The 144,179-nt window shown below is 38.9% G+C and overlaps 4 protein-coding genes across 6 annotated transcripts; 2 read left to right on the top strand and 2 right to left on the bottom strand.

Moving 5' to 3' along the window:
* Positions 1 to 22,807: 22,807 nt before the first annotated feature.
* LOC133765132 (UDP-glucuronosyltransferase 2B14-like) lies at positions 22,808 to 36,803 on the bottom strand. Its single transcript, XM_062198752.1, has 6 exons — positions 36,052 to 36,803; positions 33,586 to 33,734; positions 31,320 to 31,451; positions 29,020 to 29,107; positions 26,415 to 26,634; positions 22,808 to 24,090 (listed from the first exon to the last, which is right to left on the bottom strand). Exons 1-6 carry the CDS (start codon positions 36,773 to 36,775, stop codon positions 23,811 to 23,813), a joined length of 1,593 nt encoding a protein of 530 aa, XP_062054736.1. The 5' UTR covers positions 36,776 to 36,803; the 3' UTR covers positions 22,808 to 23,810.
* A 12,937-nt stretch (positions 36,804 to 49,740) lies between these two features.
* Positions 49,741 to 98,267, top strand: LOC133765692 (UDP-glucuronosyltransferase 2B14-like). 3 transcript variants are annotated; one of them, XM_062199233.1, is made up of 6 exons: positions 49,741 to 50,520; positions 52,129 to 52,277; positions 55,692 to 55,823; positions 91,375 to 91,462; positions 95,758 to 95,977; positions 97,915 to 98,267. In XM_062199233.1, exons 1-6 carry the CDS (start codon positions 49,797 to 49,799, stop codon positions 98,192 to 98,194), a joined length of 1,593 nt encoding a protein of 530 aa, XP_062055217.1. In that variant the 5' UTR covers positions 49,741 to 49,796; the 3' UTR covers positions 98,195 to 98,267. The 3 variants fall into 3 exon arrangements, with proteins under 3 accessions (XP_062055217.1, XP_062055215.1, XP_062055216.1); XM_062199231.1 differs by lacking the exons at positions 91,375 to 91,462; positions 95,758 to 95,977; positions 97,915 to 98,267 and adding exons at positions 58,181 to 58,268; positions 59,043 to 59,262; positions 61,059 to 61,507; XM_062199232.1 differs by lacking the exons at positions 91,375 to 91,462; positions 95,758 to 95,977; positions 97,915 to 98,267 and adding exons at positions 58,181 to 58,268; positions 59,043 to 59,262; positions 61,059 to 61,507 and having other exon boundaries at positions 49,780 to 49,955.
* LOC133765131 (UDP-glucuronosyltransferase 2B14) lies at positions 75,202 to 89,050 on the bottom strand. Its single transcript, XM_062198751.1, has 6 exons — positions 88,301 to 89,050; positions 86,188 to 86,336; positions 83,925 to 84,056; positions 81,623 to 81,710; positions 79,026 to 79,245; positions 75,202 to 76,723 (listed from the first exon to the last, which is right to left on the bottom strand). The coding sequence occupies exons 1-6, from the start codon at positions 89,022 to 89,024 to the stop codon at positions 76,444 to 76,446; spliced, it is 1,593 nt and encodes a 530-aa protein (XP_062054735.1). The 5' UTR covers positions 89,025 to 89,050; the 3' UTR covers positions 75,202 to 76,443.
* A 32,135-nt stretch (positions 98,268 to 130,402) lies between the features above and the next one.
* Positions 130,403 to 141,800, top strand: LOC133765349 (uncharacterized). Its single transcript, XM_062198933.1, is given in 4 exon segments — positions 130,403 to 130,423; positions 136,111 to 138,991; positions 139,837 to 140,110; positions 141,758 to 141,800. Coding segments are annotated over 4 exon segments (3,219 nt in total).
* Positions 141,801 to 144,179: the final 2,379 nt, after the last annotated feature.

Raw genomic sequence — 144,179 nt, 5'->3', positions numbered from 1 at the left:
TGGTAGAATTCAGCCATGAATCCATCTGGTCCTGGGCTTTTCTTTGTTGGGAGGGCCTTTATTACTGTTTCAATGTCTGTCTCAGTTATGGGTCTATTTAGGTTTTCTATGTCTTCCTGGTTCAATTTAGGTAGGTTGTATGTGTCCAGGAATCTATCCATTTCTGATAGATTCCCCTGTTTGCTGGCAGACAACTCTTTGTAGTAATTTCTGATGATTCTTTTTATTTCTGTGGTGTCTGTTGTTACATTCCCCTTTTCATCTCTCATTTTATTGATTTGGGTCTTTTCTTTTTTTAGTTAGTTGGGCCAGTGGGGTGTCAATTTTGTTTATTTTTTCTAAAAAACTGCTCCTCATTTGGCTGATTTTTTGTAATTTTTGTTTGTTTGTTTGTTTTTGGATTCAATCCTATTGATTTCTTCTCTGATTTTAATTATTTCTCTTATCCTACTAGATTTGGGTCTGGTATGCTGCAGTTTTTCTACATCCTCGAGATGCATTGACAACTCATTTATTTGGTGCCTTTCCAATTTCTTGATGTAGGCACATATTGCTATAAACTTTCCTCTTAACACTGCTTTTGCTGAATCCCGTAAGTTTTGGTATGTTGTGTTGTTATCCTCATTTACTTCCAGAAAGTTTTTGATTTCTCTTTTGATTTCTTCAATGACCCATTGTTCATTCAGGAGCATGTTGTTCAATCTCCATGTGTTTGCATATGCTCTAGGGATTCCTGAGTTGCTAATTTCCAACTTCATTCCGCTATGGTCTGTGAATCTGCATCGTATGATTCTAATTCTTTTGAATTTGCTGAGATTTGCTTTAGGGCCTAGTATGTGGTCAATCCTGGAGAAGGTTCCATGTACTGCTGAGAAGAATGTAAATTCTTTATGTGTAGGGTGAAAAGTTCTGTAGATTTCTGTTAGATCCATTTGGGCTATAGTGTCATTTAAATCTACTGTCTCCTTGTTGATCTTCTGTCCGGTTGATCTGTTTATTTCTGAGAGTGGGGTATTGATGTCCCCCATTACTATTCTATTGGAGTCTAAGTCTCCCTTTAAGTCCCTTAACATATCTTTAAAATTAACCCATGCCCTGTAATTAGGTGCATATACATTGATAATTGTTATATCTTCCTGTTGAATTGATCCCTTTATCATTATATACTGCCCCTCTTTGTCTCTCTTAACAATTTTTGTGTTAAAGTTTATTTTGTTTGATATTAAGATGACTACTCCTGCTCTTTTTTTTCATTTCTGTTGCATGGTGTATCTTTTTCCAGCCTTTAACTTTCAGACTGTATGCATCTTTGTTGGAAAGATGTGTTTCTTGTAAGCCGCAAATAGATGGGTTTTGTTCCTTAAACCAATCAGCCAATCTGTGTCTCTTAACTGGGCAGTTGAGGCCATTAACGTTCAATGTGACTATTGATAAGTAGCAACTTTGCCCTGCAATTTGCCAAAGTTATTTTCTAGTATATGCTTTGAACTTCCTGTGATCTTTTGCTGTGAGGTTTCCTCCCTTTAACTTCTTTCATATTGATGACCATGTTTCTGTGTTTCTGTGTGTAACACATCTTTAAGCATCTTTTGCAGGGCTGGGCGAGTGGCAACAAATTCTTTCAGTTTCTGTTTGCTGTGAAAGGTCTTTATTTCACCTTCATTTGCAAATGACTTTGCAGGATTTAATATTCTGGGCTGGCAGTTTTTCTCTCTTAGTACCTGCGCTATGTCTCACCATTCTCTTCTAGCCTGTAGAGTTTCTGATGAGAAGTCTGCTGTGAGTCTAATTGGAGATCCTCTGAGAGTAATCTGACGTTTCTCTCTTGTACATTTAAAATCTTTTCTTTGTGTTTCATTGTAGTGAGTTTGATTACAACGTGTCGTGGTGAGGATCTCTTTTGGTCATGGTTACTAGGGGTTCTATGAGCTTCCTGTACTAGGATGTCTCTGTCTTTCTCCAAACTCAGGAAGTTCTCTGCTATTATCTCACTAAAAAGGCCTTCTAATCCTTTCTTCTTCTCCATGCCTTCAGGAACTCCTAGAACCCAAATGTTGGGTTTTTAATAGTACCCTGTAGATTCCCAACAACATTTTTTAGATTTCTAATTTCCTCTTCTTTGGTTTGACTGTATACTTCCCTGTGCTCTGTCTTCTAAGTCTGATATTCTCTCTTCTGCTTCACTGACCCTGTTTTTAAGGCTCTCTAATGTGTTATTTTATTTGATCTATTGAGTTCTTCTTTTCATTTTGATTTCTCTTCACTATCACACTTTCCTGTTCTACTAGTTTCTGCATTTCATTTTGATTCCTCCTTAAGATTTCATTTTCACGAGAGAGATTTTATATCCTGTCCAATAAGGATTTATGTAGCTCAAGCATTGTTTTTGAAAAATTCTAAATGCTATTATGAATTTTTTGAAATCTGTATCTTGCATTTCTTCCATCTCATCATCTTCATAATCTTTACTTGGGGTGTCTTGTTCATTCGGGGATGTCATAATGTCTTCCTTGTTTTTGTTTCCTCAGTTTCTGTGTTTGTTGCTTGCCATTGTGGAGAGATTCTTTGGATTCTTCTTACCTCACTGTGGTGTTTCTTTTTTTTTCTCTTTATACTATGACTGTATTAAGTGGACTGTCTGCTTTTGATGGAACCTTAGAGACTTGAGATGGGTGTGGCCAGAGAGCTCTGTTTGGTTCCTCAGGGTTAAGGGTGTGCCAAAGGTGACATCCCCAGGTTAGGTGTTTTAAATGGTAAATCTCTCTCTCTCTCTCTTTCTTTTCTTTCTTTTGTTTGTTTGTTTGTTTGTTTTTCAGGAGGGAAGTAATTCTGCACAGCTGAGCAGAATTGAAGGTAGTCATGCTTCCAATCTCTGGCTCCTGTGGGTATAACATTCACCTGCTCTTTCCCAAGGACCACACAGGGAATCTGTGCTGCCCTCAGTGTGGGCTCAAATTCTCCTGCAGTCTCTCACTGGGTTGCCAAGGTTACAGAATTGTAGCATCTCTGGAGAGTACTCATGTGAATTCCGTGAGTTCTCTCCTCCACCATCTCTTTTTTTCACATTCTCAGTTCATTAGCTTCACACATTCACTAGGTCCTAATCTCTTGTTATTTCACCCCCCCAGAGTCAGGTTTTTCTGCTTGGCTGTGGACGGGCACAGCCCTGAGGTCGCGTAGCTTTTATGTATGATCAAAATGGTGCCTGCTCTTTGTCTTGCTTGCCTTTGAGAGGTGAGCGGAGAGAGAGAGAAACTCGTGTTCGTACTGGTCCCATTTTTTTTTCCTCTCTCCTCTACTTAGCCTGGTGAACTTTCCTCCAAGGGGCTTCAAGCCTCATTCCCTCTAGGCTCCTCCTTCTGCTTTCCTGCCAGTGTCTCGGGCTATTGAGGTTCTGCTCACATCACGTTCCAGCGCTGGTGCATATATTCCGCTGCTGTTGTCCTGAGCCATGGGCTTACACTCCCTCCATGCAGGTCCACCATGAATCACTAGTTCCGGAAGAGTTTATTCTGCTGTTTCTTCCCCAACTCTTCCTTGAACCTGCAGTATCTCCACTTTTATTAAACTGTCTCTTCCCAGACTATCAGTGTGCTCCCTTCCTATTCTGCCATCTTGCCAGAAATCGATAATAGTCATTCTAACAGGAGTGATATATCTCATTGTGGTTTTGATTTGCATTGCCTTGTTATATATTGATGTTGAGCATTTTTTCATATTTTTGTTGGCCACTTGTATATTTTCTGAGAACTGTGTATTCAGATCTTCCCAATTCTTAATTGGATTTTTTCCTGAGTCATAGCTAAAATTTCAGAGGAAAGTATAAAATGTTGATTTGTACCTGTTCATGATGTTTACACATATTTATTAATACATGCATACTTGTATATATACATTTATATTACTTGGCTGTGATATTATCTTATCTCTGGGTGGCCTTACAAAATTACTTCATAAAATTATTAAAGAAGTTCTATTAAAAATGTCTTATACATAAGAATTCATAGGTTAAAGATGATTAAGACTCCCAGAAATGTTGAAACTAAATCAAATGCTTTTAAAGTTTACATAAGTTAGAGAACTTTTTTGCAAAAGACTAGTTTGATATCATTATCGTTCAAACTAATCTCATTAAAATAGCTATTATCTACAGAGTTGCAAATATTAAATAGAAGCAAGCCTATTTTTTATTATATTTGGATTAATAAGTCACATATATTTAAGATTAGTTAATAGGGGATGTTCTGCACTAATAAACTTTGTTTGAGATGATAGCATGTATTCCTAACAAAGTTTGTGAAATCTTTGTGGGAACTTGGAGGCTTAAATTCATGGTATTTTAAATTGTCATAGGTATTCATTAAATATGTAGGTAATTTCTAAGTAAAATATTACTACTGAAACATTAATTACCAAAGCTGTTTGTATTTTGTACTTTGACATCACATTTATATGTTTAATTTACTTGACTATGTTAATAACCTGATAAATTGAACTATGACAAAAAGAATATAATTTAATAAATTGTTGCATGTCATCTAAATAGCCATGTTTCCCTATAAAGTGATCTCTGAACACATCTTCACAAAATGAATTCAGGAAATCCCTAAGCAAAGAGTAAGCAGGAAAAATAAATAGATGAAGACAAATGAACTGATGAAGAAGGATTATGATATTTTACAGCCTTCTGCTTTGAAACTTGGCTGATCTTTGAATTTTTTTTCATATTTAAGAAACTACTTTTATCTGAAGGTATAGACAATGAATAACAACATAGTAGATTACACTTTCAAAAATATTTATTCATGGGGATTGGCATTGTGCTTGGCAGGTCCAGCCACTGCCTGAGATGCTGGCATCTGATAAAGGCTTTTGTTTGTGACTCCAAGGGTTCCACTTCCAATCTAGTTCCAAGATTATGGCCTGGGAAAAGCGGTGGAAGATGGCCCAAGTGTTTGGATCCCTACCACCCACATGAGAGACCTGAAGTTACTGGTTCCTGGCTTCAGCCTGGCCAGCCTTGGTCATTTCAGCCATCTGGGGAGTGATCCAGTGGATAGATGATCACACTCTATCTCCCCCTTTCTCTGTGCAGCCCTGACTTTCTAGAAAATAAATAACAAACTTTAGAAACCTTTAAATAATTGTTTTATTTATACAACAAAGAGAGAAAAAGGGAGAGAGGGGAGAGGGGAGAGGGGAGAGGGGAGGGGGAGGGGGAGAGAGACCTTTAATGTATTGGTTCATTCTCAAATGGCCACAACAACCAGGGCTGGACCAATCTGAAGCGAACTTCATCTAGCTTTCCCATGTGGGTTGCACAATCCTAGGTGGGAGGCGATCAAAATAGTAACCTTAATAGAAATTTGGAAGAAGTCAATGCAAATCCAAGGGTGACTTTGAAGAGCTCAAGACTGACGTGGAAGCAGTAACTCCAGATATGATGAATATAGCAAGGCAATGAGAATGAAAAGTGAAGCCTACACATTTGGCTGAATTGCTACAATATCAGGATAAAACCTGAATGAAACCTGAATGGATGAGAAGCTGATTCTTCTCCATTAACAAATAAAAAGTGGTTTTTTTTTTTTTTTTTTGACAGGCAGAGTTAGACAGTAAGAGAGAGAGACTAAGACAAAGGTCTTCCTTTTCCATTGATTCACCCCCCAATGGCCGCTGCGCCCATCCGAAGCCAGGAGCCAGGTGTCTCCTCCTGGTCTCCCATGCTGGTGCAAGGCCCAAGCACCTGGGCCATCTTGCACTGCACTCCTGGGCCACAGCAAAGAGCTGTACTGGAAGAGGAGCAAACAGGACAAAATCCGGTGCCCCGACTGGGTCTAGAACCCAGGGTGCCAGCGCCACAGGCAGAGGACAGCCAAGTGAGCCGCGGCACCAGCCAAAAGTGATTTCTTAAGATACAATCCACATCCAGTGTAGATGTTGTGAACATTGTTGAAATGACAGGAAAGGATTTAGAATATTACATAAACTTAGTTAATATGCAAAATTAGGATTTGAGAGAATTAGCTCCACCACTGAAATAAATTCTATAGTATATAAACTGCTATGAAATAACCCTGAATGATACAAAGAAACCTTTTGGGAAGAGTCAATTGAGATAAGCTTAATGGTTTTATTTTGAGAAATTTCCACCCAAGTGGGCATTCTGGCTCAACAGGTTAAGCCACCACCAGAGAGACACCTGCATCCCTTCTTGGAATGCATGGTTTGAGTCCTGGCTTACTCTGGTTACAATCCAGCTTCCTGATAATGCATCCTAGAGATAGCTGATGATAGCTCAATTACTTGGGCTCCTACCAACCACATAGGAAACTCAGATGTAACCCCAGGCTCCTGTCTTCAGTCTGGCTCAGGCCTGCTGTTTAAAGAATTTAGGAATTGAATCCATCGATAGATCACAGTGTCTCTCTCTACCTCTCTCTCTCTCTCTCTCTCTCTCTCTCTCTCTCTGCCTTTCAAGTATATTACAATAAATAAACTTTAAAAAAGTCCCCAAACTAACAATCAGCAATTACTCTGATTTGTTAGTAGCCTTGAGCATAAAGGCAAGGGGTTCCACTATCAAAAGCATTATTCTTCATTGAAGTTTCACACGATTAACCAGTTTTTAGCAAAGAAGTATATCTAACTTAATATATGTATGTTATTCTATAGACATAAAATAATATTGAGTTCTGAGTAAACTGTAGTATGGTGTAAACATGACATTTATATGTACATGAAAATCAAAACTTTTGTGAGACTCATAATATTGTGATACTTGCTTTACTGCAGTAACCTGGACTTAATACTGATTTATCTCCAAGATACACTGGCATTAAGTATGCCATTACTTCTGTCCACATACTTTTCATAAGCAAATATTTTACTTGCCTTGTCGACCTCAACCAAGTCTTCTCACACCTTTGTGAATCTTACAAATTGTTATCTGTTGTGATCTTCTTGAATGCTAGGAGTTATCAGCTCTCCCTCTGATCAGTAATATGATTGTTATTCAAGTTATCAGTGAGTTATCCAGTGTCAGATTCCATTTTGTGCATATGCTTTCATAGAGCCGCTTCTGCAACAAACTCTCCTAGATTACGTTGCCCTCAGAAAGAAGAGTCTGATAGAGATCAGAGCACAGAGTTATGCTGAGAAATGAGCCTTGGGTGGAGGAGCACAGGATGAGGGAGAGTGAAACTGGAAGACTGTAGAGTGAGGGCTTCCATGGACAGAAGTCTAGGAAGTGTTCATGCAGAAGGTGGGATATTGCATTATTGGACGAGCACTGTTTGCTTTGTGTGTGTGCACATACCTGCTTGTATTTATTTACCTCGCCTTTCTGCCATTGTGTTTGCTTCTCTCAGGTGTTTGCTGGTCTTCAGTTGTTCATTTATACTTAAAATGAGGAAGCAGAATGACTCAGCATCATGACTTTGTGGAAAGGCATAGTAACTGGTTGCCTTTGATTTTTATCCAGAGTTAACATATTATTTTACCTAAAGCTACCCATGGATGTTAGAATGAAGAAAATTTTAGTTTAATGTGCTCTGTTGGTTCCAATTACTTTGATTTGTCTTGGACAATTTATTTCAATGCCTTTAGAGAAAAACTTTCTGATTTTGTGGATGGAAAATAAAAATGAGGGTATAGGGGTTGTAGTAAAGTTTACATCAGATTTTACAATTTTCTCAATAATTGTTTCTTTGCTTGCAGAAAAAAGTGTTTACTGATATTATATGCTTGAGAAGGGGCAAAAGTGATGTATTCATTGCTGTAATACCTCCATATCCACTCATTCCTTAAGTCACTGACACCTTAAATGAGCACATGCATGCATTGTTTGACAACTCCAATTATCTTCCATACCTAGAAGGGAGTCCTTTCAATGATATAAATGATATAAATCTGTTCTATTTTAATAAACCACTGTAATTTCCACAGGGCTATGCTCCTTTGAGCATCGATTTAATAGAACATAGACCATTTCCTTTCCACCTGAGTCTATGGCTAGATCATTGGTTATTTTCTATGAATCAGTAAAAATGAAAATGCAGGGGATAAGGGCCCCTGCTTCCACGTAGCAGATAAAGCCACCACTGCATTGCCAGAATCCCATATATGTGCATTTTCGCATCCAAGCTGCTCCACTTCCAATCCAACTCTCTGCTATGGCCTGGTAAAGCCCTGCAACCATGTGGGAGACCCAAAAGAAGATCTTGGCTCCTGGCTTTGGATAGGCTCAGCACCTGCCATTGTGGCTATTTAGGGAGTGAATCCCTAAATAGTGTTTGGAAAAAGATTCTCTCTCTCTCTCTCTCTCTCTCTCTCTCTCTCTCTCTCTCCTCTCTCTCTCGTTCTTTGCCTCTGCTCCTCTGTAACACAGCTTTTCAAATAAATATATAACTTTATTGAAAAAATGCAGGAGATTTTTTAGTTGTTCAGCTTTTCAATCACTACAAGAAAAACAGGATTATATTCAGCCCAATGTGCTGAATCGTTAGAAACAATATAGTTGTTTCTAACATCTTTGATCATAATGGGATCTTTCTAAATGGGATGCTGTCTGTTCCTTGCCATCCATAAAATCTACAGCTCTTTCTGAACCATTGTGACAAAAAGCACCAAAAGAATATAATATGCAAAAACATTCCTTCCATACCCAGTTTGCTTAGAAGTTTCATCATGAAAGGGTGTTGTATTTTATCACCTGCTTTCTCTGCATCTATTGAGATAATCCTATGGTTTTTCTTCTGCAGTCTGTTAATGTGGTGTATCACATTGATTTGTGAACATTGAACCATCTCTGCATACCAGGGATAAATCCCACTTGGTCTGGGTAAAACTCTGTAATTAACACACAATTATTCTTAGGTGTTTAAATTTAACTGAAAAGCCATCCCTGTTAAATATAAGAGTGGAAATAAGAGAGGGAGGAGATGTACAATTTGGGACATGCTCAATCGGACTTGCCCTAAATGGTGCTTAGAAATGTGCCAGGGATTTCCAATACAATCCCATCATGATTGCATGCACCAATGCCATCTTACTAGTTCAAGTGATCAATTTCAGTTCACAGTTGATCACACTGATAGGTCTAAGAGTCAAAGGGATCACACAAACAAGACTAGTGTCTGCTAATGCTAACTGATAGAATCAAAAAAAGAGAATGATCCAACATGGGAAGCAGGATACACACCAGAGTCATAGAATCGCAGATGCCCTAAATAGAACTCTGACCTCAGAATCAGCCCTTAAGGCATTCAGATCTGGCTGAAAAGCCAGGAGAGTATTTCAGGCATGGAAAGCCAAGACACTCTGGAAAAAAAAAAAAAAAAAGCCCTACATGAAAGATCTCTGCGAGTGAGATCCCAGTAATAGAAAGAACGGGAGGTACCTATCTCTGAAGGGAGGAGAGAGCTTCCGCTTGACTATGACCTTGTCTAAATAAGATCAAAGTCAGCAAACTCAAGAGGCTTTCATAGCCTTGGAAACTCATGACTAGAGCCTAGGGAGATTTATGACGCCTTAAACAAGAGTGTCAAATTGTTAAGTCAACAACAGGAGTCACTGTGTACGTACTCCTCATGTGGGATCTCTGTCCTTAATGTGTTGTTCAATGTGAATTAATGCTATAACCAGTATTGAAACAGTACTTTACACTTTATGTTCTGTGTGGGTACAAACTGATGAAATCTTTACTTAATATATACTAAATCGGTCTTCTGTATATAAAGATAATTGAAAATGAATCTTGATATGAATGAATGGGAGAGGGAACATAGGTGGGAGGGGTGCTGGTGGGAGGGAAGTTATAGGGGGAAAAAGCCATTGTAATCCATAAACTGTACTTTGGAAATGTATATTTACTAAATGAAAGTCAAAAAAAAGTGTCTAATTTTTAAATTGTGATGGATGCACATAAACTGATAACTAAGATAGTACCTTTGTTATCTTTAATAAAATACTATTACATTAATTTAAATATGAATTAACAAATTCATTTTTTTCATACACAGATTTTCAGATATTTTAATCCAGCTATTATTTTTATTTTTAAAAAGATCTACTTTGAAGTCAATCAGGCTCTTTGAGTATATGTATATATTTATGACAATCTATAACTAATGTTAACAGGACAAAATAAATATAAGAATAACAATTTAAAAGTTAAAGATTTATAGTGTCAAATGTGATCATGAAAAATATTACATGTAGAGAGAAGTAGTTCACAAAGATTTGATAGATAACAAATAATGTGAGATGCTAGTGTTTTTCAAAATTTGTAGTAATAATTACATGAAAGTAAATTATTTTGGAAACAAAAGTACAAAATTCAAGTTTTCAATGTTACATTTTCAAATTCTGTACATGTTTTCCTTTCAATTTTAAATGGAATATATAATAAAAGTGATTCCAGGCAAGATGACAGATGAAATCTCAAAAATTTCTAATGTATTTGTATTGGACCAATTTGAATATGGAGCAATAAGATATTACAAATCTCTAATTAAAAGGCAAACCCTCTGTTCTGTGCATTCATTTAGATTCCATTTAATGTAATGCACTGAGCTGGTAAGTGATCACTCAACTATTTTCCACTTCTTCTGCTCTGAAATCTATACATATCCTGAAGAAAAAAAGAACAGCATAGAACAACATACACAGCCACGTGTGAAACCAAGAAACAGTAGTCACCAATTACCAGCATCAGAGGGAATTTCATTAAAAGACATTTGGTACCTAAAGAGAAAAGCATGAATAAAAAGGATTCAAAATGAGACAAAGTCCTTAAAAGTAGGCACCAAAATTAATTCAATCTATAGAATGTTGAACCTTTCTGCTTTTTTAATAATTTTATTTAAGGCACACAAATTTTATATATTTCCAACATATAGATTCAGGGGCATAGTGGTACACCCCCCTCTACCTCTCACCCATGCTCCCACTCTTCTTCCTCCTCACTCTCCTATTCTCAGTCTTAATTTTTACAAGTATCTATTTTCAGTTAACTTTATACTCATAAGATTAACTCTACACTAAGTAAGGAGTTTAACAAATAGTATGAAGAAATGCTGTTCCTTAACAGTAGGGATGAGGACTGTTAAAAATCAAAACTAAAAAGTTTCAAAACGTCAATTTCACTTCTATATATTGCCTTTTAGGTACTCTATTCTTTACGACAGATCAAAGAGAAAATACAGCATTTGGCTAAATTGGGACCGGTTTATTTCACTAAGTATAATAATTTCCAGTTGCATCCGTTTTGTTTCAAAAGACAGGATTTCATGTTGTTGTGTTGTTGTTGTTGTTTATCACTGTGTGCTACTTCATAGTGAATTGAGCTACGATAAACATGGGAGTACTGGTCTAGCCAACATGGAAGTCACTATGGAGATATCTCAGACATCTGAATATAGACCTACCATGTGATAACCCAACCATTCCACTCCTGGAAATTTACCCACACAAAACGAAATCAGTATACCATTCTGAACCTTTCTGCTTTAAAGATTAAAAAAATTATACTGGGGTGCTAGAAAAATATCAGGAATTATAATGTACCTGTAGTTGTCCCTAGGATACAGCACAGTTAGCCAAGACACCATTCTCAAGGGATCACTGCATGACGCAAGTTATTTAGAATATTTGCAGAAGTCAATACCTATGATGATTTGAGAAAATAATCAGCCATACATGAGGGTACTTCAAAAAGTTCATGGGAGTGGAATTAAAAGATAAATTTATTTTTGCATACAAAAGTGTTGAAATCCACGTGTAAATTTTCATAATGTGCATTTTTTCATAAACATTTTGAAGTCTTCCTGAATGCTTGGGCTTCAAAGTTTTCACAACAAAATGAACATTTTTAATTCCAATTTTTCACAGATTTTTGAGGTACCTTCTAGAATAGTAAGTTTTCCCTACATGAATTAGAGATTTAGAAAAAAAAATCAGAATGTGTTTTATTTTAACTAAGATCTATTTTCATTTAACTTAATATACATACAGTTAACCCTGTTAAATAAAGGGTTCAGGGTCTGGCACTGTGGCACAACAGGTTAATGCCCTGGCCTGACGTGCCACGCATCCCATAAGGGCATCAATTCGAGACCCGGCTGCTCCATTTCTTATCCAGCTCTGTGTTTGGCCTGGGAAAGCAGTACAAGATGGCCCAAGTCCTTGGGCCCCTGCACCCATGAGGGAGACCCAGAAGAAGCTCCTGGCTCCTGGCTTTGGATTGGTGCAGCTCTGGCTGTTGCAGCCTCCTGGGGAGTGAATCATCAGATGGAAGACCTCTCTCTCTCTCTGCTTCTCCTCTATCTGTGTAACTCTGACATTCAAATCAATAAATGAATGTTTACAAAAATAAAGAGTTCAACAATTATATGAAAGAAAAAAAGGGTAAGTAAAATAAGATAAAATAAATGAAAAGGAAGAAAGAAATACAAAAGTACGAAAAACGAACCTGTTCCTCAATAGTCAAAGCATGCGTTGTTCAATGTCATTTTTACTCAAAATGTCGATTCCATTTCTACATGTTGCCTTTTAGGTGCTCTATTAGTTATCACAGGTCAGTGAGAACATATGATATTTGTCCCTTTGGGACTGGCTTATTTCACTAGTTATGATGTTTTCCACTTCCTCTGTTTTGTTGCGAATGACAGAATTTCATTTTCTTTTTACTGCTGGGTAGTATTCCATGGTGCACATATCCCATAACATCTTTATCCCGTCTTCAGTTGATGGGCATTTAGGTTGATTCCATGTCTTTGATTTGTGTACTGAGCTGCAATAAACATGGAGGTACAGGTAGCTCTTTCATATGCTGATTTCATTTCCCTTGGGTATATTTCCAGCAGTGGGATGGCTGGATCATACGGTAAGTCTATGTTCATGTTTCTGAGATCTCTCCCTACTGTCTTCCATAGTGGCTTTACTAGCATACATTTCCACCAATATTGGGTAAGGGTACTTTTTCCCCACATCCTCACCAGCATTTGTTGTTTGTTGATTTCTGTAGGAAACCAGAATGTGGTTTTAAAGTGAGTATAGTCCAAATGTTAAGGTTGTATAGTAGGTAACATAAGTCTAATAATCAGAAAAATATTCACTGATTACCTAAATTTAATTTTATAAAATAAATACCTAAATGGATCAATAAAAATAGGATAGAATGTTGAGAAAATTCATAAATTTTGTGTTTTCCTAACTGAATCTTGACAGAACCTACAGTAGAAGTCCCCTAAATTCCCTAAGAATTCTCAGTAAACAGATTAAAATGCAAAAGAGTTATTTATTAACATGTTACACCAAGGCCTTCCTGATTTTGTGCATTTAAATTCTCTTGATTCTAGTTGTTTTCCTCTCTACAACCATCCATCTTATGCTATAATGAAGTATTTGTAAAGTGATTCAGTGTTTTTGGCTCAATGTCAATTTCATTATACCCTGACTCTTGAAGCCTGTAATCATGACTCATCAATCCAGCTCTAAAACTCACCTTCTGTGACCTAGAATTTCAGATTAATTTTTAACCAAGTCATCTGACCTTCTCTGATCTCAGTTCTTTGCTGGTTATCTCAAACCAGGGTCATGATGATAGCGGTTTCATTTATGAATAGTAAATTTGTAACAAATAACAAATTTTCCCTTTATGTCTTTTCCACACCAAAGATGAGTCACTTTTAAAAAAATAGCACAATGAAACTAAGAGCAGTATATGAATAAAAAAGATATGAATGGATCATAAGAACAAAGAAGATGGTCAGTCAGGTTAACAATTATGGGTTTCTCAACAAAATCAATGATATATGTTCCTATAATTTGATTTGACAAAAAATAGTAAATACTATGGATGAGGAACCAAATAACAGGACACTCCCATGATGATCTCATGGATAAGTAAATAAAACAAAAATAGACAAAGAGTACATATGGGAGCATGAGAATAGACTTCCACTAACCAAAACTGAACTAGCCAATATTGAAACCAAAAATCCAATGTAGTTATATCAATTCTTATGCATTTGAATATCAGAGAAATGGCCACCACTAGAGACGCAGATCCAAAGGGCAAACCTAAGGTCATCTTTGTCAGAAATTTTATATGCTCTTATTTTGAAAAGCTGCATTTTCAAAAGAAAATTGTACTTCTGACTCAACTGAATTTTATCATTACTTAAGTGCCCAAAAGTAAGACTTTCTGATGCTAACAAGGGGAATTATTGAAGTATTGCTGTCTGTTGTATCAGCTTTCAATTAAATGAAGCAGACATTAAGAAGTTAAGAAGTAAGGTATATGAATAAAATGCTGATAGTGAAATGACTATAAGAAAAATGAAAAGGGAAATTACTGGGAATTGTTTTTTCAGGGTAGAACCATTAGATGGTTATTAGGAGATGAATAAAATGGAACTTGATGGAAATAAAATAAACATCTCAATATAACACTATCAAATTATTGGATAGACAAATGGGACCTTCTGAATGTAACCCCTACCTTACAGGCCCCAAACAATCAGCTCAATTTACAGTCATTTAATGGAACTTAAAAACTAGAAAGCAGTAATGTTAATGAGAGCATAGATAAAAATGTCATGCAGTGATCTTTAGGCAGATTATTCATGATAAATGGGCAAAGGTCTGTTGGTTCAAGTCCTTGTTGGACATCCAAATCCTATATACACAAGTAGATTAAACGATCAAAGGATGGTGAGAGAAAATACCTGGAACTTTTTTGACAGAAGAACCACATATACTGTGGTACCAGTATCCATCAGGGATGATCTAACAGGCTAGCATTAGATTAACAGAATACAAAAATGTAAGTTGATAAATCTGGAATGTTTAAATGGATTTAATGTGAAGGTGTTGTGCTCCTTTTACATAAAAGTTTCATGGCAATGATTATTATATCTGACAGGAGAACACTCTATCTGGTATTACAAAACCAAAACATGCCAATAAATTCCAAATGGAGTATACAGTTAGCAATGTAAAAGTTGATCATTAAGCTACATTTATAGGAGAGCTGATATACTTGAACATGCTTCAGGTAAAGTGGTTTTGGCAATAACCTAATTATTTTATGTAGATAGAGCTTACATCTTTCTGAGCAATGTTTCTTGTACTTAGTATTTTAAATCAGAAGGCATACGAATCTACCCTCCAGTCTATACTGGACTTGTTAAATTAGAACCTGTATGATCGTCCAAATCAAAAAAGTTCAGAATAGGAAGTGATGTGCTGGTAAGAACAAATTCTCTATGTGATAGTCCCATAAGGAACATAGACTGGAGCTTATGGCAAGTCTATGAGCACTTCCAGTGACATCTACTGAGATTTTGGCCTCAGAAATTTTCATTTGGGAGACCTTTACTACCTATCTATGGAATAACAGTTGAAGCTACACTTAATGTCTGTAGGATGTAAAAAGATTTTGAAACCTGAAATATAAATGCTGTCTCTGGTATTCCAGAGAAACACTCTCACATGGACGGCAGTATACAGAAGAGCTCCATATCTATGTATGGAAAAAATGAACTTTTTACAAGACCAGGTTACCTGGGGATACAAGGAGGAGATAGCCATAAGCAGGGAATCCCTTACTTAACTTTGGAACTATTTGAGCAGCTTCTACACTGTGTGGTTCCCCAAAACAGCTCCCAGTTAACGAAGAAAGAGCTGTAGATTTTGTGGATGGCAACGAACAGACAGCATCCCATTTAGAAAGATCCCAATATGATCAGAGATGTTGGAAACAATTCAGAACATTGGACTGAATAAAATCCCGTTTTTCTAGCAGTGATTGAAAAACTGAACAACCATAAAATCTACTGCATTTTTTCAAAAAAATATGTATTTATTTGAAAGGCAGTATTAGAGAGGAGCAGAGGCATGGAACAAGAGAGAGAGAGAGAGAGAGAGAGAGAGAGAGAGAGAGATCTTCTTCTTCCAAACACTGATTCACTCCTTAAATAGCCACAAAGTCAGGAGCTGAGCCTATCCAACGCCTGGAGCCAAGATCTTCTTTTGGGGTGCATGGCTTTCCCAGGCCATAGCAGAGAGCTGGATTGGATGTGGAGCAGCTTGGATGCGAAAATGCACATATATGGGATTCTGGCAATGCAGTGGTGGCTTTATCTGCTACGTGGAAGCAGGGGCCCTTATCCCCTGCATTTTCATTTTTACTGATTCATAGAAAATAACCAATGATCTAGCCATAGACTCAGGTGGAAAGGAAATGGTCTATGTTCTATTAAATCGATGCTCAAAGGAGCATAGCCCTGTGGAAATTACAGTGGTTTATTAAAATAGAACAGATTTATATCATTTATATCATTGAAAGGACTCCCTTCTAGGTATGGAAGATAATTGGAGTTGTCAAACAATGCATGCATGTGCTCATTTTAGGTGTCATTGAATTAAGGATTGAGTGGATATGGGGGTATAACAGCAATGAATACATCACTTTTGCCCCTTCTCAAGCATATAATATCAGTAAAAACACTTTTTGTCTGCAAGCAAAAGAAGTAGAGACCAAGATGGTTAGGCAGCACTCTCTCTGGTTTAAAGGCACTGCACTTAGCTTGCAAATCAGACTGAAAGTAATATCCTGGTAGGGTAGGGAGTTGGGGGGGGGGAGGGAGAAGAGATGCTACAAATTATTCCTTATAGGAATAGATCCTGGCACTGGACTAGTCTTTGCTTTTTTGCTAATAAAAAACGGAAGTGAAAACATTACCTAGATTTGCTCATTTTGTTAGATAATGGAATATACTTTATAGACCATAAGGTACAATATGAACAGAGAGCCCATTAGATATACACTTTTATTATATACAGATTTATCTCTTACTCATATTTCTGTTGTAACTTCTCTTGAGGCTGTGCCGTAGCACTCTGTGGTGGAAGCCAACAGTACCCAAGGCAGAAGCCTTGTTATTATTTCAGATGTATTTCTCAGTACTCTTGGCCTTTAGCAACTGTTAAAGAATGCAGGGCTGAATTGGGCACTTGTCGCAGCACTTAAGTCTTAGCATGGGGTGCTCATGTCCACATCCATAGTATACAGATCAGCTCCCACTTAGCACATTTCCAATGCATGTGTTAATGTGCAACCTTGGAGAGAGTAGATGAGGGTTCAAGAACTTGGGACCCTGTCTCCCATATAGAAGTGCCAAATTCATTATGAAAATAGGTATTAAAAAACAAACAGGAATTAAGGAATAAATAGGTATTCATGAGCAGTCAAATATATCCATGAGCAATCAAATAGGTATGAATGAACAAATAGATATCTCTGTGAGTGATATCCTTGCTGGAGGAGTAGGTTTCTAGTCATTTCCAACATGGAACTATCAGCCTGTGAATGAGCTTAGCAATAGGTACTTGGATTTTTAGGGTACTGTGAAGGAACCGAAGGGCTGTGATAAGACTGCGGCTGGCTGGAAGAAGGGAGACTCTTCTTAGCATTAGCTGTCAGTATTTTAGCCTGTGAAACACAAGGTAGGGCTATGTGAGAAAGAATGGAGGACTTACATCCTCAAACTGGCTGACACAGGTTATATCCAATATCATAACTTTCAAGTAGGAGCTGTAGGCAGAAGGAGCATGGTTGTCTAGGCTGTGCACTATCTGCAGAGGAGCTGCTCTGCCAGTGGTCTAAGTAGGGAGATTGGGAATAGGTCAGAAATTAAATACCACAGGTTCTCACTGTTTTCAAGAAATCTTTGAACACATATTGGTTCCTTTTGTGGTGTATGACTTTTATGAAATTCAAGGCCTATCAAATGCTGTGCTTTTAAATAATTTTCATTAGTTCTTTTGCATGGGAGCTGGTCCATGGAGATGCTGATGCTGTCATGTGAGAAGTGAATATTTTGAGGTTTTCTTGTCAGTTTGCCCTCATGAAAAGTTGTATTGAACATAGACTTTTACAAGTACTGAAACTTTTCGTTATTTTTGCAAATAAGTAATTCACAGATATTTAAAATGCAAAATAGATGTCTTAAAAGAGGTCTCAGGTTGATTGAATTAGTAGGATGTCAAATTCTTGAGCAGTTCAAGTATTCGGAATGATACTGAATGATTGATTATATAGTATCAAGCCTTGGAACTTGCTGTTTTAAGTCAGTGTGTCTACTTCACCAAGTGATTTTTACTTTGATTCACTAAACATAGATTTTAAGTTGTCCTTGTTTCCTAACTGTATACATTATAGAGAAATGATAGATAAGGAAGACAAAGTATATGAACTGCCTTTGGATACATGCCCATTTTCCCCACATTACAACTTTGAAAGTGGGATGTAAAGTTCACTTGCAAACAGGAATAGATTGAAATTCCTATGCTTTCTGTTTCTGCTTTAAAGTAGTGCTGGTTATCCAGACTAAATGTATAGCTAATTTAAATAACTGAGACTATTCTATGAAAAATGACTACAGAAAAATAGCATTATGTATACAATATATATGTCTATATTTCTCTGTTTATTCATCAAAGGAATCACTGTCACCTATGAAGACATAATTCACTGTGCCATACCTATTATATTGTTTAGTATGGTGATCACATTAATCATCCTAAAATTCTGAGGTAAAATCTTTCAATTTATCACTGAACCTATTTGTTCATGGTTTTACATGCATAAACATGTAAATATTAAAACTATTGTAATACAACATTTTTTAAGACTTTCTTTTTTGAAGATTTTTTGTTTTTTATTTGACAGGTAGAGTTATAGACAGTGAGAGGGAGAGACAGAGAGAAAGGTCTTCCTTTCTCCTTCTTCTTTCTGCCTTCACCCCCCAAATGGACGCCACGGCCGGAGCTACGCCAATCCGAAGCCAAGAGCCAGGTGCTTCCTCCTGATCTCCCAAGTGGGTGCAGGACCCAAACACTAGGGCCATCTTCCACTGCCTTCCCAGGTCATAGCAGAGAGCTGGACTGGAAGAAGAGCAACCGGGACATGAATCTGGCGCCTATATGGGATTCCGGCGCCGCAGGTGGAGGATTAGCCAAGTGAGCCGCAGAGCCAGCCCAATTATACAACTTTTTAATCACTGTTTTCACATATATTCCTCATGTTGTATTCTATTAATTACTAAATACTTTTCAAGGAATACTACTATAGTTCACTCAGCTTTGATTCTACTTGCTGCAACTCTTTAAATCACCTGTGAGATTCCAAGATGGTGGAGTAAGGAGGGTAATGACTGCTCTAAGTCTAGGAGAAGGTAGTTGAAAAAAGTGGAGATACTGCAATCTCAGGGAAGAGTTAGGGATGCCATGGGGGGTCGATGTGAAGTATGTAGATGGGCAGCACAGGCATGGACACGACACAGGACCACAGCAGCCAAGAGCCTAAGCACAAGCTTTTGGGATGAGATGAGATGAGACTACAGCAGCCTGTGTCACTTGTTGTATAACTTCAGAGAGAACCGGAATGCATCTGGCTTGGAGTCCTGGGGGCACAGGGTACCTTTAAGTCTAGAGGAAAAATGGGGCATCTTTCTCTCTTCCCCTCCCCCTGACAATGGCTGGCAGAGGGCGGGTGCCACTTTGGACATATGTTAACAGCTGTACTATCTTGTGTGGATGTGATCAGAAATTAGCTAAGAGGAGACATCTGAATCTGGCTGGAGGATTAACACAGGGTTGGGCATGCATGCAGGACTGTGAAGTGCCCCTGGCCTCCTAATATATCATAGCTCTGAGGTTCAAACTTCTTGGGCAGTGTGCCCACAGAGAGCTGACTCTGGGAGTGTTTCTGCCTCTCTGTGGATGAGACAGACTAGTGGGGTGAAGTAGATCCTTGGCACCCTGTGACTGTGGGAGCCTTGTGTGTTGAGACTATGGGAACACTGTGACTACATGAGGGTACTGGGTAAAGCTCAGTCTCTGGGAAATCACTCTGAGTAACTCCACATACTCAGAGTTCCCTGAATGCCTGGAGTGGGTCAATGCATAGGATACATGCTCACACTGAGGACGTCACAGATCCTTTGTGTGGTTCTTCTGGAAACACAGATGAGGATTGCACCTACTGTGGGCTAACACAAAGGTGTTCATCATCTTGGAAGAGAGGAGGTGAGAGTATGACTACAACAACAGAGCTGATAGAACCTTCCCTTCTGTCAATAAAAAGGAGATCTATCACATCTAATTTGGGTATCACCCTGGATACTCCACCCACACTGGAACATAGATGAGAGCTACCTGGCTACACCCAGCACACGCCTCTGGGTATTGATTGAAGCAGCAGACACTTCACTAAGCCACAGAGGCATATTTCAAACATAAAAGCCATCCAAAAAAATCAATATCTCCACAAATGCCTAAAAATAAATGCAGAAATTCAAAAAATAAGAGTAAAGAAGACAATAGGATGCCCCCAAAAGAACACAACAATACTTTAGTACTGGAATTGAAAGATAAAAGATTGGTGAGAAGTCAGAACAAGAATTCAAAAGATTAAGCCTAGATTACTCAGAAGCAATCAGAAGCAAATCCAGAAATTAAAGAAATCCATACATTTCATGAATGAAAAATATTCCTATGAAACTGAGATTTTAAAAAGAAGTCAATATTAATTGAAATTAAGAATTCAATAGATAAAAAAGTAGTTGAAAGATTTAAGGATGGAGTTGGTGAAGCAGAAGAAAGATTGTCCAAGATACAAGACATCAGGAAGTTTTACAGAAGAAGAAGAAGAAGAGGAAGAGGAAGAGGAAGAGGAATAAGAAGAAGAAGAAGAAGAAAAAGAAGAAGAAGAAGAAGAGGAGGAGGAGGAAGAAATTAGAAAAATTTAAAACAGTGTTGTAGATTTATGGAACGGTGTTGGATATTTATGGGATACTATCCAATAATCCAACATATGGGTCTCAGGAATTCTTGAAGGTAAGGAAAGAGACAATGACCAGAAGGCATATTTAGTGAAATAATTACAAAAAACTTTCCTAATTTTGAGGAAGAAAAAAGCATTCAAGTAGAGCAAATAGATATGACCAGAAAAGATCTTATCATGATAAATTGCTTTTAAACTTAGAACAGTAAAATATAAAAAAAGATTCTAAAATGTACATGAGAAAAACATCAGATTTCTTTCAGAGGATCTCCAATTAGACTCACATGTGATTTCTCTTCAGAAACCTTACAGTATAGGAGATAATTGAGAGACATTGTCCAAGTGATAAGAGAAAAATAAATCAATCCAGAATATTGTACTCTGTGAAGATCTCACCTGGTGTGCAGGGATGGCTCAACATTTGCAAATCAACAAATCAGATATGTCACATTAACAAACTACAGAACAAAACCCACATAATTATCTCAATAGATGAAAGATTTTGGTAAAATACAAATCATTTCATGATGAAAAACCTTAAGCAAATTGGGTATAGAAGGAATATTCCTCAAAACAATCAAGGCAAACTATAATAAACCCACAGCAAGCAACTTATTAAATGGGAAAAATGTTGGTAGCTTTCGAACTAAATTCAGGAGCCAAACAAGGATGCCCACTGTCATCATTAGTAGTCATTACAGTATTGAAATTTTCAGCCAGAGCAATTAAGCAAGAAAAAAAAATCAAAGGAATACAAATTGGGGAGGAAGAAGTTAAACTATCCGTATTTGCAGATAACATGATTCTATATATATGGAAACCAAAAGAATCCATTAAGAAGCTATTGAAACTCATAAGAGAGTTTGATAAAGAAGCAGCATAGAAAACTAACACAAAAATCAATAATTTTGTATACACAGGAAAGACCATGGATAAGAAAGAACTTCTAAGGTCAATCTCATTCACAATAGCTATAAAGATTAAATACCTTGGAATAAATTTAACCAAGGATGTCAAAGATCTCTATGATGAAATGTATAAAACATTAAATAAAGAAACAGAATAAGAAACAAAAAATGGAAAAATCTTCCATGTTCATGGATTGGAAGAATCCATATCATCAAAATATCCATCATAACAAAAGCAATTTACATATTCAATGTGATTCCTATCAAAATCTCAAGGGCATTCTTATCAGACCTAGAAAAAATGCTACTAAAATTCATATGGAAACACAAGAGTCCCTGAATAGCTACAGAAATTTTATACAACAAAATCAAAGCTTGAGATTTCACATTCAGAGTGAATGACAAAGAAATGAAATGGATTCAGGCCAGAATAATATTAAATAGAGATTATTGGTTATCATACTTCCTGTGTTATATGTTTTGATATTTTTCCACATTTTTTAACAATGAGTTTTATATCTGTTCATGAGGATATGAAGAATGAGAATGACCAATCATATCAGTAATTAATCTGTTAGGAGAAGTTGTACATGTATCTTGGCATGATAAGGAAACATTTTCTAGAGCATGGATGAAGGAGGCTTAGAACAAACAGGGAGCCAGTGAGGAAAACACTGAACACAAGTTACTTGCTTTGTTGCTGCAATCACCAGAATTGTGCATATTGCCTGCTTCATGGTCACTAGATTCCTATGAAACGTTTTGCCATTTAAACACTTCATCTAAAATAGACTTCAAACCTTTTTCATATGTAATATTTATATATTTATTCCACCAATTATATCCTTGTTAGGAAATAATACATAAAATGATATTTCAAAGTTCTGATTTTCACATTATATGTATCCCAGGAATTGAATCAGTTCCAAATATCTGACAAGGCAAGGAGAAATGGAAGATACTAAGCAAGGAGAATGGGACTCTTCTAACAACATAGTCCTCAGGACTGGACAACACTTACGGACTTTTAGTCATCAGTCTTAACTAATATGAAGTGCCCTGTCCTTTTATTTTGTGCCATATTATCTGGTAACACAGGTTCATTCAATAAAGTGAAAACTGTACCTCAAGCATACTCAAGGAATCATGTGGAAAATATCTCATATTTCTTACCAAACATTTTTCTGTTACATGGATTTCAATAAGAAGCTAGCTGGGCCATTCATATTTTTAAAACAAAGAAACAAAATCCATGATTATATATTTTGCATTTCATGATATATGTGCAATTTTAACTCCATATGAGACAAAGGACATAATATTCACTGTGTAGCTTGCTTTCCATCTACTAGGATTATAACAGTAAGGGGAGTTCAGGCTCTGTGTTTCTTCTTTGCTAAAAAAAAAATACAATACTGCCAATAGGAAAAAAAAAAGACATGTGTACCCTACCTTACCAACCCACTTTGAGCAGTTTTCCATTACCATTAATTTCCCTGGACTCTTTTGAGAAGCAGTATTCTTCACTATCCAATGTATGTGTTTTATTTATTTTAAAATGTCAGCCACTTCTGCCCTAGGTGATGTTGAGGTCAGTGTATACAAGAGCTTCTTTTCACATGCTCCAGTGATCTGAATAAATTATCATGCACATGTTAACAAGGATCTCACTCTGGTTTTCTTTGACACAGACACATATGGTCCACATGATGGTATTTTAGTCAAATAGAAGCTACTTCTGAATGAATGGAAAATTCATGCTTCTTGTTCTTCTCGAATAACCTACTTTAAAGGATCTCATTTTTTGCTTTTTTGTTTTTTTCTGATTTATGATATTCTGCCTCATTCAGCATTAAACTAGAACTTATTATGGATTTCTGGAAATAGACTAGTATATTAATGCCAATTCAAAAATTATATATGTAATAATCTAAAGGGCACAATTCTCAAAAAATGTGCCAATCTTGTCACTTGTCACATCTTGATCCAAAGTCCTTGAATTAAATGGAACAGTCTGATTTATCTGACACCCACAGGTGTAAAGAGCTCTAATCCCTCTTTTGCTTCTTTCCTATCTTAAGGAGCTTTTGATAAACAAACAAATAGCTTTTTATGACAAGAAAAAGCAGAAATGCTGCACAGGACACCAGGAACCCAATCACATCCAAAGAGTGGTACTGGAACCAGGTGAGGTCATGGGCTGCAACCCTAAGGTGTTTTGCTCCTTTGTGCCGCATGACATACTCGATCCAGAAGACTGCTCGATCCAGCGGCTTCATGGGCTGATCATGGTGAATACTGGATAATGTCATGACATTCTCTTTATAGCTGCAGGGAAAACCAGTAGACAACAAATTACAGAATGAAATACAAAAAATTGATATCTGATATTTTCACATAGATGGTAAAATGCATGTCACATAAACATGGAAGAAAAATGATATTTTCTTTGAGGGTTAACATACTGATCTTAACTAATAGGCTAGAATTTATTAGATGCATAAAATTCAATTTGTACATATTCAATATACATACAGAACTTGGGTAAGATAAGTTTTGCCAACATTACATCCTAGGAATTGGGATCACTTAGTCCTAAATGTAAGAAGAAGAAAACACAAGCCGGCACCGCAGCTCACTAGGCTAATCCTCCGCCTTGCAGCACTGGCACACTGGGTTCTAGTCCTGGTCGGGGCACCGATCCTGTCCTGGTTGCCCCTCTTCCAGACCAGCTCTCTGCTGTGGCCAGGGAATGCAGTAGAGGATGGCCCAAGTGCTTGGGCCCCGCACCCCATGGGAGACTAGGATAAGCACCTAGATCCTGCCATCGGATCAGCGCGGTGCGCCGGCCGCAGCACGCCTACCGTGGCGGCCATGGAGGGTGAACCAACGGCAAAAGGAAGACCTTTCTCTCTGTCTCTCTCTCTCACTGTCCACTCTGCCTGTCAAAAAAAAAATTAAAAAAAAGAAGAAAACACAAAAACAAAAACAAAAATTGATGAATGTGTAGAACTGGAACTATAGACTAGGAATTAGGGAGGATTTTATGTACAAGGTTCAAAACAATATTAAAATGAGGATGTAGTAGGCAGATCCATGAAAAAACACAGTTATATTTCTGGGCAAAGTCGATAAGGTTTGCATCGACCACAGTAGGGATATTGGCCTTGTATCAATGGATAAATGCTTACAACTACTAAGGTATCTTAATGAATTAACTACATTGGTTTGAACCCTGATTCTGACACTTCCTTGTCCTTTCTATAAACTTCTCTCTTCCTAGTTGTTCATTTCTAAATAGAATGGATAGGAATAGTACCTTTCTTATTCTAATGTTCTGAGTAATAAAACAGTGATTCTTAGAATACTTTCAATTATTCTTCGCATATATTAGACCATCAATAAATGTTTTTATTATTGTTGTTGTTTTTGTTTTAGTATTATGATCTTAGCATTTAGAGAGTACTCAGCATTTTACTTTGAGACATTGCTAGTGTTGGAATGTAGCAATGTGGCTTACCAAATCTAAACCATAAAGTGCTATAGCATGACATGGGAACAATCGCAGTGGAGGGAAATCCTCTTCCTACCATTAAGAATGAACAGGAGGAAGACAATTTTCAGAGGAGTAAATCTGAAAATCCAAGTTGTTTACCAATACCAGTAGCAGGATCAGAATGTTAGCATAGAAACTTGGCAAAGCAATAAATGTAATGGAAATTAGAAATTGACTATGACATGCTGGCTTCTGGAAAATAAACCATTTTAGAATTTTAAAAAGAAAAATAAGAAACTACCATGTGAGATCATGAATAGGTTAAGCTGCTTCTCTATAGGAACCTTTTGACTATACACATAACCCATAACATCATGTTATATATCTGAAATATACATGGTAGAATTTATTTTAAAAATATCATTTTATAAATGCCCTTGCTGAAGGGTCCTTGCTTTGGCATAGCGGGTAAATCTACCTCCTGCAGTGCCAGCATCCCATATATGCACTGCTTCGAGTACAGGCTGCTCCATTTCCAATCCAGCTCTCTGCTGTGGCCTGGGAAAGCAGTAGAAAATGCCTTAAGCCTTTGGGCCTCTGTACGCATGTGGAGACCCGGAAGAAGCTCCTGGTCCCTGGCTGATGCCTTTGGATCAGCACAGCTCTGGCCATTGTGGCCAAATTGGAGAGTGAACGAGGAGATGGAAGACCTCTCTCTCTGCCTCTCCTCTTTCTATGTAACTCTTACTTTAAAATAAATGAATAAATCTTAAAAAAATACCAGAAAAAAAAAAAACTCGTAAATGTGCTTAAAGTAGGTGAGTTCTTCTATAACATTTGTGTTTACCTGCTGCATTTGTGTTCTTAATGCTTTCGTTTAATCCTGTTTTAGTCATCTTCAGTTACACCTCTCATTCCATTTCTAGGCTATTTCAGATATGCACACTATCGGGTAATCTATGACAAACCCGTCTCTTTAATCTGCTCAAAAACATTATGAAAATCACAAGAACTATTTGACAATTTCCTTCCAACTTGCAGAAAATTTGTACACAACTTGTTTTTGCTCATTTTCACACTCAACTGCTGCAGTCTTGGCCTTCAGGTGAACATTTATATATAAATATTACATAGATTTAATGAAAGTAATACTCACGAGGGGTCATGAATGACTGTCTTCAAGGCATTGAGCAGATCTGCACTTGACATTGTTTTCCAGTTCAGCCTAATGGCTGCCCCCTTGGCCGTCATGTGGGCAATATTATCAGGTTGCTCCCCAAACAGAGGAAGACCCACCATAGGGATGCCATGGTGGATTGCCTCATAGATGCCATTGGCTCCACCATGAGTTACAAAAGCTTTGGTTTTTGGATGACCTAGGATTGAGGGATTTTCAATACGATTATTATGCATGTCTCAGAAATGAAATGAGATATGCACAGAATTACACACTGGAGAGAACCATTATCCTTAGATAACAGATCATGAGAGCATGAAAACTACATTTAGATTGCTTTCAGATCAATAAGAAGAGTACACCTCTTCCTAAGTACATTGGAGAGATAAGTGAAGACTATGTGGAAGAGGAAGTATGAAATTTAAGACTTGAGCAGTGAATAAAAGATTAACACAAAGAAAGAGGATATTCCAGAAAAAAAATAAAATTCATTTTCAAAAATAGAAGCTGAGTGCATTTTGAACATTTTTTTGAAAGATATAGTGTATTCCTCTGACCTCAGCATCAGCCCTTAAAGCATTCTGGTCTGGATGAAAAGTCCATTTCAGGCATGGAAAACCAAGACACTGTGGCAACAAATTGTCTTATATGAAAGACCTCATTGGGCGAGACCCCCCAGAGGAAAGAAGTGGTCATCAAAGAAGGAGGTGAAGTAGGCAGGCACATAGGTCAAAACTGATTAGGTTTGTGAGTTGGAAGACCATCTCTTCGCCACGCCCCTGTGTGACCTCACACACTACCTGATACTTTCACCACGCCCCTGTGTGACCCCATCCCTCTACCTGACCACACTTGGGTGCCCACCAGCCTATCAGGTTAATTAACTACTCCCCTTTGGTGGTGGGTATAAAATAATCCTGGGACACAGTTTGTCTGCCCCTTCTCTTTGCCTGAGCTCTTGCCACTAGGGAGCTTGCTGTAGCCCTGCGCCTCCAGGGTGAATGGCCTTTGGACCACGCACCCTAAGCTTCCATGCCTAGATGCTCCTCACCTGGCTGGTTCCTGGTGCTCCGTATGAACCCATATTTACCTATCTCTTAAAATAAAGCTCTCACTCTCCTATGCATCATTCTCACTAAATAAAAGCTTAAAATGTATCATGTGCTGCATTTATTTGTGCCCATATTTAGAATTCTTCTATAAATATTAGGCAAGAACCCTCTCAGGCTTATTAATATTGAAGATTTATTAATAAGCACATGGGGAAATCATATGGCACCCAAATTCTGGTAGCATATGTAGCACCCCAATGCCGATTCTGGGGAACTCTAAAAGGGGCCACATTTCAGAGAAGATTTTAGGGGGTCATGTCCGATTTCAGAGCTGCTTTTCTCTGAAGGGAGAAGAGAATTTCCACGTTGCTCATGGCCTTGTCTAAATACTGATGGAGTCTGGATTCAACAGGCTTTCAGAACCTATGCAGTTCATGTCAAGAGCCTCGGGTGATCTCTGACATCTTACATTACAGTGTTAATTGTTAAATTTAGAACAGGAGTCACTGTGCTCTAACTTCCCATGCAGGACCTCTGTATTCAAAGAGTTGTATTATAATCATGTCTAAGTGCTTGTCAAAGATGTATTGGCTGTTCTTTGGATGTTTCTGTAAAGTTAATTACAGTTAATTCTTAGATGTTTCTGTAAAGTTAATTAAGTTTCTAAAAAATAAGCGAAATTATCTTCAAGATGCAGTAACTTTGAACAGCAGTTGTCTCTATTGTTGAGGAACAGTGTTTTATGCAAATTGTAGAGCTCTTTATTTAGCATAGAGCTGGTCTTCTGCACATAAAGTTAATCAAAAATGGATCTTAATGAAGAATGGGAATGAGAATGGGAGAAGGAGGAGGTGGAAGGTTGGGAATGTGGGTGGGAGGATGGGTATGAAATCACAGTATTCCTATAGTTGTACTTATGAAACATATGGAGTTTGTATTCCTTAACTAAAGGATTCTTTGGGGAAAATTAAATTAAATTAAATTAATAAAATTAAGGGAAATTCAAAAAAGCAAAAAAAAAAAAAAAACAAAGAAACAAAACAAAAAGATATAGTGCATTCACTAAGTCTGTTTTTGAGGTGCCCAAAACAACCAGGAGTGGCACGGTGGCAGTACTGAAAAGCAAGAAAGCACAGGCAGCACTTCATTTTGAAACATGCCAACACTTCACAAGAAAGGCTTTCCCATGGAAAATGCAGGATCATTCACAATAACAAAGTGTATTATTTTTCAGAGGCATTCGAAAACAACACAGTGAGAGGACAAAAATAATATTGGAATTAGGAGACAGAGAATGCAGGAAATTGTTGGAAGTGAAAGATATTTTGATTCCAGCCATAAATCATGTGAATGTGCATTTAAGAAAATGCTCAGTGTTGTAGGTTATTATATATCTCCCAGAACTAGAAAATAAATTTAAATATGTTTGATGCTGAGTTTCTCAATAAGATATGGCCATGCAGTTTTCAGTTTAACTATTATCCGAATTGGCTTTTATTCGTATTTGCAGCAATTGTTCTCCAGAGTCTTACCAAGAAGATCATTCTGGGGGATCCAGTCATAGATCCGAGTGTTGGGTCCTAATGTCTCTGGTTTCTGACCGTCAAATCTCCATATGACCTGGTAGATAAAGGGAATAGCTAACCCGTGAGCTTAATTTCAAATGATAGTGTATTGCAATTCGAGTGCGTTTCAGAGGTCACCTGGCTAATTGCTGTCCACAGGAAAGAAGAATGAGGGGTTAAGTGCTGAGAATTACAGAATGTCTGAAGTCAACAGAGCGCTTCCTTTCCCATACTTGTTTTATATGCAGTCAGGTGTGGAAAGTAACCATGATGTTTCACATGTAGCTGCTTAGTTATGCGAGATGATGAATGAAAAATTCAAGTATTGAAATACAGTGCATACTTTTCATGTTAAAAATGTGTATTTTCTGTTATAATAATCTTCCATTTATAATAGTAAGGTTTTTAGTTAAAAATAGAGTGGAAGTTTAGTTATATCCATGTTTTCATAATTTCTTTATGCTGTGACATCTTTTAATTGATCAAAAGCAATTCTGTATGATCATAAATATGTGAGAAATAAATTAATTCTGCTTAGGAACTACACATCATTTGTTTTAGATTACAAATTATTAAACACTATTTCTAGGAAGAATTTCAAGTTGCAATTTTGAAATGAATCCAAAATATGATAATTCTTGCTAGAGTTGGAAATATTTTAAAAGTACAGGGAAAGGCTAATTCATATATAGTACAGCAGTTGAAATAAATCTAAAACTGTGATGCCATTAAATTTTCTTCAGTTGATTTTGACCCTTCTACAATGAACTATAAACCATCGAGAGGCATGATTAATATGTGCTGCTATACCCAATCACCATGCCCTGTACTAAAGTCTGCTACAGCCTTTGGTATTTCTGAGAAATTCTCATAAATTGAAGTATAACCCACAAGTGCTTCACTTCTGGATGCTCTGTGAGTCTTCAATTCAGCTCCTCAGCAGAATAATGATGATGATGATGATGATTTAGGTGATTAATAGAAACTTATATGAGATTAAAAAATGGTTCATAAATACCGACAGATGAAAGATACATTGCATACATTAGAAAATTTGTCTGCTATATTTTCTGGAATTTGGAACATCTGAACCTCTTCCCATGCCACGGTTGTCTCTACTTGATTCCTTATACTCCCCGCTCCCTTCCCAACTCAGAAAAAGCTATTAATGTGCTGGATTAGAAACAATTTCTTGAGGGGCCAAATGTTATATTGCATGGAGTGCACCTCCAGGATACGACCCTCCTCCACTCTTTTCCTTACACGTTTGTGATTTAGACATTGACGGGGTCCAGTCCCAAGGGACAGGTTAGATTTTTTTTTTCCCCCTTTCTCTAAACCTTTTGGAAAAGTAAGGACAATCTGGACTGGGGATTGGCAAAACATGATCCCCCTTTGTTTAACTAGATTTGTGAGTAGAACTATGAACAGACTCATTCACAAATTAGGGGGAATAAAGAAGCTAGAATTATATGGGGAAATCTAAACTGTATGATGTACTTCAGATATTTTTTCATATCCACCTATATTGATTGTGCAGACAGCAATTCAATTTTAAATATTTTCTAATAATATTTTTAGTACGTACAATAGTGTTGGCATTGCTTGAAGGGAAAAGATCAAAGGATAGGGTAAAATCAGATGATTTCTATGTACCTGTCTGCTTTTTTAGGATAATGTTAAGCCTTTGGGGCCAGCCTGTGGTATAGTGGGTAAAGTTACCACCTGCAGTGCTGGCATTCCATATGGGCGCTGTGGATTCTAGTCCTGGCTGCTCCACTTCCTATCCAACTCTCTGCTATGGCACAGGAAAGCAGAAGATGGCCCAAGTCCTTGGGCTTTGAATCCACCTGGGAGACCTGGAAGAAGCTCCTGGTTCCTGTCTTTGGATAGGCACAGCTCCAGCCATTATGGCTGTTTGGGGAGTGAACAGTGCATGAAAGACTTCTCTCTCTGCCTCTGTCTCTGTGTATTCTCTATCTTTCAAATAAATAAATAAATAAGTCTTTTCAAGAAACTTAAAGTTTATGCTGTATCTCAAATATATTTATTTCTAATCACAAAAGATATACCAGACTTATTTGAAATCAAAAACCTCAGCACTATTTTAATATCTTAGAAGTCTGTATTTTTAAGCTGTTATCTAAGTAGAATTAAAACTATCATAACAGTTTACATTTCAAAAAAGAAGTTTCTGTAATCAGTCCCTTTACAGAGTTAAACAGAATCATCCAGTAGCCACCCACCATTAGGACACTTTTTCTCACCTTTTGTGGCAGCTGGGCAAAGGCCGATGCGACCGCATTGGCCCTTTCTTCCGTCATGTTGCTGACCATGGACCCCAGGGAAAACACCACCACTCCCGCTTCTCCAGAGCTCTGCACAAACTCTTCCATTTCCTGAGAAGAAAAAATTTGCTCCATCACAAAAGAGCAGCCACACAGCAAACACTAGTGAAAAGATTGCTAACAACAACAAAGGAAATAACAGTATTATCAGGAATTATTGGAGTAGTAGCTGATGTAAATCCATAGTATGCAAGATTTGCCACTTATCCATTTCTTAGTGTAAATGTATTGGTGTGCAAACCATGTCACACATGTTTTTTCTTCTGATAACTGAACTTTAAACACAATGTACATTCTAGGATATATATTAAAGAAATGTAATCCTAATCCACATTTCTTTTGTATGAGAAAAATATGATCTTTTTCTATTTATCTTCTTTGCTCTGCTGTTTTCAACAAACCTCCTTTTTGGAATGATTTGGTGTTGTTAAGGATTCTTTGCTAAACGAATTGTGATGGTGTGGCATACTCATATATATGTTATTTGTTCATTCCTTGTAATACTGGCTATTTAGTTTATTTCCAATATTTATTTTAGAAATAACTGCTGTACCTATTGATTACACATGTTATTTCCTCCTTATATTTTCATATCAGTATATTATATGACCAAACATAGACGCTATTTTAAGATTCTCACTTGTCTAATTTCTCAAAGAGTAGAGATTATCTGAAAATTTGATAATTTATGAAAAATCAAGTTATTATGGGGAATAAAGGTAGTAAAAACAAAAGAATAAAAGAGATTTCACAATCAATGACTTTGATTCAAATCTCATACCTATATTATTTCAAATTATTATCCACCCATCTCATTGTTTCCCTTGTCCTTCAACTCTTTGTATTACTTTTCCTAACCATTTATTATTCAACTTAAGAATGAACAAATGGAATTCCACTGTGTATAATTAACATATTTCCTTTATGTCTTCATCAGTGGATGGATACATGGGTTGTATCCGTTTATTGGCTAATGTGAGCAGTGCTGCAATATACAGAATTGCAGATGTTTCACACTAAAATCAGTTCCTTTGGGTGTCACACATTTCTATTTTTAACTTGTTCTAATAACCATATTTCTCACACTCTCACACAGCACGACATGTGGATGGTATTCTTAGATGACCAGGAATAATCTTGTTTATGAATTTTGACATTTAGTTATCTATCATCTGTCGTGAAACTGTGTGTATGTGTGAGTGTGTGTGCTTTAAGGGTTACTTATTTTTTTGAAAGTCAAAGTTACTAAGAGAGAGAGAGAGAAACAATGAGAGAAGAACAGACAGAGAGAGAGAAAGAGAGCGAGCGAGAGAGAGAGAGAATGAATCTTCCATTTCATGGTTCTATCTCCAAAGGGCAACAATGGCTAAGGCTAGGCCAGGCTGAAGCCAAGAGCCAGGAGCTTCATCCGGGTCTTTCATGTGGGTGGCAGGAGTGCACTCATTTAGGCTATCTGCCACTGATTTCAAAGGCCATGAGCAGGGAGATGGATAGGAAGGGAATCAGCTGGAGCTGGCAGCTTTATTGATACCCGTGTTGCAGGCAGTGGCTTTACCCACTGTGCCACAACACCGGCCCCGGTGTCTGAACTCTTACAGCAACCTCCTGAGTGATTCCTCTTTCCTCAGTCTTGGCTCTGGCTCTGTGCAGATGAGTCATCACTGTATATCGCAGGATTTAAAAAAAAAACTTTATTAAAATATTAGAACATGTTTCATGTATTTCATATATACAGTTCTAAGAAGAAAACCATATTTCCCTCATTTGGTCATATCTCTCCACAGTTTGTCTCCTCTCAGGTCCTCTCTCCAATGCCCTCACTAGGTAATTTAACTTATTCCTTTTTTCTGCATACAAATTCTCTCTCTAGAGAAATCAACCTTATAGTCAACTTAATTTTCTTATACCAAACTCTGCTTTTTTTTTTTTTTTTTTTTTTTTTTTGCAAAATCTCTTGGGTAATCCACATGGTTCTCCAATGATTATGAAATCTGAATATTGTGATTGTCTAGAAGATATGTGTTTGTAATTAACAGGCCACTATATCTCATTGTAATTAACAGGCCACTTTACCTGGTTTTCATAACTTTCTCCCTATGAGCCAAATGTTCTAAATGAACAATGAAAGATCATGTCCACTGAAAATGCAAAACAAACAGAACAGAGCAAATAGGAATCTGTTTACCTTGGGCAGAGGTTTGGCAGGTTTGCAGTGGAGCCCTCCAACAAAATGAATATTTGGTAAGGTTGGGCGAGGAAACTCCAAGTCCCAGTAGCTTCGAATGAGCCACATGTCAGCTTTCCCCACTAGCTCTGAGAATGTAACAGGTCTTCCTGAATGGGGAGAGAAAAGGCAGGGTAAAGACAGAATTGTGATGTGAAGTATTGCACGTAAAGTTCTGAGAGATGTTGAAGTGATACAGTCAGTGACGCATGAAATATCTGTGCATTGAAACACAAATATGTTTATTCGTGCATAATATAAATTATAAGTACCCTGTACACATTGTTTACATATTAGATGTATACAAACCCAGTGAAAAGAGAGCTTGTGTCTCTAGTATCACCTCAGTGTATACAAAACCATGCTCAATATAATAATCCACCATAGGATTAGATGTGTATTTCTTCTGTAAAGTTGAAAAAGTAGCAAATGCAAATTTAAACAACTATGTTAGATACAGAATGGATCATAACCTTGAATAGAACTTTCCTGGCAGTATTCAGTCTGGTTTCTGCCATTTAGCAAGCTGGAGCCAGTATGGGCTTTCCGGGTGAACTGTGAGGTCTTCTTTGTCCTCTCCTCCTGCTTATTTTCTTCTTCTTTTTTCTCCTTCTCCTCCTCCACCTCTTCTCCTTCTTCTACTTCATTTATGTTTATTTGAATACATACAGAGAGAGGGTGGGAGAAACCTTCACCTGCTTATTCATTCCCCAAGTAGTTACAACAGACAAGGCTAGGCACCCTGAAGCCAGGAACCATGAAGTCCTTGTGGTTCTCCCAAATGGGCGGCAGAGGCCATCACCATCTGCCCTCCGAGCATATATGAAGGAAGTTAATGTAATTATTAACTCTAGCATGGGATGCAAGAGTTCCAAGTGGCAGTTTCACTTACTTCAACACCAGCCCCAAACTGTGAGATTTTTAAGAGTGTGGCTGAGTTCCTTGTACTGATTGTTGTTTTGGGTTCACACAAAGAAAATACCAATATTTATTTACACAGAAATTGATATATAAATAATTATGATCATCGCTTATTTTTAAATTATAAAACAGTGCATTTGTGTTCACCCTAGTTTCAACTCATTTTTAGTGAAGAAAGATAATTTTAAAAAATAGACTAATTAGGCCGGCGCCGTGGCTCAACAGGCTAATCCTCCGCCTTGCGGCGCCGGCACACAGGGTTCTAGTCCTGGTCTGGGCACCGATCCTGTCCCGATTGCCCCTCTTCCAGGCCAGCTCTCTGCTGTGGCCAGGGAGTGCAGTGGAGGATGGTCCAAGTGCTTGGGCCCTGCACCCCATGGGAGACCAGGAGAAGCACCTGGCTCCTGCCATCAGAACAGCGCGGTGCGCTGGCCGCAGCGCGCTACCGCGGCGGCCATTAGAGGGTGAACCAACGGCAAAGGAAGACCTTTCTCTCTGTCTCTCTCTCTCACTGTCCACTCTGCCTGTCAAAAAAAAAAAAAAAAATAGACTAATTATCCGCCTTGCAGCACCGCCACACTGGGTTCTAGTCCCAGTCTGGGCACCGATCCTGTCCCGTTTGCCCCTCTTCCAGGCCAGCTCTCCGCTGTGGCCAGGGAGTGCAGTGGAGGATGGCCCAAGGCCTTGGGCCCTGCACACCATGGGAGACCAGGATAAGCACCTGGCTCCTACCATTGCATCAGCATGGTGCACTGGCCGCAGCGCGCCTACCGCGGCGGCCATTGGAGGGTGAACCAACGGCAAAAGGAAGACCTTTCTCTCTGTCTCTCTCTCACTGTCCACTCTGCCTGTCAAAATTAAAAAAAAAAAATAGACTAATTACATATATGTCTATTCTTCAATGAGATATTTATAAAGATATAATAATGTAATATGGAATCTATAGAATCCTCAAATAATAGGTTTTTCAGTCTGTGATAAAACATTGTATATCTCAATTGTGAAAGAACCATTTAGGTTATATTGAAAAATTCTTTAATTTTTAAATAAGGATACCCTTGCACACCACGTAAACAATTTACTCAATGATTCTTAGATACTTGGGCTAAAATATGTAGCACTTTGATCTTCACGTCTCCACCTATCATGATATTAGGAAAGAAAAAAATAAAAAAAATTAATAAAGATGTTAGTGAACTACCTCTTGGCTTATCTATACAACGAGTAAATTATGAGAAAATGGACATGGAATTCCTTAGAGAAATCTTCAGTATTCCATTTGGAGGTGTGTGACCAAGGATGACATATCCTGGGGATGAGCATCTGGTTTCTAACTGACCTGGAATATAAATCTACCCATAACATCTGAGAGATTAATAAATCATTTTATCTTTCTATTTTTAATCATAAAAGACAAATTCCTCTGACTTTATATTCATACAACCTCAGATTCACAATCATAACAAAGTTAGGACTGTAAATTACCAACAAAAAAACATGACTTACCTAGTACTTCACTATAAAATCGGTCCCACCTCTTCTTATTAAGCATTTGAAACCAGAAGTCAAAATAAAGCATACATAGCATATTGTTTACCCTCTCCATGAATGTCATTTTCCCACTTAAATCAGAAAGAATAATAGGAACATAGGAAGGGGGCACTAAAAGTCCTCCACTGTATTTTTCCATAGTGTAGCCAGGAGTGAAGCGAAGACTGTACACAAAGGGTATTTTAAGCAGCTCGGCCAGTAGCTCACCACAAGGACCAACAGCATCTGAAAGAAGGATGTCAAATCTTGACTCTTGTAGCTTTGTCATGAGTGTTTTGTTGAAAACTACTTCTTTACAGACATTTTCACAATTGTCAGAATATTCTGAAAAGAGCTTTTGCAGTAGTGAAAAATATTCCCATTGTGAGTTCTGGCGTGCATTTGTCCATGTACTAACAAAGTGTACGAAAAAATCTTCCAGGTCATCTTTATTGGCATTAATAGGAAAAGTTTCAAATTTAATATTAGTTTGTTTGCTTGGATCAATGAAAATGGAAGCTGAATTTCTCAGAACAATCACCTCATGACCTCTCCGGACAAGTTCATCCAGGATTACATTTAAATTCATCCAGTGACTGTACTCCACGGGCCACACCAGCACCTTTCCACAGCTCCCAGTTCTGAAGCAACAACTCAGCTGTAGCAGCAACAGCAGAATTGAAACATGTTTCTCAGACATCTTGGTGAAATCAGTGCTTCCTCTCCAATTGCTGTCCCTTTATGTCACTACTCATGTTTATATCCATGAAGAAATCTAACAAGAAGTTAAAATATAACTTGAAATTGATCTAAGTAATTACATCATATGAACACTCAGAGCTATGGACTGGGATGGCAGGTGGATAAGCCAAAGTAAATGATTTTGTGTTTAAATGAATGATATTAGTGTCATTTTATGATTAAGTATTTTCACTTAGCTCTGAGACAATGAACTGTGTGTACAAGTCAACCATGTTATGTAAAAGTGTAGAATAGTGCCAAGAGCTGTGGCAAATGAGAGGCGATGACATGACCCAAAAGTAGAGATAGAGTAATTTTACTGCTTATCCATATTTTCTGCACAGTATGGTCCAAGAGATTATTTGTAAATACTTTGATAGAGTATAATTTACATACATAAAATTCTAAATTCACAACTCAAAGTGTATAAATCCATGTTGTAGTGTACTATTCATATGAATACATAACCACCATCACAAAAAATTTTTGAACATTTCATTAGTCCAAATAGAAGCCCTTGGAGCAATCATTTGAATTAGCCAATAACACTGGCATGTCCACATCCCATGTCTGATTGCCTGGTTCAAGTTCCAGATCTGCTTTGATTCTAGCTTCCTGAGAGTGCACAGCTTTTGAAGAACCAGGTGATGTTTAAAATGGTTGAGTTCCTAACAGTCACATGGGAGAATAAGATTGATTTCCCATGTCCTAGCCTAATCCTGGCACAAAACTTACCCTACCCTTTGTTCTTTTCCCTTCAAGCAATGCCAACACTACTGTACGTACTAAAAATATTATTAGAAAATATTTAAAATTGAATTGCTGTCTGCACAATCAATATAGGTGGATATGAAAAAATATCTGAAGTACATCATACAGTTTAGATTTCCCCATATAATTCTAGCTTCTTTATTCCCCCTAATTTGTGAATGAGTCTGTTCATAGTTCTACTCACAAATCTAGTTAAACAAAGGGGGATCATGTTTTACCAATCCCCAGTCCAGATTGTCCTTACTTATCCAAAAGGTTTAGAGAAAGGGGGAAAAAAAAAAAAATCTAGCCTGTCCCTTGGGACTGGACCCCGTCAATGTCTAAATCACAAACGTGTAAGGAAAAGAGTGGAGGAGGGTCGTATCCTGGAGGTGCACTCCATGCAATATAACATTTGGCCCCTCAAGAAATTGTTTCTAATCTAGCACATTAATAGCTTTTTCTGAGTTGGGAAGGGAGCGGGGAGTATAAGGAATCAAGTAGAGACAACCGTGGCATGGGAAGAGGTTCAGATGTTCCAAATTCCAGAAAATATAGCAGACTTATTTTCTAATGTATGCAATGTATCTTTCATCTGTCGGTATTTATGAACCATTTTTTAATCTCATATAACTTTCTATTAATCACCTAAATTATCATCATCATCATCATCATCATCATCATCATTATTCTGCTGAGGAGCTGAATTGAAGACTCACAGAGCATCCAGAAGTGAAGCACTTGTGGGTTATACTTCAATTTATGAGAATTTCTCAGAAATACCAAAGGCTGTAGCAGACTTTAGTACAGGGCATGGTGATTGGGTATAGCAGCACATATTAATCATGCCTCTCGATGGTTTATAGTTCATTGTAGAAGGGTCAAAATCAACTGAAGAAAATTTAATGGCATCACAGTTTTAGATTTATTTCAACTGCTGTACTATATATGAATTAGCCTTTCCCTGTACTTTTAAAATATTTCCAACTCTAGCAAGAATTATCATATTTTGGATTCATTTCAAAATTGCAACTTGAAATTCTTCCTAGAAATAGTGTTTAATAATTTGTAATCTAAAACAAATGATGTGTAGTTCCTAAGCAGAATTAATTTATTTCTCACATATTTATGATCATACAGAATTGCTTTTGATCAATTAAAAGATGTCACAGCATAAAGAAATTATGAAAACATGGATATAACTAAACTTCCACTCTATTTTTAAATAAAAAACTTACTATTATAAATGGAAGATTATTATAACAGAAAATACACATTTTTAACATGAAAAGTATGCACTGTATTTCAATACTTGAATTTTTCATTCATCATCTCGCATAACTAAGCAGCTACATGCGAAACATCATGGTACTTTCCACACCTGACTGCATATAAAACAAGTATGGGAAAGGAAGCGCTCTGTTGACTTCAGACATTCTGTAATTCTCAGCACTTAACCCCTCATTCTTCTTTCCTGTGGACAGCAATTAGCCAGGTGACCTCTGAAACGCACTCGAATTGCAATACACTATCATTTGAAATTAAGCTCACAGGTTAGCTATTCCCTTTATCTACCAGGTCATATGGAGATTTGACGGTCAGAAACCAGAGACATTAGGACCCAACACTCGGATCTATGACTGGATCCCCCAGAATGATCTTCTTGGTAAGACTCTGGAGAACAATTGCTGCAAATACGAATAAAAGCCAATTCGGATGATAATAGTTAAACTGAAAACTGCATGGCCATATCTTATTGAGAAACTCAGCATCAAACATATTTAAATTTATTTTCTAGTTCTGGGAGAAATATAATAACCTACAACACTGAGCATTTTCTTAAATGCACATTCACATGATTTATGGCTGGAATCAAAATATCTTTCACTTCCAACAATCTCCTGCATTCTCTGTCTCCTAATTCCAATATAATTTTTGTCCTCTCACTGTGTTGTTTTCGAATGCCTCTGAAAAATAAGACACTTTGTTATTGTGAATGATCCTGCATTTTCCATGGGAAAGCCTTTCTTGTGAAGTGTTGGCATGTTTCAAAATGAAGTGCTGCCTGTGCTTTCTTGCTTTTCAGTACTGCCACCGTGCCACTCCTGGTTGTTTTGGGCACCTCAAAAACAGACTTAGTGAATGCACTATATCTTTTTGTTTTGTTTTATTTTGCTTTTTTGAATTTCCCTTAATTTTATGAATTTAATTTAATTTAATTTTTCCCAAAGAATCCTTTAGTTAAGGAATACAAACTGCATATGTTTCATAAGTACACCTTTAGGAATATTGTGATTTCATACCCATCCTCCCACCCACATTCCCAACCTTCCACCTCCTCCTTCTCCCATTCTCATTCCCATTCTCCACTAAGATCCATTTTTGATTAACTTTAGGTGCAGAAGACCAGCTCTATGCTAAATAAAGAGCTCTACAATTTGCATAAAACACTGTTCCTCAACAATAGAGACAACTGCTGTTCAAAATTACTGCATCTTGAAGATAATTTCACTGACTTTTTAGAAACTTAATTAACTTTACAGAAACATCCATGAATTAACTGTAATTAACTTTACAGAAACATCCAAAGAACAGCCAATACATCTTTGACAAGCACTTAGACATGATTATAATACAACTCTTTGAATACAGAGGTCCTGCATGGGAAGTTAGAGCACAGTGACTCCTGTTCTAAATTTAACAATTAACACTGTAATGTATGATGTCAGTGATCACCCGAGGCTCTTGACATGAACTGCATAGGTTCTGAAAGCCTGTTGAATCCAGACTCCATCAGTATTTAGACAAGGCCATGAGCAACGTGGAAATTCTCTTCTCCCTTCAGAGAAAAGCAGCTCTGAAATCGGACATGACCCCCTAAAATCTTCACTGAAATGTGGCCCCTTTAGAGTTCCCCAGAATCGGCATTGGGGTGCTACATATGCTACCAGAATTTGGGTGCCATATGATTTCCCCATGTGCTTATTAATAAATCTTCAATATTAATAAGCCTGAGAGGGTTCTTGCCTAATATTTATAGAAGAATTCTAAATATGGGCACAAATAAATGCAGCACATGATACATTTTAAGCTTTTATTTAGTGAGAATGATGCATAGGAGAGTGAGAGCTTTATTTTAAGATATAGGTAAATATGGGTTCATACAGAGCACCAGGAACCAGCCAGGTGGAGGAGCATCTAGGCCTGGAAGCTTAGGGTGCGTGTTCCAAAGGCCATTTACCCTGGAGGCGCAGGGCTACAGCAAGCTCCCTAGTTGTAAGAGGTCAGGGCTGAAGAGAAGGGGTTGACACACTTTGCCCCAGGATTTTAACCCACTTCCAAAAATTGGAGTACTTAATTAACCTGATTGGCTGGTGGACACCCAGGTGTGGTCAGGTAGGGGGATGGGGTCACACAGGGGCGTGGTGAAGGTATCAGGTAGTGTGTGAGGTCACACAGGGGCGTGGTGAAGAGATGGTCTTCCAACTCACAAACCTAATCAATTTTAACCTATGTGCCTGCCTACTTCACCTCCTTCTTTGAGGACCACTTCTTTCCTCTGTGGGGTCTCACCCAATGAGGTCTTTCTTGTAGAACAATTTGTTGCCACAGTGTCTTGGTTTTCCATGCCTGAAATGGACATTTCATCCAGACCAGAATGCTTTTATGGGCTGATGCTGAGGTCAGAGGAACACACTATATATTTTTTAAAAAATGTTCAAAATGCACTCAGCTTCCATTTTTGAATATGAATTTTTTTTCTGGAATATCCTCTTTCTTTGTGTTTATCATGTATTCACTGCTCAAGTCTTAAATTTCATACTTCCTCTTCCACATAGTCTTCACTTATCTCTCCAATGTACTTAGGTGCCTCTTCCTCTTGATCTGAAAGCAATCTAAATGCAGTTTTAATGCAGTTAAATGCAGTTTTAATGATCTGTTATCTAGAGATAATGGTTCCCTTCACTGTGTAAATCTGTGCATATCTCATTTCATTTCTGAGACACACATAATAATCTTATTGAAAATCCCTCAATCCTAGGTCATCCAAAAACCAAAGCTTTTGTAACTCATGGTGGAGCCAATGGCATCTATGAGGCAATCTACCACGGTATCCCTATGGTGGGCCTTCCTTTTTTTGGGGAGCAACCTGATAACCTTGCCCATATGACGGCCAAGGGGGCAGCCATTAGGCTGAACTGGAAAACAATGTCAAGTGCAGATTTGCTGAATGCCTTGAAGACAGTCATTAATGACCCCTCGTGAGTATTACTTTTGTTAAATCTATGTAATATTTATACATAAGTTTTCACCTGAAGGCCAAGACTGCAACAGTTGAGTCTGAAAATGAGCAAAATGTAGAGTACAAATTTTCTGCAAGTTGGAAGGAAACTGTCAAATAGTTCTTGTGAGTTTCATAATGTTTTTAAGTAGTTTTAAGAGACCGGTTTGTCATAGATTTTCAGATAGTGTGCATATCTGAAATAGCCTAGAAATGGAATGAGAGGTGTAACTGAAAATGACTAAAACAGGATTAAACGAAAGCATTAAGAACACAAATGCAGCAGGTAAGCACATATGATGTAGAAGTACTTACCAAGGGCCAGTGCCATGGTGCACTAGGTGAATCCTCCACCTGTGGCGCCAGCATCCCCTATGAGTGCCAGTTCTAGTCCCGGTTGCTCCTCTTCCAGTCCTGCTCTCTGCTGTGGCCTGGGATAGCAGTGGAAGAAGCCCTAAGTTCTTGGGCCCCTGCACCTACATGGGAGACCGGGTGGAATCTCCTGGCTTCTGGTTTCAGATTGGCGCAGTTCTGGCCATTGCAGCCATTTGGGAGGTGAACCAATGGAAGGAAGACCTCTCTCTCTGTATGTAAATCTACCTATCAAATAAATAAATAGAATTTTTAAGAATAAATAAAGTACTCTCCTACTTTAAGCACATTTATGAGTTTTTTCTTTTTCGGTATGGGTACTTTTTAAAAAAGATTTATTTATTTGAAAGTCAGAGTTACACAGAAATAGAAGGTTAGGCAGAGAGAGAAAGACGTCTTCCATCCGCTGGTTCATTCCCCTATTGGCTGCAACCTCAGGAGCTGTGCTGATTCAAAGCCAGGAGCCAGGAGCCAGGAGTTTCTTCTAGGTCTCCTGCAGGGGTAAAAGGGCCCAGGGTTGAGCCATTTTCTTTCTTTTTTTTTTTTTTTTTTTTTCTTTTCTTTTCTTTTTTTTTTTTTTTTTTTTACAGGCAGAGTTAGTGAGAGAGAGACACAGAGAGAAAGGTCTTCCTTCTGTTGATTCACCCCACAAATGGCCACTACAGCCAGCGCGCTGCACCAATACGAAGCCAGGCCCAGGTGCTTCTTCCCAGTCTCTCATGAGGGTGCAGGGCCCCCAGCACTTGGGCCATCTTCCACTGCCTTCCTGGGCCACAGCAGGGAGCTGGACTGGAATAGGAGCAACTGGGACAGAATCCGGTGGCCCGACTGGGACTAGAACCTGGGGTGCCGGCACTGCAGGAGGAGGATTAGCCTAGTGAGCCATGGGCCCTACATGAGCCATTTTCTACTGCTTTCCCAGGCCACAGCAGAGAGCCACATTGGAAATGCAGCAGCCAGGACTCGAACCAGTGCACATATGGGATACTGGCACTGCAGAAGGCAGCTTTACCGCTTACACCACAGTGCTGGCCCTTCTGCATGGGCGTTTATAAAATGTTATTTTTAAAATACATTCTACCATGTATATTTCATGTATACAACATGATTTTATGGGTTATGTGTACACAGTAAAATGGTTCCTACAGAGAAGCAGCTAACATATCCATAATCTCACATGGTAGTTACTTATTTTTTTTTAATTCTTCTAAATGTCATAATCAATTTCTAATTTCATTACATTTATTGCTTTGCCAAATTTCTATGCTAACATTCTGATCCTGCTACTGGTATTGGTAAACAACTTGGATTTTCAGATTTACTCCTCTGAAAATTGTCTTCCTCCTGATGACTAAAACCCGATAAGTTTTGTCTAGTCCTGAGGACTATGTTGTTAGAAGAGTCCCATTCTCCTTGCTTAGTATCTTCCATTTCTCCTTGCCTTGTCAGATATTTGGAACTGATTCAATTCCTGGGATACATATAATGTGAAAATCAGAACTTTGAAATATCATTTTATGTATTATTTCCTAACAAGGATATAATTGGTGGAATAAATATAAATATTACATATGCAAATGTTTAAAGTCTATATTAAATGAAGTTTTTAATGGCAAAAAGTTTCTTAGGAATCCAGTGACCATGAAGCAGGCAATATGCACAATTCTGGTGATTGCAGCAACAAAGCAAGTAACTTGTGTTCAATGTTTTCCTCACTGGCTCCCTGTTCTAAGCCTCCTTCATCCATGCTCTAGAAAATGTTTCCTTATCATGCCAAGATACATGTACAACTTCTCCTAACAGATTAATTACTGATATGATTGGTCATTCTCATTCTTCATATCCTTATGAACAGATAGAACACTCATTGTTAAAATTGTGGAAAACTATCAAAACATGTAACACAGGATTTATGGAACCAATAATCTCCATTTAATGTTATTCTGGCCTGAATCCATTTCATTTCTTTGTCATTCACTCTGAATGTCAAATCTCAAGCTTTGTTTTGTTGTATAAAATAGCTATAGTTATTCAGGGACTCTTGTGTTTCCATATGAATTTTAGTAGCATTTTTTTCTAGGTCTGAGAAGAATGCCCTTGAGATTTTGATAAGAATCACATTGAATATGTAAATTGCTTTTGTTATGATGGATATTTTGATGATATGGATTCTTCCAATCCATGAACATGGAAGATTTTTCCCATTTTTTGTTTCTTATTCTGTTTCTTTATTTAATGTTTTATACATTTCATCATAGAGATCTTTGACATCCTTGGTTAAATTTATTCCAAGGTATTTAATCTTTATAGCTATTGTGAATGAGATTGACCTTAGAAGTTCTTTCTTAGCCATGGTCTTTCCTGTGTATACAAACCATTGATTTTTGTGTTAGTTTTCTATGCTGCTTCTTTGCCAAACTCTCTCATGAGTTTCAATAGCTTCTAAATGGATTATTTTGGTTTCCATATATATAGAATCATGTTATCTGCAAATACGGATAGTTTAACTTCTTCCTCCCCAATTTGTATTCCTTTGATTTTTTTTTTCTTGCTTAATGGCTCTGGCTGAAAATTTCAATACTGTATTGACTACCAATGATGACAGTGGGCATCCTTGTCTGGCTCCTGAATTTAGTGGGAAAGTTACCAACATTTTCCCATTTAAAAAGTTGCTGGCTGGACCTGCACCTTTGCTCAACAGGCTAATCCTCCACCTTGCGGCGACAGCACACTGGGTTCTAGTCCTGGTCGGGGCGCCGGATTCTGTCCCGGTTGTCCCTCTTCCAGGCCAGCTCTCTGCTATGGCCCAGGAGTGCAGTGGAGGATGGCCCAAGTGCTTGGGCCCTGCACCTGCATGGGAGACCAGGAAAAGCACCTGGCTCCTGCCTTTGGATCAGCGCAGTGCGCAGGCAGCAGCACGCCGGCTTTTGTGGGCATTTGAGGGTGAACCAACGGCAAAGGAAGACCTTTCTCTCTCTCTCTCTCTCTCTCTCTCTCTCTCTCACTGTCCACTCTGACTGTCAAAAAAAAAAAAAGAACACTTGCTGGCTGTGGGTTTATTACAGTTTGCCTTGATTGTGTTGAGGAATATTCCTTCTATACCCAATTTGCTTAAGGTTTTTCATCATGAAATGATTTGTATTTTACCAAATTAGTTCATCTATTGAGATAATTATGTGGGTTTTGTTCTGTAGTTTGTTAATGTGAAGTATTTCATTTGTTGATTTGCAAATGTTGAGCCATCCTTGCACACCAGGTGAGATCTTTACAGAGTACAATATTCTGGGTTGACATTTTTTTCTCTTATCACTTGGACAATGTCTCTCAATTCTCTCCTAGCCTGTAGGGTTTCTGATGAGAAATCACATGTGAGTCTAATTGGAGAATCTCTGAAAGTAATCGGGTGTTTTTCTCATGTACATTTTAGAATCTTTTCTTTATGTTTTACTGTTGTAAGTTTAAAAGCAATTTATCATGGTAAGATCTTTTCTGGTCATGTCTATTTGCTCTACTTGGATGCTTCTTTCTTTCTCAAAATTAGGGAAGTTTTTTGTAATTATTTCACTAAATATGCCTTCTGGTCATTGTCACTTTCCTTACCTTCAAGAATTCCTGAGACCCATATGTTGGATCATTTGATAGTATCCCATAAGTCTCCAACACTGTTCCATAAATCTACAACACCATTTTAATTTTTCTAATTTCTTCTTCTTCTATGATATATTAGGAGGCAAGGGGCACTTCACAGTCCTGCATGCAAGCCCAGCCCCATGTTAATCCTCCAGCCAGATTCAGATGTCTCCTCTCAGCTGATTTCTGATCACATGCACACAAGCTAGTGCAGCTGTTACCATATGTCCAAAGTGGCACCTGCCCTCTGCCAGCCATTGTCAGGGGGAGGGGAAGAGAGAAAGGTGCCTCTTTTTTTCTCTAGGCCTAAAGGTACCCTGTCCCCCCAAGACTCCAGGCCAGATTCATTCCAGGTTCTATCTGAAGCTATATCACCATTGAAACAGGTTGTTGTAGTCTCATCTCATTCCAAAAGCTTGTGCTGAGGCTCTTGGCTGCTGGGTTCCTGTGCTGTGTCCATGCCTGTGATGCCCATCTACACACTTCACATAGAGCCCCCATGGCATCCCTAACTCTTCCCTGAGATTGCGCTCTCTCCACTTTTTTCAACTACCTTCCCCTAGACTTAGAGCAGTCATTACCCTCCTTACTCCACCATCTTGGAATCCCACAGGTGATTTATTTAAAGAGTTGTAGCAAGTAGAATCAAAGCTGAGTGAACTATAGTAGTATTCCTTGAAAAGTATTTAGTAATTAATAGAATACAACATGAGGAATATATGTGAAAGCAGTGATGAAAACGTTGTATAATGGGGCTGGCGCTGCGGCTCACTCGGCTAATCCTCTGCCTGTGGCGCCGGAATCCCATATGGGCGCCGGGTTGCTCCCCTTCCAGTCCCCGTTGCTCCTCTTCCAGTCCAGCTCTCTGCTATGACCTGGAAGGCAGTGGAAGATAGCCCAAGTGTTTGGGTCCTGCACCCACTTGGGAGATCAGGAGGAAGCACCTGGCTCTTGGCTTCGGATTGGCGTAGCTCCGGCCGTGGCGGCCATTTGGGGGGTGAAGGCAGAAAGAAGAAGGAGAAAGGAAGACCTTTCTCTCTGTCTCTCCCTCTCACTGTCTGTAACTCTACCTGTCAAATAAATAAAAATAAAAAATATTAAAAAAAGAAAGTCCTAAAAAAGTTGTATTACAATAGTTTTAATATTTACATGTTTATGCATGTAAAAGTATGAACAAATATGTTCAATTATAAAGTGAAAGATTTTACTTCAGCTTTTTTTTTTACTTTTATTTAATGAATATGAATTTCCAAAGTACAGCTTATGAATTACAATGGCTTCCCCCCCCATAACTTACCTCCCACCCGCAACCCTCCCCTTTCCCACTCCCTCTCCCCTTCCATTCACATCAAGATTCATTTTCAATTCTCTTTATATACAGAAGAAGATCAGTTCAGTATATATTAAGCAAAGATTTCAACAGTTTGTACCCACATAGCAACACAAAGTGAAAAATACTGTTGGAGTACTAGTTATAGCATTAAATAACAGTGTACAGCACATTAAAGACAGAGATCCTACATGATATTTTTAAAAAATTAATTAATTTTCTATGCAATTTCCAATTTAACACCAGGGTGTTTTTCATTTTCAATTATCTTTATATACGGAAGATCAATTCAGTATATCACTTCAGTTTTTAAGGATGATTAATGTGATCACCATACTAAACAATATAATAGGTATGGCACAGTGAATTATGTCTTCATAGGTGACAGTGATTCCTTTGATGAATAAACAGAGAAATATAGACATATATATTGTATACATACATAATGCTATTTTTCTGTAGTCATTTTTCATAGAATAGTCTCAGTTATTTAAATTAGCTATACATTTAGTCTGGATAACCAGCACTACTTTAAAGCAGAAACAAAAAGCATAGAAATTTCAATCTATTCCTGTTTGCAAGTGAACTTTACATTCCACTTTCAAAGTTGTAATGTGGGGAAAATGGGCATGTATCCAAAGGCAGTTCATATACTTTGTCTTCCTTATCTATCATTTCTCTATAATGTATACAGTTAGGAAACAAGGACAACTTAAAATCTATGTTTAGTGAATCAAAGTAAAAATCACTTGGTGAAGTAGACACACTGACTTAAAACAGCAAGTTCCAAGGCTTGATACTATATAATCAATCATTCAGTATCATTCCGAATACTTGAACTGCTCAAGAATTTGACATCCTACTAATTCAATCAACCTGAGACCTCTTTTTAAGACATCTATTTTGCATTTTAAATATCTGTGAATTACTTATTTGCAAAAATAACGAAAAGTTTCAGTACTTGTAAAAGTCTATGTTCAATACAATTTTTCTTGAACAGAGGGCAAACTGACAAGAAAACCTCAAAATAGTCACTTCTCACATGACAGCTACAGCATCTCCATGGACCAGCTCCCATGCAAAAGAACTAATGAAAATTATTTAAAAGCACAGCATTTGATAGGCCTTGAATTTCATAAAGTCATACACCACAAAAGGATCCAATATGTGTTCAAAGATTTCTTGAAAACAGTGAGAACCTGTGATATTTAATTTCTGACCTACTCCCTATCCCCCTACTTAGACCACTGGCAGAGCAGCTGCTCGGTAGATAGTGCACAGCCTAGACAACCATGCTCCTTCTGCCTACAGCTCCTACTTGAAAGTTATGATATTGGATATAACCTGTGTCAGCCAGTTTGAGGATGTAAGTCCTCCATTCTTTCTCACATAGCCCTACCTTGTGTTCACAGGCTAAAATACTGACAGCTAATGCTAAGAAGAGTCTCCCTTCTTCCAGCCAGCCGCAGTCCTATCACAGCCCTTTGGTTCCTTCACAGTACCCTAAATTTCCAAGCACCTATTGCTAAGCTCATTCACAGGCTGATGGTTCCATGTTGGAAGTGACTAGAAACCTACTCCTCCAGCAGGGATATCACTCACAGAGATTAATCCCACTGTCTCTGCCTCCACTGCTATAACATTTTATTTACATGAAATGTCCACAATAGATGAATATATAGAGACATAAAGTGAATTAGTTCTTGCCAAGGACTGGAGGAATAAGAAATAGGAGTAGGGTGGTACAAAGAATAAGGGTACAGCATTTAGTTTAATTTTTTAAAAATTTATTTTCATTTCAATTAAAAAGGAGAGAAAGACTCCCCTCCACTGGTTTGCTCCCCAAATTACTGCCAGATTTGTGCCAGGCCATGGCCAGGACATGGGAAATCAACCTGGGTTTCCAACATAGCTGGCAGGAACTCAGTTGTTTGAAACATCACCTGGATCCTTAAAGGATATGCATTAGCAGGAAGATGAAATAAAAACAGATCTAGAATTTGAATCAGGCAATATGACACAGGATGCAGGCATGCCATGCAGCATCTTAATGGCTCACAATATGCGTGCCTGCAGAGCTTCTATTTGGAGTAATAATAGGTTGAAAAAATGATAGCATTGGTGGTTATACACTGATATGAATAAACTCTAGAACTCTGAATACTTTGTGGAATTTTGAATTTAATGTATATGAATCATATTTTATAAAAACTTTTAGAAACATTCCCTTCAACTACACTGTGCAGGAAATGTGAGTAAAGTGATTATTTTATCTCTAATTCTTTGTCATGTCATCACCTTATTTGCTATGGCTCTTGGCACTGTTAAAACTCTCTTACATAACATAGCTGACTTACACACATGGGCTATTGACTCTGAGCCGGGTGAAAGTTCTTAATGATAAGATAGAAACTTACTCACGCATATAAACACAAAATCATTTACCTTGGCTTTTTTCACCTGCCATCCCAGTCCATAGATCTGTTTATTCATATGATATATTTACTTTGACAAATGCAAGCTATATTTTAACTTGTTAAATCTCTTCTTGGATAAAAGCGTGAATAGCAACAGAAAGGGACAGCTCCTGGATAGGAAACATTGCATTTCACTGGGATGTCTATGAAGCATGTTTCAGTTCTGCTGCTGCTGCTACAGATGAGTTGTTGCTTCAGATTTGGAATATGTGGGAAAGTGCTGGTGTGGCCTATGGAGTACAGCCATTGGATGAATTTAAACATAATCCTGGAAGAACTTGTCCGGAGAGGTCACGAGGTGATTGTTCTGAGAAACTCAGCTTCCATTTTCCTTGATCCTAGCAAACAAACTGGCATCAAATTTGAAAATTTTCCTGTGTCTTTCACTAAGGATGATCTGGAGGATTTTTTTACACAGTGGGTCAATAAGTGGACAGATTTAGACAAGGACTCATACTGGGGATATTTTCCACTAATGCAAGAAATGTTTTTAGAATATTCTGATAGTTTTGAAAATCTCTGTAAAGAGGCAGTTTCAAATAAGAAACTCATGGCAAAACTACAAGAATCAAAATTTGATGTCCTTCTCTCAGATGCCATTGGTCCATGTGGTGAGCTGCTGGCTGAACTACTAAAAATACCCTTTGTGTACAGTCTCCGCTTCTCTCCTGGCCACATTTTGGAAAAATACAGTGGAGGACTTACATTGCCTCCTTCCTATGTACCTATGATTCTGTCTGATTTAAGTGGGAAAATGAAGTTCATGGAGAGGGTGAAAAATATGCTATGTATGCTTTATTTTGACTTTTGGTTTCAAACATTTAATGAGAATAGGTGGGATCGGCTGTATAGTGAAGTACTAGGTAAGTCCTGTTGTTCGTTGGTAATGTAGAATCCTAATTTCCTATGTCTGAAGTTGCTCTTCTATGGATATAAAATCAGAAGAATTATATATAGATAAAGACATGACAGACAAATGATTTATTAATCTCATAGATGTTAACTTACAGGGTAAGTTAGAAGCCAGTGGCCCATCACTTGGATAGGGCATTCCAGGAGGTCACACATCTACAAATAACTAAGTATTGAGGATTTATCTAAGCAAATAATGTCCATATTATTCTACTTTCCTGATGATATAGAGAAGTCAGGAGACAGTTCCCTAATATTTCGGTGAATAGAGACATTAAGATCAAGGTGTTACATACATCTTCTAATCCAGGCAACAGTGAGAAAATTATTTTTCCTGGTGTAAAAGAATATCCCTATTTGAAAATTAAGGTGTTTTTCCATATAACCTAAAAAGTTCCTTCATAGTTGAGATACACACTGTTTTATTGCAGACTGAAAAAAAATATTATTTGAGGTTTCTATTGATTCCAGATTATATCATTAAATCTTTGTAAATTATCTCATTGAAGTGAGTACATACATGGAATTAATCTCAATGTTTTCAAATTCTGTTTCTCCATTAAAAAATGTGTCAACTCTTATTTCATTCTTTTTTTCTTTTCTTCTCCCTCAGGAATATCCATAACATGAATATTCAGTCATTCAATGGTATCCCATATTTTGTGTAAACTTTCTTCATTCTTTCAAATCCTTTTTTGATTTATTTTTGTCTGATTAGGTTATTTAAAAAATCTTGTCCTTGACGTGGAAATTCTCTCTGGCACTTGGTCTATTCTTCCATTAAAGTTGTCAATTACATTTTTATTTCACATTTTGAGGCACATGTTGTGTCACATTCAGCCGAATCAATGATTTTAACAGTTACATCTCAAGTTAAAATGCCTGGTTTGTGTTCCAACTACCTCACACGTATGATCTAACTTCCTGCTAATGTACTTGAAAGGCAGTGAATGATGGCCCAAGTACTTAGGTCCCAATCACACATGTGGGAAACCCACAAGGAATTCCTGGCTCTTGGATTCTGCCTGTCTAGCCCTAGCTGTTGTAAACAGAGAATGAACCAGTGGGTGGAAATTTTTCTCTATCATTATTTCAAATAAACAAATAAATTTTGGAAAAAAAAAAACCTCACAGTTCACTCTGAAAATTCATATGAGGACTAGCTTTTAAATTGTAGAAACTGGACTGAATACTCCCAGGAAAGTTCTTTCTATGATTATAGTAAATCCTGGAGGTAAAATAGTTGTTTACATTTCTTTCTTCACTTTAGGGAGAAAACAAATACACATTTAATTATATTGAAGGCTATTTTATTGACTATGTGAATAGACTCAGGTGATATTAGAAACAGAAACTCTGTTAGTGATGCCTTTACATATTTCTAGTATGTGAATGGGGCATAAAGTATACTCATAATTATGCATAAATAAACATACATGCTTTATCAATGCACAGACATTGCATATGTCATTGAGTTATTTCAACATCTCGCATAAAATTACATTTTATACTTCACATGACAATTCTCTTTTTACCCTGCCTTTTCTTTCTCCATTCAGGAAGACCTGTTAAATTTTATGAGCTAGTGGGGAAAGCTGACCTGTGGCTCATTCGAAGCTACTGGGACTTGGAGTTTCCTCGCCCAACCTTACCAAATATTCATTTTGTTGGAGGGCTCCACTGCAAACCTGCCCAACCTCTGCCCAAGGTAAATATGCCCTGTTTGCTCTGTTTTGTTTGCTTCATATTTTCAGTTGAAATGATCTGTCATTCTTCACTTAGAACATTTTCTTTACAAGGAGAGCGTTAGGATAAGTGAGATAAAGTGGTCTGTCAATTAGAAACAAATATTTTTATAAATCACAAGTATTCATATTTCACAATTGTTGGTGAACAACTTGGGTTACCTAGGAGATCTTGACAAAAGGAAAAGCAAGTAGAGTGGTAACTACGGTTCCCAAGAAGTACATGCTCAGTGTAGGAGAATGAAGTTGAATAAAGAGGTTGATTTCTGTAGGGAGGAAATTGGGGTCCACATGAAAGAAAGAAATTGTAAGATCTAGTGAGGGCATAGGAGAGAAGACCAGAGAGTTAATTTGGGGAGAGGTAAGACAAGACATCCTTTGAAAATGAAGACTCCAAGATTCAGTGACTTGGTTCCTTTGTAAAGAGACAGGGCTTTGCAGAAGGGAAGCATTGTTGTATGAATTCAGGCAAAGATGATAGATAATTAAATTGCAACAATGTTAAGCATGGCTATTCCTGATCATACAATAATACCACACTCGTGTTGTATGAGAAATAGTAAGAGATAACACTCCACCTGTCTCTGATATTAAATGATCAAAGAGACATCTGTATTTTCATGTTTATTGCAGCACTATTCACAATAGCCAAGAAATGGAAACAACCTATGTGTCCACCCACTGAAGAATTAATAAAGAAAATATGGTATATATACACCTTGGAGTACTACTCACCATAAAAAAGATGGGATCTTGTCATTTGCAATAACATGGATTGAAATGGAGGTTATTCTGTTACGTGAAAAAAGTCTGGCACAGAAAGACGAATACCATGTAATCTCACTTATATGAGGAATCTGAAAATTAACCTCAAAGTGAAGAATAGAGTGATGGTTACCAGAGGCTGACAGTAGGGGCCTGTGAAGTGTGGGTAAAGATTAATGAATCAGTATGAACTTATAGTTAAGTATAAAACACAAGTTCCAGGAAGAAAGCTGGGGGCTACAGACAAGAATAATGTGCTGTACATGCCTTTTAAAAAAAAAAAAAATGAAGTTAAAATACAGGGTAAGTGTCTGAGGAGATGGAAGTGCTTACCCTGATTTGAATATTACATAGTGTATATGTAAATCAAAACATTATGTAGTATCCTATAAATATGTATAATTTTTGTGTCAAGTGAAAATAAAAATAAATAACAGTAATAAAAGGTCTCTGGATCTAAACAAGCCAGAACACTATTGTTATTTATGTTGTTATTTTATAAGTACCGAAAATATAAAAAGTACTCACAATTTAGACATTGCCTCATTCATTAGGAACTAGTTTTCTAACATCAAAATGATATGCTCAAAGTCATCCAGAAGAAATGCTGTAGACTCATTTAACAGCAGGGACAAGGAAAACAAAGAGGATGGATAATAATATAATGGTAATAAGACCTATAGTTATTCATTTATATAAGGTTAGAATCCAAGCCAATGATTGTGAAGCCTTTGTGTTCTGTATTTATAATATCTCACAATTACTTGATTTTTCATTAATTATCAAATTATCAGATAATCTTTAATCTTTTTAAATAGGACATAATTGGACAAATGACAACAAGACTTAAAATTGCTTATATGCATTTCTATATAATATGCTAATATGAAAATTTACAGGGAAAATTAATTGCAAATAAATATTTAAAACTATATTTATATTGTTTTATTTTTTTTTTGACAGGCAGAGTGGACAGTGAGAGAGAGAGACAGAGAGAAAGGTCTTCCTTTTTGCCGTTGGTTCACCCTCCAATGGCCGCTGTGGCTGGCGCATCTCGCTGATCCGAAGCCAGGAGCCAGGTTCTTCTCCTGGTCTCCCATGCGGGTGCAGGGCCCAAGGATTTGGGCCATCCTCCACTGCCTTCCCCGGGCCATAGCAGAGAGCTGGCCTGGAAGAGGGGCAACCGGGATAGAATCCGGCGCCCCAACAGGGATTAGAACCCGGTGTGCCGGAACCGCAAGGTGGAGGATTAGCCTGTTAAGCCACAGCGCCGGCCTAAACTATTATTTATAAAAGTAAACAATGGAAGCCAGTTACACAGCCAATAGTGAAAGGAATGATGAAACAACATATTTATGTCTATACCACACCATTACAACTGTTTATCAAAGAATCCTTAATGATCCTTAATCAGCCCCAACAGGACGTTTGTCAAAAAAGGGGCAGGAGGCGGCTTTGTGGCATGGTGGGTAATATGCTATCTGCAATGCCAGCATCTCATATCTTGCATGGCCTAGATGCTCTACTTCCAATCCAGGTCCTTACAAATGTGCCTGAGAAAGCAGCTGAAGATGGCCCAACTGCTTCACTATCTGTACCCACTTGGGAGACTCAAATGGGGCTCTTGCCTCCTAGCTTTTCTGTTCCATCCCCAGCCACTGTGGACATTTGGGGAGTGAACCAGCAGATGGAAGATCTCTCTCTCTCTCTCTCTCTCTCTCTCTCTCTCTGTGTGTGTGTGTGTGTCTTTCAAGTAAATAAAATAAATCTTTTAAAAAAAGAAAACAGAGGGGCAAAGAAGATAAGGGGAATAAAATAACATTATTCTCATGCAATAAAAAAGAAATATAAAGTAGGATTAAATGGCTTTAATATATGTCAGAATGTATATTGAGCATAAGGTTATTTTGTAAGGGAAAAAAGAAAAAAAAAACATTTGGGACATGGCTGGCACACCAATGCACTTATATTTAACAACACCACCGGACCGGCGCTGTGCCTCAATAGGCTAATCCTCTGCCTGCAGCGCTGGCACACCGGGTTCTAGTCCTGGTCGGGGCGCCAAATTCTGTCCCGGTTGCCCCTCTTCCAGGTCAGCTCTCTGCTATGGCCTGGGAAGGCAGTGGAGGATGGCCCAAGTCCTTGGGCCCTGCACCCGCATGGGAGACCAGGAGAAGAACCTGGCTCCTGGCTTTGGATCAGCGCCAGCCGTGGCGGCCATTGGAGGGTGAACCAATGGCAAAGGAAGACCTTTCTCTCTGTCTCTCTCTTTCACTGTGCACTCTGCCTGTCAAAAAATAATAAATAAAAAAAAGAAAAAACAACACCACCTCTATACCAAGAAATGGATAAGTGGTAAATTTTGTCTTTCATACACACACACACACATATAAATAAACATGCATATATATATAAATCATAGCACTATATTATATATAATAAAACATAATATATAATAATCATATTATTTTATGTAAGGTATTATATATATATATATATATATATATATACTATTCCAATAATTCCTAATAATACTGAATACTTTCTTTGTTGCTTGCACCAATCCTTTCACTAGTGTTTGTTGTGTTGTAGCTTTGTTTCTTTCTTCACAGGAAATGGAAGACTTTGTGCAGAGTTCTGGAGAAGAGGGAGTTGTACTGTTTTCCCTGGGGTCCATGATCAGTAACCTGACAGAAGAAAGGACCAATGTGATTGCATCAGCACTTGCCCAGCTTCCGCAGAAGGTTAGAAAAGTGCCCTAGTGGACAGTTACTAAACAAGCCTCTTAAACTTTGCACAGGGTCTGATTACAGACTTCTTTGGTGAAAGGCAAACAGTGATAACAGCTCTACTTCTTCAGATATCAGTTTAAAACCAAAAATGCTACAGTAGTACAGATGACTTTGCTATTTTTGTTTTCCTCAGAAATATATTTAAAATATTTGGTACAAAGCTTTAGTATTATATAAAGAATGTAGGTAGGTACACAGAAATCCTATTTTATTCTGTCCTTTGCTCTTTCTCTTCCAGGAATGTTGAATCTATTCTACACACTAAAAGTGCTATTAGAAAGAATTTAAATGTTAATTGCAAACTGCCTCTGCACACTGAACATAAGTAGGTGTTGAGAAAATTCTGAATTGCATCATGCAGTTTGGACTTCTTAAGTAATTCTGGCTTATTTATTTCCCCTAATTTGGGGATAGGTTTATTCAGGGTGCTATTCACAAGTCTGTTGAGAGAAAGGAAGACAGTATTGCCAGTCTTGTCACTCAGCCAAGTACATTTAGAGAAATCCCAGCCTGTCCCCTAGTACTGGACCCTGTCAGTGTCTGAATAAGAAAGATGTAGAAGAAAGGGTGCAGGGAGGCCCTGCTCTGGAGGTGAACCCTATGCAGCATAAATTGTGGACCCTTTAAGACTCTGCCCCTAATCCACCTCTCCCTCCTGCATAGAGGGAGAAGAGAATGTGAGGAGTCCAACAGAAGAAAGTATGGACTAGAAAGAGGTTCAAATGTCCCCAACTCATAAAATACACTAAGGCCTACTTGTCTAATGCACATAATATAGCAGTTAGCTCTGAGTATTTATGAATTAGTTTTATCTGATATAAACTGTGGACACCATCTGTGTTAGTTGTATGTTTATTTTATGCTGAGAACCTGAAATTACTTTTAATAATCACAGAACAAATATAACTGAAACACTCATATTGTATGCTCCAGTTGTGAGAATTGCTTGGAGATGCAAAAACCAGTACTTTACTGGAATGGTGGTAGTTTGGGTATAGAAGAGCATATTAAAAAGTATTCATTAAATAAAAATTTAAAACATGACTCTCAGTGTTTGTAGTGCATTGTGGAAGAATTAACTTGAAGAGAATTTAGCATCATCACTGCTTTGGATTTCTTTCAACTGCCATATTACTTATGAATCAGCTATTTTTTCCTACTCAAAATATTTCCATTTCAAGTAATAATTATAATACTTTGAATTCATTTAAAAATGAATAATACTTTGAATTCATTTAAAAATTCATTGAAAATTCTTCTGGAAAAAAGTGCTTAATAATTTGTAATTTAGAATGAGTATATATAGTTCATAGTTCACAGTTATCACACATTTCTGATTATACAGAATTTTTTTATTCACCAAAAGATGTCCAATCCTAATGATACTTTACTTAGTAGTGATATAAAAGTCAACATAGGCCGGCGCCGTGGCTCAACAGGCTAATCCTCCGCCTTGCGGCGCCGGCACACCGGGTTCTAGTCCCGGTCTGGGCACCGATCCTGTCCCAGTTGCCCCTCTTCCAGGCCAGCTCTCTGCTGTGGCCAGGGAGTGCAGTGGAGGATGGCCCAAGTCCTTGGGTCCTGTACCCCATGGGAGACCAGGATAAGCACCTGGCTCCTGCCATCATATCAGCGCGGTGCGCCGACTGCAGCGCGCCTACCGCGGCGGCCATTGGAGGGTGAACCAACGGCAAAAGGAAGACCTTTCTCTCTGTCTCTCTCTCACTGTCCACTCTGCCTGTCAAAAAAATAAAATAAAATAAAAATAAAAGTCAACATAAAGCATAAAGAAACTCTCATTTCATTTTCTTAATTAAAAATCTTTGTGTTTGGTTGGAGGAAGTTTATGATGGGAAAAGCAGCTATAATCCAAAAGTTGTACTTTTGAAATTTATATTTATTAAATAAAAGTTGAAAAAAAAAGCTTTGTGTTAAACTTGAAAAATGAAGCTAATAGAGAAAAGTACATATACTTTACAAAGTAGAGTTCACTGGACCTGAGTTATTCTTCTTTGCACTAGAATTAAAATACTTGAATTGGCCATTCATGATCTTACTTAACCAAGGTACTATAGGTGAAAGATTATGAATGTGTCACATGCCTGTTTTCAAGTAAAAATATACAAAAAATGTTGTTACTTTACTTACCTCAAATTTTTAATAGTTCTCATAACTTCGCCTTATTCTCATTTCCTTGTCTTTCTTATGGAAGGCAATGATAACTCGGTGATCGCTCATTCTCAATAGAATGCTAACATGGCCTAATTTGAAATTCAATTCATAAAATAGGTATTTTATTTATCTAACAGGTTATTTGGAGATTTCATGGCAAGAAACCAGAAAACTTAGGACCCAATACTCAAATCTATAAGTGGGTCCCCCAGAATGACGTTCTTGGTAAGTATCTTGAGAACAAACAGTGAAATGATGAGTAACAGTCATTCAGGCTGATAATTGATCACCAGGAATCTTGATGCTAATTTATTATGTACAAGCTCAAGATCAAACACCAGTCTTATTCGAAATGTAGTAAACTTTAACACGACATTTTATTGTACACTCACAATGTTTTTTTATGTAGTTACCTCTCACAGAGAAGTTTGAAAAATGTCCTACATTGCTTTTGTCCTAATTTATTTATTACTTCTGTCTGTTCCCCAATGTAAGTATTAACAAACTACACTCAAAAGTAATATACATTATTGGTATGAATGACTACATTTTTCATGATATAAAATCCATGTATTTAATGTTAAATGATAACACATGTCAAGATGAAGTGTGGTCTCCTTTTCCACTGTTTCCACTGTTGTTACCGTGCCTCTCCTGGCTGTGCTGGATATTTCACATATTATATCTTTTAGAAAAAGTGTTTTCACATGCACTCAGCTTCTTTTTTAGAATATGAAGTTTGTCTTATCCAAAACATGCTCTTTCTCTATGTCCACTTGTTAATCTTTTGTTCAATGCTCAAGTCTTGTATATGGCCTTCAATCAGCTCTCCAGTGTACCTACGTGTCTCTTCCTCTTGATTTGAAAGCAATTTTTATGTAGTTTTATGGCACTCATGATCTAGAGATCACTGTTAGCTATAGTGTCTCATACTGTGCATTTTTCATATAATTGCTAACACTTATACTTAATAATCTTATTGAAATCCCTCAATCCTAGGTCATCCAAAAACCAAAGCTTTTGTAACTCATGGTGGAGCCAATGGCATCTATGAGGCAATCCACCATGGCATCCCTATGGTGGGCCTTCCTTTGTTTGGGGAACAACCTGATAATGTTGCATACATGACAGCCAAGGGGGCAGCCATTAGGCTGAACTGGAAAACAATGTCAAGTGCAGATTTGCTCAATGCCTTGAAGACAGTCATTCATGACCCTTCGTGAGTATTACTTTATTTAAAACAACAGATTATTTATACATAAATTTTCACCTGAAGGCCAAGGGGGCGTCAGTTGACTTTGGACATGAATATAATGTTGCATACATATTTTCTTTAAGCTGGAAGGCAATCATCAATAAATGATTAGGAGTTTCACTATAAGTTTTAGTTTGTTTTAGTAAAAGAATTTGTCAGATATTTTTGGATAGTGCAGAAATTTTGAAATAGTCCATAAATGGAATGACAATTATCACTGAAGATAACAGCAAAAGTATTAAAAGAAAGTTTTTAAAAGTCAGGTGAAGCATAATGTAAAAACATGCCTCTCCAGTATATAGTATTTTTTTTATAAAATTAATATATACAATGCTGAGAAATAAAAAAAATTCTTAATTAGTTGACACATTGAATGTGTATGATATGACACACCTTTTTTAAAGATTTATTTATTTATTTGAAAAGCAGATTTATGCAGAGGCAGAGGCAGAGAGAGAGATCTTCCACCTGTTGGTTCATTCCCCAAGTGGCCGCAATGGCTACAGCAGGGCCTATCCGAAGCCAGGAGCCAGGAGCTTCTTCCAGGTCTCCCACATGAGTGCAGGGGCCCAAGCACTTGGGCCATCTTCCACTGCTTTCCCAGGCCATAGCAAAGAACTGGTTCGGAAGTGGGACAGCTGGGATTCCAAATGGCACCCATAAGGGATGCCAGCACTGCAGGCAGTGGCTTTACCCACTATTGCTGCAGGACCAGCCCCTGACACACACTTTATTAGTTCTTTGCATCATTATATAACTTCTTCATTATAGTCTTTCTCTATTGTATTACATACACATATATGAATTGCACTTCTCTGAAATATCCTTCCCATTGTGCTTTTTAAACAACAAGAAGGGTAATCCCCTCCACTGCTATTCCTTCCATGTCATACTATCCCTCTTCGTAGTTTAGATTTAATCAGCAATAGCCCTACGTGCACTCTTCATCTTTGTCTGTATGACCAATATCCTTCATCATTTCAACACTAGATACAAATGTAATTGCAATGTCTCAAAGTAAAATGTCGAACACTCTCCAGAATCTGATATCACAACACCAAAAAGAAAACATTTGCTGTCTACTAAATGATAAGAATAATTGAAAGTATTCTAAGAATCAATACATTATTCCTCACAACATTAGAATGAGAAAGGCATTATCCCTATCCATTCTACTTACGGATATGAAACTAGGAACAGAGAAATTAATAAAAAGGATAAGGCAGTATCAGAGTCAAGGTTCAAAACAAGGCAAGTTACTGTGATACTTTCACAGTTTTATCATTAATCCACTGATATAATATCAGTATTTCGATTACAGTTGGTAATAATCTTGTCAGCGTTTCCCAGACATGCACCTGAGCTTCGCTATGGACCTGCCTTCTATCTGAAATTGTTTAAGTATTTTGAACCTTGTATATCAGGGCTATTCAAAATTCCTACTGTATAATTCAAGTTCCACATTTCCAGTGATTTTTGATTGTTTTTGTATTTTCCTTTTCCTGCATTTAGGACTCAATGACCCCATTTTCTAGGATGAACTGTTAGAAATATTTGTTCTTTCTCTTATTCTCTACACCTCTTGAGATTATATGCCTCCAATAAATTCTAGACTATCATCTAAGATCTTTGTGATAATCACCAAAGGAAATAATTATTTCTTCCATATTTACATGACACTCATTTTATAATCTGTATGAAACTTTCACAATTATATAATTTTATTTATATAATGTGCTTTCTATTTGATTTTCCTTCAGCTATAAAGATAATGTCATGGAGTTATCACGAATTCACCATGATCAGCCCACAAAGCCCCTGGATCGAGCAGTCTTCTGGATCGAGTATGTCATGCGCCACAAAGGGGCCAAGCACCTTAGGGTTGCAGCCCACGACCTCACCTGGTACCAGTACCACTCCTTGGATGTGATTGCTTTCCTGCTGGCCTGTGTGACAACCATTATTTTCCTTGTCATAAAAACTTATTTATTTGCTTATCAAAATCTCACTAAAACAGCAAAGAATAAAAAGGGAGATAAAAAGGGAGATTAGAGTCTTTTCATACCCAAGGCTAGCAGCCAAGATATGTAAGACTGTTTCATTTAGTGCAAACACTGTGGATCAAGATTTGGCAAAACTGTCCTGCGCATTTTATGGTATCTGTGCCTTTCTGATGCATCCAAATAAAGTACTATTGATTGAACATTAAGGAATGTTCATAAATTCTCATGCAATTCCACTTTAATGCTGACTTATTATTCTATCATAAACCTGTCCTCCCAAAAGGAAAATAAGACACATTGGAACGTCAAGTTATTGGTTTGAATATAGCAAGAAAGTTTTTTGTGCATATTCAGAAACAACCCTGTATTTATCTAAAATACAACCAAGTAGAATATCTGTGTCCCTGTCAAAGAAAACTGATCAGACTGTTGTTAAAATTGACAAGATAATTTATTCAGACTACTGCAGTATGTAAAAAGGATTCCTATGTATAAAGACCTCAACACTAACCATGAGAAAATATTTATTTTAAAGAAATAAAAAATGAGCACTGAGTAGTTAAGAAGTATGTCCTCCAGAAGGGACTATTTAACATTATGATAATTGAAAATTACTAAAGTGATTTGTTAAGGTGAGGTTTATAATGTATGTTTTAAACTTTAGATGTACAATGTAATACTTTATCCTTTTTAGTATTTGTTGTTGTTGTTGTGGTTCTAGTACTATTGGTTGAACTCAGTAATTAACACACAATTATTCTTAGGTGTTTAAATTTTAACTGAAAAGTGATCCCTGTTAAATCTAAGAGTGGAAAAAGAGAGGGAGGAGATGAAGAGCTATGGGTTATTTAACTATGTGCTTATTTTCAAAGACTTGAATAATCACCTTGTAACAATGATCAGATTTGGTCTATGTTATGTCATGATTTTAAGGAATCTTATTTCAACCAGATATTTTGGATTTTGATATTGGTCTATTATGCTATGTTATATGTGCGTACATATTGTATGTCCACAGGGGGAAATTTTATTAAGAGTTTTATTTTAAATGGCTTTTAGATAAGATTGTCCATAAATTTAAGCTGCTAAAATCAATCAAAGATACATTTTAATTTGTATGACCTGAATCTGTGTATCATATGTTTTAAACTTGTTGGTAGAAAGAAACTAAAAACATTATATATGGTTGTGCTTAAGTTTACTGGTTAAACAAACTACACCATGTTAGATATTTAAGACGTGTTTTCAAATACATGATTCTTAAAATTTATAGAAGGCATTGGACCTTCCGGTAAATGTTTTATTAAGTTCTTATCTAAGGGTTGAAACGGTTTGCTAAGTATTCATGTAATATTGCTATTGTCAGCAAGTGATCTAGGACTTGCTCCCTCATTTCTCTATTCTAAGCCCAACTTGTTCTTTCACTTCTCTATTCTCTTCAAGGTAGGGAACTAATTCTATTATGAAGGAATCTGTGGGATGCACAATTTAATCTTTAGACATTATAAGAGATGGCTGACATTTTTCTGTAATAGCATAGCCAAAATAAGAACTTAAATAATAATCTCATAGCGAGATTCACATCGCCATCAGCTAAGTATACAGTAAGTAGAAAAAAAAAAAAAACCTCCCTTTCAGACCAAAGGGAAAGAAAGTTTTAAAGTGAGAATATAATTTTCCTCATGGGCATTGTCTACCTTAGAAAAACTACTACAGAACATGCCTGTGACTATAGACTTGTAGTTCAGGCCACCGAAGATTAAAGATGGGACTTGGGCACTCCCTTGACTTGCATCCTCTGGTCTGCTTTAACACAAACCAGGAGGAAAAGAAAGCTAGGCATCAGAAGCAATGGGTGGCAGGCCTATTAATGGCTGATCTGTGCAGTGATCTGCCCTCAAGGAGACCCAACAGGCCAGTCCACTGCAGTGGCTTTCAATGTGGTAAGCCTGGGCTTCAGCAGAAGTCAGCTTGTGAAGAGCCCTGGCAGCTCTGCCAAGAGTTGGATCACTGGAAATGGACCTGCCCTGGAATCGAAGGATGCCCAGGTCAGAGCCAAAGATCTTATTGGCTCCAAGCTGAAAAGCCCTTCACTCAGCCCAACTTCCAAAGTGACCACTGCAGCTGAGGGTATGGTCAAGTAGGGTCAGCAACATTGCAGGCAGAACTGTAAATTTCTTGTTAGAGATGCCACCTGCCTTTACCTGGCCAGCTCTCCTCCCAGGCCAGCCAAGTAATGAAAGTCAACAGGGTGCCTTCCCCTAGGAGGTTCACACCTCCCTTAGGATATACCCCATGTGAAGAGATAGATAGGTCTGAGCCTCTTAACTTACAAGGCCTAAAACCCAACAGATTATTATCAAGCCCCTTCTATCAGGTTCTATTTGCCTCTCAATCAGAAAAATTACTTGTAGCTTAGACAGCACCTTTCTTAGCTCCTCTAATAATGACTCTGTCCTTTGTTCTAGACCCTGTCTAGTGCACTTGAGCCTCATTCCTTTGTAATCATAACCTCTACTCTACCACCAATGGCTCTACTCCCAACCTGTGTGTACTGATGGTCCTCTTCCCCACTTAATGCTGTACAATTGTTCAGACCTGGTTAAGGCCACTCTTAGGATCATTGGTTACTATCCTCACCCTGTCTTTTATGACCTTGTCTAAATATGATCAGAGTCAGCAAACTTGGAAGGCTTCCATAGCCTTGGCAACTCATGACGACAGCCTAGGGTGGTTACTGGCGCCATAAACTAGAGTGTCAATTTGTTGGGTCAACAACAGGAGCCACTGTGCGCTTGCTCCTGATGTGGGATCTCTGTCCTTGATGTACTGTACATTTTGATTTAATGCTATAACTAGTACTCAAACAGTATGTTTCAGTTTGTGTTGCTATGTGGGTGCAAACTGTTGAAGTATTTTATACTAAATTGATCTTCTGTATATAAATAGAATTGAAAACGAATCTTGATGTGAATGGAAGGGGAGAGGGAGCGGGAGAGGGGAGGGTTGCGGGTGGGAGGGAAGTTATGGGAAGGGGAGGCCATTGTAATCCATAAGCTGCATACTGGAAATTTATATTCATTAAATAAAAGTTAAAAAAAAATTTGGCAAGATTGCATTTTCTTGAACAAAGACTGAGAATGGAGTCTGGCTTTACGTTACTGCCATAATCCATGCAGATGGAAATGAGGTTATACTTGGGGAAATATCTTATCTGAGTGTTTAGGCATGTCTTTATCCTATCTGGAGGTTATAGCTCCAGTATCTCATGAAATACTAAATATATTATCATTTATTTTTTTGCCTAAAATTATCGAATGCTCATCACATGTCTCCTATTTAAGTCCTTGCAATCTAGTAAATATATGGTAAGAAAAAGGAAAGATTTTTCCACATGAGGCCTTGAATATACTTGGGTTACAGTTTTCACCTCATTGAATGACCTTATGCAACTAGATAGTATAGTACAAAATAATTCCCTTTAGTTAAGAACATTGGCTTGATCCCAGTAAGTTTATTCTATTCCATATACACATAATAATGTTAGATTTTCCCTCTCCTGTCTTAAGACCTCTAATGATTTTTTTTCTCTTAAAGATTTTTTATTTGAAAGTCAGAATTACAGAGAGAGAGAGAAGGAGAGACAGAGAGGAATGGTCATCCATTGGTTCACTCCCTAAATGGTCACAACGGCTGAAACTAGGCTGGTTGGAAGCCAGCAGCCAGGAGCTTCTGCTGGGTCTTCTTCCTGGGTTCAGGGCCCAAAGACTTGGGCCATCTTCTGCTGGTTTCCCAGGTGCATTAGGAGGGAGCTGGATCAGAAATGGATCAGATGGGTATTGAATCGGCACCCATATGCGGTGCAAGCACCACAGCTGGTGGCTTTTACCCACTATGTCACAGCATCGGACTACTTTCTTGTCTTAAAAGACTTTATTTACTTGAAAGGCAGAATCACAGAGAGAGGAAAAGACAAACAGGTAAAGAATCTTCAGTCCACTGATCCACTCCCCAGATCACTGCAATGGCCAGGACTGTGCCAGGCTGAAGCTAGGAATCTGGAGTTTCTTCTGGGTCTTGCACATGAGCAGGGCCCCAAGATCTTGGATCATCTCCCATTGCTTTCCCAGATACATTAGCAAGGAGCTGGATCAGAAGTGGTACAGCTGGTCTCAAACCAGCACCCATATAGGATGGTGGCTTCAGAAGTGGCAGCTTAACCAACTATGTCACAATGTTGACCCTGAGACCTCCCGTTTCCTAGCCTTGCCTTGTTATGGCAGATATGTCCAACTCCTTTAATATCTATAATAACTAGGATATAAAATAATAAATTTTAATATGTTTTATATGTTCTTTCCTCAATATATATAAAAAAGGAAACAGTAGATAATGATCCAAGTATTATGCACAGCAATTTTTAAAACCTATTCTAGATGAAGTCTTTTAAATGGAAAAAACTCCTCACTTCTTGCCTTTAAATACTGTTAACCATGGCCTTGGAAATCAGAATACCAATTGTAAAGCATACAAAGGAAAAAAATGGAAGATAAAGACAATGTTTTGTGTGATACGATACATATTTAAATAGCTCAAAGGAAGAGAGACAGATTTATCATTTTTGTAAAATAACAAAAATGTTTACAGCACTTTCTACACTACTAAATTACTTTTAGTAACAAATATTAATGAAATTAATTACAATAATAATGTCCAGTTAATAGGTAATATTTTCCTTTATTAAACTTTTGATATATAACCAAGCCACTATAAAACAAAATAGACATTATGTAGTAAAATTTAAAAGAAGAAAAGTGTAGGAGTCACTGTGTACTTACAACTCATGTGGGATCTGTCCTTAATGTGTTGTCTAATGAGCAGTGATGCTATAACTAGTACTGAAACAGTATTTTTACACTTTGTGTTTCTGTGTGGGTGCAAACTGATGAAATCTTTACTAATTATATACAGAATCAATCCTCTGTATATAAAGATAATTGGAAATGAAAAAAAAAACTGGTGTTAAATTGGAAATGGCATAGAAAATTAATTAATTTTTATTAAACTTTTATTTAATGAATATAAATTTCCATAGTACAGCTTGTGGGTTACAATGGCTTCCCCCTCCCATAACTTCCCTCCCACCTGCAACCCTTCCCTTTCCCGCTCCCTCTCCCCTTCCATTCACATCACAATTCATTTTCAATTCAATTCAATTTCAATTTTTTTAAAAAATATTATGTAGGATCTGTCTTTAATGTGCTGTACAGTTATTTAATGCTATAACTAGTACTCCAACAGTATTTTTTCTCACTTTTTTTTTTTATTAAACTTTTATTTAATGAATATAAATTTCCAAAGTACAGCTTATGGGTTACAATGGCTTCCCCCTCCCAAAACTTCCCTCCCACCCACAACCCTCCCCTTCCCCGTTCCCGCTCCCCTTCCAATCACATCATGATTCATTTTCAATTCTCTTTATATACAAAAGATCAGTTTAGTATATATTAGGTAAGGATTTCAACAGTTTGCCCCCATATAGCAACACAAAGTGAAAAAAAAATACTGTTGGAATACTAGTTATAGCATTAAATAACAGTGTACAGCACATTAAAGGCAGAGATCCTACATAATATTTTTTAAAAATTAATTAATTTTCTATGCAATTTCCAATTTAACACCAGATTTTTTTTTCATTTCCAATTATCTTTACATACAGAAGATCGATTCAGTATATAATTAGTAAAGATCTCATCAGTTTGTACCCACGCAGAAACACAAAGTGTAAATATACTGTTTCAGTACTAGTTATAGCATCACTGCACATTAGACAACACATTAAGGACAGATCCCACATGGGATGTAAGTACACAGTGACTCCTGTTGCTGACTTAACAATTTGACACTCCTGTTCATGGCGTCAGTAATCTCCCTAGGCTCTAGTCATGAGTTGCCAGGGCTATGGAAGCCTTTAGGGTTCGCTGACTTTGATCTTATTCCGATAGGGTCACAGTCAAAGTGGAAGTTCTTTCCTCCCTTCAGAGAAAGGTACCTCCTTCTTTGATGGCCCCGTTCTTTCCACTGGGATCTCACTAACAGAGATCTTTCATTTAGGTCTTCTTCTTTTTTTCTTTTCCATGGTCTCTTGGCTTTCCATGCCTACAATACTCTCATGGGCTCTTCCGCCAGATCCGAATGCCTTAAGGGCTGATTCTGAGGCAAGAGTGTTGTTTAGGACATCTGCCATTCTATGAGTCTGCTGTGTATCCCACTTCCCATGCTGGATCTTTCTCTCCCTTTTTGATTCTATCAGTTAGTATTAGCAGACACTTGTCTTGTTTGTGTGATCCCTTTGTTTCTTAGACCTATCCAAGCCATCGAATGTGAACTGAAATTGATCACTTGGACTAGTGAGATGGCATTGGTACATGCCACCTTGATGGGATTGTATTGGAATCCCCTGGCACATTTCTAACTCCATCATTTGGGGCAAGACTGATTGTGCATGTCCCAAATTGTGCATCTCCTCCCTCTCTTTTTCCACTCTGAAATTTAACAGGGTTCACTTTTCAGTTAAAATTTAAACACCTAAGAATAATTGTGTGTTAATTACAGAGTTCAACCAATAGTACTAGAACAATAACAACAACAAATACTAAAAAGGATAAAGTATTACATTGTACATCTAGAGTCAGGACAAAGGCTGATCAGGTCATTGTTTCTTATAGTGTCCATTTCACTTCAACAGGTTTCCCCTTTGGTGTTCAGTTGTCGCCGATCAGGGAAAACAAATGATATTTGTCTCTTTGGGACTGGCTTAATTCACTCAGCATGATGCTTTCCAGATCCCTGCATCTTGTTGCAAATGACTGGGTTTCATTGTTTTTGACTGCTGTATAGTATTCTATGGAGTACATGTCCCATAATTTCTTTATCCAGTCTACTGTTGATGGGCATTTGGGTTGGTTCCAGGTCTTAGCTATTGTGAATTGAGCTGCAATAAACATTAATGTGCAGATGGCTTTTTTATTAGCCAAATTAATTTCCTTTTGGTAAATTCCAAGGAGTGGGATGGCTGGGTTGTATGGTAGGGTTATGTTCAGGTTTCTGAGGTATCTCCAGACTGACTTCCATAGTGGATTAACCAGTTTGCATTCCCTCCAACAGTGGGTTAGTGTCCCTTTTTCCCCACATCCTCTCCAGCATCTATTGTTGGTAGATTTCTGGATGTGAGCCATTCTCACCGGGGTGAAGTGAAACCTCATTGTGGTTTTGATTTGCATTTCTCTGGTTGCTAGTGATCTTGAACATTTTTTCATGTGTCTGTTGGCCATTTGGATTTCCTCTTTTGAAAAATGTTGATTGAGGTCCTTGGCCCATCTCTTCAGTGGGTTGTTTGTTCTGTTGTTGTGGATTTTCTTGATTTCTTTGTAGATTCTGGTTATCAACCCTTTATCTGTAGTATAGTTTGCAAATATTTTTTTCCCATTCTGTCAGTTGCCTCTTCACTTTCCTGACTGTTTCTTTTGAAGTACAGAAACTTCTCAATTTGATGCAATCCCAAATGTTAATTTTGGTTTTGACTGCCTGTGCTCCTGGGGACTTTTCCAAGAAGTCTTTGCCTGTACCTATATCTTGCAGGGTTTCTCCAATGCTCTCTAATAATTTGATGGTTTCGGATCGTAGATTTAAGTCTTTAATCCACGTTGAGTGAATTTTTGTGTAAGATGAAAGGTATGGGTCTTGCTTCAAGCTTCTGCACATGGAAATCCAATTTTCCCAGCACCATTTATTGAATAGGCTGTCCTTATTCCAGGGATTAGATTTGGATCTTTGATCAAATATGAGTTGGCTGTAGATGTTTGGATTGATTTCTGGTGTTTCTATTCTGTTCCATTGGTCTATCCATCTGTTTCTGTACCAGTACCATGCTGTTTTGATAACAACTGCCCTGTAGTATGCCCTGAAATCTGGTATTGTGATGCCCCCGGCTTTGTTTTTGTTGTACAAGATTGCTTTGGCTATTCGAGGTCTTCTGTGTCTCCATATGAATTTCAGCATTATTTTTTCCAGATCTGAGAAGAATGTCTTCAGTATCTTGATTGGTATTGCATTAAATGTATAAATTGCTTTTGGGAGAATAGACATTTTGATGATATAGATTCTTCCAATCCATGAGCATGGAAGATTTCTCCATTTTTTGGTATCTTCTTCTATTTCTTTCTCTAAGGTTTTGTAGTTTTCATCGTAGAGATCTCTAATGTCCTTGGTTAAGTTTATTCCAAGGTATTTGATTGTTTTTTAGCTATTGTGAATGGGATTGATCTTAGAAGTTCTTCCTCAGCCGTGGCATTGCCTGTGTATTCAAAGGCTGTTGATTTTTGTGGATTGATTTTATATCCTGCTACTTTGCCAAACTCTTCGATGAGTTCCAGTAGTCTCGTAGTAGAAATCTTTGGGTCCCCTAAATAAAGAATCATATCATCTGCAAAGAGGGATAGTTTGAGTTCTTCCTTCCCGATTTGTATCCCTTTAATTTCTTTTTCTTGCCTAATAGCTCTGGCCAAAACTTCCAGAACTATATTGAATAGCAGTGATGAGAGTGGGCATCCCTGTCTGGTACCAGATCTCAGCGGAAATGCTTCCAACTTTTCCCCATTCAATAGGATGTTGGCCGTGGGTTTTTCATATATTGCTTTCATTGTATTGAGGAATGTTCCTTCCATACCCAGTTTGCTTGGAGTTTTCATCATGAAAGGGTGTTGTATTTTATCAAATGCTTTCTCTGCGTCTATTGAGAGAATCATATGGTTTTTCTTCTGCAGTCTGTTAATGTAGTGTATTACGTTGATTGTCTTGCAGACGTTGAACCATCCTTGCATACCAGGGATAAATCCCACTTGGTCTGGGTGGATGATTTTTCTGATGTGTTGTTGCATTCTATTGGCCAGAATTTTATTGAGTATTTTTGCATCTATGTTCATCAGGGATATTGGTCTGTAATTCTCTTTCAATGCTGCATCTTTTTCCGGCTTAGGAATTAAGGTGATGCTGGCTTCATAGAAAGAATTTGGGAGGATTCCCTCTTTTTCGATTGTTCTGAATAGTTTGAGAAGAATTGGAGTTAGTTCTTCTCTAAATGTCTGGTAGAACTCAGCAGTGAATCCATCTGGTCCTGGGCTTTTCTTTGTTGGGAGGGCCTTTATTACTGTTTCAATTTCTGTGTCAGTTATGGGTCTGTTTAGGTTTTCTATGTCTTCCTGGCTCAATTTAGGTAGGTTGTATGTGTCCAAGAATCTGTCCATTTATGCTAGATTTCCCTGTTTGCTGGCATACAAGTCCTTGTAGTAATTTCTGATGATTCTTTTTATTTCTGTGGTGTCTGTTGTTACATTCCCCTTTTCATCTCTGATTTTATTGATTTGGGTCTTTTCTTTTTTAGTTAGTTGGGCCAGTGGGGTGTCAATTTTGTTTATTTTTTCTAAAAAACTGCTCCTCGTTTGGCTGATTTTTTGTAATGTTTTTTTGGATTCAATCCTGTTGATTTCTTCTTTGATTTTAATTATTTCCCTTCTCCTACTGTGTTTGGGTTTGGTTTGCTGCAGATTTTCTAGATCCTTGAGATGACTTGAAAGCTCATCTATTTGGTGCCTCTCCAATTTCTTGATGTAGGCACCTATGGCTATAAACTTTCCTCTTAACACTGCTTTTGTTGTATCCCATAGGTTTTGGTATGTTGTGCTGTTATCCTCATTTACTTCCAGAAAATTTTTGATTTCTCTTTTAATTTCTTCTATGACCCATTGTTCATTCAGGAGCATGTTGTTCAATCTCCATGTGTTTGCATGTGCTCTGGGGATTCCCGAGTTGCTAATTTCCAATTTCATTCCTTTGTGGTCTGAGAAGTTGCATGGTATGATTCTAATTCTCTTGAATTTGCTGAGACTTGCTTTATGGCCTAGTATGTGGTCAATCCTAGAGAAGGTTCCATGTACTGCTGAGAAGAATGTAAAGTCCTTAGATATAGGATGAAATGTTCTGTAGATATCTGTTAGATCCATTTGGGCTATAGTGTCATTTAAATCTACTGTCTCCTTGTTGATCTTCTGTCCTGATGATCTGTCTATCTCTGAGAGTGGATTATTGAAGTCCCCCAGTACTATTGTATTGGGGTCTAAGTCTCCCTTTAAGTCCCTTGACAAGTCTTTTAAATAAGCTGGTGCCCTGTGATTAGGTGCATATACATTGATAATCGTTATATCTTCCTGTTGAATGGATCCCTTAATCATTAAATAGTGCCCCTCTTTGTCTCTCCTGACAGTTTTTGTGGTAAAGTTTATGTTGTCCGATATTAAGATGGCTACGCCCGCTCTTTTTTCATTTCTGTTGGCATGGTATATCTTTTTCCAGCCTTTCACTTTCAGTCTGTATGGATCATTGTTGGAAAGATGAGTTTCTTGTAAGCAGCAAAAAGATGGGTTTTGTTCCTTAACCCAATCAGCCAATCGGTGTCTTTTAACTGGACAGTTCAAGCCATTAACATTCAATGTGACTATTGAGAAGGAGTAACTTTGCCCTGCCATTTGCCAAAGATATTTTCTAATATCTGGTTTGAGATTCCTGTGATCTTTTGCTGTGAGGTTTCCTTCCTTTACCTTCTTTCATATTGGTGACCGTGTTTCTGTGTTTCTGTATGTAACACATCTTTAAGCATCTTTTGCAGGGCTGGACGAGTGGTGACAAATTCTTTCAATTTCTGTTTGCTGTGAAAGGTCTTTATTTCACCTTCATTCATAAATGAGAGCTTTGCAGGATATAATATTCTGGACTGGCAGTTTTTCTCTCTTAGTACCTGGGCTATATCTCACCATTCTCTCCTGGCTTGTAGGGTTTCTGATGAGAAGTCAGCTGTAAGTCTAATTGGAGATGCTCTGAGAGTAATCTGGCGTTTCTCTCTTGCACATTTTAGGATCTTTTCTTTGTGTTTCACTGTGGTGAGTTTGATTATGACGTGTCGTGGTGAGGATCTCTTTTGATCATGTTTATTAGGGGTTCTATGAGCTTCCTGTACTAGGATGTCTCTGTCCTTCTCCAAACCTGGGAAATTTTCTGCTAGTATCTCACTAAAAAGGCCTTCTAATCCTTTCTCCCTTTCCATGCCTTCAGGAACTCCTAGAACCCGAATATTGGTTTTTTTAATAGTATCCTGTAGATTCCTGACAGTATTTTTTAGATTTCTGATTTCTTCTTCTTTTCTTTGATTTGACTGTTTCCTTTCCTGTTCTCTGTCTTCTAATTCTGATATTCTCTCTTCTGCTTCACCCATTCTGTTTTTAAGTCTCTCTAATATGTTTGTCATTTGATCTATTGAGTTCTTCATTTCATTGTGGTTTTTGGTCACTATCTCAGTTTCCTGTTCTACTAGTTGTTTCATTTCATTTTGATTCCACCTTAATATTTCATTTTCAAGGGAGAGATTTTCTATCTTGTCCATTAAGCATTTTTGTAGTTCAAGAATTTGTTTTTGAGAACTTCTTAATGTTCTTATCAATTTTTTGAGATCTGCTTCTTGCATTCCCTCTATCTCTTCATCTTCATAATCTTGCATTGGTGTGCCTTGTTCACTTGGGGGCGTCATAGTGTCTTCCTTGCTCTTGTTACCTCGGCTTCTATGTTTGTTGTTTGGCATGTTGGAGATAATTTATGTTTTTTTTTTTTTTTTCCTGTGGTGTTTTTTTTCTCGTTATACTATTCCTCTAAGTGAGCTGTCTGCTTTGTTGGAGCCTTAGGGGCTGTGATGGGTGTGGCCAGAGAGCTATGCTTCAGGTAAACTCTTCAGGTTTAAGGCTGTGCAAGGAGCGTCCCAGATTGCTCACTCCCTTGCTCCTTGCTGGCTCGCTTTCTTTTTTTTTTTTTTTTTTTTTTTTTGACTCAGTTGGGAGTGGAGTTGAGCTTAGTTGAAATCTGGCCTCTGTGAGTATTCGTTTGATCTACCCCTGGGACCACACACAGAGTTTATGCAGCCCTCAATGTGTTCTCCAGTTTTGCTAAAGTTACTGAGTTTGGCTGTGCTTTACATATGTAAAATCGCGGTGCTCTTTGTTTTGCTTGGTGAGTGAAGGGAGAGGCCTCTGTCCCCGCCCCCCCCCCCAGTGTCTCAGGTTTCTGAGGTCTTTGTCTTACCCTCCTCGGTTCCTGCCCTGGCGAGATTCTGTGGCTCTGGCTCCTCTCCCGCCGCTCGGCTCGTCTCGGTTGGTTTTCCAAGCGGTGGGCTCCCTGTAAGTCCTCTGTGTCACATCCACAAGATCCGGAAGCGTTTCCTCTGCAGTTTTTTTCTTGAGTCTTTTCCTGAGGCTACAGTAATTCCACTTTTATAAAACTTTATTTTCCCAACCTAAGGCACACGTCCTCACTATCCGCCATCTTGGCTCTGCAAGTCCCCCCCCCCCTTCTTTTTTTTGACAGTCAGAGTGGACAGTGAGAGAGAGAGAGAGAGAAAGGTCTTCCTTTGCCATTGGTTCACCTTCAAATGCCCACCAAAGCCGGTGCGCTGTTGCCTGAGCACTGCGCTGATCCGAAGGCAGGAGCCAGGTGCTTTTCCTGGTCTCCCATGCGGGTGCAGGGCCCAAGCACTTGGGCCATCCTCCACTGCACTCCTGGGCCATAGCAGAGAGCTGGCCTGGAAGAGGGACAACCGGGACAGAATCCGGCGCCCCGACCAGGACTAGAACTCAGTGTGCTGTCGCCGCAAGGCGGAGGATTAGCCTGTTGAGCGAAGGCGCCGGTCCAGCCAACAACTTTTTAAATGGGAAAATGTTGGTAACTTTCCCACTAAATTCAGGAGCCAGACAAGGATGCCCACTGTCATCATTGGTAGTCAATACAGTATTGAAATTTTCAGCCAGAGCCATTAAGCAAGAAAAAAATAAAATCAAAGGAATACAAATTGGGGAGGAAGAAGTTAAACTATCCCTATTTGCAGATAACATGATTCTATATATATGGAAACCAAAAGAATCCATTTAGAAGCTATTGAAACTCATAAGAGAGTTTGATAAAGAAGCAGCATAGAAAACTAACACAAAAATCAATAATTTTGTATACACAGAAAAGACCATGGCTAAGAAAGAACTTCTAAGGTCAATCTCATTCACAATAGCTATAAAGATTAAATACCTTGGAATAAATTTAACCAAGGATGTCAAAGATCTCTATGATGAAATGTATAAAACATTAAATAAAGAAACAGAATAAGAAACAAAAAATGGGAAAAATCTTCCATGTTCATGGATTGGAAGAATCCATATCATCAAAATATCCATCATAACAAAAGCAATTTACATATTCAATGTGATTCTTATCAAAATCTCAAGGGCATTCTTCTCAGACCTAGAAAAAAATGCTACTAAAATTCATATGGAAACACAAGAGTCCCTGAATAACTACAGCTATTTCATACAACAAAATCAAAGCTTGAGATTTGACATTCAGAGTGAATGACAAAGAAATGAAATGGATTCAGGCCAGAATAACATTAAATGGAGATTATTGGTTCCATAAATCCTGTGTTACATGTTTTGATAGTTTTCCACAATTTTAACAATGAGTGTTCTATCTGTTCATAAGGATATGAAGAATGAGAATGACCAATCATATCAGTAATTAATCTGTTAGGAGAAGTTGTACATGTATCTTGGCATGATAAGGAAACATTTTCTAGAGCATGGATGAAGGAGGCTTAGAACAGGGAGCCAGTGAGGAAAACACTGAACACAAGTTACTTGCTTTGTTGCTGCAATCACCAGAATTGTGCATATTGCCTGCTTCATGGTCACTGGATTCCTAAGATAATTTTTGCCATTGAAAACTTCATTTAATATAGACTTTAAACATTTGCATATGTAATATTTATATTTATTCCACCAATTATATCCTTGTTAGGAAATAATACATAAAATGATATTTCAAAGTTCTGATTTTCACATTATATGTATCCCAGGAATTGAATCAGTTCCAAATATCTGACAAGGCAATGCTAAGAAATGGAAGATATTAAGCAAGAAGAATGGGACTCTTCTAACAACATAGTCCTCAGGACTAGACAAAACTTCCGGGGTTTTAGTCATCAGTCTTAACTAATAGGAAGTTCTCTGTCCTTTTATTTTGTGCCATACTATCTGGTAACACAGGTTCATTCAATAAAGTGAAAACTGTACCTCAAGCATACTCAAGGAATCATGAGGAAAATATCTCATATTTCTTACCAAACATTTTTCTGTTACATGGATTTCAATAAGAAGCTAGCTAGGGCCATTCATATTTTTAAAACAAAGAAACAAAATCCATGATTATATATTTTGCATTTCATGATACATATGTAATGTTAACTCCATATAAGACAAAGGACATAACATTCACTGTGTGTAGCTTGCTTTCCATCTACTAGGATTATAGCAGTAAGGGGAGTGTAGGATCTATGTTTCTTCTTTGCTCAAAAAAATACAATACTGCCAATAGGAAAAAAAAAAAGGACATGTGTACCCTACCTTACCAACCGACTTTGAGCAATTTTCCATTACCATTAATTTCCTTGGTCTCTTTTGAGAAGCAGTATTCTTCACTATCCAATGTATGTGTTTTATTTATTTTAAAATGTCAGCCACTTCTGCCCTAGGTGATGTTGAGGTCAGTGTATACAAGAGCTTCTTTTCACATGCTCCAGTGATCTGAATAAATTATCATGCACATGTTAACAAGGATCTCACTCTGGTTTTCTTTGACACAGACACATATGGTCCACATGATGGTATTTTAGTCAAATAGAAGCTACTTCTGAATGAATGGAAAATCAATGCTTCTTGTTCTTCTCGAATAACCTACTTTAAAGGATCTCATTTTCTGCTTTTTTGTTTTTTCTGATTTATGATATTCTGCCTCATTCAGCATTAAACTAGAACTTGTTACGGATTTCTGGAAATAGACTAGTATATTAATGCCAATTCAAAAATTAAAAATGTAATAATCTAAAGGGCACAATTCTCAAAAAATGTGCCAATCTTGTCACTTGTCACATCTTGATCCAAAGTGCTTGAATTAAATGGAGCAGTCTAATTTACCTGACACGCACATGTGTGAAGGAGCTCTAATCCCTCTTTTGCTTCTTTCCTATCTTAAGGAGCTTTTGATAAACAAACAAATAGCTTTTTATGACAAGAAAAAGCAGAAATGCTGCACAGGACACCAGGAACCCAATCACATCCAAAGAGTGGTACTGGAACCAGGTGAGGTCATGGGCTGCAACCCTAAGGTGTTTTGCTCCTTTGTGCCGCATGACATACTCGATCCAGAAGACTGCTCGATCCAGTGGCTTCATGGGCTGATCATGGTGAATACTGGATAATGTCATGACATTCTCTTTATAGCTGCAGGGAAAACCAGTAGACAACAAATTACAGAATGAAATACAAAAAAATTGATATCTGATATTTTCACATAGATGGTAAAATGCATGTCACATAAACATGGAAGAAAAATGATATTTTCTTTGAGGGTTAACATACTGATCTTAACTAATAGGCTAGAATTTATTAGATGCATAGAAATTCAATGTGTACATATTCAATATACATACAGAACTTGGGTAAGATAAGTTTTGCCAACATTACATCCTAGGAATTGGGATCAATTAGTCCTAAATGTAAGAAGAAGAAAACACAAGCCGGCGCCGCAGCTCACTAGGCTAATCCTAAGTTCTAGTCCCGGTCGGGGCACTGATCCTGTCCTGGTTGCCCCTCTTCCAGGCCAGCTCTCTGCTGTGGCCAGGGCGTGCAGTGGAGGATGGCCCAAGTGCTTGGGCCCTGCACCCCATGGGAGACTAGGATAAGCACCTGGCTCCTGCCATCGGATCAGCGCGGTGCGCCGGCCGCAGCGCACCTACCGTGGCGGCCATGGAGGGTGACCCAATGGCAAAAGGAAGACCTTTCTCTCTGTCTCTCTCTCTCACTGTCCACTCTGCCTGTCAAAAAAAAATTTAAAAAAAGAAGAAAACACAAAAACAAAAACAAAAATTGATGAATGTGTAGAACTGGAACTATAGACTAGGAATTAGGGAGGATTTTATGTACAAGGTTCAAAACAATATTAAAATGAGGATGTAGTAGGCAGATCCATGAAAAAACAGAGTTATATTTCTGGGCAAAGTCGATAAGGTTTGCATCGACCACAGTAGGGATATTGGCCTTGTATCAATGGATAAATGCTTACAACTACTAAGGTATCTTAATGAATTAATTACATTGGTTTGAACCCTGGTTCTGACACTTCCTTGTCCTTTCTATAAACTTCTCTCTTCCTAGTTGTTCATTTCTAAATAGAATGGATAGGAATAGTACCTTTCTTATTCTAATGTTCTGAGTAATAAAACAGTGATTCTTAGAATACTTTCAATTATTCTTCGCATATATTAGACCATCAATAAATGTTTTTATTATTGTTGTTGTTTTTGTTTTAGTATTCTGATCTTAGCATTTAGAGAGTACTCAGCATTTTACTTTGAGACATTGCTAGTGTTGGAATGTAGCAATGTGGCTTACCAAATCTAAACCATAAAGTGCTATAGCATGACATGGGAACAATCGCAGTGGAGGGAAATCCTCTTCCTACCATTAAGAATGAACAGGAGGAAGACAATTTTCAGAGGAGTACATCTGAAAATCCAAGTTGTTTACCAATACCAGTAGCAGGATCAGAATGTTAGCATAGAAACTTGGCAAAGCAATAAATGTAATGGAAATTAGAAATTGAAAATGACATGCTGGCTTCTGGAAAATAAACCATTTTAGAATTTTAAAAAGAAAAATAAGTAACTACCATGTGAGATCATGAATAGGTTAAGCTGCTTCTCTATAGGAACCTTTTGACTATACACATAACCCATAACATCATGTTATATATCTGAAATGTACATGGTAGAATGTATTTTAAAAATATCATTTTATAAATGCCCTTGCTGAAGGGTCCTTGCTTTGGCATAGCGGGTAAATCTACCTCCTGCAGTGCCAGCATCCCATATATGCACTGCTTCGAGTACAGGCTGCTCCATTTCCAATCCAGCTCTCTGCTGTGGCCTGGGAAAGCAGTAAAAGATGCCTTAAGCCTTTGGGCCCCTGTATGCATGTGGAGACCCGGAAGAAGCTCCCGGCCCCTGGCTGATGCCTTTGGATCAGCACAGCTCTGGCCATTGCGGCCAAATTGGAGAGTGAACGAGGAGATGGAAGACCTCTCTCTCTGCCTCTCCTCTTTCTATGTAACTCTTACTTTAAAATAAATGAATAAATCTTAAAAAAATACCGGAAAAAAAAAAAAACTCGTAAATGTGCTTAAAGTAGGTGAGTTCTTCTATAACATTTGTGTTTACCTGCTGCATTTGTGTTCTTAATGCTTTCGTTTAATCCTGTTTTAGTCGTCTTCAGTTACACCTCTCATTCCATTTCTAGGCTATTTCAGATATGCACACTATCGGATAATCTATGACAAACCGTCTCTTAAATCTGCTCAAAAACATTATGAAAATCACAAGAACTATTTGACAATTTCCTTCCAACTTGCAGAAAATTTGTACTCAACTTGTTTTTGCTCATTTTCAGACTCAACTGCTGCAGTCTTGGCCTTCAGGTGAACATTTATATATAAATTTTACATAGATTTAATGAAAGTAATACTCACGAGGGGTCATTGATAACTGTCTTCAAGGCATTGAGCAGATCTGCACTTGACATTGTTTTCCAGTTCAGCCTAATGGCTGCCCCCTTGGCCGTCATGTGGGCAATATTATCAGGTTGCTCCCCAAACAGAGGAAGACCCACCATAGGGATGCCATGGTGGATTGCCTCATAGATGCCATTGGCTCCACCATGAGTTACAAAAGCTTTGGTTTTTGGATGACCTAGGATTGAGGGATTTTCAATACGATTATTATGCATGTCTCAGAAATGAAATGAGATATGCACAGAATTACACACTGGAGAGAACCATTATCCTTAGATAACAGATCATGAGAGCATGAAAACTACATTTAGATTGCTTTCAGATCAATAAGAAGAGTACACCTCTTCCTAAGTACATTGGAGAGATAAGTGAAGACTATGTGGAAGAGGAAGTATGAAATTTGACTTGAGCAGTGAATAAAAGATTAACACAAAGAAAGAGGATATTCCAGAAAAAAATAAAATTCATTTTCAAAAATAGAAGCTGAGTGCATTTTGAACATTTTTTTGAAAGATATAGTGTATTCCTCTGACCTCAGCATCAGCCCTTAAAGCATTCTGGTCTGGATGAAAAGTCCATTTCAGGCATGGAAAACCAAGACACTGTGGCAACAAATTGTCCTATATGAAAGACCTCATTGGGTGAGACCCCCCCCAGAGGAAAGAAGTGGTCATCAAAGAAGGAGGTGAAGTAGGCAGGCACATAGGTCAAAACTGATTAGGTTTTGAGTTGGAAGACCATCTCTTCACCACGCCCCTGTGTGACCTCACACACTACCTGAAACCTTCACCACGCCCCTGTGTGACCCCATCCCCCTACCTGACCACACTTGGGTGCCCACCAGCCTATCAGGTTAATTAACTACTCCCCTTTGGTGGTGGGTATAAAATAATCCTGGGACACAGTTTGTCTGCCCCTTCTCTTTGCCCGAGCTCTTGCCACTAGGGAGCTTGCTATGGCCCTGCGCCTCCAGGGTGAATGGCCTTTGGACCACGCACCCTAAGCTTCCAGGCCTAGATGCTCCTCCACCTGGCTGGTTCCTGGTGCTCCGTATGAACCCATATTTACCTATCTCTTAAAATAAAGCTCTCACTCTCCTATGCATCATTCTCACTAAATAAAAGCTTAAAATGTATCATGTTGCTGCGTTTATTTGTGCCCGTATTGAGAATTCTTTTCTAAATATTAGGCAAGAACCCTCTCAGGCTTATTAATATTGAAGATTTATTAATAAGCACATGGGGAAATCATATGGCACCCAAATTCTGGTAGCATATGTAGCATCCCAATGCCAATTCAGGGGAACTCTGAAAGGGGCACATTTCAGAGAAGATTTTAGGGGGAGATGTCCGATTTCAGAGCTGCTTTTCTCTGAAGGGAGAAGAGAATTTCCACGTTGCTCATGGCCTTGTCTAAATACTGATGGAGTCTGGATTCAACAGGCTTTCAGAACCTATGCAGTTCATGTCAAGAGCCTCGGGTGATCACTGACATCATACATTACAGTGTTAATTGTTAAATTTAGAACAGGAGTCACTGTGCACTAACTTCCCATGCAGGACCTCTGTATTCAAAGAGTTGTATTATAATCATGTCTAAGTGCTTGTCAAAGATGTATTGGCTGTTCTTTGGATGTTTCTGTAAAGTTAATTACAGTTAATTCTTAGATGTTTCTGTAAAGTTAATTAAGTTTCTAAAAAGTAAGTGAAATTATCTTCAAGATGCAGTAACTTTGTCAGCAGTTGTCTCTATTGTTGAGGAACAGTTTTTTATGCAAATTGTAGAGCTCTTTATTTAGCATAAAGCTGGTCTTCTGCACCTAAAGTTAATCAAAACTGGATCTTAATGAAGAATGGGAATGAGAATGGGAGAAGGAGGAGGTGGAAGGTTGGGAATGTGGGTGGGAGGATGGGTATGAAATCACAATATTCCTAAAGTTGTACTTATGAAACATATGGAGTTTGTATTCCTTAACTAAATCTTTCTTTGGGAAAAATTAAATTAAATTAAATTAAATTAATAAGATTAAGGGAAATTCAAAAAAGCAAAATAAAACAAAAACAAAAAGATATAGTGCATTCACTAAGTCTGTTTTTGAGGTGCCCAAAACAACCAGGAGTGGCACGGTGGCAGTACTGAAAAGCAAGAAAGCACAGGCAGCACTTCATCTTGAAACATGCCAACACTTCACAAGAAAGGCTTTCCCATGGAAAATGCAGGATCATTCACAATAACAAAGTGTCTTATTTTTCAGAGGCATTCGAAAACAACACAGTGAGAGGACAAAAATAATATTGGAATTAGGAGACAGAGAATGCAGGAAATTGTTGGAAGTGAAAGATATTTTGATTCCAGCCATAAATCATGTGAATGTGCATTTAAGAAAATGCTCAGTGTTGTAGGTTATTATATTTCTCCCAGAACTAGAAAATAAATTTAAATATGTTTGATGCTGAGTTTCTCAATAAGATATGGCCATGCAGTTTTCAGTTTAACTATTATCATCCGAATTGGCTTTTATTCGTATTTGCAGCAATTGTTCTCCAGAGTCTTACCAAGAAGATCATTCTGGGGGATCCAGTCATAGATCCGAGTGTTGGGTCCTAATGTCTCTGGTTTCTGACCGTCAAATCTCCATATGACCTGGTAGATAAAGGGAATTAGCTAACCTAATTTGAAATGATAGTGTATTGCAATTCGAGTGCGTTTCAGAGGTCACCTGGCTAATTGCTGTCCACAGGAAAGAAGAATGAGGGGTTAAGTGCTGAGAATTACAGAATGTCTGAAGTCAACAGAGCGCTTCCTTTCCCATACTTGTTTTATATGCAGTCAGGTGTGGAAAGTACCATGATGTTTCACATGTAGCTGCTTAGTTATGTGAGATGATGAATGAAAAATTCAAGTATTGAATTACAGTGCATACTTTTCATGTTAAAAATGTGTATTTTCTGTTATAATAATCTTCCATTTATAATAGTAAGTTTTTTATTTAAAAATAGAGTGGAAGTTTAGTTATATCCATGTTTTCATAATTTCTTTATGCTGTGACAACCTTTAATTGATCAAAAGCAATTTTGTGTGATCATAAATATGTGAGAAATAAATTAATTCTGCTTAGGAACTACACATCATTTGTTTTAGATTACAAATTATTAAACACTATTTCTAGGAAGAATTTCAAGTGGCAATTTTGAAATGAATCCAAAATATGATAATTCTTGCTAGAGTTGGAAATATTTTAAAAGTACAGGGAAAGGCTAATTCATATATAGTACAGCAGTTGAAATAAATCTAAAACTGTGATGCCATTAAATTTTCTTCAGTTGATTTTGACCCTTCTACAATGAACTATAAACCATCGAGAGGCATGATTAATATGTGCTGCTATACCCAATCACCATGCCCTGTACTAAAGTCTGCTACAGCCTTTGGTATTTCTGAGAAATTCTCATAAATTGAAGTATAACCCACAAGTGCTTCACTTCTGGTGCTCTGTGAGTCTTCAATTCAGCTCCTCAGCAGAATAATGATGATGATGATGATGATGATGATGATAATTTAGGTGATTAATAGAAACTTATATGAGATTAAAAATGGTTCATAAATACCGACAGATGAAAGATACATTGCATACATTAGAAAATTTGTCTGCTATATTTTCTGGAATTTGGAACATCTGAACCTCTTCCCATGCCACGGTTGTCTCTACTTGATTCCTTATACTCCCCGCTACCTTCCCAACTCAGAAAAAGCTATTAATGTGCTGGATTAGAAACAATTTCTTGAGGGGCCAAATGTTATATTGCATGGAGTGCACCTCCAGGATACGACCCTCCTCCACTCTTTTCCTTACACGTTTGTGATTTAGACATTGACGGGGTCCAGTCCCAAGGGACAGGCTAGATTTTTTTTTTCCCCCTTTCTCTAAACCTTTTGGATAAGTAAGGACAATCTGGACTGGGGATTGGCAAAACATGATCCTCCTTTGTTTAACTAGATTTGTGAGTAGAACTATGAACAGACTCATTCACAAATTAGGGGGAATAAAGAAGCTAGAATTATATGGGGAAATCTAAACTGTATGATGTACTTCAGATATTTTTTCATATCCACCTATATTGATTGTGCAGACAGCAATTCAATTTTAAATATTTTCTAATAATATTTTTAGTGCATACAATAGTGTTGGCATTGCTTGAAGGGAAAAGATCAAAGGATAGGGTAAAATCAGATGATTTCTATGTACCTGTCTGCTTTTTTAGGATAATGTTAAGCCTTTGGGGCCAGCCTGTGGTATAGTGGGTAAAGTTACCACCTGCAGTGCTGGCATTCCATATGGGCGCTGTGGATTCTAGTCCTGGCTGCTCCACTTCCTATCCAACTCTCTGCTATGGCACAGGAAAGCAGAAGATGGCCCAAGTCCTTGGGCTTTGAATCCACCTGGGAGACCTGGAAGAAGCTCCTGGTTCCTGTCTTTGGATAGGCACAGCTCCAGCCATTATGGCTGTTTGGGGAGTGAACAGTGCATGAAAGACTTCTCTCTCTGCCTCTGTCTCTGTGTATTCTCTATCTTTCAAATAAATAAATAAATAAGTCTTTTCAAGAAACTTAAAGTTTATGCTGTATCTCAAATATATTTATTTCTAATCACAAAAGATATACCAGACTTATTTGAAATCAAAAACCTCAGCACTATTTTAATATCTTAGAAGTCTGTATTTTTAAGCTGTTATCTAAGTAGAATTAGAACTATCATAACAGTTTACATTTCAAAAAAGAAGTTTCTGTAATCAGTCCCTTTACAGAGTTAAACAGAATCATCCAGTAGCCACCCCCCATTAGGACACTTTTTCTCACCTTTTGTGGCAGCTGGGCAAAGGCCGATGCGACCGCATTGGCCCTTTCTTCCGTCATGTTGCTGACCATGGACCCCAGGGAAAACACCACCACTCCCGCTTCTCCAGAGCTCTGCACAAACTCTTCCATTTCCTGAGAAGAAAAAATTTGCTCCATCACAAAGAGCAGCCACACAGCAAACACTAGTGAAAAGATTGCTAACAACAACAAAGGAAATAACAGTATTATCAGGAATTATTGGAGTAGTAGCTGATGTAAATCCATAGTATGCAAGATTTGCCACTTATCCATTTCTTAGTGTAAATGTATTGGTGTGCAAACCATGTCACACATGTTTTTTCTTCTGATAACTGAACTTTAAACACAATGTACATTCTAGGATATATATTAAAGAAATGTAATCCTAATCCACATTTCTTTTGTATGAGAAAAATATGATCTTTTTCTATTTATCTTCTTTGCCCTGCTGTTTTCAACAAACCTCCTTTTTGGAATGATTTGGTGTTGCTAAGGATTCTTTGCTAAACGAATTGTGATGGTGTGGCATACTCATATATATGTTATTTGTTCATTCCTTGTAATACTGGCTATTTAGTTTATTTCCAATATTTATTTTAGAAATAACTGCTGTACCTATTGATTACACATGTTATTTCCTCCTTATATTTTCATATCAGTATATTATATGACCAAACATAGACGCTATTTTGATTCTCACTTGTCTAATTTCTCAAAGAGTAGAGATTATCTGAAAATTTGATAATTTATGAAAAATCAAGTTATTATGGGGAATAAAGGTAGTAAAAACAAAAGAATAAAAGAGATTTCACAATCAATGACTTTGATTCAAATCTCATACCTATATTATTTCAAATTATTATCCACCCATCTCATTGTTTCCCTTGTCCTTCAACTCTTTGTATTACTTTTCCTAACCATTTATTATTCAACTTAAGAATGAACAAATGGAATTCCACTGTGTATAATTAACATATTTCCTTTATGTCTTCATCAGTGGATGGATACATGGGTTGTATCTGTTTATTGGCTAATGTGAGCAGTGCTGCAATATACAGAATTGCAGATGTTTCACACTAAAATCAGTTCCTTTGGGTGTCACACATTTCTATTTTTAACTTGTTCTAATAACCATATTTCTCACACTCTCACACAGCATGACATGTGGATGGTATTCTTAGATGACCAGGAATAATCTTGTTTATGAATTTTGACATTTAGTTATCTATCATCTGTCGTGAAACTGTGTGTATGTGTGAGTGTGTGTGCTTTAAGGGTTACTTATTTTTTGAAAGTCAAAGTTACTAAGAGAGAGAGAGAGAAACAATGAGAGAAGAACAGACAGAGAGAGAGAAAGAGAGCGAGCGAGAGAGAGAGAGAATGAATCTTCCATTTCATGGTTCTATCTCCAAAGGGCAACAATGGCTAAGGCTAGGCCAGGCTGAAGCCAAGAGCCAGGAGCTTCATCCGGGTCTTTCATGTGGGTGGCAGGAGTGCACTCATTTAGGCTATCTGCCACTGATTTCAAAGGCCATGAGCAGGGAGATGGATAGGAAGGGAATCAGCTGGAGCTGGCAGCTTTATTGATACCCGTGTTGCAGGCAGTGGCTTTACCCACTGTGCCACAACACCGGCCCCGGTGTCTGAACTCTTACAGCAACCTCCTGAGTGATTCCTCTTTCCTCAGTCTTGGCTCTGGCTCTGTGCAGATGAGTCATCACTGTATATCGCAGGATTTAAAAAAAAAACTTTATTAAAATATTAGAACATGTTTCATGTATTTCATATATACAGTTCTAAGAAGAAAACCATATTTCCCTCATTTGGTCATATCTCTCCACAGTTTGTCTCCTCTCAGGTCCTCTCTCCAATGCCCTCACTAGGTATTTTAACTTATTCCTTTTTTCTGCATACAAATTCTCTCTCTAGAGAAATCAACCTTATAGTCAACTTAATTTTCTTATACCAAACTCTGCTTTTTTTTTGTTTTTGTTTTTTTTTTTAGCAAAATCTCTTGGGTAATCCACATGGTTCTCCAATGATTATGAAATCTGAATATTGTGATTGTCTAGAAGATATGTGTTTGTAATTAACAGGCCACTATATCTCATTGTAATTAACAGGCCACTTTACCTGGTTTTCATAACTTTCTCCCTATGAGCCAAATGTTCTAAATGAACAATGAAAGATCATGTCCACTGAAAATGCAAAACAAACAGAACAGAGCAAATAGGAATCTGTTTACCTTGGGCAGAGGTTTGGCAGGTTTGCAGTGGAGCCCTCCAACAAAATGAATATTTGGTAAGGTTGGGCGAGGAAACTCCAAGTCCCAGTAGCTTCGAATGAGCCACATGTCAGCTTTCCCCACTAGCTCTGAGAATGTAACAGGTCTTCCTGAATGGGGAGAGAAAAGGCAGGGTAAAGAGAGAATTGTGATGTGAAGTATTGCACGTAAAGTTCTGAGAGATGTTGAAGTGATACAGTCAGTGACACATAAAATATCTGTGCATTGAAAAACAAATATGTTTACTCGTGCATAATATAAATTATAAGTACCCTGTACACATTGTTTACATATTAGATGTATACAAACCCAGTGAAAAGAGAGCTTGTGTCTCTAGTATCACCTCAGTGTATACAAAACCATGCTCAATATAATAATCCACAATAGGATTAGAAGCGTATTTCTTCTGTAAAGTGGAAAAAGTAGCAAATGCAAATTTAAACAACTATGTTAGATACAGAATGGATCATAACCTTGAATAGAACTTTCCTGGCAGTATTCAGTCTGGTTTCTGCCATTTAGCAAGCTGGAGCCAGTATGGGCTTTCCGGGTGAACTGTGAGGTCTTCTTTGTCCTCTCCTCCTGCTTATTTTCTTCTTCTTTTTTCTCCTTCTCCTCCTCCACCTCTTCTCCTTCTTCTACTTCATTTATGTTTATTTGAATACATACAGAGAGAGGGTGGGAGAAACCTTCACCTGCTTATTCATTCCCCAAGTAGTTACAACAGACAAGGCTAGGCACCCTGAAGCCAGGAACCATGAAGTCCTTGTGGTTCTCCCAAATGGGTGCAGAGGCCATCACCATCTGCCCTCCGAGCATATATGAAGGAAGTTAATGTAATTATTAACTCTAGCATGGGATGCAAGAGTTCCAAGTGGCAGTTTCACTTACTTCAACACCAGCCCCAAACTGTGAGATTTTTAAGAGTGTGGCTGAGTTCCTTGTACTGATTGTTGTTTTGGGTTCACACAAAGAAAATACCAATATTTATTTACACAGAAATTGATATATAAATAATTATGATCATCGCTTATTTTTAAATTATAAAACAGTGCATTTGTGTTCCCCCTTAGTTTCAACTCATTTTTAGTGAAGAAAGATAATTTTAAAAAATAGACTATTTATCCGCCTTGCAGCGCCGGGACACCGGGTTCTAGTCCCGGTCGGGGCACCGATCCTGTCCCGGTTGCCCCTCTTCCAGGCCAGCTCTCCGCTGTGGCCAGGGAGTGCAGTGGAGGATGGCCCAAGGCCTTGGGCCCTGCACCCCATGGGAGACCAGGATAAGCACCTGGCTCCTGCCATTGGATCAGCACGGTGCACTGGCCGCAGCGCGCCTACCATGGCGGCCATTGGAGGGTGAACCAACGGCAAAAGGAAGACCTTTCTCTCTGTCTCTCTCTCACTGTCCACTCTGCCTGTCAAAATTAAAAAAAAAAAAAATAGACTAATTACATATATGTCTATTCTTCAATGAGATATTTATAAAGATATAATAATGTAATATGGAATCTATAGAATCCTCAAATAATAGGTTTTTCAGTCTGTGATAAAACATTGTATATCTCAATTGTGAAAGAACCATTTAGGTTATATTGAAAAATTCTTTAATTTTTAAATAAGGATACCCTTGCACACCACGTAAACAATTTACTCAATGATTCTTAGATACTTGGGCTAAAATATGTAGCACTTTGATCTTCACGTCTCCACCTATCATGATATTAGGAAAGAAAAAAATAAAAAAAATTAATAAAGATGTTAGTGAACTACCTCTTGGCTTATCTATACAACGAGTAAATTATGAGAAAATGGACATGGAATTCCTTAGAGAAATCTTCAGTATTCCATTTGGAGGTGTGTGACCAAGGATGACATATCCTGGGATGAGCATCTGGTTTCTAACTGACCTGGAATATAAATCTACCCATAACATCTGAGAGATTAATAAATCATTTTATCTTTCTATTTTTAATCATAAAAGACAAATTCCTCTGACTTTATATTCATACAACCTCAGATTCACAATCATAACAAAGTTAGGACTGTAAATTACCAACAAAAAAACATGACTTACCTAGTACTTCACTATAAAATCGGTCCCACCTCTTCTTATTAAGCATTTGAAACCAGAAGTCAAAATAAAGCATACATAGCATATTGTTTACCCTCTCCATGAATGTCATTTTCCCACTTAAATCAGAAAGAATAATAGGAACATAGGAAGGGGGCACTAAAAGTCCTCCACTGTATTTTTCCATAGTGTAGCCAGGAGTGAAGCGAAGACTGTACACAAAGGGTATTTTAAGCAGCTCGGCCAGTAGCTCACCACAAGGACCAATAGCATCTGAAAGAAGGATGTCAAATCTTGACTCTTGTAGCTTTGTCATGAGTGTCTTGTTGAAAACTACTTCTTTACAGACATTTTCACAATTGTCAGAATATTCTGAAAAGAGCTTTTGCAGTAGTGAAAAATATTCCCATTGTGAGTTCTGGCGTGCATTTGTCCATGTACTAACCAAGTGTACGAAAAAATCTTCCAGGTCATCTTTATTGGCATTAATAGGAAAAGTTTCAAATTTAATATTAGTTTGTTTGCTTGGATCAATGAAAATGGAAGCTGAATTTCTCAGAACAATCACCTCATGACCTCTCCGGACAAGTTCATCCAGGATTACATTTAAATTCAGCCAGAGACTGTACTCCACGGGCCAGACCAGCACCTTTCCACAGCTCCCAGTTCTGAAGCAACAACTCAGCTGTAGCAGCAACAGCAGAATTGAAACATGTTTCTCAGACATCTTGGTGAAATCAGTGCTTCCTCTCCAATTGCTGTCCCTTTATGTCACTACTCATGTTTATATCCATGAAGAAATCTAACAAGAAGTTAAAATATAACTTGAAATTGATCTAAGTAATTACATCATATGAACACTCAGAACTATGGACTGGGATGGCAGGTGGATAAGCCAAAGTAAATGATTTTGTGTTTAAATGAATGATATTAGTGTCATTTTATGATTAAGTATTTTCACTTAGCTCTGAGACAATGACCTGTGTGTACAAGTCAACCATGTTATGTAAAAGTGTAGAATAGTGCCAAGAGCTGTGGCAAATGAGAGGCGATGACATGACCCAAAAGTAGAGATAGAGTAATTTTACTGCTTATCCATATTTTCTGCACAGTATGGTCCAAGAGATTATTTGTAAATACTTTGATAGAGTATAATTTACATACATAAAATTCTAAATTCACAACTCAAAGTGTATAAATCCATGTTGTAGTGTACTATTCATATGAATACATAACCACCATCACAAAAAATTTTTGAACATTTCATTAGTCCAAATAGAAGCCCTTGGAGCAATCATTTGAATTAGCCAATAACACTGGCATGTCCACATCCCATGTCTGATTGCCTGGTTCAAGTTCCAGATCTGCTTTGATTCTAGCTTCCTGAGAGTGCACAGCTTTTGAAGAACCAGGTGATGTTTAAAATGGTTGAGTTCCTAACAGTCACATGGGAGAATAAGATTGATTTCCCATGTCCTAGCCTAATCCTGGCACAAAACTTACCCTACCCTTTGTTCTTTTCCCTTCAAGCAATGCCAACACTACTGTACGTACTAAAAATATTATTAGAAAATATTTAAAATTGAATTGCTGTCTGCACAATCAATATAGGTGGATATGAAAAAATATCTGAAGTACATCATACAGTTTAGATTTCCCCATATAATTCTAGCTTCTTTATTCCCCCTAATTTGTGAATGAGTCTGTTCATAGTTCTACTCACAAATCTAGTTAAACAAAGGAGGATCATGTTTTGCCAATCCCCAGTCCAGATTGTCCTTACTTATCCAAAAGGTTTAGAGAAAGGGGGAAAAAAAAAATCTAGCCTGTCCCTTGGGACTGGACCCCGTCAATGTCTAAATCACAAACGTGTAAGGAAAAGAGTGGAGGAGGGTCGTATCCTGGAGGTGCACTCATGCAATATAACATTTGGCCCCTCAAGAAATTGTTTCTAATCCAGCACATTAATAGATTTTTCTGAGTTGGGAAGGTAACGGGGAGTTTAAGGAATCAAGCAGAGACAACCGTGGCATGGGAAGAGGTTCAGATGTTCCAAATTCCAGAAAATATAGCAGACAAATTTTCTAATGTATGCAATGTATCTTTCATCTGTCGGTATTTATGAACCATTTTTTAATCTCATATAAGTTTCTATTAATCACCTAAATCATCATCATCATCATCATTATTCTGCTGAGGAGCTGAATTGAAGACTCACAGAGCATCCAGAAGTGAAGCACTTGTGGGTTATACTTCAATTTATGAGAATTTCTCAGAAATACCAAAGGCTGTAGCAGACTTTAGTACAGGGCATGGTGATTGGGTATAGCAGCACATATTAATCATGCCTCTCGATGGTTTATAGTTCATTGTAGAAGGGTCAAAATCAACTGAAGAAAATTTAATGGCATCACAGTTTTAGATTTATTTCAACTGCTGTACTATATATGAATTAGCCTTTCCCTGTACTTTTAAAATATTCCCAACTCTAGCAAGAATTATCATATTTTGGATTCATTTCAAAATTGCCACTTGAAATTCTTCCTAGAAATAGTGTTTAATAATTTGTAATCTAAAACAAATGATGTGTAGTTCCTAAGCAGAATTAATTTATTTCTCACATATTTATGATCACACAAAATTGCTTTTGATCAATTAAAAGATGTCACAGCATAAAGAAATTATGAAAACATGGATATAACTAAACTTCCACTCTATTTTTAAATAAAAAACTTACTATTATAAATGGAAGATTATTATAACAGAAAATACACATTTTTAACATGAAAAGTATGCACTGTAATTCAATACTTGAATTTTTCATTCATCATCTCACATAACTAAGCAGCTACATGTGAAACATCATGGTACTTTCCACACCTGACTGCATATAAAACAAGTATGGGAAAGGAAGCGCTCTGTTGACTTCAGACATTCTGTAATTCTCAGCACTTAACCCCTCATTCTTCTTTCCTGTGGACAGCAATTAGCCAGGTGACCTCTGAAACGCACTCGAATTGCAATACACTATCATTTGAAATTAAGCTCACGGGTTAGCTATTCCCTTTATCTACCAGGTCATATGGAGATTTGACGGTCAGAAACCAGAGACATTAGGACCCAACACTCGGATCTATGACTGGATCCCCCAGAATGATCTTCTTGGTAAGACTCTGGAGAACAATTGCTGCAAATACGAATAAAAGCCAATTCGGATGATAATAGTTAAACTGAAAACTGCATAGCCATATCTTATTGAGAAACTCAGCATCAAACATATTTAAATTTATTTTCTAGTTCTGGGAGAAATATAATAACCTACAACACTGAGCATTTTCTTAAATGCACATTCACATGATTTATGGCTGGAATCAAAATATCTTTCACTTCCAACAATCTCCTGCATTCTCTGTCTCCTAATTCCAATATAATTTTTGTCCTCTCACTGTGTTGTTTTCGAATGCCTCTGAAAAATAAGACACTTTGTTATTGTGAATGATCCTGCATTTTCCATGGGAAAGCCTTTCTTGTGAAGTGTTGGCATGTTTCAAGATGAAGTGCTGCCTGTGCTTTCTTGCTTTTCAGTACTGCCACCGTGCCACTCCTGGTTGTTTTGGGCACCTCAAAAACAGACTTAGTGAATGCACTATATCTTTCTTTCTTTTTTTTGTTTCTTTGTTTTTTTGGATTTCCCTTAATTTTATTAATTTAATTTAATTTAATTTTCCCCAAAGAAACCTTTAGTTAAGGAATACAAACTCCATATGTTTCATAAGTACAACTTTAGGAATATTGTGATTTCATACCCATCCTCCCACCCACATTCCCAACCTTCCACCTTCTCCTTCTCCCATTCTTATTCCCATTCTTCATTAAGATCCATTTTTGATTAACTTTATGTGCAGAAGACCAGCTTTATGCTAAATAAAGAGCTCTACAATTTGCATAAAAAACTGTTCCTCAACAATAGAGACAACTGCTGACAAAGTTACTGCATCTTGAAGATAATTTCACTTACTTTTTAGAAACTTAATTAACTTTACAGAATCATCCAAGAATTAACTGTAATTAACTTTACAGAAACATCCAAAGAACAGCCAATACATCTTTGACAAGCACTTAGACATGATTATAATACAACTCTTTGAATACAGAGGTCCTGCATGGGAAGTTAGAGCACAGTGACTCCTGTTCTAAATTTAACAATTAACACTGTAATGTATGATGTCAGAGATCACCCGAGGCTCTTGACATGAACTGCATAGGTTCTGAAAGCCTGTTGAATCCAGACTCCATCAGTATTTAGACAAGGCCATGAGCAACGTGGAAATTCTCTTCTCCCTTCAGAGAAAAGCAGCTCTGAAATCGGACATGACCCCCTAAAATCTTCACTGAAATGTACCCCTATTAGAGTTCCCCAGAATCGGCATTGGGGTGCCACATATGCTACCAGAATTTGGGTGCCATATGATTTCACCATGTGCTTATTAATAAATCTTCAATATTAATAAGCCTGAGAGGGTTCTTGCCTAATATTTAGAAAAGAATTCTCAATACGGGCACAAATAAACGCAGCAACATGATACATTTTAAGCTTTTATTTAGTGAGAATGATGCATAGGAGAGTGAGAGCTTTATTTTAAGAGATAGGTAAATATGGGTTCATACGGAGCACCAGGAACCAGCCAGGTGGAGGAGCATCTAGGCCTGGAAGCTTAGGGTGCATGGTCCAAAGGCCATTCACCCTGGAGGCGCAGGGCCATAGCAAGCTCCCTAGTGGCAAGAGCTCGGGCAAAGAGAAGGGGCAGACAAACTGTGTCCCAGGATTATTTTATACCCACCACCAAAGGGTAGCAGTTAATTAACCTGATAGGCTGGTGGGCACCCAAGTGTGGTCAGGTCAGGGGATGGGGTCACACAGGGGCGTGGTGAAGGTATCAGGTAGTGTGTGAGGTCACACAGGGGCGTGGCGAAGAGATGGTCTTCCTGCTCACAAACCTAATCAGTTTTGACCTATGTGCCTGCCTACTTCACCTCTTTCTTTGATGACCACTTCTTTCCTCTGGGGGGTCTCACCCAATGAGGTCTTTCATATAGGACAATTTGTTGCCACAGTGTCTTGGTTTTCCATGCCTGAAATGGACTTTTCATCCAGACCAGAATGCTATAAGGGCTGATGCTGAGGTCAGGGAATACACTGTATCTTTCTTTTTTTTTTAATTTTTTTAAACTTTTATTTAATGAATATAAATTTCCAAAGTACAGCTTATGGATTACAATGCATTTTACCCCCATAACTTCTCTCCCACCCGCCACCCTCCCCCTCCCGATCCCTCTCCCTTTCCATTCACATCAAAATTCATTTTCAATTATCTTTATATACAGAAGATCAATTTAGCATATATTAAGTTAAGATTTCAACAGTTTACACACACACAGAAACACAAACTGTAAAATATTGTTTGAGTACTAGTTATAGCATTAATTCACAATGTAAAACACATTAAGGACAGAGATCCTATATGAGGATTAAGTGCACAGTGACTCCTGTTGTTGACTTAACAATTTGACACTCTTGTTTATGGCATCAGAAATCTCCCTAGGCTCTTGTCACGAGTACCAAGGCTGTGGAGGCCTTTTGAGTTCCCCGACTCTGATCTTATTTTGACAAGGTCGTAGTCAAAGTGGAAGTTCTCTCCTCCCTTCTGAGAAAGGTACCTCCTTCTTTGATGACCTGTTCTTTCCACTGGGATCTCACTCACAGAGATCTTTCATTTAGGTTTTGTTTTTGTTTTTTTTTTTGCCAGAGTGTCTTGGCTTTCCATGTCTATAATATTCTCATGGGCTCTTCAGCCAGATCCAAATGTCTTAAGGGCTGATTCTTAGGCCAGAGTGCTGTTTAGAGCATCTGCCATTCAATGAGTCTGCTGTATATCTCGCTTCCCATGTTGGATCGTTCTCTCCCTTTTTTATTCTATCCGTTAGTATTTGCAGACACTAGTCTTGTTTATGTGATCCCTTTGACTCTTAGTCCTATCATTATGATCAATTGTGAACTGAAATTGATCACTTGGACTGGTGATATGGCATTGGTACATGCCACCTTGATGGGACTGAATTGGAATCTTCTCACACATTTCTAACTCCACCATTTGGGGCAAGTCATCTTGAGCGTGTCCCAAGTTGTACATATCCTCCCTCTCTTATTCCCACTCTTATATTTAACAGGGATCGCTTTTCAGTTAAATTTAAACACCTAAGAATAATTGTGTGTTAATTACAGAGTTCTACCAATAGTATTAAGCAGAACAAAAAAATACTAAAAGGGATAAAGTGTTAAGTTCTTCATCAACTGTCAGGACAAGGGCTGCTCAAGTCATAGTGTTCATTTCACTTCAATAAGTTTCCCCTTTGGTGCTCAGTTAGTTGTCACCGATCAGGGAGAACATACGATATCTGTCCCTTTGGGACTGGCTTAATTCACTCAGCATGATGTTTTCCAGATTCCCCCATTTTGTTGCAGATGACCAGATTTCATTGTTTTATACTGCTGTATAGTATTCTATAGAGTACATGTCCCATAATGTCTTTATCCAGTCTACTGTTGATGGGCACTTAGGTTGATTCCAGGTTTTAGCTATTGTGAATTGAGCTGCAATAAACATTAATGTGCAGACAGCTTTTTTGTTTGCCGATTTAATTTCCTTTGGGTAAATTCCAAGGAGTGGTAAAGCTGGGTTGTCTGGTAGGGTTATATTCAGGTTTCTGAGGTATCTCCAGACTGACTTCCATAGTGGCTTTACCAATTTGCATTCCCACCAACAGTGGGTTAGTGTCCCTTTTTCCCCACATCCTCACCAGCATCTATTGTTGGTAGATTTCTGTATGTGAGCCAATCTAACTGGGGTGAGGTGAAACCTCATTGTGGTTTTGATTTGCATTTCCCTGATGGCTAGTGATTTTTTCATGTGTCTGTTGGCCATTTGGATTACCTCTTTTGAAAAATGTTGATTGAGGTCCTTGGCCCATCTCTTAAGTGGTTTGTTTGTTTTGTTGTTGTTGAGTTTCTTGATCTCTTTGTAGATTCTGATTATTAATCCTTAATCGGTTGCATAGTTTGCAAATATTTTTTCCCATGTTCAAAATGCACTCAGCTTCTATTTTTGAAAATGAATTTTATTTTTTTTCTGGAATATCCTCTTTCTTTGTGTTAATCTTTTATTCACTGCTCAAGTCAAATTTCATACTTCCTCTTCCACATAGTCTTCACTTATCTCTCCAATGTACTTAGGAAGAGGTGTACTCTTCTTATTGATCTGAAAGCAATCTAAATGTAGTTTTCATGCTCTCATGATCTGTTATCTAAGGATAATGGTTCTCTCCAGTGTGTAATTCTGTGCATATCTCATTTCATTTCTGAGACATGCATAATAATCGTATTGAAAATCCCTCAATCCTAGGTCATCCAAAAACCAAAGCTTTTGTAACTCATGGTGGAGCCAATGGCATCTATGAGGCAATCCACCATGGCATCCCTATGGTGGGTCTTCCTCTGTTTGGGGAGCAACCTGATAATATTGCCCACATGACGGCCAAGGGGGCAGCCATTAGGCTGAACTGGAAAACAATGTCAAGTGCAGATCTGCTCAATGCCTTGAAGACAGTCATCAATGACCCCTCGTGAGTATTACTTTCATTAAATCTATGTAAAATTTATATATAAATGTTCACCTGAAGGCCAAGACTGCAGCAGTTGAGTCTGAAAATGAGCAAAAACAAGTTGAGTACAAATTTTCTGCAAGTTGGAAGGAAATTGTCAAATAGTTCTTGTGATTTTCATAATGTTTTTGAGCAGATTTAAGAGACGGTTTGTCATAGATTATCCGATAGTGTGCATATCTGAAATAGCCTAGAAATGGAATGAGAGGTGTAACTGAAGACGACTAAAACAGGATTAAACGAAAGCATTAAGAACACAAATGCAGCAGGTAAACACAAATGTTATAGAAGAACTCACCTACTTTAAGCACATTTACGAGTTTTTTTTTTTTCCGGTATTTTTTTAAGATTTATTCATTTATTTTAAAGTAAGAGTTACATAGAAAGAGGAGAGGCAGAGAGAGAGGTCTTCCATCTCCTCGTTCACTCTCCAATTTGGCCGCAATGGCCAGAGCTGTGCTGATCCAAAGGCATCAGCCAGGGGCCGGGAGCTTCTTCCGGGTCTCCACATGCATACAGGGGCCCAAAGGCTTAAGGCATCTTTTACTGCTTTCCCAGGCCACAGCAGAGAGCTGGATTGGAAATGGAGCAGCCTGTACTCGAAGCAGTGCATATATGGGATGCTGGCACTGCAGGAGGTAGATTTACCCGCTATGCCAAAGCAAGGACCCTTCAGCAAGGGCATTTATAAAATGATATTTTTAAAATACATTCTACCATGTATATTTCAGATATATAACATGATGTTATGGGTTATGTGTATAGTCAAAAGGTTCCTATAGAGAAGCAGCTTAACCTATTCATGATCTCACATGGTAGTTTCTTATTTTTCTTTTTAAAATTCTAAAATGGTTTATTTTCCAGAAGCCAGCATGTCATAGTCAATTTCTAATTTCCATTACATTTATTGCTTTGCCAAGTTTCTATGCTAACATTCTGATCCTGCTACTGGTATTGGTAAACAACTTGGATTTTCAGATGTACTCCTCTGAAAATTGTCTTCCTCCTGTTCATTCTTAATGGTAGGAAGAGGATTTCCCTCCACTGCGATTGTTCCCATGTCATGCTATAGCACTTTATGGTTTAGATTTGGTAAGCCACATTGCTACATTCCAACACTAGCAATGTCTCAAAGTAAAATGCTGAGTACTCTCTAAATGCTAAGATCAGAATACTAAAACAAAAACAACAACAATAATAAAAACATTTATTGATGGTCTAATATATGCGAAGAATAATTGAAAGTATTCTAAGAATCACTGTTTTATTACTCAGAACATTAGAATAAGAAAGGTACTATTCCTATCCATTCTATTTAGAAATGAACAACTAGGAAGAGAGAAGTTTATAGAAAGGACAAGAAAGTGTCAGAATCAGGGTTCAAACCAATGTAATTAATTCATTAAGATACCTTAATAGTTGTAAGCATTTATCCATTGATACAAGGCCAATATCCCTACTGTGGTCGATGCAAACCTTATCGACTTTGCCCAGAAATATAACTGTGTTTTTTCATGGATCTGCCTACTACATCCTCATTTTAATATTGTTTTGAACCTTGTACATAAAATCCTCCCTAATTCCTAGTCTATAGTTCCAGTTCTACACATTCAATAATTTTGTGTTTTCTTCTTCTTACATTTAGGACTAAGTGATCCCAATTCCTAGGATGTAATGTTGGCAAAACTTATCTTACCCAAGTTCTGTATATATATTGAATTTCTATGCATCTAATAAATTCTAGCCTGTTAGTTAAGATCAGTATGTTAACCCTCAAAGAAAACATCATTTTTCTTCCATGTTTATGTGACATGCATTTTACCATCTATGTGAAAACATCAGATATCAATATTTAGTATTTCATTCTGTAATTTGTTGTCTACTGGTTTTCCCTTCAGCTATAAAGAGAATGTCATGACATTATCCAGTATTCACCATGATCAGCCCATGAAGCCGCTGGATCGAGCAGTCTTCTGGATCGAGTATGTCATGCGGCACAAAGGAGCAAAACACCTTAGGGTTGCAGCCTATGACCTCACCTGGTTCCAGTACCACTCTTTGGATGTGATTGGGTTCCTGGTGTCCTGTGCAGCATTTCTGCTTTTTCTTGTCATAAAAAGCTATTTGTTTGTTTATCAAAAGTTTGTTAAGATAGGAAAGAAGCAAAAGAGGGTTTAGAGCTCCTTCACACCTGTGGGTGTCAGGTAAATCAGACTGCTCCATTTAATTCAAGCACTTTGGATCAAGATGTGACAAGATTGGCACATTTTTTGAGAATTGTGCCTTTCAGATTATTACATATATTTAATTTTTGATTTGTCATTAAAGACTATACAAGTCTAATTCCAGAAATCCATAACAAGTTCTAGTTTAATGCTGAATGAGGCAGAATATCATAAATCAGAAAAAACAAAAAAGCAAAAACTGAGATCCTTTCAAGTCAGGCTATTCGAGAAGGGCAAGAAGCATGAATTTTTCATGTTCATATTCAGAAGTAGCCTCTATTTGACTAAAATACCATCGTGTGGACCATACGTGTCTGTGTCAAAAAAAAAAAAAAAAACAGAGTGAGATCCTTGTTAACGTTTGCATGATAATTTATTCAGATCACTGGATCATGTGAAAAGTAGCTCTTGTTTATACTGACCTCAACATCACCTAGGAGAGAAGTGACTGACATTTTTAAATAAATAAACTGCACATATTGGATAATGAAGAATTGTGTCCCGCAAAAGAGACCAAAGAACATAGTGGTGATGGAAAATTGCTCAAAGTGGGTTGGTAAAGTAGGGTACACATGTCCTTTTTTTTTTTTTTCCTATTGGCAGTATTGTATTTTTTTGAGCAAAGAAGAAACACAGAGCCTGAACTCCCCTTTCTGCTATAATCCTAGTAGATGGAAAACAGGCTAAACACAGTGAGTGTTATGTCCTTTGTCTTACATGGGGTTTATAGTTCACATGTCTCATGAAATGCAAAATATATTACCATGGATTTTGTTTGTTTGTTTTAAAAATATGAATGGCCCTAGCTAGTCTCTTATTGAAATCCATGTAACACAGAAAAATGTTTGGTAAGAAATATATTTTCTGCATGATTCCTTGAGTATGCTTGGGGTATAGTTTTCACTTTATTGAATGAACCTGTGTTACCAGATAATATGGCACAAAATAAAAGGACAGGCCACTTCCTATTAGTTAAGACCAATGACAAAAAGCCCGTAAGTTTAGTTCAGTCCTGAGGACTATGTTGTTAGAAGAGTTCCAATCTCCTTGTTCAATATCTTCCATTTCTTAACCTTGCCTTGTCAGATATTTGGAACTGATTCCATTCCTGGGATATCTATAATATGAAAATCAGAACTTTGAAATATCATTTTATGTATTATTTCCTAAAAAGGATGTAATAGATGGAATAAATATACAAATATTACAAGTGGAAAGGTTTAAAATCTATTTTAGATGAAGTGTTTAAATGGCAAAATTTATTAGGAATCTAGTGACCATGAAGCAGGCAATATGCACAATTCTGGTGATTGCAGCAACAAAGCAAGTAACTTGTGTTCAATGTTTTCCTCACTGGCTCCCTGTTCTATGCCTCTTCATCCATGCTCTAGAAAATGTTTCCTTATCATGCCAAGATACATGTACAACTTCTCCTAACAGATTAATTACTGATATGATTGGTCATTCTCTTTCTTCATATCCTTATGAACAAATAGAAAACTCATTGTTAAAAAATGTGGAAAACTATCAAAACATATAACACAGGATTTATGGAACCAATAATCTCCATTTAATGTTATTCTGGCCTGAATCCATTTCATTTCTTTGTCCTTCACTCTGAATGTGAAATCTCAAGCTTTGATTTTGTTGCATAAAATTTCTGTAGCTATTCAGGGACTTTTGTGTTTCCATATGAATTTTAGTAGCATTTTTTTCTAGGTCTGAGAAGAATGCCCTTGAGATTTTGATAGGAATCACATTGAATATGTAAATTGCTTTTGTTATGATGGATATTTTGATGATATCGATTCTTCCAATCCATGAACATGGAAGACTTTTTCCATTTTTTGTTTCTTATTCTGTTTCTTTATTTAATGTTTTATACATTTCATCATAGAGATCTTTGACATCCTTGGTTAAATTTATTCCAAGGTATTTAATCTTTATAGCTATTGTGAATGAGATTGACCTTAGAAGTTCTTTCTTAGCCATGGTCTTTTCTGTGTATACAAAACCATTGATTTTTGTGTTAGTTTTCTATGCTGCTTCTTTGCCAAAATCTCTCATGAGATTCAATAGCTTCTAAATGGATTATTTTGGTTTCCATATGTATAGAATCATGTTATCTGCAAATAGGGATAGTTTAACTTCTTCCTCCCCAATTTGTATTCCTTTGATTTTTTTTTTTTTTCTTTCTTGCTTAATGGCTCTGGCTGAAAATTTCAATACTGTATTGACTACTAATGATGACAGTGGGCATCCTTGTCTGGTTCCTGAATTTAATGGGAAAGCTTCCAACATTTTCCCATCTAATAAGTTGCTGGTTGTGGGTTTATCATAGTTTGTCTTGATTGTGTTGAGGAACAGTCCTTCTATACCAAATTGGTTTAAGGATTTTCATCATGAAATGATTTGTATTTTACCAAAATCTTTCATCTATTGAGATAATTATGTGAGTTTTGTTCTGTAGTTTGTTAATGTGACATATCTGATTTGTTGATTTGCAAATGTTGAACCATCCCTGCACACCAGGTGAGAGCTTCACAGAGTACAATATTCTGCATTGATTTTTTTTCTCTTATGACTTGGAAAATGTCTCACAATTCTCTCCTAGTCTGTAGGGTTTCTGATGAGAAATCACATGTGAGTCTAATTGGAGATCCTCTGAAAGAAATCTGATGTTTTTCTCATGTACATTTTAGAATCTTTTCTTTATGTTTTACTGATTTAAATTTAAAAGAAATTTATCATGGTAAGATCTTTTCTGGTCATGTCTACTTGTCAACTTGGATGCTTCTTTCTTTCTCGAAATTAGGGAAGTTTTATGTAATTATTTCACCAAATATGCCTTCTAGTCATTGTCTCTTTCTTTACTTTCAAGAATTCCTGAGACCCATATGTTGGATCATTTGATAGTATCCCATAAATTTCCAACACCTCTTTAAATTTTTCTAATTATTTCTTCCTTCTCCTTCTCCTTCTCCTTCTCCTTCTACTTCTTCTTTATAAAATCCTGATGTCTTGTATCTTGGACATTCTTTCTTCTGCCTCACCCAATCTGTTCTTAAGTCTCCCACTACCTTTTTTTATTTTATCTATTGAATTCTTCATTTCAAATAATGTTGACTTCTTTTTAAAATCTCAGTTTCATAGGAATATTTTTCATTCATATAATGTATGGATTTCTTTAATTTCTGGATTTGCTTCTGATTGCTTCTGAGTAATCTAGGTTTAATCTTTTGAATTCTTGTTCTGACATCTCACCATTCTCTTATCTTTCAATTCCAGTATTGAAGTGTGGTTGTGTTCTTTTGGGGGCATCCTGTTGTCTTCTTTACTCTTATTTCTTGAATTTCTGCATTTATTTTTAGGCATTTGTGGAGATATTGATTTTTTTTCTTGGATGGCTATTATGTTTGAAATATGCCTCTGTGACTTAGTGAAGCAATTGCTGCTTCAGTGAATACCCAGAGGCGTACCCAGTGAATACCCTGGTGTAGCCAGGTAGCTCTGGTCTGTGTTACAGTGTGTTTGGAGTATCCAGGGTGACACTCAAATTGGATGTGATAGATCTCCTCCTTATTAACAGAAAGGAAGGTTTTATCAGCTCTGTTGTTGTAGTCACACCCTCACCTCCTTTCTTCCAAGGTAATGAACGCCTTTGTGTTAGCCCACAGTAGGTGCAATCCTCATCTGTGTTTCCAGAAGAACCACACAAAGGATCTGTGACGTCCTCAGTGTGAGCACGTATCCTATGCATTGACCCACCCCAGGCATTCAGGGAACTCTGAGTATGTGGAGTCACTCATAGTGATTTCCCAGAGACTGAGCTTTACCCAGTACCCTCATGTAGTCACAGTGTTCCCATAGTCTCAACACACAAGGCTCCCACAGTCACAGGGTGCCAAGGATCTACTTCACCCCACTAGTCTGTCTCATCCACAGAGAGGCAGAAATGTTTCCAGAGTCAGCTCTCTGTGGGCTCTCTGCCTAGGAAGCTTGAACCTCAGAGCCATGATATATTAGGAGGCCAGGGGCACTTCACAGTCCTGCATGCAAGCCCAGCCCCATGTTAATCCTCCAGCCAGATTCAGAAGTCTCCTCTCAGCTGATTTCTGATCACATGCACACAAGCTAGTACAGCTGTTACCATATGTCTAAAGTGGCACCCGCCCTCTGCCAGCCATTGTCAGGGGGAGGGTGCTCGGCGCCGTCCTCGTCCAGCAAGAGACAGAGACCGAACACTTTGCACGGGGTTCCTTTATTGCTCGGCAAGCAGGAGATCCAGCTTCGATCTCTTCTGGGCAGGAACTTCCCTTACACCCGCGTAGCAAGGGTTTATATGCACAATACACGTCACAAATCAGGTGATAGGCTAGAAGCGCGGGGATAGGACAATCTCGTGGCAAGGCGGGAAGGAGCGAGCTAGAGCGGGAAATCTAAGGCGGGAAGGAGCGAGCAAGAGCGGGAACTCCCTGAGATGAGGAAGAACCCGGAAGCAGGGAGTCGGCGCCATCTTAGGGGCACGGTTCCTCCGGTCTGGTTCCCTACATCTCCCTCCTTTTGTTTTTGCACAAATCACATCCCCGACGGCCCTGGCTCATGAGGGCCGGGAGAATATTTACTAGGCAGAGAGTAGAGGTGCATACCCAGCGTGCTTGTGATCCGTTAGTTACGGAACTTCAAGGGCCTGGCCACAACCCCTGATGTCTCCGTTAGGGATCAGTTTTTATTCCCTTTTGCTGGGGCAGGCTGGGAATTGAACCTGCATGCATATGCATATGCTCTCCCAGGACCCCCGGAACCCCCGGGTGGACTCCTGCTGCAGTACCTTTGGTCTCGCATACCCAGTTTTCGCTCCCCGTCAGGGATGGGTGATACAGCCCAATGAATGAGAGGGGGAACAAGACAACTCGAGGAAGGTGTGTGCCTGATGGAGGCATTGTCCATATGTGAGGCGTGAGTAGGGATGGGGGGACGAGGGTTTTAATCGCTTTGTTAGCTGTTGGTGGCGGAGCTGGTCCTGTGGGCCTCCGCCATCAGAGATATGCACGGGTGCCGTAGTGCGCCAGCACGCCCACTGTCCAGGCGTACCAACACAGGGGGCTGAGAGGTAGGGGGATGAATGGACTACCTGTGGCAAATGGTCAGGACTAGAGGACCTGCGAGTACTTTGTAACTGGGTGGCATAGTACGACTGACCGCCAGAAGTGCATTGGAAGTATGAGGAATCGCAAGAGCTGTGCATGGATTCTTGAAAGGTCAAGCAAGGACAGGAGTGGTTTTTGCTATGGGGATCAGAAACGCGGGGTTTGGGCACACATATGTAGCCGCGTGGTAGGCCGGGGATCCCCTGGAGGGGCAGATATGCAGTTTTGTCCCCACAATCAGCTGTGGCGATGTGAGTACGCTGCAGTACGGTGTTGCTGGTCCCCCCCTTGCAGTCGCAAGGGTTGCCTACGTTCTGCAGTAAAGCAGTGGGGTTGGAGTTAAAGCCCGCATAAGAGCCAGGGAGCAAAGCCGCTGCCAGTATGAAGAAGCGGAAGGGGTGCATCTCACGTCTCGTTGTTTTGTTGCAATTTGTCGTCCTGTGAGAGCGTGGTAATCTCGGTTATCTCGGGGGAGATGTCGTCCGTAGGTGATAGAGGTGTATCTTGCGGCGGCGGGGCTGTTTTTCTGACCAATCTTTCCGGTATCCAGAGAGGTTCTCTTCCAGATTCCTGTGGGAAGACACAGACCGCGCCTCGGTTCCAGCATAATACCGGATCCGGGCCGTACCACTTTCCCGTGAGGACATCTTTCCAACGGACATAGCCTCGTGAAGATGGCTCCTTTAACATGTGTCTCTCAGCGGGGGACATAGAATGATCTGTCAAATTCAAAAAGTTTATAGTAAACAGTGCAAGGGAGAGGCGCATTCGAGGGGTTTTGCCCGTGGCAATTCCCTCCTTTTGTTTTAAGAGAAAAGCCTTGAGGGTTCGATGAGCCCTTTCAATTATGGCCTGTCCCTGAGGGTTATAAGGGATTCCAGTTTTATGTTGTACCTGCATACGGGTGCAGAAATCTTGGAATGATTTACTTGTGTATGCAGGACCATTATCTGTTTTTAAAGTTTTTGGTTTGCCCCAGGCTGCCCATGCAGCAAGGCAGTGATTAATGACATGGGTGGTACGCTCACCCGTCTCCAGAGAAGCAAAAATTACTTGGGAACAGGTGTCAACTGACACATGAACATACTTTAAGGTCCCAAACTCGGATATGTGGGTGACATCCATCTGCCAGATATGTCCTGGTAGTAATCCTCGGGGATTAACCCCCACCGAAGGCACAGGGGTTAAAGTAGGGCATGCGGCACAATGGCGAACAATATCGCGAGCGGCAGCACGAGAAAGACCGAATTTGGCGGCAAGGGTTTTTGCGTTTACATGGAACTCTGAATGAAACTGGATAGCCTGCTCTTCTGGGGAAGAAAATTGGAGTATCCAAATGGGGCGTGTGGCTTGATCAGCTATAGCATTGCCTGTGGTCATGGGTCCAGATAAGGAAGAATGAGCTCTAATATGAGTAATAAAGAAAGGAGCAGACCGATTCCAAATAGATTTTTGCAGGGTGAGGAAAACTGTCGCTACGGAGGATGAAGAATTGACTAGTCCTGCGGCCTCAAGGATAGACACAGAATTAACCACATAGCGTGAATCAGACACAATATTGACAGGTCCGGGGAAATCAGAGAAGACTTGGTTAACTATAAGAAGTTCAGTTACCTGGGGGGAGTTAGTAGCGAATTGGAATGTTTTTGGCACAGATCCTGAAACAACATATGCACCGACTCCTGTTTTAGAACCGTCGGTATACACTACTGGGGCTCCCTGTAAGGGCTTTTGGGATGTGGACTTTGGAAAAATAACTGGGTGAGACTGAACAAAGGTTAGCAAAGGATCAGAGGGTGTTCTGTTTGTAATAGTTGCGGAAGTGGAGCAGACTAAAACCGCCCAAGCATCAGTACAAGCGATTAGCACACGTACCTGTTCCATGGAATAGGGGACAACAATGGTGGATGGTTCGCGTCCAAAATGTTGGATAGCCCTCTGAATGGCTAGGAGAGTTATCTCCGCCACTGCCACGGGATAGTAACTAATAGATCTAGTAGATGACATTGAGGGATGGATCCAGAGGAGAGGCCCATCCTGCCATAGGACCGCGGTGGGCTGTTTAAGGGTGTCGAGGACCCAAAGAGTAAGGTCTCCCGCAGGGTCCCAACGTTTTAGGGCAGCTTTACTAAGGGCATCGTTGACAATTGACAGTGCTTGTTTGGCCTCAGAGGTGAAGGTTCGGGGGGAAGCAAGATCCGGGTCTCCTTTAAGTATATTAAAGAGGGGCTGCAATGCAGCATTAGGAATGTTAAGGTAGTGCCTAATCCAATTGATATCCCCTAAAAGTTTTTGTAAGTCATTTAGAGTGGAGATAGTATTGATTTTTATTTGAATTTTTTGAGGTCTAATTTGAGTAGGGGCGACTATAGCCCCAAGATAAGAAACTACAGACGACAATTGCACCTTATTAGGTGCAATATGCAGCCCTGCCCCTTCCAGCACTTGTTGGAGTGTACTGTATAAGGCCAGGAGCCTCTCTGCTGTGGGGGCTGCACACAGTAGGTCGTCCATATAATGTAGGCACCTGCAGTCGGAATATCGGTCTCTAAGAGGTTTTAGTACTTGGGCTACATAGACTTGACACATGGTGGGGCTATTAGTCATACCCTGAGGCAAGACTGTCCACTCCCAACGCTTGTCCGGTTGTTCCTGGTTCTGGGTGGGGACAGTAAAAGCAAAACGTGGGGTATCCTTTTTGTCCAATGGAATGGAAAAGAAACAATCCTTAAGATCTATTACAATAACAGGCCATTGGTTGGGAAGTGCCGAAAGCAGAGGAAGACCACGTTGCACAGGGCCCATAGGCTGCATCTGTGCGTTGACTGCCCTAAGATCATGTAAGAGTCTCCATTGACCTAATTTTTTGCGGATGGCAAAAATAGGCGTATTCCATGGAGAGGTGGATGGGATCAAATGACCAGCGTTGACCTGCTCCAAGACCAGAGTGTTGACTGCCTCCAGTTTCTCCTGAGATAGGGGCCACTGTGGAACCCAGACGGGTACGTCCGTTAGCCACGAGATGGGTAAAGGCTCCACTGGTTTAGGAGGCGAAACAGTGACCCCTAGGAAAAACCCAGGCCAACTTTACTTGGTCTTTGTTTTGGTTTAATGGGGGAAGGGTGGCCCTGGAGCTGGACACCGAGTCCCTTGCCTGGGACGTAACCCATATTTTGTAGCATAGATCGTACTGCAGGGGAAGTGGTGACCAAAGCAACATCCATTTCGGCCAGGACGTTTCTCCCCCAAAGGGAAATGGGTAGAGGTAAAATGAATGGAGAAAACTGTCCTCTATGACCCTCGCTATCCTGCCATGACAACAAGGCTGCACTGATTTTTGGGAAATGAGCAAAACCAAGTCCTTGCAAGGTTTGTTCCGCCACATTTGTAGGCCATGTACTAGGCCAGTCCTTTGTTGCTATAATGGATTTGTCGGCTCCTGTGTCTAAAAGTCCCTTAATGTCCTTGCCATTAATCTGCAACACTAAAGTGGGACGTTCATTTAAAAGCATATGTAAGCCGGTAAAATTAATGCCAGAGGACCCAAAGTTACCAGCGCCGCGAACGTGGTTTTTAGCTGGGATTAAAGAGTGAAGACTGGGCAGTAATAACATTTGTGCGATACGGTCTCCAGGATTGATTACTAAAGGTCCCTGAGGGGCCTGAACCATGATCTTTACTTTACCAGTGAAATCAGAGTCAACTACCCCGGGGATCACAGCTAGCCCTCGGAGGGCGGCGGAGGACCGACCCAACACTAATCCAACCGAATCCGGGGGCAGAGGACCGGAGCAGTCGCTCTCCACTAATTGTACCCCCATCTCCGGAGTTAAGAGGAGAGGGGAGGTGGCGCGGAGGTCCAGGCCTGTGGACCCGTGAGTGGCACGGGCTGAGGGTGCACTGGGTGTAGCGCAGACACGGGAGGTGGAACCTGAGAGTAGATTTGATTTTGGGGGCTCCTCGCTGGGTTGGGGAGCCCCCTCTGGCCGTTTTTTGGCCCCTGGGCGCTACCTGTAAGTGGGTTGCCATCGATATCGAAAGCAGAACGGCATACCTCTGCCCTATGAGGGCCCTTGCGGCAACGGCGACAAGGCTCTATGCCTGAAGGCTGTGCCGTGGAATACCCATGGCTGAGATTGGGGCAATCGCGTTTTCTGTGACCCGGTTGATGACATTGGAAGCAAAGTCCTGAAGATATGGGGGGTCGGGTCGATTTAGATTTTGGACTGTTTTCTTTGACTTTTGCCAGCATCGCAGCTAGGCCCGCATTAGTAAGTGGCCCACCGGTATCTCTGCAGTATTTTAACCAGGAGTCCAGAGATTTATGTCTATATTGTCGAAGAATGTTTTTGCACTCTTTATTAGCCTGCTCAAAAATAATTTGTTTGACCAGTGGCTGAACGTCAACCTCGGAAGGGAAAATACGCGACGCAGCCTCAAGTATGCGAGCGACAAAATCAGCGAAGGGTTCGGCCGTGCCCTGAACGATCTTGGTGAGGTGGCTAGCTGAGTCACTTGGATTGGACGCCTGCCTCCACGCACGTTGGGCACAGTTGGAAATTTGCCTGTATACTTGTCTAGGGAATTGGGTCTGGTCAGCCTGATAAGGTCCACGCCCTAAAAGCATATCAGCATTCCACGTAGGGTGGCCGTCCTCAGCATTTTCATCTGCCTGGTCATGACAGCACTCTGTATTCATAGATTGCCACAAAAGAAAGCCGCCTGGACTTAAACAGGCCCGAGCCAATTGGGTCCAGTCGCTAGGTGTTAAAATGGACTGGCCGACTGATTCAAGGAGTGACAATGTGAATGGGGCTGTGGGTCCATAGTCATGGACCGCAGCCTTAAGTTGTTTTAATACTGTCATGTCCAATGGTTCGTGCCGGGCCTCTCGCGTGCCCAAAGCCAAAACAGGGTAAGCCTGAGCGGGGGCAGCGGGAGCGCCAGTTCGCAACTGTTTCCAGGCTTGTTGATGAAACTGTCTGCCTGAAAAAGGTGGCACATTTGGGACGTTTAATGGCCATGGCGGCACGGGTGTTAGATGGGGCTGAGGCACGCCTACATGACCGCCAGTAGGAGGCGCTGCGTCTTTAATCTGATGGGCGGGCACGACATCGATAGGAGGAGCCGTAGGCACTAGAGGGCGTAAACAGGCATCTTTTAACTTTTGCCGCAGCTGCGCATACGTAGGAGGCGGGGATTTAGGATCGCCGTCCCCTTCCCCCTCAGACTCAGAGGAGGCGGAGCCACATTCGGAGCCTGAGGCCAGTGAGGAAGTCTGGCATCCCGTGTCCTTAAATTGTATGAGGTCCCGGGCGCCGTCCGAGCTCTGAGAACGAACTTCCTCGAGAGCCTCGCGAACCGCCGTAAGAGTCGGGCGGTCCGCTCCCACCGACCTCTCCTCTTGGAGGCACGCCCGCAGTAGTTCCCATAAGGGGAGAACAACGGGGTCGATATCGGGTTCCTGGGGATCGTTAACTGTGCGCCGGAGATCCTTTCCTAATTTCTCCCAAGACTCAAGAGTTATTTGGCCCTCGTGGGTGAGCCACGGCGCAAAGAAATCAACACTTCCAAGGAACCTGACAAGTGTGGTCTTAGAAACCTTAATCCCTTTGCTACGCAATAATGCTTTTAACGGATTAAGCAACATTGAATGGCTAGATGAATTTCCCATTTTCAGTTTAAAGCGGGAAGACACGTCCGCTATCTTATTTTCAGTTTAAAGCGGGGGAACAAGTCTGCTATTCTTTCAGTTTAAAGCGGGGAAACACGTCTGCTATTCTTTCAGTTTAAAGCGGGGAAACACGTCCGCTATCTTAGGGTGCGTCCACCCTCCAACCACGAGATATACCTCACTCGCGGGGCCCAGACGGTAAGACTGACCTCGCTTACCTTCTACTTACCGGGCAACGTAGAGGAAGCTCCCCGTACGGGCCACCAGCTGCTCGGCGCCGTCCTCGTCCAGCAAGAGACAGAGACCGAACACTTTGCACGGGGTTCCTTTATTGCTCGGCAAGCAGGAGATCCAGCTTCGATCTCTTCTGGGCAGGAACTTCCCTTACACCCGCGTAGCAAGGGTTTATATGCACAATACACGTCACAAATCAGGTGATAGGCTAGAAGCGCGGGGATAGGACAATCTCGTGGCAAGGCGGGAAGGAGCGAGCTAGAGCGGGAAATCTAAGGCGGGAAGGAGCGAGCAAGAGCGGGAACTCCCTGAGATGAGGAAGAACCCGGAAGCAGGGAGTCGGCGCCATCTTAGGGGCACGGTTCCTCCGGTCTGGTTCCCTACAGGAGGGGAAGAGAGAAAGGTGCCCCCTTTTTCCTCTAGGCTTGAAGGTACCCTGTGCCCCCAGGACTCAAGGCCAGACTCACTCCAGGTTCTCTCTGAAGCTATACCACTAGTGACACAGGCTGCTGTAGTCTCATGTCATCTCACTCCCAAAAGCTTGTGCTGAGACTCTTGGCTGCTGGGGTCCTGTGTTGTGTCCATACCTGTGCTGCCCATCCACACACTTCATATAGACCCATGGCATCCCTAACTCTTACCTGAGATTGCAGTCTCTCCACTTGTTTCAACTACCTTCCCCCAGACTTAGAGCAGTAATTACCCTCCCTATTCCACCATCTTGGAATCTCGTAGGTGATTTAAAAGAATGGTAGCAAGTAGAACCAAAGCTGAGCAAACTACAAAAGTATTCCTTTAAAAGTATTTAGTGATTGATAGATTACAACATGAAGATACATTTCAAAAATGTGATTAAGAAAGTTGTATTACAATAGTTTTAATATTTACATGTTTATGCATGTAAAACCATGAACAAATAGGTTCAGTGATAAATTGAAAGATTTTACCTCAGAATTTAAGGATGATTAATGTGATCACCATACTAAACAATATAATAAAAATAGCACAGTGAATTTATGTCTTCATAGATGACAGTGATTCCTTTGCTGAACAAACTGAGAAATATAGACATATATATTGTAAACATAATGTTATTTTTCTGTAGAAAATTTTCATAGAATAGTCTCAGTTAATTAATTAGCTATATATTTAGTCTGGAAAATCAGCTCTACTTTAAAGCAGAATCAGAAAGCATAGAAATTTCAATCCATTCCTGTTTGCAAGTTAATTTGTAAAGTTGTAATGTGGGGAAAACGGACATGTGCAGTAACATTATCCAAAGGCAGTTCATATACTTTGTCTTCCTTATCTATCATTCCTCTGTAATGTACACAGTTAGCCAATAAAGACAATTTAAATCTATGATCAGTGAGTCAAAGTAAAAATTACTTGGTGTAGTAGACGCACTGACTTAAAAAGGCAAGTTCCAAAGCTTGATATTATATGATCAATCATTCAATATCATTCAGAAAAGTTTCAATCCTTGTAAAAGACTATGTTCATATGATTTTTTATGAGCAGAGTGCAAACTGACAAGAAAACCCTGAAATATTCACTTCTCACATGACAGCATCAGCATCTCCATGGACCAGCTCCCATGCAAAAGAACTAATGAAAATTATTTAAAAGCACAGCATTTGATAGGCCTTGAATTTCATAAAGTCATACACCACAAAAGGAACCAATATGTGTTCAAAGATTTCTTGAAAACAGTGAGAACCTGTGATATTTAATTTCTGACCTACTCCCTCTCCCCCTACTTAGACCCCTGGCAGAGCAGCTCCACTGTAGGTAGTGCACAGCCTAGACAACCAAGCTCCTTCTGCCTATAGCTCCTACTTGAAAGTTATGATATTGGTTATAACCTGTGTCAGCCAGTTTGAGGATGTAAGTTCTCCATTCTTTCTCACCTGGCCCTACCGTATGTTACACAGGCTAAAATACTGACAGGTAATGCTAAGAAGGGTTCCCCTTCTTCCAGCCAGCCGCAGTCCTATCACAGCCCTTCAGTTCCTTCACAATACCCTAAATTTCCAAGTACCTATTGCTAAGCTCATTCACAGGCTGATGGTTCCATGTTGGAAGTGACTAGAAACCTACTCTTCCAGCAGGGATATCACTCACAGAGATATCTATTTGTTCATTCATACCTATTTGATTGCTCATGGATATATGTGACTGCTCATGAATACCTATTTATTCCTTAATTCCTGTTTGTTTTTTAATACTTATTTTCATAATGAATTTGGCACTCCTACATGGGAGACAGTGCCCCAAGTTTTGAACCCTCAAATATTCTCTCCAAGGTTGCACATTAACACCTACATTGGAAATGGGATAAGAGGGAGCTGATCTGTATACTATAATGTGGGACATGAGCACCCCATGCTAAGACTAAACTGCAGCAACAAGTGCCCAATTCAGCCCTGCATTCTTTAACAGTTGCTAACGGTTATTCTAAGAGTACTGAGAAATACATCTGAAACAATAACAAGGCTTCTGCCTTGGGTACTGTTGGCTTCCACCACAAACAGCTAGGGCACTGCCTCAAGAGAAGTAACAACAGAAATATGAGTAAGAGATAAATCTGTATATAATACAAGTGTATATCTAATGGGTTCTCTGTTCATATTTTGCCTAATGGTCTATAAAGCATATTCCCTTATCTAACAAAACAACTAAATCTAGGTAATGTCTTCACTTCTGCTTTTTATTAGCACTTTGGGGAAAGCAAAGTCTAGTCCAGTGCCAGGATCTATTCCTATCAGGAACAATTTGTAGAACTCTTCTCCCCCCCCCCCCACCTCCCTACCCTACCAGGATATTACTGTCACTCTCATTTGCAAGCTAAGTGCAGTGCCTTTAAACCAGAGAGAGTGCTGCCTAAACATCTTCATCTCTACTTCTTTTGCTTGCAGACAAAAAGTGTTTTTACTGATATTATATGCTTGAGAAGGGGCAAAAGTGATGTATTCATTGCTGTAATACCCCCATATCCACTCATTCCTTAAGTCACGGACACCTTAAATGAGCACATGCATGCACTGTTTGACAACTCCAATTATCTCCCATACCTAGAAGGGAGTCCTTTGAATGATATAAAATAAATATGTTCTATTTTAATATACCCCTGTAATTTCCACAGGGCTATAATCATTTGAGCATCCATTTAATAGAACATATTACCATTTCCTTTCCACCTGAGTCTATGGCTAGATCATTGGTTACTTTCTATGAATCAATAAAAATGAACAAGCAGAGGATAAGGGCCCCTGCTTCCATGTAGCAGATAAAGCCACTGCCTGCATTGCCAGAATCCCATGTATGCGCATTTTCGCATCCCAGATGCTCCACTTCCAATCCAGCTCTCTGCTATGGCCTGGGAAAGCCCTGCACCCATGTGGGAGACCCAAAAGAAGATCTTGGCTCCAGGTGTTGGATAGGCTCAGCTCCTGACTTTGTGGCTATTTAAGGAGTGAATCAGTGTTTGGAAGAAGAAGATCTCTCTCTCTCTCTCTCTCTCTCTCTCTCTCTCTCTTGTTCTATGCCTCTACTCCTCTGTAACACTGACTTTCAAATAAATACATAATTTTTTTGAAAAAATGCAGGAGATTTTATGGTTGTTCAGTTTTTCAATCACTGCTAGAAAAACGGGATTTTATTCAGTCCAATGTTCTGAATTGTTTCCAACATCTCTGATCATATTGGGATCTTTCTAAATGGGATGCTGTCTGTTCGTTGCCATCCACAAAATCTACAGCTCTTTCTTCGTTAACTGGGAGCTGTTTTGGGGAACCACACAGTGTAGAAGCTGCTCAAATAGTTCCAAAGTTAAGTAAGGGATTCCCTGCTTATGGCTATCTCCTCCTTGTATCCCCAGGTAACCTGGTCTTGTAAAAAGTTCATTTTTTCCATACATAGATATGGAGCTCTTCTGTATACTGCCGTCCATGTGAGAGTGTTTCTCTGGAATACCAGAGACAGCATTTATATTTCAGGTTTCAAAATCTTTTTACATCCTACAGACATTAAGTGTAGCTTCAACTGTTATTCCATAGATAGGTAGTAAAGGTCTCCCAAATGAAAATTTCTGAGGCCAAAATCTCAGTAGATGTCACTGGAAGTGCTCATAGACTTGCCATAAGCTCCAGTCTATGTTCCTTATGGGACTATCACATAGAGAATTTGTTCTTACCAGCACATCACTTCCTATTCTGGACTTTATTGATTTGGACGATCATACAGGTTCTAATTTAACAAGTCCAGTATAGACTGGAGGGTAGATTCGTATGCCTTCTGATTTAAAATACTAAGTACAAGAAACATTGCTCAGAAAGATGTAAGCTCTATCTACATAAAATAATTAGGTTATTGCCAAAACCACTTTACCTGAAGCATGTTCAAGTATATCAGCTCTCCTATAAATGTAGCTTAATGATCAACTTTTACATTGCTAACTGTATACTCCATTTGGAATTTATTGGCATGTTTTGGTTTTGTAATACCAGATAGAGTGTTCTTCTGTCAGATATAATAATCATTGCCATGAAACTTTTATGTAAAAGGAACACAACACCTTCACATTAAATCCATTTAAACTTTCCAGATTTATCAACTTACATTTTTGTATTCTGTTAATCTAATGCTAGCCTGTTAGATCATCCCTGATGGATACTGGTACCACAGTATATGTGGTTCTTCTGTCAAAAAAGTTCCAGGTATTTTCTCTCACCATCCTTTGATCGTTTAATCTACTTGTGTATATAGGATTTGGATGTCCAACAAGGACTTGAACCAACAGACCTTTGCCCATTTATCATGAATAATCTGCCTAAAGATCACTGCATGACATTTTTATCTATGCTCTCATTAACATTACTGTTTTCTAGTTTTTAAGTTCCATTAAATGACTGTAAATTGAGCTGATTGTTTGGGGCCTGTAAGGTAGGGGTTACATTCAGAAGGTCCCATTTGTCTATCCAATAATTTGATAGTGTTATATTGAGATGTTTATTTTATTTCCATCAAGTTCCATTTTATTCATCTCCTAATAACCATCTAATGGTTCTACCCTGAAAAAACAATTCCCAGTAATTTCCCTTTTCATTTTTCTTATAGTCATTTCACTATCAGCATTTTATTCATATACCTTACTTCTTAACTTCTTAATGTCTGCTTCATTTAATTGAAAGCTGATACAACAGACAGCAATACTTCAATAATTCCCCTTGTTAGCATCAGAAAGTCAATACTTTTGGGCACTTAAGTAATGATAAAATTCAGTTGAGTCAGAAGTACAACTTTCTTTTGAAAATGCAGCTTTTCAAAATAAGAGCATATAAAATTTCTGACAAAGATGACCTTAGGTTTGCCCTTTGGATCTGCGTCTCTAGTGGTGGCCATTTCTCTGATATTCAAATGCATAAGAATTGATATAACTACATTGGATTTTTGGTTTCAATATTGGCTAGTTCAGTTTTGGTTAGTGGAAGTCTATTCTCATGCTCCCATATGTACTCTTTGTCTATTTTTGTTTTATTTACTTATCCATGAGATCATCATGGGAGTGTCCTGTTATTTGGTTCCTCATCCATAGTATTTATTATTTTTTGTCAAATCAAATTATAGGAACATATATCATTGATTTTGTTGAGAAACCCATAATTGTTAACCTATCTTCTTTGTGCTTATAATCCATTCATATCTTTTTTATTCATATACTGCTCTTATTTTCATTGTGCTATTTTTTTAAAAGTGACTCATCTTTGGTGTGGAAAAGACATAAAGGGAAAATTTGTTATTTGTTACAAATTTACTATTCATAAATGAAACCGCTATCATCATGACCCTGGTTTGAGATAACCAGCAAAGAACTGAGATCAGAGAAGGTCAGATGACTTGGTTAAAAATTAATCTGAAATTCTAGGTCACAGAAGGTGAGTTTTAGAGCTGGATTGATGAGTCATGATTACAGGCTTCAAGAGTCAGGATATAATGAAATTGACATTGAGCCAAAAACACTGAATCACTTTACAAATACTTCACTGTAGCATAAGATGGATGGTTGTAGAGAGGAAAACTAGAATCAAGAGAATTTAAATGCACAAAATCAGGAAGGCCTTGGTGTAACATGTTAATAAATAACTCTTTTGCATTTTAATCTGTTTACTGAGAATTCTTAGGGAATTTAGGGGACTTCTACTGTAGGTTCTGTCAAGATTCAGTTAGGAAAACACAAAATTTATGAATTTTCTCAACATTCTATCCTATTTTTATTGATCCATTTAGGTATTTATTTTATAAAATTAAATTTAGGTAATCAGTGAATATTTTTCTGATTATTAGACTTATGTTACCTACTATACAACCTTAACATTTGGACTATACTCACTTTAAAACCACATTCTGGTTTCCTACAGAAATCAACAAACAAGAAATGCTGGTGAGGATGTGGGGAAAAAGTACCCTTACCCACTGTTGGTGGAAATGTATGCTAGTAAAGCCACTATGGAAGACAGTAGGGAGAGATCTCAGAAACATGAACATAGACTTACCGTATGATCCAGCCATCCCACTGCTGGAAATATACCCAAGGGAAATGAAATCAGCATATGAAAGAGCTACCTGTACCTCCATGTTTATTGCAGCTCAGTACACAAATCAAAGACATGGAATCAACCTAAATGCCCATCAACTGAAGACGGGATAAAGATGTTATGGGATATGTGCACCATGGAATACTACCCAGCAGTAAAAAGCAAATGAAATTCCGTCATTCGCAACAAAGCAGAGGAAGTGGAAAACATCATAACTAGTGAAATAAGCCAGTCCCAAAGGGACAAATATCATACGTTCTCACTGACCTGTGATAACTAATAGAGCACCTAAAAGGCAACATGTAGAAATGGAATCGACATTTTGAGTAAAAATGACATTGAACAACGCATGCTTTGACTATTGAGGAACAGGTTCGTTTTTCGTACTTTTGTATTTCTTTCTTCCTTTTCATTTATTTTATCTTATTTTACTTACCCTTTTTTTCTTTCATATAATTGTTGAACTCTTTATTTTTGTAAACATTCATTTATTGATTTGAATGTCAGAGTTACACAGATAGAGGAGAAGCAGAGAGAGAGAGAGGTCTTCCATCTGATGATTCACTCCCCAGGAGGCTGCAACAGCCGGAGCTGCACCAATCCAAAGCCAGGAGCCAGGAGCTTCTTCTGGGTCTCCCTCATGGGTGCAGGGGCCCAAGGACTTGGGCCATCTTGTACTGCTTTCCCAGGCCAAACACAGAGCTGGATAAGAAATGGGGCAGCCGGGTCTCGAACTGATGCCCTTATGGGATGCGTGGCACGTCAGGTCAGGGCATTAACCTGTTGTGCCACAGTGCCAGACCCTGAACCCTTTATTTAACAGGGTTAACTGTATGTATATTAAGTTAAATGAAAATAGATCTTAGTTAAAATAAAAAAACATTCTGATTTTTTTTCTAAATCTCTAATTCATGTAGGGAAAACTTACTATTCTAGAAGGTACTTCAAAAATCTGTGAAAAATTGGAATTAAAAATGTTCATTTTGTTGTGAAAACTTTGAAGCCCAAGCATTCAGGAAGACTTCAAAATGTTTATGAAAAAATTCACATTATGAAAATTTACACATGGATTTCAACACTTTTGTATGCAAAAATAAATTTATCTTTTAATTCCACTCCCATGAACTTTTTGAAGTACCCTCATGTATGGCTGATTATTTTCTCAAATCATCATAGGTATTGACTTCTGCAAATATTCTAAATAACTTGCGTCATGCAGTCATCCCTTGAGAATGGTGTCTTGGCTAACTGTGCTGTATCCTAGGGACAACTACAGGTACATTATAATTCCTGATATTTTTCTAGCACCCCAGTATAATTTTTTTAATCTTTAAAGCAGAAAGGTTCAGAATGGTATACTGATTTCGTTTTGTGTGGGTAAATTTCCAGGAGTGGAATGGCTGGGTTATCACATGGTAGGTCTATATTCAGATGTCTGAGATATCTCCATAGTGACTTCCATGTTGGCTAGACCAGTACTCCCATGTTTATCGTAGCTCAATTCACTATGAAGTAGCACACAGTGATAAAAAAACAACAACAACACAACAACATGAAATCCTGTCTTTTGAAACAAAGTGGGTGCAACTGGAAATTATTATACTTAGTGAACTAAGCCAGTCCCAAGAAAGCCAAATGCTGTATTTTCTCTTTGATCTGTGGTAAAGAATAGAGTATCTAAAACTCAATATATAGGAGTGAAACTGACGTTTTGAAACTTTTTAGTTTTGATTTTTAACAGTCCTCATCCCTACTGTTAAGGAACAGCATTTCTTCATACTATTTGTTAAACTCCTTACTTAGTGTAGAGTTAATCTTATGAGTATAAAGTTAACTGAAAATAGATACTTGTAAAAATTAAGACTGAGAATAGGAGAGTGAGGAGGAAGAAGAATGGGAGCATGGGTGAGAGGTAGAGGGGGGTGTACCACTATGCCCCTGAATCTATATGTTGGAAATATATAAAATTTGTGTGCCTTAAATAAAATTATCAAAAAAGCAGAAAGGTTCAACATTCTATAGATTGAATTAATTTTGGTCCCTACTTTTAAGGACTTTGTCTCATTTTGAATCCCTTTTATTCATGCTTTTCTCTTTAGGTACCAAATATCTTTTAATGAAATTCCTTCTGATTCTGGTAATTGGTGACTACTGTTTCTTGGTTTCACACGTGGCTGTGTATGTTGTTCTATGCTGTTCTTTTCTTCTTCAGGATATGTATAGATTTCAGATCAGAAGAAGTGGAAAATAGTTGAGTGATCATTTACCAGCTCAGTGCATTACATTAAATGGAATCTAAATGAATGCACAGAAACAGAGGGTTTGCCTTTTAATTAGAGATTTTTAATATCTTATTGCTCCATATTCAAATTGGTCCAATACAAATACATTAGAAATTTTTGAGATTTCATCTGTCATCTTACCTGGAATCACTTTTTTTTAACTTTTATTTAATGAATATAAATTTCCAAAGTACAGCTTATGGATTACAATGGCTCCCCCACCCCATAACTTCCCTCCCACCCGCAACCCTCCCATCTCCCGCTCCCTCTCTCATTCCATTCCCATCAAGATTCATTTTCAATTCTCTTTATATACAGAAGATCAATTTAGTATATATTAAGTAAAGATTTCATCAGTTTGCACCCACACAGAACATAAAGTTTTAAACACTGTCTCAGTATTAGTTATAGCATTAATTCACATTGAACAGCACATTAAGGACAAAGATCCTTTATGAGGAGTAAGTGCACAGTGACTCCTGTTGTTGACTTGACAAATTGACACTCTTGTTTATGGTGTCAGTAATCACCCTATGCTCTTGTCATGAGTTGCCAAGACTATGGAAGCCTTTTGAGTTCACCGACTCTGATCATATTTGGAAAAGGTCATAGTCAAAGTGGAAGTTCTCTCCTCCCTTCAGAGAAAGGTACCTCCTTCTTTGATGGCCCGTTGTTTCTACTGGGATCTCACTGGCAGAGATCTTTCATTTAGGTCATTTTTTTTTCTTTTTTGCCAGAGTGTCTTGGCTTCCCATGCCTCAAATACTCTCATGGTCATTCTATTTAAAATTGAAAGGAATGTAGGTACTTAATATGGAAATGTAACATTGAAAACTTGAATTTTGTAATTTTGTTTCCAAAATAATTTACTTTCTTTTTTTTTCATTTATTTAACTTTTATTTAATGAATATAAATTTCCAAAGTACAGCTTATGGGTTACAATGGCTTCCCCCCTCCCATAACTTCCCTCCCACCCGCAACCCTCCCCTTTCCCGCTCCCTCTCCCCTTCCATTCACATCAAGATTCATTTTCAATTCTCTTTATATACAGAAGATCAGTTTAGTATATATTAGGTAAAGATTTCAACAGTTTGCCCCCATATAGCAACACAAAGTGCAAAAATACTGTTGGAGTACTAGTTATAGCATTAAATCACAGTGTACAGCACATTAAAGACAGAGATCCTACATAGTATTTTTTAAAAAAATTAATTAATATTCTATGCCATTTCCAATTTAACACCAGGGTTTTTTTTTTTTTTATTTCCAATTATCTTTATATCCAGAAGGTCGATTCAGTATATAATTAGTAAAGATTTCATCAGTTTGACGTCCAAAATAATTTACTTTCCTACTGCTTATCTACAAATTTTGAAAAACACTAGCATCTCACATTATTTGTTATCTATCAAATCTTTGTGAACTACTTCTCTCTACATGTAATTTTCTTGATCACATTTGACATTATAAATCTTTAACTTTGAAATTATTATTCTTGTATTTATTTTGTCCTGTTAATGTTATTTATTGATTTTCATAAATGTATACATATGTACTTAAAGAACCTGATTGACTTCATAGTAGATCTTTTTTAAAATAAAAATAATATCTGGATTAAAATATCTGAAATTCTCTGTATGAAAAAATGAATTTGTTAATTCATATTTAAATTAATGTAATAGTATTTTATTAAAGTTAACAAATGTACTATATTAGTTATCAGTTTATGTGCATCCATCACAATTTAGAATTTAGGCATTTTTTTTTACTTTTATTTAGTAAATATAAATTTCCAAAGTACAGTTTATAGATTACAATGGCTTCCCCCCCATAACTTCCCTCCCACCCGCAACCCTCCCATCTCCCGCTCCCTCTCTCCTTCCATTCACATCAAGATTCATTTTCAATTCTCTTTATATACAGAAGATCAGTTTAGTATATATTAAGTAAAGATTGCATCAGTTTGCACCCACAAAGAACATAAAGTATAAAGTACTGTTTCAGCACTAATTATAGCATTACTTCACATTGGACAACACATTATGGACAGATCCCACATGAGGAGTAAGTACACAGTGACTCCTGTTGTTGACTTAACAATTTGACAATCTTGTTTATGGCATCAGAAATCTCCCTAGGCTCTAGCCATGAGTTTCATAGGCTATGGAAGCCTTTTGATTTCACTAACTCTGATCATATTTAGACAAGGTCATAGTCAAAGTGGAAGTTCTCTCCTCCCTTCAGAGAAAGGTACCTCCTTCTTTGATGGCCCCGTTCTTTCCACTGGGATCTTACTCGCAGAGATCTTTCATTTAGGTAATTTTTTTTTCTTTCTTGCCAGAGTGTCTTGGCTTTCCATGCCTCAAATACTCTCATGGGTTTTTCAGCCAGATCCAAATGCCTTAAGGGCTGGTTCTGAGGCCAGAGTGCTGTTTAGGACATCTGTCATTCTATGAGTCTGCTGTGTATCCTGCTTCCCATGTTGGATCGTTCTCTCCCTTTTTTTATTCTATCAGTATTTGCAGATACTAGTCTTGTTTATGTGATCCCTTTGACTCTTAGTCCTATCATTATGATCACTTATGATATTTTTTTCACCTAAATCCTTATGCCACAATTTCTGTTTTTCTAGCAGACATCGTTTTTAAAATTCATTTTACAATTTTATTTAAGGTATACAAATGTCATGCATTTCATATATACAGATTTATGAACACAGTTATTCTACCCACCCTACCTTTCCTCTCACTGATGCCCCCACCCTTATTCCTCTTCTCTCTCTTATTCTCACTCTTAATGTTTTCGGAGATCTATTTTCAGTTTACTTTATACTCATAAGTTCAACTCTACTAGTAAATAATTCAATAAGCACTATGAGGAATAAAACACTGTTACTCAATAGTAGAGACAAGGGCTTAAATACAGGTTTATCTCTTCCTCATATTTCTGTTGTTACTTCTCCTGAGGCTGTGCCCTAGCTGTCTGTGGTGGAAGCCAACAGTACCCAAGGCAGAAGCCTTGTTATTATTTCAGATGTATTTCTCAGTACTCTTAGAATAACCGTTAGCAACTGTTAAAGAATGCAGGGCTGAATTGGGCACTTGTCGCAGCAGTTTAGTCTTAGCATGGGGTGCTCATGTCCCACATTATAGTATACAGATCAGCTCCCTCTTATCCCATTTCCAATGCAGGTGTTAATGTGCAACCTTGGAGAGTGTAGATGAGGGTTCAAGCACTTGGGACCCTGTTTCCCATGTTGGAGACCCAAATTCACTTCCAGCCTCTCAGAAAGTGCAGTGTTAGGGATAACGAATAAAAGGATGTGTGGTGGTCATGCTGCCTTGTGTTTCAATTTTTTTGAGAAACTACAGTAACAACCTGCAGTAAAAATAATTCCCCCCTTGTCTTAGAACATTATAGTACACTTCATGACTCCTGTGTAGCCCCATCCTCCACTGAATCTGAGTTTGACCATGTACCTGTACACTTTGACCAATAGGTCATTAGCAAATGTGAAACAAGTACAGGTTGAATAGTGTTCACATCCTTTGAAGGAAACTCTTCCTTCTCCATATACAGCAGGCAGGGATTACCTGTTGAAGACATGGGGACCAAGAATGATCCAGAATAAACTGAAAGACAAATAAGCATCTCCAGTGGCAGTGGCAGTTGACTGCAGGTCCTTGAACAACCCGGGTGAGATCAGAAGGAATACCTAACTGAGCCTCCAGCAAAGCACTAATCATTAGCAAATAAAATAATTAACAAATACAGTAAGTTGTGAAGTTAATTTAATTTCTTCAAGAAGAGACATAAGCAACAGAATAAAATACAGAATGTCACAGAAGTATAGTTTGAAAGCTATAAACAAGAGTAATATTGTATTTTCTTCATCAAATTACAGAACATTGAAAATGCCATTGTATAATCATACTAAGGTTCTTTTTTGGAGGAAAAAAGGTTTGTTATCATGCATTTTATATACACATTCTGTATTACAATAGATTATTACTAAATATATATAATTTAGTTATCTAAGAAGTCCAGAATATTGAAAGTAGTTGTTGAACTAATAAAAATCATGAGAAGCAGAATCTGGTACAGTGTGTCTTGCTCAATGAAACAACTTAGATTTTTGAAGGATAATTATATAATATAATTATATATAATTATAGTTCCAATTTTTCATTTGTATCAACAATTGCACTTTAAATATTAAACACATAAAAAGTTATTAATAATATAAAATAAGTATTAATGAGCATTTGAAAAATTATTAAGATATTAATAAGGCTAAATAGATATTATGAACAAATAAATAATTATCAGTGTGCAAATAGGTTTTATAAATATCAGTTATGAAGTCAGTTTTTCTTGAACAGACACTGTCTCTCTCTCTCACTGTCCACTCTGCCTATCCAAATAAATAAATAAATAAATAAAAGAAAAAAAAAAGAAGCATACTATTATACTATTGAGCAAATGCAGCTGACATTTCAGCAAACATCTACACAATAAACATTTTTGTCATCAACACATGGAACATTTTCTAGTATATACCACATATTAGGCCACAAATCAAGTCTCAACAAATTCATAAGCATTGAAATTATATCATGTGTGTTTTCAGACCATAAAAGAATAAAACTAGCAATCAAAACAAGAAGGAGAATACAACTTTCTAAATACTTGGAAATTAAACAACATGCTACTGCATGATCAAAGGATCATTTAAGAAATTAAGAAGGAAAACAAAAACTTTTTTGAAATAAATGAAAATGAAAATATAATATATTAAAACCTGTGGGATACAGCAAAAGCAGTATTAAGAGGGAAGTTTATAGCATTAAGGGCTGACCTTAAAAGAAAAGAAATGTCTCAAATTAAAGGTTTAATGTTGCATATTGAAGACTTAGATAAACAAGAACAACTCAACCCACAAGTCAACAGGAGGTGAGAAATAATAAGGATCAGAGAAGAAATGAATGAAATTGGAACTAAAATTATAACTAAAAAATCAACAAAACTAAACATTGGTTTTTGAAAAATTTAAAAAATATAGGTAAACCTCTTGCTGGACTAACAAGGAAAGAAAGAGAAAAAACTCAAATAAATGAAAAGGAGATGGAAAAGGAAACATTAAAAGTGACATCACTAAAATACAAAGGATCATAACAAACTAACATGAAGAACTATATGATAAAAAACTGGAAAACCCTGACAAAATGGATAAATCTCTGAATTCATAAAACCTATCATGATTAAATCAAGATGATATAGACAACCTAAACAAACACATAACAAGCAATGAAACTGAAGTAATCAAAATCTTCCATCAAGAAGAAGTCCAGTATCTGATGGCTTTCCTACTGCATTCTACAGAATGCTCAAAGAGGAAATAACTCCAAAAATCTTCAAATTATTCTAAAATATTGAACAGGATAGAAACCTGCAAATATTTTTATGAGGTCAAGGTTATTTTGATATGATAAAGAATACAGATCTATAAACTTAATGAACATAGATGCAAAAATTCTCAACAGAATACCAGCAAATTGAATTCAAACCACATTAAAAAGATCAAATATCATGATAAAATGGGATTTATCCCAGAATGCAAGGGTGGTGCAACATTCACAAATCAAAAAACATCATAAATTATAAATGCTATAAATCACAAAATAGCCAGTATCATACAGAATATGGTGAAAACCTGAAAGCATTTCCCCTCAGTTCTGGAACAAGTCAAGACTGTCCACTTTCACCACTCTCATTCACTTTATTACTTTAAGTTTTAGCAAGAGCAATTATGGAGGAGAAAGAAATAAAGGGCATTATTAACATTGGAAAAGAGTAAATGAAATTGTCTGTGTTTGCAGATGACATGATGTTGTACATGGAAAATCCTAAACACTTCATGAAAAAGATGTTAGAGTAGATAAATCAATTCAGTAAAGTTTCAGGTTTCAAAATAAACATACAAAATCACTGACTTTTGGTATGCAAATGATGAGTTCAGAGAAAGAGAAATCAAGAAAGAAATCCCACTCACAGTAGCCACAAAACAATCAAACATTTAGGAATAAATTTAGCCAAATAAGTGAAATATGTCTACAATGAAGATCATCAAACATTAATGAGAGAAATCATCAAAGACACAAAAAATGGAAAGATATTCCTTGCTTGTAGATCAGAAGAATCAATATCATTAAAATGTCTATACTAACTAAAACAATCTATAGATTCAATGTAATCCCTATCAAAAAAACCAATGACATTTTTACAGAATTATAAAAAGCAATCCTAAAATTTATATGGAATCACAAAAGACCCATAATAGCCAAAATGAGCCTGAACAAGAAAAATCAAGCTACAGGTATCACAATGCCTAATTTCAAACCATGCTACAAAGCTATAGTAATTAATGCAGCATGGTAGTGGCATAGAAACCAATACATAGATTGATGGAATGGCATATAGAGCCCAGAAATTAATCCATGTACCTACAGTCAACAGATTTTTGACAAAAGTGCTCAGATCATGCAGTGATGCTGGCAAAATTGGAGATATGTGTATACACACACACACACACACATATATATATATGCATATATATATATATATATATATGAAGGGAATTAGACCCATAACTCTCACCATATACTAAAAGCAACTCAATATGGATCAAAGAACTAGATTTAAGACCTGAAACAATGAAGTTCTGGAAGAAAACGTAGAGGAAACACTTCAAGACATTGATCTAGGGAACTACTTTGATAAGACCACTAATTCACAAGTAACAAAAGCAAAACTAAACAAATGGGACTATATAAAATATTTTATAATATAGAATGTTTTGTACAGAAAAAGAAATGATCTATAGTGTGAAAAGACAGCCAATAGAATGGGAAAAAAAGTATTTACAAACCCCCTATTCAACAAGGCAGTAATACCCTGAATGCATCAGCCACTTAAAAAACTCAACAACAAGAAAGATTGGTTAATCTGGTTGAGATATGGGCAAATAACCTTAGTACACAGTCCTCAAAAGAGGAAATACAAATGGCCAACAAATACATGAAAAAATGCTCAATATCACTAGCCATCAGGGAAATGTAAATGGCTAAAATCCACAGAGAGTATCCATTGCTGGCAAGGATGTGGAGAATGGGGAGAACTTATATATAGTTAATGAAAATGTAAATTAGTGCAGCCATTGTGGGAAACAGTGTGGTGGTTTCTTAAAATACTAGAAATAGATTTTCCATATGATCTAGCAATCCCACTACTGGGTATATACTCAAAAGATTTGAACACAGAGTATCAAAGAGATACCTGTACCACCATGTTTCTAGGAGCACTGTTCACAATGACCAAAAATTGGAATCAACCAAGGTGTCCATCATCAAATGAGTAGATAAGGAAAATTCAGTATACATACATGATGCAATATTACCCAGCTATAAAAAAGAACAAAATTCTGCCATTTGCAGCAAAATGGATACAACTGGAGAGCATTGTGATGAGTGAAATAAGTCAGACCCAGAAAGACAAATACCACATGTTCTCCCTTACATATGGAAGTTAAATTTTAAAAAATCAATCAATAAATAAATGAAAGAAATATCTGTGTGTATAAGTAATGTTGTATATATAGTTTTGTGAAACTTTGCTTTATACCTTTGTCAAACTAATGGTTAAGATTCCTATACTACTATACTTTTAATGATCTGTGATTAATTTAAAATTACTGTATATGGGTAAAATTGTCATTTTTTTATTCAATTACTGTTTATATCCATGTCTACTCTACCTTTCAAGTAAATAAAATAAATTGTAAAAATGCATGATTTTAAAAATTTCGAGCCAAAAATTTGCTAAGTTCTATGTTTATATATTCTCTTCCTTTTTCTATCTCATTTTTGTAGGAACTATATGAAGTCTACTTCTGTAAGGGAGATCACAAAAATAAGATGTAATGAGATGAGCTTAAAGTTGGAAGTGGTTCACTGAGTGTTCCATTAAAACCAGGAAATGTTAAACATGAAGCAAAATGTTGGTCTGAGTTTAAGGTGCATTCTGATGAACCTATATCTAGAAACTCCAAATTTTTCTGGGCAGAAATCAAGCTGTCATCCACATTTAGAAAAATCTGGTCAATATTTTTTAAAATGTTTTTAGACTAATGTGAAAGGAAGTGTGGGTGTAAAAAGTCATATGTAAGTATGTACATAAGTTGGCCAGTGCTGCTGCTCACTTGGCTAATCCGCCGCCTATGGCACTGGTACACTGGGTTCTAGTCCTGGTTGGGGCATCAGATTCTGTCTCGGTTGCTCCTCTTCCAGTCCAGCTTTCTGCTGAGGCCTGGGAAGGCAGTGGAGGATGGCTCAACTGCTTGGGCCCTGCACCTGCATGTGGGACCAGGAGGAAGCACCTGGCCTCTGACTTTGGATTGGCGCAGCACGCCGCTTGTACCGGACATTTGGGGAGTGAACCAATGGAAAATGAATACCTTTCTCTCTGTCTCTCTCTCCTTGTGTAACGCTGCTTGTCAAAAATAAAAAAAAATAAAAAGTATGTAGATAACTAATGCTGAAAATCTCAGAAAATAGAATAAAATGAGGTAGCTGTGCCCATAATAGATGTAGGGTTCCATCCTTCCATAATTGGGACTTTTAGTCAACTAAGGTGATTTCCACAAGCTTGGATTCAACAGACTGCTCCATTTTCTCTGTTGAAGGAAAAAACAAATGTTTGACTTGGTATCAATAATTTCAGACACTGGAGTCATCCACTTGCTAATGAGTTGGATTTTCTTTATGATTTACCCCAAGCAATGAGGTAAATGTCATAAAACCAAGACATGGAACAACTTTGAAGGAGCCAATGATGCATATTTTCAGGATTTGAACCTAACCCTGTGTACACTTTAGCAAACTAGTCAAACCTGACAAGATCTTATGATGAGTCAATATTAAAATGTTAAAATGAAGACACACATTTTGCCTGTTTTTCTAGGACCGATGCTTTCAATTTTTAGCACAATAAGTAGGTTCAGAAATCAAATGAAATAAATTCCCACATTCATGTATCCACTTTAATGTGTATTAAATCACGTAGGAAGTAAAGACTAGCCTTCCATGTGAATTGGAACAGAAAACCTCTTGACAGAAAATACAAGGCGTACTTGTAAAAGGCATGTTGGAGGTCAAAATGTGAGTCATTGGTTTATTACATGATCAGATTGAAGGCTTTCTTATTCCAGAAAAGTTTGGAAGAAAACTTAGTCATATTTTTCTCTTTTTCATACACAATGCAAATTGACTCTGTCCTTCCATATTTAATACATGTAAATAGAAGACAGAGCTGTAGTGCTTCCTGGAAAGTGGCCATGAATTTCACCATAGGCCTGCCTAAAGAAAGGGGCCTCTTGGGGCTGGTGCTGTGTGGCGCAGTGGATTAAAGCCCCAACCTGCAGCACTGGCATCCTGTATGGGCACTGGTTGGAGTCCAGGTTACTCCTCTTCTGATTGAGCTCTCTGCTATGGCCTGGAAAAGCAGTAGAAGATGGCCCAAGACCTTGGGCCCTTGGAAGAAGCTCCTGGCTCCTAGCTTCAGATCAGCCCGGCTCTGACCATTACAGTCATTTGGGGAGTGAACCAGCGTAATGGAAAACCTCTCCCTCTCTCTCTCTCTCTCTCTCTCTCTGTAACTCTGTCTTTGAAATAAATAAAATAATTCCCTTTAAAAAAGAAATAAATAAAATACTTAAAAAAAAAAGAAAAAAAACGGACCTCTTGGCACAGGTTATTCCTCTCCTCGACTTTGTCCACTATATAATCAGTCATCCAAAAGTTCCTCGATGTTATTACACATTTGATCTTAAGTTTATTCTTATACATATAAAGAAAATCAAGCATGTCGTCTATTAGTTTGTTTCTGAAATATAATGGAGCAGATATTCTCCTGAGTAGATTCCTGTTCTATCTGCATAAGAACTAAGCTCATCACATTCACATCTGTGCCTCATTGCATAGCACAGAGAAGGGTAAGATGGGATTTTGCAAGGAGTCTCCTGAGCACAACTTTCCCAGGAGTCTCTGAACACATATGGTCAAAGGAAGCCAATAGCCACAGACTGAGTGGTCTCTTTCTGAATTCTGACTATGTGCTATGAACTACAGTCTATATAATAAAGATACAACTTTTTGATAACCAGACACTTATTTGTTGCCTAAATCCTACTTAATTCAAAAGTATTTAAGGGGCTGAATCAATATTAAAATGTGCATAGCCCTGTGGAAGACCAGGAGGAGGCACCTGGCTCCTGGCTTCGGATCGGCGTAGCTCCGGCCATTGCGGCCATTTGGGGGGTGAACCATTGGATGGAAGACCTTTCTCTCTCTCTCTCTCTCTCACTGTCTGTAACTCTACCTGTCAAATAAATAAATAAATAAATCTTAAAAAAAGTGCATGGTTTATTCATAAAATTTTTTCTTGAAACAGACTAAACATATATAACCTTGTATTAGAGGGATTTAAAATGCATTGAATAATAATTTTGCAATATTTTCCAAGGCGTAATTCATTTAAAATTTCTCTTAAGATTTGGTTTAGATAATTTCCTATGGATCCTGCCAAAAACTAAAATACTGTAGTCTACAGGTCAAATCCAACTTAGAAAAACAAACAAACCACACTATAGCTGAAGCCAGGGGAATTCATGCTTTAATGATGAGTAAAATCCTTTATTGGCTCAGACAGAAGAGGATCAACAATATCTGCAAGGGTCTTGTTGTCTTGTAGGTGCTGACCAACTCATTTTAGACCTCTGACATGTCTCTTTAATTTGCAAATTAGAATCTCAGGTGAACTTGTAGATTGAAAGCGTGATAAGCCATGTGGAAGATGCTAAAGGAACTTAGGAACAGCATTCTGGGACTCTATGATTCAGAACTACTGTGCTATAGTTAAAATGAGATCCAGTGCCCTCATGTGGAAAGGTCCATGTTAGTCCACTGATTCACTAGGTAGTGATAACTGCAACTCTTCAGTGGCATTGGTGAAATTAGAACAATTTTGCAAGAAACACACCTGAAGGATAATACAGGTTGAGAGCCTAAGGCATATAGAATATAAAAATAATGGAAAAATGCCTTGTGATGCAAAGTGATCTTTTGTTACATGGTTTTGTACTATTTTGTGAATCTGAAAATTTTTAAAAAACTTAATCCAAATATCAGATAATCTTTCTTTTAGACAGCTAATGTAATACTACATGGCTAATTGGAAAATAGACTTCTAATTTTTTGCTTCACGTTTTATTTATTTGAGAGTCAGAGACAGACACATACACAGACACTGACAGAGACAACACAGTATTCACATATACTGTTTCATTCCCCAAATTCTCCTAATGGCTGAGGTAGGAGATAGAAATTCATCTAGGTCTCCCACAGAGGTGATAAGTACTCAACAACTTGAACCATCATCATAGTCTCCCAAGGTGTGCATTAACAGGGAGCTGGAATGTGGTGCAGAGCCAAACTCAAACCCACGAACGCTGATGTGGAATTAATGCATCCCAAACAGTGTTGAAACCATTCAGGGAAAATCTGTCCCTACCTGGTCTCCCTGCTTGACTGCTGCCTGCTCTCCAACTCATTATCTGCCAGCAGGCAAAATAGTACAGTAGAAGCATTGGAATGGTATAGACACTCCTTTATTGTACAACCCTTCACTATAATATTTCACTAGGGTTTTTGAGCATCATAAGACCAGATCCTTGAGCACTTCTTCAGTCTCATATCTGTCATCACGCTCCCATGCAGTAAGTTCCAGTGACATCAGCCTTCCCTAAAGCCTTCCTGTCAAAGGACCACGTTGCACCAACCCTAGCTTTCCTATTTGCTCAGCTTGGAATTTAGGGCGTCCAGTCCGGGTATAACATCTGTGTTATCATCTCAAAGACGCTCTAATGTGATGCTTCTCTAAAACCTTGACTTATTCTTCTCCCCGTAGTATCTATTGGTGTTCTTATCTAAAGTATGTATAACAACATGCAATTGCCTATCTTATTTTATTATTTATAGGCCTCAGGAAAGAGGGATCCCATCTGTCTCATTATCAATCCAGAAACTCTGAAAATACTTGTGAAATAAGTAAGTAATGAAAATATCTGCAAAATGAAAATAAAGAACACTATTTCCTTACCATAAGAGTTCATGAAAAGGCAGCTTTCTGTGGTAAGTATGTCTTATTCTTAACATGAGAACAGGAAGTGTATCTATTCATGGAATTGGACATAAGCAACCCAATGCTGCACAAGGAATAATTGTTGCTTCCACCTACTATATTTTTTGAGTTTCAGAGGGTCTTAAACAATATGATATGATTGGCACCATGCAGTGATGTGGTGGTCTCAGCTTTGGGTTCCATTTAGGGGGAAGAGTTGTCTCAGCTATACAACAAAGAACACAGAACAGCTGGTTACTGGTTAAACACAGTATAGAGTTACATGTAACTGTAAGGAGTGGCACAATGCTAAAAATTAGAGTCTCACTCCTCCAAATGGGGATCTACAACTATCAACTTAGTGGCATTTTACTTTTTTTTTATCTTTTCTTTAATGAATATAAATTTCCAAAGTACAGCTTATGGATTCCCCCCCATAACTTACTTTTTAAACATATTAAGAGAAGAGGACAACCAGGGAGTTGGATGGTAAACACATTCAAGGATGGGATCTTAGGGTGAGCTAGCTCCTGGAGGTGGAGAAAAGAACAGCGCAGAGATGTGTCAGAAAAGGGAAGAATGAAAAGTTTGAAGGGTAAGCATGGTAAGGAAGAAGCAGTTAGCCATAACAAATGGTGTATAGAAGGGTCAGGCAGATGGTTACAGAGAATTGACCACTAGATTTAGTAATATGAAGTCATTGGTGACCTAGAAAATACAAGGTAGGAGGATGGGAGAAGCTCTTATTTGGAGGGCTGTGATAGGACAAATTCTCCCACCAAAGATCCTCACACCCTAATCCCCAAAATCTACGGTGTGCCACATTGCAAGAGACCATGAAGATATAATTAACATTAGAAACCTTGGCATAGGGAGATTATCCTAGTAAGCACAATTTATCCTATGGGACTCAAAATCAGAAAATGTCTTCTGTGTCAGTTAGGGAGCTGGAACAGAAAGGGAATATAGCCAGATCCTAGAAACTAGTACTGTTTCCCAAGTGATAGCCATAGGGAAGAGAAAAACCTAGTACTTCAACCTCAACTAGCTGAATTCAGCCAAAGATCTAATGGCTCAGAAGTAGATGCCAGCCTAGAGTCTTCAGTAAGCATACAGACTGCCAACCCCTTGACCAGGCTTAAGGGATTCTAAGCAAAAGACCCAGAGAAGGCTGCTTAAACATATAACCTATGGGACTGTGAGTTTAAGCCACTAGGTTTATGGTAATTGGTGTAGCCTCATAAAACATGACTTTGAGGAACACAAGAGAGAAAAAGAATAGATTGTCCTGAATACCCTGTTAGAGAATTATGGACTTAATTAAACATTTTCCTAGTGAGGGCTTAGAGGGTACTGAGAAGCACTAAAGAGAAAAAGTAATTCCCTTATGAATACCAGGGTCACTACCAAATTCTGGAACAAGAAAAAATATCTTAAAAACTGTACAAAAGGAGATACTTGCTAGAAAACAAAAGTACATAGAATTCTGTCCTGTAGTGATGTGGAGAATAGACTTTTTCTATGTTGAACTTGGAAACAAGAAGTAGAGATTCCCAAGTAAAGTATTCAAAAAGCAACCTCTTTCTCTCTTGCTGTCCATGGAAAAACGAGAAGAGAAAGACACAGTGAATGAATATTACTAAAAATACAACCAGCATATCATGATTTAGGGAATTCTCAGGCTATCTAGATGTAAAAGATGTCAAGATGTGAAGATGATGCTTCAGAAAGTGTGGCACAAAAAAAAAAAAGAGTTTGTGGTTGCCATATAGTTACTAAAGGGTCAAAAAGCTAAAGAGATGAGAAGGTTCAGTCAATGAATATGCTTTGAAAGGATGAAAGGTGTGGCTCTCAGATCCCCTCAAGCCAACCAGAGGAACTCTACAAAGCTGAAGGCATTGTCTCTCAGCCATCTCAGGCAGGAAGCAGAAATTCAGAGGGCTCTGTCTTCTAAAGACTTGTAGAGCTGACTTCTATCTAATGAAGTGATACCCATAACACCCTTAGGAAAATCAAGAAGTTCTTTGTATCAGCATAAACACTGCCAGCTTGAACTGAGAGGGACAGAAAGCATGAAAAATGAAATAAGGCTGTCATACCCCAAAATTCCACAAAAAGAAGATGCACTGATAAAATGAAATAAAATACATAAACATTGTACTATTCATGTAAACGTAAGTACCAAAAGTGCAGAGGGCAGGATCAAGTGCCCAGAGGGTGGATCCAAGAGCCACAAGGATGATTCTTGAAGGAACTTTGAACACTCTTTTTACATTAGTGATGTGATATACAATACACCTTACCTACACAATTTATGAGAATTAAAACTTGGTTTTATGTTATAAAACTGTACATAACTGAAGGTTATGATAAATTGATTCCATTCTTACTATTAAAATTCTGTGAACCAAAGTGCTAAAGAACATCAAATTCTGGAAGCATCTAAAAATTTCTAAAAACAAGCTCATGCTTTGTTACAAGTTTTTTGGTTTGTGACCATGTTCCAATAGAGCTCTGTAATCACACTACATAAAACCAAATAAACCAAAGAAAATATAAAACTGTTTCATAAATAGAGCAGCTATTTTCAGAGGCTTACAGAAACTTTTTTTTCATTGAATAAGGAATATCACCTGAGAATGCAAAGTATGTTATCTCCAGTTCAGCAAAACAAATTCTTAGGAACATGAGTAGCTTTTTGAAATCATGAACTACTTTTATGTTTTAGGGGACATGAGTTAGAACACTTCCTGAGACGACCAGTGCAATTGGATGATCCAAAACAGTATATGAAAAGATTACCTTATATTGTGTATGTTTAGATGAACTTCCAAAAACTTAGACCACTTTTTGGGTTGATGTGAAGTGTTGGGCACCAAAAAATATGTTGTGCCCAGATCGTTAGATCCCCGCAGAGACCCCCAGAGAGTCGATCACACTGAACTGCAAAAGCAAGGTTTATTCGGGAGTACAAGCCGCGACAGGGACCCCATCCAACCAACCGGCACAGCGGAGGAAGGAGTGAGGCCCTGGTCTTTGTTTGGGAGAGTTTTTAAAGGAAAAAAAGGGCTACATCAGCAGGAAAAAAGAGTTACATACAGCATGGAAGCTCTGGGTATAGGGAGTTACAGCAGAGGTTCACAGCACGGAAGCTTTGGGTGCAGGGAGCCACTTTGTTTAGCAATATCTACTGTGCTGTCCTTGGTCTACCGAGCTAGCTGTCCCTGGTGAGCTTTGATATCTCCAGAATGCCTGAATGCCTGCTTTTATAAGGACTCGGGTCTGCTATGGGAAACAGAGGCTGCTTTTTTATTGTTTTAAAATGGAGTCACTTTGGTTCTTCAGAAGAGCTTTTTCTTTAATCCTTGGCACAGAAAATTCATACTGTCTGTAGCTCTTGGCAGAACACTGTAGAAAAACCCAGAAGCATCAAGAATTCTGTAGCAGTCAGGACAACTTCCTATTATGATGTCATGGTTCTAGGCTCATGCCATAACTGATAATCTGCCACACTAATTTCTAAAATGACCCAACTGTTAATTTTTTTCAAAAATAATATGAGATTATTATAAATACACATGAAATTGAGGAAACAAAAAATCTTTGATATAGTTTCTACAAATGGTACAATCTCCCCAAACTGGAACATAATATTATAATCATAGTTTTCATGCCATTTTCTGTTCATATAGAAAGCACCTGGAGTCAGGTAATGTGTAAAGAAAAGAGGTTTACTTTGTTTACAGTGAAGTATACTATAAGCCCAAGATCAGCCAGTATTTCTGATCTAACCCCCTTTTTTGTCTTGTAGACAAATGTCTCCCCACTGTTACTGAAGGACCCTTATGGGGGAGAGGGACAAGAAACTAGGCCTGGGCAGATATCAGGGGCTTCTTAAGAGGTTAGATGTTCCCCAGAGTCCAGCGGGCAGGACGTTCTCTGGGAAGGAAAAGTCAATCCCCTTCAGAGAACCTCTAGGCATGCCCAGAGCAGAGCTGCCACTCCCCTTCAGAGAGTCTCTAGGCACTCTCCTCAGCACGTTCCCTCAGCACTCTCCCTCAGCACTCTCCCTCAGCACGTTCCCTCAGCACTCTCCTCAGCACTCTCCTCAGCACTCTCCTCAGCACGTTCCCTCAGCACTCTCCCTCAGCAAGTTCCCTCAGCACTCTCCTCAGCACGTTCCCTCAGCACTCTCCCTCAGCACTCTCCTCAGCACTCTCCCTCAGCACTCTCCCTCAGCACTCTCCCTCAGCACGTTCCCTCAGCACTCTCCCTCAGCATTCTCCGGTATGCTAATTGTCCCTCTGAACTGACCAATCCTACGCATGCGCATTAGGAATATGCTAATTCGTTGCCTATATAACCTGTGTGAAACTGCCGCTCAGGGCTCCTCACTGCCTGAGGTGGGGGCCCGTTTGCGCAAACGTTCAATAAAACCTCGTGCTTTTTGCATCAACTGGTCTGGAGTCTGGATCTTTGGGCGTCCTCCCAAGCAAGTGGGCATCTCTGCAACTGAGAGGTCCAACATTTGGTGGCCCGTACGGGGATTTTAGGTCGCCCTCAGACCCATTCCCTGAGGACCAGTTGGAGGTACGATTAAGTGTTTTCTGTTTGTTGTTCTTCGTCTTGAGTGTTCTGACTGGCCAGTACCTGACTCTGTGAGACCAGTGGGGGAGGCAGGCGTGCCCAGCAACCCCTGGTCCGTTCCCCGGAGGACGCTCCGGTTTGTGAGACCAGAAGGGGAAACCCTCGGTCCATTCCCCTGGAAGACGCTCCCGGGGTGGTCTGGAGGTGGGTCGGAGACCAAGTCTCCCTCCTTCCCGGGGAGGGCTGGTCAGGCAGTCGCTCCCAAAAATAGCGCAATAGCGTTCGATTTGTCCTAGCCATGTGGTTTGTCTTGCTTACTGTATGTGTCTGTGCATTGGCTGTTCTTTTTGTTTGGGCTGAAATCCTTGCACCCATGGGTCAACAAATAACCACCCCTTTAAGTCTCACTCTAGATCACTGGAAGGACGTTCGAGAACGCGCGCGCCACCTCTCAGTGGAGGTTAAAAGGAAACAATGGGCAAAATTCTGTTCCTCAGAGTGGCCGGCCTTCGAGGTCGGCTGGCCAAGGAATGGCACTTTTAACCTCGATATTATTTTACAGATTAAGGCGCGAGTCTTTCAGCCAGGATCCAATGGACACCCTGATCAGGTGCCCTACATTACCACGTGGGAGGATCTTTCACGTAACCCCCCTCCCTGGATAAAACCCTTCTCCTTCCCGACGGAGCCCATACGGACCCCGTTACCCCTTCCTCGGCCATCCCCAACTCCTTTAATACCTTCCTCCCCGATACCCCCTCCTCCTATCCCGGTTGTGCCAACCTCCTCCCTATACCCTCTGAAGGAGATTCGAGATCCAAAACCTGACAAGCCACCGGTTCTTCCGGCTGATCAGGACTTTCTGCTCTTTGACTCTCCCCCACCCTATCTTCCCGGCCAGCCCGCTCCCCCGCAGGAACCCCCACAACAACCAGAGCGGGATGTGCAACCTTCTGCACCATCCCCTGATTCCACGAGGGCAGGGGAAGAAGTCTCAGCGCCTTCCCTGCCCTCCAGCCGCCTGCGCCTCCGTCGGGGGCAGGCAGGGGTCTCGGGAAGCGTCTGGACTTCGCAGGCCTTTCCTCTTCGCTCGGTGGCTGGCCAGATGCAGTACTGGCCATTTTCTGCTTCCGATCTTTACAATTGGAAAACCCATAACCCCTCTTTCTCTCAGGACCCCCAGGCTCTGACTGGGCTGATCGAGTCAATTTTATTGACTCATCAGCCCACCTGGGATGATTGTCAGCAGCTTCTGCAGACCCTCCTCACTACTGAGGAAAAGCAGCGTGTCTACCTTGAGGCACGGAAAAACGTCCCTGGAGCAGATGGCCGACCGACCCTACTGCCAAACGAAATCGAGGAGGCGTTTCCCTTAACCCGTCCTGATTGGGACTACACCACCGTTGCTGGTAGGGAGCGACTTCGTCTTTACCGCCAGATTCTCCTTGCGGGTCTCAGAGGGGCTGGAAAGCGCCCCACCAATTTGGCCAAGGTACGTGCAGTAGTACAGGGGGCTGAGGAAACGCCGGCAGGCTTCCTAGAAAGATTAATGGAAGCCTACCGTATGTACACCCCGTTTGACCCCCTGGCAGAGGACCGGCAGGGAGATGTAATCATGTCCTTTATAGGACAGTCAGCGCCGGACATCCGCAATAAATTGCAGTGGCTAGAGGGGCTTCAGGGGTATACTATACAAGATTTAATGAAGGAGGCAGAAAAGATTTACAACAAAAGGGAGACCCGAGAGGAGAAGGAGGAAAGGATCCGCAAGGAGCAGGAGGAAAGGGAAGACAAAAGAGACAAAAGACGTAATCGAGAGCTTAGTAGAATTTTGGCCACCGTAGTGCAGGATACAGAAAGGAGTAGACCAGGAAAGAATAGGGACTTGGGAGACAAACGAAAGCCTCGGGTGGAAAGAGATCAATGTGCCTATTGTAAAGAAAGAGGACACTGGGTCAAAGACTGCCCGAAGAAAACACAGGGACCAAAGAAGAGACCAGTTCCAATCCTGTCCCTGGAAGAAGACGACTAGGTGAGTCAGGGCCAGGAGCCCCCCCCTGAGCCCAGGATAACCCTTGAAGTGGGGGGCAGACCGGTAACCTTCCTGATTGACACGGGAGCCCAGCACTCGGTACTGACTTCAGAAAAAGGGCCTTTAAGCTCCAAGACTTCCTGGGTTCAGGGGGCAACTGGAGGGAAGTTATGTCGCTGGACAACCAATCGAGAGATCCAGTTAAGTACAGGACTTGTGACACACTCGTTCTTACTAGTGCCAGACTGCCCCTACCCCCTCCTGGGCAGGGACCTACTCTCGAAGGTAGGAGCCCAAATTCACTTCCATGAGAAAGGAGCTACCATCACAGACTCAGGAGGGCGGCCCCTCCAGGTATTAACACTACGCTTGGAGGACGAACACCGATTATTCGAGAGGCCCTCGTCCACCATGGCTCCCCTGGACCCCAAGTGGCTCACAGATTTTCCTCAGGCCTGGGCAGAGACTGCGGGAATAGGGCTGGCCGTCAACCGGCCTCCCTTGATCATAGATCTGAAGCCCACGGCCATTCCCGTGTCAGTTCGTCAATATCCGATGGGCAAGGAAGCTAAGGAAGGTATCCGGCCACATATCCAGAGACTGTTACACCTAGGCATTTTAAAACCTTGTCGTTCACCTTGGAACACCCCCCTACTACCAGTAAAGAAGCCTGGTACGGGTGACTACCGCCCGGTACAGGACTTGCGGGAGGTTAACAGGAGAACGGAGGATATGCATCCCACAGTGCCCAACCCCTACAATCTGCTAAGTACCTTGCCTCCGACCCACGTATGGTACACTGTGTTAGATCTAAAAGATGCATTCTTTTGTTTAAGACTGAGCCCTCAGAGCCAATCCATCTTTGCTTTTGAGTGGAAAGACCCAGAGACCGGGTTTTCAGGACAACTCACCTGGACAAGGTTGCCCCAAGGATTTAAAAACTCGCCTACCTTGTTTGACGAAGCTCTGCACCTAGATTTGGCCGACTTCCGAGTCAACCATCCGGACCTGGTCCTCCTGCAATATGTGGACGACCTCCTCCTTGCCGCTGAAACTGAGCAGGACTGCCTAAAAGGTACCGGGGCCCTGCTACAGAGACTGGGGGAATTGGGCTATCGAGCCTCCGCGAAAAAGGCCCAAATATGTCAGAAACAGGTGGCCTACCTAGGCTACCTCCTAGAAGGAGGGCAACGGTGGCTGACAGAGAGCCGAAAAAGGGTGGTTGCTCTAATTCCACCCCCCACCGATGCCAGAAAGATGCGGGAATTCCTCGGGAGTGCGGGATTCTGCCGCCTTTGGATTCCTGGGTTTGCGGAGCTGGCAGCCCCATTGTACCCCCTCACGAATTCCAGCGCTCCCTTTCAATGGAGAGAAGAGCAACAGCGGGCGTTTGACAACATAAAAAAGGCCCTGTTGTCAGCCCCAGCCCTGAGCCTCCCTGATATGACCAAGCCCTTCACATTATACGTGGATGAGAACAAGGGAGTGGCGAAGGGAGTGCTAACACAAATGCTTGGACCCTGGAAAAAGCCGGTGGCATACTTTTCAAAAAAGCTAGACAATGTAGCGGCCGGCTGGCCTCTGTGCCTCCGCATGATAGCGGCCGTGGCAGTTCTGGTGAAAGACTCGGATAAATTGACTCTAGGCCAACCTCTCACCATAGTGGCACCTCATGCTGTGGAGACAGTTATCCGCCAGCCACCAGATCGGTGGCTCTCAAATGCTCGGATAACTCATTACCAGACTATGTTATTAAACTCAGAGCGGGTCCGGTTTGGGACTGCCACCTCTTTAAACCCGGCCACCCTGCTCCCGGAACTGGGGCCCCAGGCCCAGGTAATCCATAACTGTCACCAAATCCTGGCTGAGGCCCACGGCACCCGAAAAGACCTAACCGACCAGCCTCTGCCGGATGCCGAAATGACCTGGTTCACGGATGGGAGCAGCTTTCTACAGAACGGTGAGCGGAGGGCTGGGGCAGCGGTGGTGGATGGAAAAACTGTTATCTGGTCAAGTGCCTTAAAGCCTGGAACTTCTGCTCAAAAAGCCGAGCTCATAGCCTTAACTCAAGCTTTAAAACTGGCACAAGACAAAAAGGTCAACATTTACACAGACAGTCGGTATGCTTTCGCCACTGCCCATGTACATGGGGAGATATACCGGCTAAGGGGCCTCTTAACCTCAGCAGGCAAGGACATTAAAAATAAGCAGGAAATCCTAGATCTTCTACAGGCCCTGTTCCTGCCCAAAATGTTGAGTATAATTCATTGCCCCGGGCACCAACGAGGAGACGACCCCGTAGCAAGGGGAAACAGGATGGCAGACGAGGCCGCTAGGGCGGCAGCCCTGAGCCAACAGGTGCTCCCGTTAAAGACAATTGAGCCCACCCAAGTATCGAGGGAACCACCTTTCCTCTATTCGGACCAAGACTTAGATACGATCCAGCGGCTCGGTGCAGAGTATGATGAACAAATAAGGGTTTGGAGGCTCGGAGAGAAAATAGTCCTGCCACACCAATTGGCTAAAGAAATAATTACCAGCCTCCATCAATGGATTCATTTGGGACACAAAAAGCTAAAAGCAGCCTTACAGGAAGATAGGCAGTCTTATTACATCCCCGGACTTGACTCTTTAGTCCAGCAGGTGACTGAATCCTGTGTTCCGTGTGCCAAGGTAAATGCCAGACACCTCAAGCTCCCAGAGGGAGCTAGGGTAAGAGGAGACCGACCAGGAATCAACTGGGAGGTCGATTCACTGAGATAAGGCCGGGCAGTTATGGGAATAAGTATCTTCTAGTTTTTGTAGACACCTTCTCCGGATGGACTGAGGCATTCCCCACAAAACGGGAAACCGCCCGGGTGGTCGTCAAGAAGATCATAGAGGAGATCTTCCCCCGGTTCGGCTTGCCTAAGGTAATCGGGTCCGACAATGGCCCAGCGTTTGTCTCCCAGGTAAGTCAGTTGGTGGCCAAAGCATTAGGCATAAATTGGAAATTGCACTGTGCCTATAGACCCCAAAGTTCAGGACAGGTAGAAAGAATGAACAGAACAATTAAAGAGACCTTGACCAAATTAGCGTTGGAGACTGGTGTTAAAGACTGGGTCCAACTCCTCCCTATGGTGTTGTTCCGGGTCCGAAACACGCCCTCTCATTGCGGGCTGACACCATACGAAATCCTTTATGGAGGGCCCCCACCAGTAGCAGGCTTGCTTGACCTTGCCAGTGACTCCGTTGCCGATGCCCCTAAATTACAGGCCCGGTTGAGAGCGCTCCGGATCATCCAGAACCAGGTCTGGAAACCTCTTGCAGCAGCCTACCAACCCGAGACGACAACCATCCCACATCCTTTCCAAATCGGTGATGCTGTGTATGTCCGAAGGCACCAATCTAAGACTCTAGAGCCCCGGTGGAAAGGCCCCTTCACTGTGCTGTTGACAACTCCCACCGCTCTCAAGGTCGACGGAATCGCTGCTTGGGTCCACGCCTCACACGTGAAGCGAGCACCACCTCCCCAGGGCCCCGAGGATCCGGATAGACCAGCCAAATGGAAGCTCCAGCGCACTCAGAACCCACTCAAGCTAAGACTTTCAAAAACTGTTTAATATTTATGATGTTCCTGGCCTTTCCCCATTGTTTTTCCAATCCCCATGCTCCACAATTGTTAACGTGGAACCCAACCCAGTCCAGCAAGAACAGAGTTCCCTCCCTCCAGTGAGGCAGGCTCTCCCCAGGCCGGTCCAATAGATTTTAGGATTAAAATCTTTGCAAAAAGAAAAGGAGGGAATGAAGGACCCTTATGGGGGAGAGGGACAAGAAACTAGGCCTGGGCAGATATCAGGGGCTTCTTAAGAGGTTAGATGTTCCCCAGAGTCCAGCGGGCAGGACGTTCTCTGGGAAGGAAAAGTCAATCCCCTTCAGAGAACCTCTAGGCATGCCCAGAGCAGAGCTGCCACTCCCCTTCAGAGAGTCTCTAGGCACTCTCCTCAGCACGTTCCCTCAGCACTCTCCCTCAGCACTCTCCCTCAGCACGTTCCCTCAGCACTCTCCCTCAGCACTCTCCTCAGCACTCTCCCTCAGCACTCTCCCTCAGCACTCTCCCTCAGCACGTTCCCTCAGCACTCTCCCTCAGCATTCTCCGGTATGCTAATTGTCCCTCTGAACTGACCAATCCTACGCATGCGCATTAGGAATATGCTAATTCGTTGCCTATATAACCTGTGTGAAACTGCCGCTCAGGGCTCCTCACTGCCTGAGGTGGGGGCCCGTTTGCGCAAACGTTCAATAAAACCTCGTGCTTTTTGCATCAACTGGTCTGGAGTCTGGATCTTTGGGCGTCCTCCCAAGCAAGTGGGCATCTCTGCAACTGAGAGGTCCAACATTACTTTACATGGCAGGGAAGGACAAAGAGGTGAGGTGTTTGACATGGACATTTGTAGGGAAACAATTTAGTCCATAGTAGTCTACCCTCATTTATTTAGGTTAACACTGACCTTTCCACCTTGAGTACTAAAGAGAAGAGGTAATATAAAAGTGATGCTACGCCTATTAAGTATATCACAAACACAAAACTCTTTCTTGATTCTATTTTTTTCAATCAAAATTTTAAACGAGTGATCCAATGTTCATATACTAGATGATTTTACTTATCCCTCTTATTTACCATGCGTATATCATTGGGAGAATTAATTATTCTACAAATACTTTCAGGTCTGCATTTACAAAACAGAGATGTTAGTCAACATACATCAGAGGACTGTCATGCCTACTAAATGAAATACCACCACAGAAAAGGTAGCATGGGGTGGGGGGGTAGCATTGTGGCACAGCATGTAAAACCACTGTCTATAATACTGGCATACCATATGGGTGCCAGTTCATGTCCAGGCTTCTCTACTTCAGACCCAGCTCTCTGCTAATGGCCTGGGAAAGGCAGTGGAAGATGGGCCAAGTGCTTGGGCCCCTGCCACTTATGTTAGAGACCCAGATGAAGCTCCTGGTTTGGACCTGGTTCTACTCTGGGTGTTGTGGCTACTTAGAGAGTGAAACAGCAAATGTCTCTCCCTCTCTCTCTATAACCCTTTAAAACACATAAATAAATCTTAGGGGGGGACATTGGCACTTTAGTTACTCAGGAAATAATTAGAGATTCACCCAAAGATTTGGATAAACTATATTTATTAAAAAGAGAGAAGGAGAGGAGAGGGAAAGAAAGGAAAAAAAGACTGGAAGGGAAGAGAGAAGAGTGGAGGGAAGGGGGGAAGAGAGGAGAGGAGAGGAGAGGAGACTGTCATAGCACAACAATTTAAGCTGTCACCTGTGACACCTGCATTCCCTATCAATGTGCCAGTTCTAGCCCTGGATCCTCTACTTCCAACTCAGCATCCTTGTTAAAGTACATGAGAAGGCAGTAGTAGGTGACCAAATCCTAGGACCCCTGCCACCCATGTGAGATACCAGGACAGAGTTACTCGCTCCTGGCTTCATCCTGGCCCAAATATGGCTCTTCAAGCCATTTGAGGAGTCGTCCTGTGTATGAAAGATCTTATTCTCTCTCTGACTCTGCCTCTCACTTACTCTACCTTTCAAATAAATAATTTTATAAAAAGGAAAAGTAGTGATTCCTTGATAATATTCCCTTCATTAACATCTATTATTTTTATCTTTACCTTCAAAATAACAGTATAATGAATGTTCTTCCATGCCTAAAGAGAAGGGAGAGAGAACAAATCATAAAATCAAATCTATTGAATAATAACAAAGAGCCAGATTCCTTTCCAGGCACATTTTTCAGATTTATTTATTTGAAAAGCAGAGATACAAAGAGAGGGAGATACAGATAGTGAGAGATCTGCTGATTCATTCCCCAAATGGGCCTTTCTGAAGTCAGGAGCAAGGAGCTTCTTCCACATGGATGTAGCTGACCAAGTACGTGGGCCATTCTCTGAACCTTCCCAGGCATGTTAGAAGGGAGCTGGATGAGAAGTGGAGCAATCATGCCCTTTGGGATGTCAGTATTGCAGGTGGTGCTTACCCACTACACAACCATGCTGGCCACTCCAGGCACTTTTTGATAGTTTCATTTCCTCAATATCACTTTTTGAAATAAAAGCATTACTCCCATATTTATGGGAGAAGAAACAGGCTCAGTGGAGTTCAGGACTGAAATACAGATACTTAACAGTTTGTAGTCAAGTTTGTCAGGTACTTAAGTCACAAAGTGTTTCCAAAAGAAATAAACTTTTACTCCTTGTAGGAGGGAAAAACTGACCCATCGATGTGAAGCCACATTGTGGTCAGATGGAATCATATACCTGGATGACCTGAGGCTTTATCACTGTCTGCATTTGGATTAGGTGCTCATTCAAACCCACTGTACTTACTGAGATAGACCTTTCAATCTCTGAGGGCAGTCTGGTTCCAACTCTCAGCACTAATCTGCCTGGGTTCTCGAGGTTGGTAGTGGATACTGTTACTTCAGGGAGCCACATCTTGGATTCTAAGCTGAGATTAGCAGTCAGGACTGGGAACAGGCTCTGATGATTCACATCCTGATGGCTACTCTTGTCCATCTCTATAACAGATGCCTGGTTGTCAACTGTGGCCCTTGGGACAACACTCTCCACACTCTGCTCAGCTTGATCTACACTGTGGGTCACTGTCACCACAATAAGCATCTTTCTCCATGCTGGCAACCTAGATCCCCTGATTCCAGTAACTCATTTTTTGCCTCCTCCCTAGAACCTGACAGCAAGCACTTGCTCCACTGTCCTTTGCTGCCCTCTGCTGGCTATACCTGGGAGCAATAGTTAACCTCTGAGGCCTTAGGGTCAAGGCAGATACTTCATTTCCTTAGATGAGTGAAACCAGGAGTGACAAATCTGAGGTAGTCCTACCAAGTCAAGTAAAGAAAATAAGTAATATTTTTAGGTGATATTTGAAACATTCAAGACAACTGTAAAATACCTACGAACAAAATATCTAAACACACTTTAAATAATTGGTTCTAGCTGATATGTTCATAGGTCCTGTCACCCATTTTATAAAAGGTAGTTATAAATCTAGAGTGTAAAACCATACTACCAAATATTTATAAAACTCCCAAACCATTCACAGAGATAGAAAATAGAACTTAAAAATAGGATAAACCA

Source organism: Lepus europaeus, chromosome 8, assembly GCF_033115175.1.
Source record: "Lepus europaeus isolate LE1 chromosome 8, mLepTim1.pri, whole genome shotgun sequence".
Classification (NCBI taxonomy): domain Eukaryota; kingdom Metazoa; phylum Chordata; class Mammalia; order Lagomorpha; family Leporidae; genus Lepus; species Lepus europaeus.
This window is presented reverse-complemented; position numbering and strand designations above follow the sequence as displayed.

What these genes read in the sequence shown, in the direction of transcription:
- LOC133765132 (XM_062198752.1), bottom strand. Translation starts at nt 36,775, where the DNA reads ATGTCTGAGAAACATGTTTCAATTCTGCTGTTGCTGCTACAGCTGAGT. An exon ending in TTGCCCAGCTGCCACAAAAG is followed by an intron (nt 29,108 to 31,319) that starts GTGAGAAAAAGT and finishes TTTATCTACCAG; the next exon opens with GTCATATGGAGATTTGACGG. An exon ending in ACAGTCATTCATGACCCCTC is followed by an intron (nt 24,091 to 26,414) that starts GTGAGTATTACT and finishes TTTTCCCTGCAG; the next exon opens with CTATAAAGAGAATGTCATGA.
- LOC133765692 (XM_062199231.1), top strand. Translation starts at nt 49,797, where the DNA reads ATGTCTATGAAGCATGTTTCAGTTCTGCTGCTGCTGCTACAGATGAGT. An exon ending in CTGCCCAACCTCTGCCCAAG is followed by an intron (nt 52,278 to 55,691) that starts GTAAATATGCCC and finishes CTTTCTTCACAG; the next exon opens with GAAATGGAAGACTTTGTGCA. An exon ending in CCCCCAGAATGACGTTCTTG is followed by an intron (nt 58,269 to 59,042) that starts GTAAGTATCTTG and finishes CCTCAATCCTAG; the next exon opens with GTCATCCAAAAACCAAAGCT.
- LOC133765131 (XM_062198751.1), bottom strand. Translation starts at nt 89,024, where the DNA reads ATGTCTGAGAAACATGTTTCAATTCTGCTGTTGCTGCTACAGCTGAGT. An exon ending in ATTTTATAGTGAAGTACTAG is followed by an intron (nt 86,337 to 88,300) that starts GTAAGTCATGTT and finishes CTCCCCATTCAG; the next exon opens with GAAGACCTGTTACATTCTCA. An exon ending in CCCCCAGAATGATCTTCTTG is followed by an intron (nt 79,246 to 81,622) that starts GTAAGACTCTGG and finishes CCTCAATCCTAG; the next exon opens with GTCATCCAAAAACCAAAGCT.